This window comes from Tachysurus vachellii, chromosome 7 (assembly GCF_030014155.1).
Source record: "Tachysurus vachellii isolate PV-2020 chromosome 7, HZAU_Pvac_v1, whole genome shotgun sequence".
In the NCBI taxonomy this organism is placed as follows: Eukaryota; Metazoa; Chordata; class Actinopteri; order Siluriformes; family Bagridae; genus Tachysurus; species Tachysurus vachellii.
This window is the reverse complement of record NC_083466.1, coordinates 10,867,397-10,982,737: the sequence shown is the minus strand read 5'-3', so window position 1 is coordinate 10,982,737 and position 115,341 is coordinate 10,867,397. Positions and strand designations below refer to the sequence as shown.

Sequence of the window (115,341 nt, the reverse complement as noted above, 5' to 3'; positions counted from 1 at the left end):
GCTTAATTTAACCACATGTTGTTATGCAGAACTGAACATACTGGGTTGCTTTAAATAGCTAAAGATTGATTTATTATGACTCTATCACAGACCATTTTACCCTCAGGGGAAATCCATCATTATTTAGGACCAAGATTAAGCATTTCAATACATTTTAATTTTTCAATATATATTTCTTGAACATGTTTAGAACACTCATTCATCTTAAGTAAATGCTTTATTGTGACCAGAGTCACCATAGTCCACAATCCAGAGGTACAGTAATCCCAATAATCACTTGCTCTTATTCCCTTCTCAAAATGTCCAGTTTGGGTGAGCCTGTGCCCATAATAGCCTCAGATTACCAGTCCTGGCTAACAGGAGTGAAACCCAGTGAGGTCTTCTGCTGTTGTAGCTTATCTACCTTAAGCTTCAAGGGGTTGTGTTCAATGTATGTTGAGCAGGAGCCGAAACAAACTTGTGTTTTTATAAGCCCATTAACCATTAAAACTAAACGAGTTTATTCAGTTTGCTTAAATAGTCAGTTATGGTTTAATAGCTGAGGAATGTGTGATAGAATTCTGCTGCTATGAAATCTTTGATACATGGTTTATATCTGAAAGATGTGGAGAGATAATACAGATGCATTTCACCTTGGCTACAGAGAGCTCTGACTGGCAGGTTGCCTTTGAATTCTTTATCCACCAACATCTCTCTGAAGTGCCAACTCTTTGCTGATAAAAGAAGAGTCTGAGGAAATATGTGGATAATCATTTTCTATTCTGAGACATAACTTGAACAAGATACCAATATGTGTATAAGACACCAATCAAGATTGAAGTTTGTGTATAAGATATTGATCAAGATACCAGTGTGTGTGCATTTAACTTCTTCTTCTTCTTTTTCTTCTTCTTCTTCTTCTTCTTCTTCTTCTTCTTCTTCTTTCATATCTATATAGCCTTTTTGATCAATTTCCTTTATACATTACAAACATTTATCTTACATGGCATCCCATTTTCCCCATTGCTGTAATGTAAAAGCATTGACATGGAGTGCTTTTAACCACCTGGAGGTATGTTGGAGATAAAGTTTTTCATATGTTGGAAGTGTTTTTCATATGTTAGAGTCAGGTACATGGTAATATTCAGTGTAGATAATAAAAAACAAGGTCAGGTTCTGTTCAATCCTTGAAACCGCTTGGACAACTGTGTAACATCTGAAAACCGATCAGATACCATCAGATAAGAACCAGCTGTGAAGAAGTGACTTATTTATTTCCAGGCATACAACATATTGGGTTTGTGTGTGTGCAAATCTCTATATGTAGCCTGTCTTGCGTGCCGGACTTGCACTTTGGATCTGATAGCAAAGAAGCTCTAGTTATGAGAATACAGGATATGGAATCATGATGCCAGAACGAGCAAATAACTTTTTGAATGGTGCTTGCTTGAAACCATGTAATAATCTGGTTGTACCATACCTGCATGGTCTCTGAATGGTCAGGAAGGAAAAAGCAAACCTTTATAAGTTTAATTGTTTGTTTTTTGAAAAGAAAAAAATAGTCTAAATAAGTCTAATTCATTAATAAGTCTGTCATTAATGTGGGTTTCTTCTACAGTTTTGTACATTGCCCAGATAAGCTGTGCAGAGGATTTGGGAAAGTTCTGCACTTTCATGGATGCAGTGTTGGTCTTCCTCAAAAACCAGTTCTCCATTTGCCTGTCTTGCCTTTCTTGTAGCCACACCTCTGCTCTCATTTACCCTAAACAGCACAGTACTAACGAATATAGAAATTAATGAAGTTTTTCTTGAATACCTGCCCATATCAAATTATGTCTTTAATGTCAACATTCTTTTTGCTGCATATTTTAGAGGATGCTGACAACAGAGAAGCTCATAAAAGATGTGGTGTGAGTGAGAATGTCAAGAAATATAAGAAGCAGATGTGAACAGGTGGCTCACGAGTCTCCAAGTACACTATATATCACTTTTATTCTCTATCTCAGGAAAAAAGTCAGGAAGAAGAGGATTAAGCACTTATGCCTGATTGTCTTTTTCTGTATACGAGCTGTCTTTGTGTTTTAAGCGATTATGATGCGATTAGTCCGATTAAGTGTTATTAATCTTCCTCTCCCTCTCTTACATATAAGTCTGTTGCTTGCTTTAATATCTAATGTAATCTTTCTAACTTTACACCTGAGACACTGGGCCTCACCAATAATTCTGTCTAATGTAAGTATCACTGAGCTAGAAGTAATATGGATTTATTATTTTCCGAACAAAGTACTATTACATTACAGACATAATTGAAAAATAAATGTTTGTTCTAAAAATGTATTGAATAAGAGGAGAGAGTCATTCTTTCACTATTGCTAAGTGTTTTTCTAAGTGTTGCTAAGTGTTTTTCTGTTTTGCTATTTTCTAATCCACTTCTAAGTGTTACATGGTTCGGCTTGTGGTGTGAGCAGAAGCACAGTTTGAGTCCCATTTGTCCACAAAAAGACAGCATACTCCATCATTAAGTGAACGTGCTCTGCACGTGTGCACTCTTTTTTGTGTGTTTGTTTGGTGGCCGTTGTGCACTTCCTCATCTGTCCTATACCTGCACTACACCTAGTGCAGGTATAGGACAGATGAGGAAGTGCACAACGGCCACCAAACAAACACACAAAAAAGAAAAAACACTGTCACCAAGTCACCAAGCTGATTACAGGAAGAGTGCACTTGAGGATGCTCTTGCTTGTGTGATACAATGAGTGGTCAGAAATTTCAGAGCTTGAGAACATAAGGATCAACAAAAAACATTATGTAATGAGGCAGGAAATGAGAACCCAAATTGTCTTCTTCCTAGTTGAACTGAAAACCACCAAATGATATTGAAGCAAATCATTCTCATCTTCAAAAATGTCTTCAAAAATTCAAAAAGTTTTATGTTTCTCAATTTTTTTTTTGTAGTTGTTAGTCTGTTTACTCTTTAACTCTTTTCTTAGCCACCACTGCCTTGTCTATGATAAAAGCCCAGTAGGTGGCCAGAGATTTCCCTGCTGTTGAAGTAAGATAAACAGCAGTAAGTAAACAGCAGAAATACAATAGTATATATACTCACTATAGTTAGTTTAAAGTCATTTATTCATCTAAATTTGCTATATTGTTGTACATTATCCATCAGATATTTTGGGGAAAGTTCTGTATTTTGATATTTGACATTTCCATGTACTCAGTGTTTGACTTCAGGGTGCTCCACAAAAATCATTGCCTCAAGCAAACAAAAATTTCCTGTAGAAATGTATCTACCCTCATCTTCCCCAAGAAGAGGAATCTAAACAGTATAGTACTAAAGAATCCTAGAGCGCTTTGTAGCAAGGTGTTATTTGAGGTAGAATCTCCCAAGTGGCACAACAGAAAAGCATTCATCCTATGGTCTGAAGAACTCAAGCTGTAACCTTGACGATGCCACAACCATCCATGTCCAAGTGCCCAAAAGAGCAACATTTACTCACTCTCTTCATTAATAATAGTGACCCTAACCAATCATGGAAATCTGTGGTATTGTGAATAGTGTGACGCAGCATGAGCAACAATTTAATAAGGCATGCTTGGCTGGCTTCATGTGTCTAAGTCCAGACAGTTTTCCTGCATTGCACCAAATGTTCCCAAGGATTCCCTGATCTAATTACACATTCAAATGAATAAGTGACAACCGAAAGTAAGTGGATTATAAATCATGATTAATGCACATTTTGTTTATCTTCAAGAGAAAACAAGCACATTTGGCATATTGTATATTTAGTGAAAAAAAATTAAATCATTATTTAATCATTTTCTGGTGTGATGAAATAATTTTGATTGTTCAAATTTATTTCTCAAAACACATTCAGCTGTGGGTGTCTACATCAATAGTCCATTAGGTATGTGTAAATTTGTCATTCTTTGGTTAGTTTTAGATGTTCCTAAATGTATTCAGAAGATTATCATTCTGGAATTATTTATAATTTAAGCGGGTTCTGCTAGTTTTAAGTTAAGAAATGGTCAATGACATAATGTTCACATCAGCTCTAGATTTGTTTGTTTTTTTTAACCTGGCAGGTTTATTGGGCCACTGCTTCATCAAAAAAACTTTTTGCAAAGCTAACAATTTAGAGTTTTTATTCAAATTACATATATTTATTATAATCTGAAGCTATATGAATAATATGATATAATAATCATTATATATATATAAAATCTTATATAATATGAAGCTATAATCTTCAGTCTGAAATTTATTAAAAGTTCATAAGTCTACTAGCATTAAATGGCAGTTTATTGGATTGGAGCTACTTGAAAACCCTCATTTTCTAAAAACAAATATGCTGCAGTAACAAATGAGACAAGTGCTAAGATGCTGCACAAATACATGTTAAATAGAAACAAAACACATAATGTCACCACAAAAATTCCCATACCTACTAACAAACATCCTGGTAAATAATATGTTGCACATGTTTAGCAGCTACATGACCTGGCCACCTTGCACTCATCAAGTCCAGAAAACTCTGATTGATATAGTACCTAAGCAATCTGGAGAAAAAACAAGGCCATTTGTCTGACAGATGACGCCTGGCCAAAACCTGGTCACACAATAGGATACTGAACTTTTTTAAAGCTAAGAAAGGCTCAGCAAGTTAATACTTTATTCTGATGGCTGTTGAGGATCACTTGAACACACCACAGAGCACAATAAAGTAATATTCAGCCTGTATAATATGTCAAAGATAGACAGTGAACATTATCATCTGTTTCACAAATTTCTGTTAAGAGACATTTCTCTCAGAGTGGCCCAGGAGGTATCCCTAGGAAAAATGGAATTTAATGACATTTGATAGAAAATTACACTCTTCCATCAGATGCTTTCAAGTATGCTTACTGTACATTTCATTACACAATGTGTCAAATGTGGAAGTCCTAAGGTTGTGGGTTCGAGTCTCGGGCCTGCCATCACTGAGGTGCCCTTGAGCAAGGCCCCCAACTGCAACCCCCCAACTGCTCCCCGGGCACCGCAGCATAAAATGGCTGCCCACTGCTCAAGTGTTCGGGTGTGTGTTCACGGTGTGTGTGTTCACTGCTGTGTGTGTGCACTTTGGATGAGTTAAACGCAGAGAACAAATTCTGGGTATGGGTCACCATACTTAGCCATATGTCACGTCAATGGGCTGGCCTTGTTTTTAGACAGTAGTGGCTGTTTATGGTGTTCCTCACAACACACGTTGATAGGTTTAATGATGTGCTGCTGCATCAACAATTTTGGTAGGAATATAAAGATTTGCACACACTACTTAGTATCAGTTCCAGATACAACTGTGTGATCAATCTTTTTGTGAAGGACAGAGCCCCTTTATTTCCACACCATTAAGAAATGTTTTGACCAGTTATTACTCTCCCAAGGAAAAACAAATCCAGTCTGTCGCTTATGTGGCGTCACTGTTGCCACATTCACTTTTAGACCCAAAAAAGAGTTTCTAGTTGACTGCAAATTCTAAATTGTTGTGCATGATGCAAGATCAGAGGTCGATTGTTACTGTTTTACCCCACTGAAAATTTTCCACTATTCTGTTGACAAAAACAGGACTGTCAGATTCTGTCTGACCCTGTGCAAACATCTCAGAATGATGGTATCACTCCCAGGGGTTATACTCAGAATTTCAGGGAATGCAATGTGGCATGTGGAAGACTTCTCCACTATGAGCAAATAATCAGATCATCTATCTCTCAACTGGATGAAGCCTCTGATAAAACATCTGGGCCTCTCTGTATGTAAGACGGCTGTACCAGTCTCCCTTAAGCACTGGACTTCAATCTACTGTTGTATTTTTGCCAACAGATATTTTATTTGCCCTTTGCCAGCTTCCAGTTTCTCTAATCTGCTTTCCAACACACTCAAGGCACCCATCATCCTATTTTCTAAAACTGCTCAGCAGAGTCTTCTTTAAACTTTTTCTTTCTGCAATTGCACTGTGTGGTTCTGAATAAAATGGTTTCTACATTTCTAGCTGGATTTGTGCATTGATAGAAGAAGAATGTGAATAGACAGCAGCATTTGCATAACCTTTGAGGCGTATTAAATATATTGTTAATGGCAGTGTTCTGCGGTTAGGGCAAGGCTCTGTAAGTGCATACAGCAGATGTTCCGGTCCCAGTTTGGGGATTGATCCTATTCATTGTCCAACTTTGAGACTCGCAGATCAAATAAATTCACCATCTTGCTCAGACAAAAAGATTTGGAAAGATTTGACAAATCAGTTCACACATGCTCTATATTTGTGAATTATACAAGGTTCTATAAGATTCTTCTCTAAATTACACTGCATCAGCAGTATCCATACTGTTACACAATGTCTTAAATACTTGCCAGTGGGAACACGATCAATCATGTCAGATTGATTATTAAACCAGATGTGGAGATTTTAACAATATCAAGATTAGAAAAAAATCAAAGGATAAATTTTATTCACTGTCTCAAACTCACTTCCTTAAATCCTTTACAGGACATGGAAGCGATAAAGACATTGTGGGAAATTTGAGGCTGTGCACCTGAGTCACAGGGTGTTTGCTATTAGTATTTGATTAGAATAAAGAAAATGGAAAAAACTCCATTAGTTTTAGTAATATAAAACTAGGAAAGTGAGTAAAGGAACATGTCCTGGAGGTCCAGAAAGAAAGGAAAAGCATTGACTTGGACATACAACAGACCACAAACTCCACAAAGGCCTAAGGCATAAAAGTTTATGCATAATGAATTCATTATATCTCCCTCCTCCAAAAATGCTCACTGATTTTTCAATACAGTATTTATGCAGGAATAAATTTGAGGGGAAAAATATGTATAGATAATATTCAGACCCACTAATGAACTGCACAAATTAAATTACAGTAAACAGCCAGTATTGTGCTGATATGATGGAGCGGTGAGAATGTAACGCTGAGAATTGGAACTTTAATGCTCACGCCTGTAGTGAATTGTAGAAGTAAAAGAGGTAGCTATTGCAAAATTTTGTAGGTAGACTTTGCTATTTTTTTAACATTGTGTGTGTCTTTTAAACTATTCAAATTGCAAACATGTCATTGCTCTTCTTATAGCATAGTTTCAATTTCACTAAAAACATTAACTGTTACAAATGTACTGTATTGTAAAAAATATTTATATACATGCGCTCACAAATCACTCGCAGCAAAAAAAGGTTTATTATTTCAGTAATTCATGTAATCATTTTAACACATTTAACATGTAAAAGAGTTTCTCCTTCTTTGTCTTTATAGCCACATTAAGTGCAACATGTGTGCTTGATTTGTGTTTTTCTATGGGCTTCAATTTGTCTCTCTTCTTGTTATGTGGGTTTTTATTATAACCAGCGGGACATATGGTAACCCAGCTGCCTCTCCCCAATAAGCCATGCATACATCTTTCTACTTCTTAAGAACCATGAGTTCTACAGAATCTCAGATGTTCCCTTGATGAAACAATATTTCAGTTATGTTGTTCATTAAATAAGATTCACACATGGTCTCCTGATTTAATTTTTTATTTCTATAGACAAACTGTAAGAAGTTAGAATTACTTAATCTTTTATATACTGATATACAAAGATTACAGCCTGAAATATAGCCTGTGTGCTATTTAGATGATAGACCTAAACTGCAGAACTGGTTTTAAAACACAGAAATACAACTAAACAACTTGAAAAAAAAAAAAAAGAAAAAAAAAAAAAAACGTCAATATGCTTCAAAACATGAGTACAAGGATTGACTTTATAATTCATTCATTCATCTTCTACCGCTTATCCGAACTACCTCGGGTCACGGGGAGCCTGTGCCTATCTCAGGCATCATCGGGCATCAAGGCAGGATACACCCTGGACGGAGTGCCAACCCATCACAGGGCACACACTCTCTCATTCACTCACACAATCACACACTAGGGACAATTTTCCAGAGATGCCAATCAACCTACCATGCATGTCTTTGGACCGGGGGAGGAAACCCCCGAGGCACGGGGAGAACATGCAAACTCCACACACACAAGATGGAGGCGGGAATCGAACCCCGACCCTGGAGGTGTGAGGCGAACGTGCTAACCACTAAGCCACCGTGCCCCTGGCTTTATAATACTTAATTTAATCTGAAAAAAAAAAATCTGCACTTAATATGATATTCAGCTTGCAAAAAAGCAAGGTATCTAGTGACTTATTAATCATGGACTAGTTTCTGAGTGTAGGATAGATCTTGATGTGGATAGATGTTTTATATTTGTTTTGTACAGGTAACATACATTATTTGTGTGTATATTATAATACTATAATACAATACATTGATAATATATGGTATATTATTGATAACCTTTAAACATTTTTATAGCACCACTTAGTGAATGAAGAACACATGTCTGCGCCTCCTCAGCATGTGAGAATATGGACTTACTTGCTGTTTAGTCTGTTGTTTGCTCTGAGTAAGATGGAGAAAATGTTCCCTGGAAATTGGCTTCTGCAAATTTACTACTGGCTTGTTGATGGTATTAATTTGTCCATGCGAAGGTCAATCTTTGAGTCAGTATCACTCCCAATATATCACAATACAGGTGCTAAAATAATCTGTTTGCATTGACAGGAGGTGTGTGCATGCTTTTGTATGTATATTAAGTAAATCAAGGCCCGAAGGTGCAGAGGTTTAGCACACATGCTTGTCTTATTTTTACATAGACTCTCTAAGATCCACACAATGATCTTTATAGTCAACTCTGACAGTCAAATAGCAGCACATCTCTACTTCCCTGTCAGAAAGATGCAGAGACATACCGTATGTAAGCTCTTTAGAGTTATACAGTACTGCTGAGTGAGACATGATACAGTATATTAGACGCTCTGCCTCTTTTTAGCCAAAAGTGGCTGATTTGCCATTCTCAAAAGCAATGTCCTTAAATTCATATCTCCCAGGCACAGTTCTTTGGAAACTATATAAAGTGTGTTAAAAAGCTGTCCAGAAAATAAAACTGCCATGTTTTGTATTGGAAATTACCTAAAAGACCCAAGCTTGGTTTTACAATTTGGCATAAAACATTAGATAGCTGCTGAGTTGACTGTGTGATTCAGGAAAAGGAATTTTATAGAATAAAAAACATGAGGGGGGAAAGACATCAGATATGATTACTGTGAATCAAGCAAGAATCCAGCTAGATACTGTAGATTATTATATATGTAATTATGCTTTATACACATCCAATAATTATTGACCTTTAAAATACTATATAGCAGGAAGGAAATTCATATTTTACTTAAGAATATAAATACTCCAAAGATCGATTTGAAACGCAAACATACATTCCTCATTTTAATACATAATCATAAACGTTATGGCCCTACAACACATACCCTACAACACAACACTTATTCCATCTTGATTATGAGAAAGAATGATTTCAAATACTGTAGCAATGTGGATATTGTTAACCTCATCTTGTCCTAGTGATGCCATGCTAAATCAAATATTGCACACATGGTTAACTTTCATTTAACACATTTAATGTTAATTCATGACACATATATTGTACATTCTTCTGCTACTCGGCATCCTCTACTCTCGCACCAATTAACTTCATGTCCTCTTTTAACGCAATACTGTACATACTGAATATCTAAAACTAAGACTTTTAAATATCATAATTAAGCTTTATCAGGAAGCCTATACAAAAGAATGTAAACTACAATCAGTTAACATCACATATATAATACAATAAATCAAGTGGTTTTAAGTACTTATTGTACACAGACAGTAAAACTGGTTCCTATTTAAATATGAACACATGTTTTTTGGTCTGCTTATGAGAAAAGTCTGAGGAAAGTTTACAGGGTAGTGGTACGAGAGGTACATGTCCCATTGCGAAACACCATATCAGAGGCTAAGCAGCACTCTTTAGGGAAGTCCTGTGGACCACATGTTGTTTGGCGCCGTAGGGCCACGGCATAGTAATCCACCGGCTCTGCATCCGGCCCATTCTCCATCCAGCGGAAGCAGACAATTCTCTGGAAGGAGCGGCGGAAGTTGTCAGACACAAATCCATAGAGTATAGGATTAGCACCACTGTTAGCATAGCTTAGAATGAGAAACAGCTGAGTCACCATGGGGTCTGGCGGCTGGCAGAACACACTCACGAGCTGCACTATGTAAAAGGGCATCCAGCAAAGCACAAAGACAGCAACTACCAGTAGCACCATGCCAGTGATCTTCTTCTCAGAGCGCCGCCGCTGTAGCCATCCTGCCTTGAGCCCTACTGCTCGCATACGCACCACAATCAAGCAGTAGCACAGGCAGATGGCTCCCACAGGAAGCAAGAAGCCCAGCAAAAAGATATACACCACAAATGCTTCTGACCATGAAGACTCAGGCCACAGAAAGTTGCAGTCTTCTCTTCCATCCTGCGCTGGAACGGTGTCTGCAAAGATAATGATGGGCAAGATGACGAGAAGTGATAGTCCCCATACGCAGACATTAACCACTTTGGCAACAGTTGGTCTGCGGTAACGTGCTGCCTTGATGGGGTGCACCACTGCAATATAACGGTCCACGCTAAGAACAGTCAAGCAAAAAATGCTGGTGAACATGTTGATGCCGTCTACGCTAAGGACCAGCCGACACATCATCGATCCGAAGGGCCAATGACGCACCGCAGCCGAGGTGGCCAGAAACGGAACACTCAACATGAAGAGTTCATCAGCAATTGCAAGATTCAAAATGTAAATATTAGTTGCTGTTTTCATTTTGGCATACTTCAAGATGACGTATATAACCATAGCATTTCCAATTATGCCCACACAGCAGACTAGGGCATAGATAGAAGGGATGATGATCTTGCTAGCATTGGACTCTGACTGAAAATCCTCATATTCAATGGTGAAATTAAAGGGAAAGTCAGTGGAAGAAAGTGTGTTTTCACTGTTATTATATTCTGTAGGTTCAGCCATTTTTCTGATTTTGTCACACCACATTTGCTCAAGCTACCTAGCTAGCTATATTGCGTACATTTTTAATTAATTTTATTAAAACAGTATCTTTGTTTTGAATGTAACAGTAGTGAGATTTAAACATGGTGTTTATTTGATCCTTCATCCACAAAACTTGAATTTGATCAGAGCACATCAGGAAAATCAATTTTTGAAACTTTTTTGGCAATGGACCACGCAGCAAGTTGGATTCCTCCAACTAAATGATTCCATCTGTGGAATTTCGAGCTTGAACATTCTTCATTCATTGATAAATAAACCTATGTGCATATATGAGAAGGTTGCAGGTGTTGGTGGACTAGGCTTGGTGTGGAGTGGCTCTCAAACACTCAGACTTGGCAATGAGAGCACATTCCACTACTTAGATGAAATTAGGGCTGAAGAAGCACAGTATTATGTGGTTATTCTCTTGACAATATAATCCAGCCTTCTGAACAAGGCTTTTTGTTGAGAATTGAGGTTCTTACTGCAATCACATGATGATTTATGTCTTTGCTCACATGATGGAAAGAGTGGCACAGAATCCAAAGGATGGATAATCACATATCTGTAATTCTTATGTTTGTTCCTTGTATGCCTTGTATATTGTACTAGTCCATCTAAACCATCTGTAAAACACACGAAGAAACAAAAAGAGTCATTATTGTTTGCTGCATATCTACAATATATGAAATCAACACAAAACAACAAATCATATTTTAAGTTAATGGAACCCTCAAAACATCCCACATTTATTTTTAAAAGCACAGTGCAATATTCATGTATAGCAATTTATGTGCATCTGAGAGAGGACCAAAAAAAAAAAGAACAGAGGCATGATGCATCATTCAGACATGCATTTTTTGTATCTGCCACACACTCTGCACTTGTCTACTCAGCCATCCGCCTGTAAAATTACCCCATTCACAACACAGAAGCACCTTTGACACCAATTTCTGTCCTTACAAGGAGAAAACATGCTGCAGAGAGAAGACATGATAAAAGAAAAAAATAAAAGAAATGATAAAAGAAATTTGCAAAATGAAAATTTGATCCAAGAAAGCAGATGAGAAATGCTGACTATAATCTACCACTTCCACTTCTTCTCTCTGTCAATGAGGCCTACAAAAATAGCAAATACAAGGTTATTGGTAAAGAACCAAAATATCAATAGGTTGTATTTGCATTTACTTCACTCTGAGATAGTGGCTATTCACAGCTTGTTTCTAAAGTCTGGTGTTGTGAAAATGGCTTTGTGAGGTTAATCAGTAAAATCCATTTAAATGGCAAGTTTTTGTGATAAAAAAGTTGAATGCTGTAGATTTAAAAATTTTCCTATCATATCAAGCTTCTTATTATTTCTAGCAGCACCACAATGCACACAATCAAGCAGCTACTGATCAACAGCTTCAGTTAATGTTTACATTAAACATCAGAATGGGGCAATCTCAGGCAATCTCAAAAAAAGGCAATCTCAGTGACTTTGGCCGTGGCATCGTTGATGGTGCCACTGGTTTGTACAACAGTCTCTAGAATCTATAAAGTGTGGTGCAGAAACTAAAAAGATCCAGGTTTGTAATTGGAAATAGCTTATTGATGAGAGAGTTCCGAGAAGAAAGACAGGACAAATTATTCAAATAAGCACTCATTACAACCTCAGGTGGTGAGCAGAAGACCATCTCAGAACACACAATACATCAAAATCTGAAATCCAAAATGAGCTACAACACTCTGCTCCTGTCAGCCAAGGACAGAATTCTGAGGGTACAGTGGGCACAGACTCCTTGAAACTGGACAGTTGAAGACTGAAAAAACTACAACTGCACCATTTTAGCGTGTCTCACTGTAGCCTCAGATTCCTGTTTTTTTGGCTGAGAACCCAATGTGGTCTTCTCCTGTTTTCCTCTGACCTCTTGCATTAACATTTCCAGCAATAGCGTGTCATGAATTGCAGGGATACATATGTTTCTATTAAAGTGGCTAATGAGTGTGTGCTGCTGTATACAGTACCATAAAGACACAACTGGTCGGCTCTGAATTGGTCGATGCTCGTGCGGGTGAAGCTTAAGTGTGCAAAAATTACTGACTGGATCAGTAGAGGAGTGATGCCTTCTGTTACAGAAGAGCAGTAGAGACAACAGGTTTCCCTGGACGGAAGCAGGGAAATTGGAAGTAAAAACAAGGACAAGCTAGAAGAAATTGGAAGTTGAAAGTGAAAAAGTAAACCCCATCTGCACAGTCTCAAACATGAAATTATAGTGAATAATAGCTCAGTAATGGTTCAGTGATGAAAGCGAGAAAGGGGAGTGAACGACAGAAACAGAATTGAATAAAAACAAGAGTGGATCCACAAGAGAATGGGGAACTCTATCACTTTTCTCAGTTTTGAATTAAAGGCTCCTGGAGTACTTTTTTCTTGTAGCAAATGATAATGCATCATTGCTTAAAGAGCAGTGCAATAATGACTAAAAAAAAAAATATCCTGTTGAATGAGTATTAAATGTTTAAATTAATTAAGCGTTTACTTTTTTACCTTCTGTGAAAATAAGACAAGGAGTAAGAACTTCAGACTTTCAAATACGTATAAATCATTTGTCTGTTATTATATGCAGGAAGGGTTTCACTGAGCAAAATCTATTTTAGTTGTTAATATTCATATTAGACTTTAAGCTGGAAAGACTTAAACTCATAGCACGTTTATTTAAATACGTGACAGAATCAGGGATGTGGCTTGAGCATATTTACCTTGGGCTTGATTTCTTGGCTAGAGAATAATGTTTCGGTTGGATGACTCCTTTCAGACAGCAATAATGCACCAATAAATATTCATGATTTTTAATGAATGTTGAAAAAAGATCACAGAAGGCAATACAGTTCCCTTTTCCAATATTAATAATTTATGGAATTATAACACTGGGCTTCTTTCAGAAACTTTCATAAATGCACCAATTGGATTATAGTTCATTACGTTTAGTGGACTTAAACATAAATTCTTATTTATGTTTTTGGGAGGTTGATGGAAGCCAGATAACCCAGAGGAACCTTTTACGGATGTGGAGAACATGTCAAACTTTACACAGACAGAAACCTGAGCAATGCTCCCCACTGCCAATGTGACACTTACTGTATAATCTCAGGATAACAACTCAGGATTTTACTAATAGCAAATTAACAAATGCCATAAAACTTTCTCAACAAAAGTCCAAGACTTGATATTACAATGTCACACCAGAACACAAAAACGCTCATGCAGGGAGAGATGTCAATCTCATCCACAAATGTCCGTTCTGAGTACAGGTTTTCATTCCAACTAAGCAGGAACTAAACCTGATTCTTCCTGTAGTTTCTGCTTGGTTGGAATGATATCCTTCACTCAGACTGGCCCTTAATTCTGTGTAAGATTATACATTCCTGCTTTACTGAGTGTATCAGTGCTGCAATAGCAACAGTATTAAAAAAAAAAAGACATGGTAAATTACAAATATGAGAACAACATATGAGTAACAGCATGCTTTCCATAACTGCAGCACTAAGGGACTTTAGTATCATACAGTTATAGCTGTCAGAAATTTATTTGAAGAGCATGTTTAGTTATTTTTTGATGAATTAGCACAAACAGAGTGGCAAATCAACAGAAAACAATATAACAATTTAACTGAAGCAATAAAACTTAATCTAAGTCTTCCTGTACATTTCATAACATAAACTTTATTATGTGCATTGAATATAAAGGTTCTATGATTTTTCAAGACAATATTGATTGTTGATCTTGCTATGAAGGTGACTAATGAAAAAGCTATAAAAATCATCTAGACAAATGGTTGTTCTAATACTTACATTTAGCTAAAACTGATGTCTGTAGTGCTACTATAAAAAAAAATAATACTACTAACTATATACTACTACTACTACTACTAATAATAATAATAATAATACAAAGAAGAAACATTTTTTTTGTTAAATTCAGTGTCCCCATACAAACTACTGGACAGACAGTGTGAGTGTGTGTGAGTGAGTAAGGGAGTGAGAGAGAAAGATAGAGCAGGAGAGAGACAGAGAAAGAGTGAGGAGGATGGAGAGAGATAGAATAAGAGAGAAGGGGAAAAGAGAGGTAGTGAGAGAGGAGTGAGAGGTGGGGGGCAGTAGATATTGACAGCTGGTGAATCCACACTATATATTTACTTAACACCATTTGACATATGGCACTTTTTGTAAATGAAAGTTTCTGGACAGAACAGAATCTGTTCTGCTTTTGCAGGCCAATCACGTCCTTTTTTACGGTAGCTTTCACTGGAATACTATCATTCTGTTGTCATATTTTATGGATGCATTCCCATAGCTGTCAAAAGACAAATTAAAGCACAGAATGAAGTCAGTGTGTGGCTGCATCTAATTAGTTGTTGGAGACAAGCTTTGAACTGTGCTTATTAGAATATTATGAGGTTTAAATTACAGAACACATCCATATTTCTCAAGTGTCTCAGTGTGAATGAGTGGCACTGTGTATTCCCACAATGCATAATGGAACATATGTTAATTTAAACAATGAAAAATAACAGCAATGTGCAGGTTAATTGGCTTGTTAATCTTATATATGTATTTGTATCTGTTTAGAAAACACTATCTGTTTCTTCTGAATAACATTTGTATTCAATTTCCAATTTGTATTCATTGGGCATTATTTGTCAAAATGAACATATGTGGTAAACACACCAAGACTATTCTCTTCCTATCGTAATTGATTAGCCCTTTCCTGGCTCTCATGATTACAGTCTCTATTTACAGTATAGGGCTCATTAGAACTCTGATTGCTAGCTTTAATGGGAAAAATCCTCAGTAGTCACTTTTATCTAGTATCATATATTACAGGTTTAAGGATGATTTCTCCTGTTTGTAAACACTTTAGTAATGTCAAGGTTCAGATTTTTGTATTCTAATGGCAGGTATGTTTGCTTCTTTCTGGAAATAAATGGTTAAAATGTAATGAAAAATTATCTACCAATAAAACAAAACTATGATAAGTTAAAAGTTGAAAAAAAAATCAACTTTGGGGTTGGCTATGCCAAAACTGAAATTGTGTACAGTATGTGTGTAAGTGTGTGTCCACCACAGTGACCCTGTCCATGACTTTAGTTACTGAAGTATGAATCTATTAATAAATAAACAAATACAACTCTTGCTGTATGTTCTTGTTGACATAGTAGTGTTATTCTTGATTTCTTGAATTGTTATTTTTTAATGCAACATGCCTTCCACTCTTTGTTGCATCACAAACTTCAGAAATCTCTCACTTGGCTCCTGCTTTCTGTATATTTCCTCTTACAGATTTCAGTGATGTGTTGATATTTAAATGCTGATCAAAAAACCTTTTAAAATATTTTAGGCTTTCATTTTTTTTGTTACAAAGGCTAATATTTGTTGAAATAGTTGTGGCACAGTTACAATTGTGAATTGTAAGTTTGTCTTCAGAAAACTTTTTTTTAAGTATATAATGAGATTATACTCCACCTTGTGGCAATATCATGATGTCTTGATGCTATTAACAAATGCAAATCCACGACACTCCACCAGTGCTTGCTAACCAGTCTTTGATTAAATGAAAAATTAAATTGATTCATGTGAAAGAATATCATGTTTTATTTATACACACATCTTCAGTGTAACATATCTCAAATCCATTAAATTAAAGAACAAAAAGCTTAACGGCTAAATGGTAAAGCTTTCTTTCTTTCTTTCTTTCTTTCTTTTTTACACTTTTTTACACAGTACAGTCTGAGATAGGCTTTTTTTATGCTGTTGTTTCAATTCACTCATGATAAATTGATTCACAAAGAAGACATTAGATTGGTTTCACTGTAGAATAGGATGCTGTGGTCTTACACTTTCTTTTCCATTTTATTCTTACTCTTTCAGCTATTTATACTCTTAAAAGGTTATATTTGAGCCTCTATTATCCATTAATGGGGCCAAAAAATATTCTACAATTTTGCTTGGTCTTCCACTTCATCATAATATAGTTTAATACATTACTGATTTTGAAATTGATGTAGAATAAAATTACTTCATTCACCAGACTGAGTATTGGAGTATTTTTCCACCGGAGAGTGTCTTGAAATCATGTTAATTCCCACCTGATGCTTCATATAACTTATGGGGGTCAGACTGAAAAATGAATGGGTTCGGGGCATCTTTTATTAAAACATTAAAACAAACTGACCGAATATCTATCTTCACCTACTAGAATTTATAGGGACATTCATATACATATCGTATTTATCAGTGTGTAAGGTGTCTGAACACTTTAATGAGGTTTCTGTTTTGTTTTTTTTGTTGTTTTTTTTTTTAATTTTATCATAGTATTTGAAAAAGTTTATTACAAAAGTTTAAATGCACCTAAAAAAATAAAACAAGTGACACACAGGCTATTAAAATAACTTATATTAAGATAACTGTTTGGTCATCTTTGTTCTCTGAATAAAATCAGTAGTTAAAGCTCTCAAAGAACAGCAAAAAATAAAAAAGCTCACTACAGAAGCTGTCTCTGCTTTATATTCTATTTCTTTCAAGCAACCTTAACACAAATTACAAAGACCACCTGGCTCTCATTCTACAGTTTCTTAAGAACTCTCATTAACATTCAATACTGATGCAACTTGGACAAAAAACACGTAGGTGGCTGAAATCACTTGTTAATGGCTAGTGCTGAAATAAACGCACCTGCTGTTCTGTCCAAGTATCAGGCAATTCAATCAACTACCAAAAAGAAAAATACGGATTCTTGAGACATGGATCTATGGATATGGATATTTATCTGGAATTTTTAATGAGAAACATTAAACACATAAAACATTCAATATTTACAGGCCCTCTAAATACAGACATTTTCTCTCCTCATATCCATCTGAAGAACTACTGAGATTATTAACCTTTAACTAGGATAAGAGATTCTCTCTGGATTTGTAAACTCTGGAGATTAAAGTTGTTTTACTGAACAAAACAGTACCTAAAGATGCAAAAAGAGTATAATAAATCCATGCTCAATGTTCTGTCCATTTTGATTGCATAGTATTTATCTCTTCAGGTGTAAAACCTGCTCGGCTTCTAAGCACCAAACAATTGAGCACAAGAGGAAGAAAGACATCAGATGAGTCTTTTGTACATGCTGCTATTTATGTGCAAATGCTGCTGACACTTATGTTCCGTCCTGTACAAACAACAGCTTCAGATACACACCTTTAAAAACATTTCAGGTCCTGACAACTCTAGCATAGTCTTTGTTTTTATCTCATGCCTGCTGATAGAACGCAATGCTATAGAGATGATTAATGTGCAAGTAATGTTCTTTTAACAACTTTGCCCACTGTAATAAACCTGAAATAATTGTTGATTGGGAAAAAAATCAAATGAAGAATGGTGATACTAAAGAAACCTTTGTGTGTGTCCACATAAAATATGCCCATCAGTAATAATCCATCAATTAATCAATATCCCCTCTCTTTTTACTCTTCAGGTCTGTCTTTCAGCATATATTAGCATATCCATATATACATAAATCCATTATAAGACAAATGTCCATGTCAATAATTGCTGAAAACAGTAAACAATAATATTTTTATTGGCCAGAGAAATCAAAGAAATGACCCACCTTGTTTGGTTCAGATAAGAGTGCATGAGAATGAGTGAGTGTGGAAGGAAACAGCCTATGCTGCTGTGCTTTTCCTCTCAGGATGTTGGAGACTGGAGACAGCTGAGATATCCTCTCTTCTCCGCTGCTTCTGTGCATCCAAACAGCCGCCAGTCTACTGCTGCTGCATCCCCTCTCTCTAACATTCTTACACACACTCACTCACACACACACACACACACGCAGACACACACTCTCTCAAACACAGCATCATGCTGCCCCCATCCTGGAAATCTAATTGCCTTTCCTGTGCAAAGGATTCTATTTATTTCTCCTTGATTTCCATTTCTTTGTATTTGTATCATTCACACTTGTATTTACTTTGACTATCCTTATGAGGACCTTCCATTGAAATACATGTTAATGCAGTTATGTCTACAGCTAACCTTAGTACACACACACACATTATTATTATTATTATTATTATTATTATTATTATTATTATTATTATTTACAATCAGTATGTACATTTTGTGATTGCATGTATTCATCCTTGTCACCGTGAAAGCTCTGGTGTAAGCAGATGCCATTAGATGTCCTATAATTAATTAAACAGCGTATCACATGATCTCATATAAATACACATATTCCTGGTAGATCCCAAGAAGCAGCAAATCAAAATAAATCTAGGACAATTGTTCAGTATCAATAAGGGTTTTGCTATACAAAAAGAAAACCAAAACTTTAAACTTCCCATGATGCTTGCATGGTCTATCTCTTGTCAAATTGTGAGAACTTCAGAGGCACCCTCATAAATTTTGGGGAACTGAAGATGGTCTTTCAAGAGAAACTAGGCCATAACTTCTATGCTTATACACTATATGGCCAATATTTTGTGGACACTTGACCGTCACACCCATATGTGGTTTCTAAATACAGTAGCTGCCACAAATATATAGGCACTTAATGTTGTAGAATGTCTTTCTATGCTGTAGCACTATAGTTTCACTTCATTGGAACTACAAAGCCCAAACCCCTTTTCCAGCATGTCAATGCCCTTGTGCACAAAGTGAGCTTCATGAAGACATGGATGAAGTGGAGGAAACTGAATGTCCTGCAGAGAGCCCTGACCTTTGGTATGAAGTGAAACAGTGATTTCCCCCAGGATTCTTTTTCTGACATCAGTGCCTGCTCTGGCTTCTCATCTTGTGGCTGAATGCACACAAATCTTTAAAGCTACACTCCAAAATCAAGTGGAAAGGCTTTCCAGAAAAAGTATGTGGTGAACATCTGGTTGTAATGGTCAAACATCTACTGTACATACTTCACTCTATATTTAAAAAAGACATAAACTGTGCTTCTGTGTTATAAGATCAGGCTAAACACACACAGACACACACACAGACACACACAGACAAACACAGACAAACACAGACACACAAACACACACACAGACAAACACAGACATACAGACACACATACACACACAAACACACACAGACACACTCACACACACACAGACAAACACAGACATACAGACACACACATACACACACACACACACACACACAAAGAGCATTGTCACCAGTGCATGTCACTTGATGGTTAAGCCATTCAATTTCATCTTGAAGATAAGAACAGAACAGCTGTCCAGTACTAAGTCCACACCACTCAGAAGCACTATTATTCTTCTGTTCAATTCTTCTCTATACCTTCTGTCTGAACATACAACCCAATATATTTTCTCCTAAATAAAAGAGGGGTTTTTAAGACACAATATTTCATTCTCTAGATATCAATCCTTTTAATGTTTTAAAGTTTTGTTATCCTTACATATTTTTCAAGCCCCATGAACAGCTACAAAATATTCACCCATCCACAAATCATGTCTTTGGAGTGGGAGAGGAATCCAGAATACCTGGAGGAAACCCCTAAAGCATGGGAGAACATGACAACCCCAGAGGTGCAAAGCAAACATATTAACCACAAAGCCACCATGCTTATATAAAAAATACTAAAATACACTATAATGCAGTATACAATGCAATAGCTTACTTATTAATTCCTTTCTTAGAGGGCCCTCAATGATTATAGAGTGTCTGATTACCTCCATTTCATTATTTTGTACTTAATAAGGTTTGTAATAGCAGGTTATGTAAAATCTCCATAATAAAATAAAACCATAGATAATGTTTTTTTTTTTAACCACACTTTATATTGTATTCTAAACAAATTTATGCTTAAAAAAAAAACTCATGAAGACCCTGAGCATGTGTAGACAGAACATGCACCCTTCATGGAGGAAGGAAAGTGCAAGAAGGGTGTGTAGGTGCAAAGCAAACAGACTAACTACAAATCCATCATTGTTAAGTGTTCATGGGTGTATTATATCTTTGTCTATGTTGCTTATGTGGGTGTGGTAGAAAAATATTGTAATGCACCTGTAATGAGTCTGTCTGTGTTTCTGCCCTGTTTCTGTCTGCTGTCTTTCCCTGTTGTTAATTGTTTGCTCCGCCCACTCATTGGTTACCACGGACATTAATTGAACTCCATCTCTCCTTCAGGTGTGTTGTCTTTGTCTCTGATTGTCTCTGCTTTGTCATTGGTTCCTGTCAGTTATATATACTCTGTTTTCTCACTTCCCTGTTGCTAGTCGTTGTCTATATGTTTGTGTTCCTGTTTCCCGTTAGCTCTGTGTGTTGCCTAGTTTTTCCTGTCTGTTATCTGTTTCTTGTCTTGGTTTATTAAAAGGTTTCAACTGCATTTGGATCCTCACTCGCCTCTGTCCTGCATCGTGACAGCACCACAGTTCATAAAAAAACACAGCCTTAACTTTTTAACAAAGGAAAAAAAAATTAGTGTACATTCTGCCAGTAAAGGAATAACCATTACAAATACCTATGAAATTGCATCCAAAAAAAAAACCACTAAATCAGTTACATTGTTATTAAAATCATTAAATTATTCTCAGTTCTTTTACTTTCATATTCTTATTTATATTCCTGGAAATCCATGCACCAAGTCCATACTTCAATGTCCACTTTATTAGGTACACCTGCTCACTTGTGCAGTTATCTAATCAGCCAATCATGTGGCGGTAGCACAATTTATACAATCATACAGATACATTCTGAGTAAACTCTAGAGTCTGTTGTGTGTGAAAATCCCAGGTCAGTGGGTTATGAAATGCTCAATCAAGCCCATCTGGCACCAACATCCAGTCACAGAGACTGCACATTTTCTTGATTCTGATAATTGATGTGAAGATTAACTGAAGCCCCTGACCTGTTTCTGCATGATATGTTTTGTGCTGCTGACACATGATTGTCTGTTTGAACTGCTACTTTGTGATAATGTCCACTGTTAAGTGTTCTACAAATAAAACTGAATTGAATTGATTGTATAATTTCATAAATGAGCAGGTATAAAGGTGTTCTTTATATATTGTACATCCCACTTAATTTTCATTTCCTGTAACTGACTTAAATTGGAGTTTTTGTATGATAACTGGAAATTGTAGCTACACCGCAATGCATTATGAATTTCAATCAAAGTTTGTGTTATCTGCCTGGGACTTTTTTCTCTCCATGTGTGCCTATAATAACACCCAAACATGTCTGATCATGTTTCTACATTATATATGACCTTTTCGTTTTTGGAGTCTTCAACGTTGCCTTGGCCTGCATTACACAATGTCATTTAAAGAAGCAGTTGCCAGGGTAACGGTGTGTGAAGATGAGCAGTGGCTGTGAAAGTGATGAAACATCTGCTCATTTTAAGGTGGGAGCGTGGCACCTCCTGTGCTCATTCGATGAGTATGTTTAAACAAGCCCTTTCCACATCAGGAGAAAAACTAATAACAATAGCAAGCTCAGAAACTGCTATGATTAGCTAGTATATAATCCTGTGACTAGGCTCATACTTGACTGGACTGGATTTACATTTCCAATCCTGCTGGAGCTGTTGCAAACCCTGTCTTACGAGATTGATTCTTCTCCCAGTGGAAGCCCATCTGTTCTTGGCAAGAAAAACTGCAGGTGAAGAGATCTTTAATTAATGTCCCAGGCATCAAGTGACATGTTCTTATACCCTGCTGTGGCTGTGGCTAAGCCAGTATACACATTCTACTAGTGATATGACAGCTTATATGATAGAGAGTTTAGTTTGCTGTGAGTAGTGCATTAGACCTCTGTACTGTCAGAAAATGTCTGAGCCTGATACATGGTCAGTTGCAACAACATAGTCAATATGCAATCAGACACATCAGGGGAAAGGCACTTATTAAATCCTGAAGTTAATTTGAGGGCAGGCCTCTCTCAGTTGGCATGAATGAACTTAGTTCATTTAACGAGCATGATTATACAGCGAGTCTGAAAGCCTCCCTTTCATTAATTTGTACTCAATAAGAGTTGTAATAGTGATGAGGCTGAAATGAAACCTTTTATAACCTAAAACCCTATATTTTATTAATAAAACCATATTTTTTACAGTGTTCTAAATAACTCTCTGCCTAAAAAAAAATACTGAGCATTTCATAATGTGCGTAGATATAACATGCACCCTACATAGGGGATCAATACAAAAAAAATAATAGGGAAAAAAGATCAATACCAAAATTGACTAACAGGTACAAGGTGTGACATTTTGAACTTATGTATTGGAGATGCTGCTCAGTTAATAACATAAAAATGCTTATTTCACACATATTGGTAGCCTCACAACTAATATTTTCTGAAACCTGCTCTGGAGAAAATAACAGCAATAAGCCTCTTATTGTATTTTCTAACAAGGTTCGAATTCAAACAGGTTTTAATGTCTGCAATCTGGACAGTTGAAGAGAGTTTAAAACATCACCATTTTCCAATATTCAGCTGTCTAGTTTCAGTGAGTCTCAGCCTACTGTGGCCTCAAATTGCTGTACTTAGTTGTCAGGAGAGGAACCTTATTTGGACTTCTTTTGTAACAACTCTTTCTCGAAGTGTGCTATGCATGGTGAGATGTTTTTCTGCTCACTACAATTTGTAAAAAGTGGTCTCCCTCCTTTAAACATTTTTAATAGTACACTGGTGTCCACCGTCTGCCAGTGGAATAAAAATTGACTTATCAAACAATTTCAATCAGTATAAAACAATGAATTATTTTATGGCCGTGGTGTATGTGACAAAGTTGTTTGTGACTAGAAAATGTTGTTACCAGAGAGTATTTTTTGCAAAATCTTAGAGGGTCAGTATGTTCTGGAGACCAGATGGTGAGACTCAAGGCTCAGAATCAGCTTATTCAGACCTTGGTACGGTTATCCGGGCATCATAACTAAACCAACCATAGACAATGTTTTTCTTTCTTTGGTTTCTGTGTTTAATCATGATTATAAAAACTCAATGTAACGAATAATCAGGGGTCCTTTATCTCTCATGTTTCACGTGGAGCAGTGGGTCCTGTTGAGCAGTAGTACAATTAATTGTGAATGTTTTTACTCTTGCCCGAGCCTACCAGTGTGCTATTTTCTGAAAACCTCCTGAAAAGTGATGGCTTTTAGTGTGAGACATAGAATCACTTTGGACATCTCAGAGAGCAAAATGGGTTTGATATTATCATTTACTCTCAAGATATATTTAAAAAAAAAATTTATGTTTGGGTCAGGGTTGGAACTTTTCTATGAATACATTGCTCTTAGCAGGCTAGGTTAAAAACAGAAATACTCATGAACTACAAATTCCAAAATATGAGTGTTTATCTTCATATAAATCATTTAGCACCACTGTGGAGCATGACACGATGAAGAAATTTAATGTCGAACATGGATACAACAAAACAGGCACAAATACCATTTTTTGGGCCTTCTAATGTCATTACAAAAAGAAATGCAAAAGGCATGCTGCTCTCTCGCATCCACATACTTACACATTACAGACAATTAGAGATGCCAATTAGCATACAAAACATGTCTTTGGACTTGGGGAGAAAACCAGAGTATTCATAGGAAACCCAAAAATCACAGAGAGAACATGCAAACTCCACATACACAGAAAAGATAAAGGGATCAAAACCCCAACCCTGGAGATGAGAGACAAAAATGAGCTAAAAACTAAGCCACCATGCAACCGATTGCAAGATAGGTCTTTGGAGGTCATTTAAAGACAGCCAGTGTCTCAGTTGTTCAGACATCTAAGTGAAGTTCATTCCACAGCTTAGGTGCCGGAACAAAGAGTACTGATGTGTATAAATCTCTTTCTTGTTCAATGAGAGATGGTGGGAGCAGTCAAGCCGTGCTAGAAGATCAGGGGTAGCATGTTGCAGTGTGGGACAATTTAGGGAAGACATTAATAACAGCCTACAACATGTGTCTTTAGATTAGGGGAGGAAACCAGAGTACCTGGAGAAAACCAACAAAGCATAGAGAGATCAAGCATACAGGGCAGAGGCAGGAATCCAAACCTCAACCCTGGATGTGTGGGGCAAATATGCTAGCCTCTAAGCCTCCATTTACCCCAGTGCAAGACAAGTAAAATGCAAACAGTTGGGTTGCAGATTGACAGTAATTTCAGAGCAGCTGAGAGCTGAAACACTGAGTAATGGGTTGGAGTTTAATTAGTGACATTACACTTGCTATGACGGACAGGCACCAAGGCTATTTCAGTATAGTCTGGGATTTGTTTTCTTTGCATACATACACACAAAATACACAATATATACAAAATGTATATAGTTTTTTTTCCCCCCCAAAACCACCCAGCTTAAAATGAAGCAAAGGGGTTTGTGTTTTGTTAGAAATTGACCTGTGCCTGGTGTTCTACATTCTCTCTGAAACCCTGGCTCTTAATACTCTCTTTCTCTTCTTTTTTAATGCATCCTGAGACAGTCCAGATTGAGCTGCTGTGCTTTTCATTACTCACAGTGGTTTCTACAGCAGAGGACAGAACCGTATTCACAGTCAAATATTTTCATATCACCACCCTCAGCATGAGTGTGTCAGGGTGATATCATTAATCAGGACTTGTGGCCTTCAAAACAAGTTGAAGCCAGATCAGAAACACCAAACTAAATTCAAGATCTGAATTCCAGGCCTGTTTGCCATGTTTGTTACAGAGCGGCTCTTTATGTGAGGGTAATAATTATGAGGCAAGAGATATGAAGGATAATGAAGCCTTCACTCAGTGAACCAGAGGCACTGAAACGTATTATGACTAAACTCCTTTTAGACGTCTGCTAAATAAGGCATCGTTCATTGATTCTGATTTTCCGAGTGAAGCACACCATTTAACTGTCTTACTATGCACAATATGTTGCATCTTGTTTAAGTATTCACATCCCTTGGACCTTTCCCCTATTTTGTAGCATTAGAACCTGAAACTGCAATTAAGATTATATAGTTTTATTAATAAAGCATGTTTTAAAAACAATAAGAGTTGATTAAAGTGCTAGACATACATTAGAATAATAGTGAGACTAAAATCACACAGGGCACAATAAATAAAGAATAATGGTAAGAGACGAAATGGTATTACTATCAAAACCATTTCGTCTGGTATAGGAAGAGAAATAGGAAGAGACAAATAGGAACAATAGGAAAACAAATAGGAAGAGATTCAAACTGCAAGCGTGAAAATATATGTATCTAGTTTTGATTTGAAAATGTTAACCGGAGACACTCCTTATATCTTGGGGTCGGCTGTTCCTCAGTGTCTTCAAAAGGTACAGTCACCCTTTAACATCACCCAAGACTGTGGAAGTCACAGAAGTGAACAGACAGGAGCCTTCAGAGACACAGGAGCTGTTGTTAATTTATAAAATAAATACTGAAATGCGGGATAAAAAAAAAACAATAAAGTTTGCAAAAGTATTTAACAAAAAAAAAATCATGGTCGCATAAGAATCCACCCCTGTAAAAATGCTGTAAAACCCATAATATAGTTCTGATTCAAGCAGAAGTCAAATATTTTGTTAAATGGGATAAACGTGGTACATGATGTGTTCCTGGAAGGCTAATAAGTTCATTTGCTGGTTACGATAATAATTCCATAAAAAATCCTTCAAACATTCATATATATATGATATAGAGAGGTCACACTAACAAGAATCGTGGACAAACAGACTGACGCACAGACAACCTGAAAACATAATGCCTTCACTATTTTGTGTAAGAACTGAAAGAATATTTTGCATAATAAAACTGAAAGATCATAGATTAACTACCACACTGCTTACAGCAGACTGTCCATCAAATGTCAGTAAGCAGGTTCCAAGAGCATTTTTCAGAGGTGGCGCTTAACAAGATGCTACCACCACAATGCGTCAGTGTGAGGCCGGTAACCTTTTTTCCCCCCATGTTTGCTGAATCATCATGATTTTTGACAAACTCTTAAAGGGATTTCATATGGGCTTGCCACTGTTCAAATAAAGGCCAGTTTCATAGAGTGACCTGTGAACAGCTTCTCCTTTCAGAGCTGTGGATCTTTCCCACTTTATCAGAGTTACAGATTCCACAGTAACAGAAGATTCAAGTTTCAGATCAAATAAATGTTTATTAATTATGATTACAATTATGTTGGCAGTAACCGGTAAAGACCAGTCCAATGTTACTTGATCACTGACAGTTGGTTTCACCTTATCTAACAGTCAGACATTTTATTTGTACTATTATTATTTTTTTTTTTTTTACTGGGTAAAATTTCAATAAGTCCTATGATGCAACTGATATCACAACAAATTAATTGCTGAATTTCATATTACCATGTAAAATACCTACACAACAGTCTTCATATTTGTGAAAAAGCAAGTTTTTCTTTTGCTTTCCAGTTTTTGCACAGTACAGTAGTAGTACTTTGCTTAGCTATTAAAACGGTGGACGTTTGAATAAATCCAAAGAAAGTGTTAATAGTGTCAATATCATGATAAAGTAGTAAACTAGAACACAAATAGGCAGTTTTAAAATATTCCATGAACAACTACTAAAGCAGTCGATACAGTAACACGTCATCCAGAGGGCCACAGCAGCATTGCAGCTCTTCCCACAAGGATATCTAAAACACAAAAGGCTCAGATGCATTTCAAATCAGGTTGATTGCAAAACAGACTTAACTAAAATAACCGTTCTTCCAAAAAAACAAAGCAAAACGATACAAAATGAAAAACAAAACACGTTTTAAAAATATTTTCATCAGCCATGTAGTACTAGTACTCTTACAAATCATGAGAAAGCATGCTCGTTGTTTTGGAAACACAGTCTATATTAAATGTGAGAATATTTGTATGCAGTATGTCTTTTTTCCTAAAGTAACCTGGGTAAAAGCAGCATGTGCTAATTTCTATTCACTTCAAGTTGTCTCCTCTTTCACATCAAACCCATCCTCGAAATCAATCTGATTTCGGATCTGATCTATACAGATTCTTTATCCTATTCAAGGTTCAGGACCCAGAAATAAGAATGCAGAAATGGGCCATGATGTTCTTTCCTCTTTTTTATTTTTTAATTTTAAATATCCTAGATCTGTCCATAATGTTAATCATTAAGCATCCTCGCCTCCGTGTTTAGACATTCCTCAACCATCTGCTGAAGAGAAAACAGAGCACATTGCCTTACTTAACAATCTGGTAGAACACTGTTTATCCAGTTTGGATTTTGTCCTCTTGAGGCCACGCTGGACCATGTGCACTGGGTACCTGTGTGATGGGGGTGCAGCGATGACTTTTGTAAGTTCCTAAATGTCGGAAACTTCGGCCACACTGGTAGCAGGTATAAGGTGTGGCGCCACTGTGTATGCGCATGTGTGTGTAGAGGTTGCCGAGCTCTTTGAAACGGCGGCCGCACTGAGGGCACGCGTAGGGGCTTTCGCCTGTGTGAACACGCTGATGTCGTTTAAGACCAGAGAGCACAGGGAAGCCCTTACCACATTGCGGGCACGGGAAGGGGCTCTGAGCACCGCTGTGGCTGAGCCGGTGGCTCTTGAGGCGAGCGGCGTGCCGGAATCTCTCCCCACATTCAGAGCACACAAATGGCTTTTCGCCCGTGTGGATGCGCCGGTGCTGCCGCAGGTTGCCAAGATAGTTAAAGCGGCGTCCACAGTCTCCACACTCATAGCCACCTTCCACCTTCTTCTCCCGAGCTTGGGATTCGCTAGAGCTTGCCTTCCGCCACACCTCTCCCTCGCTGCCCTGCCCTCCACTGGAAGAGGAGCCGGACTGAGCAGCCTGAGCGCTCTCTTCTCTGTGCATCAGCTTCATGTGCTCCTCCAGGAATGATGAGTCAGGGCAGAGGGTTCCACAGAAGGGGCAGATGAATGTAGGGGCAGAGAAATGCTGGTCTAAGGAACAAAATAAATTGGGATTGGAAAGATCAAATATGATGCAGCTTGTGCTGCTGACCAAAGTTTCACACAGAAGTATTAAATAAGTTTGTGGACACCTGACCATAACACACATGTGCTTGCTGAACATCGCACTCCAGATTTAGTCCCCCTTAACTGTTTATAATAACCTCCACACTTGGAAAGGTGTTCAATGCTGGGAGTGTGACTGTGGGGATTTGTTCTAGTTTATTTAACAGTTTATTATTGTTCTATTACTGAGGTCAGATTGGTGTATGGTTAGGAGGTCTGGGGTTCCATCAGTGTTCCAGTTCATCAACAAGGTGTTCAGTGAGGTTGAAGTCAGTGCTCAGTGCAGGAGACAAGTTGTTCCAGACTATGTCTCTATGGACTTTGCTTTGTCATGCTGGAACAAGTTTGGGCTTCATTTTCCAGCAAGGAGAATTGTAAAGCTACAGCAAACACGTGGCAACAGTTTGAGTGTGATGCTCAGATATCCACAAACTTTTGGCCATACGGCACAAAGGTACATATGTGCAAATGAAGAAAAAAAAAAAAGAATATTTGAAAGACAAATGTAACAAGATTCTAGTGACTGTTTATATGCAAAGATTTTCAGCATTTATTGTGGATGCAGAATGCAAACAAATGCAATTGACATGCAATAATTCTTACATAATTTAATTCTACCTGATTCAAATGAATAAAAATGTTAATCGAGCTTGGTTTATTCTATCCTGATTATGTTACAAATATGAATATCTGAATAAATGACCTTTTAGGAAGATCCAGAGGACTTTTTACACTATAGAATTGTGCTCATCTTTATTTCACATCATTTCTTACTTCTTTGAGTTTGCCCTCTTCTCACACCTTAACTGTTCTCAACTTAACTGGAATGCTAGCTCTCTTTAGAACACTAACCTGCATCTAATTGGTCAATGCTGTCCTCCACTGGGCTGCTGTTGTCCTCCTCTGGCGAGCCATGAGCATCCAGAGCAAATGGAGCAGAGGAATCGTCAGAAACCGGCCCCATCCCTCTCCCTTCTTCCGAATCTTCTTCAGCTGTCGCTCTTGCAGCAATGGGATTCTCACACTTGGACTCAGATTCACCTGCTCAAACAGCACAAGGACTGATTAGTTTCTGGGAAAATTAACACACACACAGTCAATATTGTCGTATAAAGGCTGTACAGGCTTGTGTCTCATATTGTGGTTTTAGTGCGTCATTATTATCAGCTTCATCTCTTGAACTCAGGCAAGAACTGTTCCCCTGACTCGTCCATCAGATTGCTAGACACACAAGCGTGATTCATCACTCCAGAGAACACAACTCCACTGCTCTAGAGTCCAGTCCACTTAGCACCATTGTTTCTGATTCTCTGCATTGCACTTGGTGATGTAAGGCTTGAATGCAGCTGCTCTTACATTACAATCACGCACTGTGATTTTACATGGCCTACCACTTCGTGGCTGAATTGCTGTTGTTCCAAATTGCCCAACAGGTGACTGAAAAATTTAGTAGTGAGGAAATTTCATGAATGGACTTGCACAAGTGGCAAACTATCACTGTATCGAGCTTGAGCTGAGCGATTGAGAGCGATGCATTCATTCACAAATGTTATTATTTAATCGATTCATTTACACAAATACTCAAATGCTAACATATTTGGCTTATTTCTCTGCTGCAACTTTTCTGGTAGAAACATAACAGCGGTTTAGCAGTTGTGTTACTAATCAATACTTGACTCATCAGTAGTTAATGTCCATCTTTAGTGTGTTGTAATTAGGGTAGCTATGGTGTCATAGTTAGTCACAGTGTATGACTGGGCAGTTACATCACCGGTACTAATTAAAATGCAGGTGCTTCTTTTATGTCTAACTCAAGTTACACCATCTGGCTTTGCATTTATTTTCACGTTAAATTGTTTAATGACGAAGTGATAAATACTGATGATGTATGAGATTATACAGAAAAGTAATTCTCTAAAAAGGGCTCTTATTAAAGCCCTGATCAGATTAGACTAGTTTTATAGGTGGGATTTTTGTTCCATCTAATTCTGGATCTGGATAGATTCCACCATATTTGACTAGAAAAATGAAGTTTCTTTTTACTGTTACTGACAACTGAAATAAAAAAATCTTTGATATATCTACAGAAGTTTCTTACCATTTTTACCCTTTTTACTGTTAAAGGGGTGTGAAGCTCCACACATGCAAAAACATATGATACATTTTAGATCAAGTCTGTTAGGGTTGTCTATAAAGTTCCTTTCAAACATTTACCACTTTTCCATCAGTGGCTAATGGTTTTGAGATCCATTTTTTTCACTCTGAGGACAACTGAGGGAGACAACTATGACAAAAGGTGGGGAAAAAACCCCAACTCCCTGATGCTCAAGAAAGCAATACAACATACAGTGATCCAGGTGTGTGTAAACTTTTCAACACGTTTTAATCTGTGCAAATTGATATTATTTTATCTTCTGGGAATCATGTAAATAACTTAAATAACTTCTGAACAAAAGTATCTAATGAATAAATAACATTGAACAGCATAAAACACATTACTCAGTTAGCTAACATGCTAATGTTTATGGTATTTTGGTCAAGTACAAGCCATTTTCATGCTGTTAAAAACGTATAACATGCACAGTTTGGGTGCTGATTTATAGAAATGAATATGAACAAGACCTAACAAGAAAGATAGAAAGTTTTCTTCAATCTCAGAAACTATTATTAAACTATTATTATTATTAAAATAATCTCAGAGTTTCCCCAATAATAAATAATCTCAGAGTTTCCCCAGTCATAATTACAAATTTCTAGCAGAGAAACTCGTGTTTACAATAATTATGATAGCAAGTGAAGGCAGCATCGTATGTAAACATTTGTTTACGGGTTTTACAAATAGACTTTTCATCATTTACGTTTTCAACAGCGCGATACTTTAACACCAAGCTTAACATACTGTAATAATGTCCAACCCAAAACAACCTCTAAATGGAACTCGGTGTAGTTTTAGCACCTGAATGATGTCCAAAGCTGCTCTCTAGTTACCTTTATACTCCGAGGTGGAGTTCAGCTCCACTCCAGACATCCACTCATAGTCGTAGAGTCTTTTACTGGCAGAAGGCAACATACTGAAGATGTCCTCGCTCTCTGTCCAGGGGCTGAGTGAGGCCTGGTGCTGCCGCTCGCTCTCCACATCAGCAGCTCCGCGTGAGTTCTTGTCCTTCATCAGGTAATCACAGATGGCGTCGATGTTCTCCTTTTTGACAGCCGGAGCGGCCGCTTTGGCTTTCTTCGGCTCCGTGCTGTTGCTCTTCTGTAGAAAGTCGGCTTTCCTGGCCGGCTCACTGGCGACACACTCCAACCGCGCTTTGAGCAGCTCGATCTCGTCGGTTTTCTCCCTCAGCTCCATTTTGAGGAGCCTGGTTCGTGCGCTTACTACTTTGCGGATTTCGGACAGGGCCTCCTCCAGCGCCACGGTGATGTTCCTGCCGAGATGCTCGGTGATCTCACTCACGGAACACACCAACTCTTCATCAAACTCCACATCGCAGAAACTCTCCTCCGCTCGAACAGGAGGTCCTGTGTTGTCCATCAGTGCGGCCTGAGAGTCAGCCAACTGCCCCGTTTCAACAAAACCGTGGTTTCTTTTACGGCTCATAGCTTCAAAATAATGCAGTGTTTTGAACAGTCGATGCTCCAGCACCGTAGAGTTTTGACAACTTCCGCCAGCGTTATGACTCGAGTTAACACACAGAGCCCTCTAGAGGAATGGCGGCTCATTTCCTGTACACCGTCTGTGCTGGAGTGTGGAGCTTCAATCCAGTATCTACTCGATTATTTGTTTAAAATCATAAAGCAAAGCAAAATGAACGTGTTCTTGTGTTCTGATAAAATAGGTTATGAATAATAAAAATAAAAGGATTATACATAAAAATAAATAAATTGATTGCACTTCGACTCAGAAGTTTGAATATCTCTTTGTGTATATTTTATAATGGCTACATTATTCATCCTGCCATTTTCTGTACAGTTTATCCTACAGAGTCACAGGGAACCTGAAGCCTATCAGTGAACTCATGGGGACACCCTGGATGCCACCCCATTGCAGAGCACATCTAATGAATGCCGTTCATTCAGCCACCAGTAGAGGGCAGCAGTACACAGCATTGTCTTGGTGCCCAGCAGTATACTGTACCAAGACACTGTCAACACTGATTTTGGTACAGTTTTACAAGATTGTTTTACAAGATGGTTGTCCTTCAGTACTGCACCTTTTTTTTATAAGGCACAATCCCCAGACATTGGATGCTATATTATTATTATTATTATTATTATTATTATTATTATTATTATTATTATTATTATTATTATTAAGATAAGATAAAGATAAGATATACCGCAAAGAGAAAGAAATGCAAATATATGAAAGAATAGAGACATAATATAATATACAGTATATACACAACACAATGTATAAATACAGAGAAGAAAATTATTATTATTATTATTATTATTATTATTATTATATAATTCTTCTCTGTATTTATACATTGTGTTGTATAAATCCAGAGAAGAAAACAATATTATTATTATTATTATTATTATTATTATTATTATTATTATTATTATTATTATTATTATTATTATTTTAAGTATTAAAACACATAAAAATATATTCTCCCAGCTCTCAGAACTAGACTATATCACGTTCTCATAATTTTTGGAGTTATATATTTATATATTTATATGGTGTGCAAGGAGTTGGCATGTGTGCTTGATATTAATTGGATGATGCTTGAATAATTAAATGCTTATATATGCATTGAATGAATGATGAGTGTAATATCAATTAAATTAAAATGACTGTGAAATACCCTGTGATATTTATTTATTTAATTTATTTTAATTAAAATTTTTATTTTAATGGCACACATCCTAAGTAGCAACTCTACAAGCTATCCTCCTTCCTGACCACCAGAGGGAACCCCTGCCAGGACACTGATTACTTCCAGGTTATTTCCCACATACCCACATCTTTCTTGTAATCTCCACCATTACGGACTTAAAGGCTGCCGTTTCTAACAGCCACATGAGCAGTATTGTTAGTTTAGCTACATACCAAGTCATACATTCTATTGTCAATTCAATTCAATTTAATTTATTTGTATAGCATTTTTAACAATTCCTATTGTCTCAAAGTATTAGTAGTAGTAGGAGTAGTAGTAGTATGGAAACAGAAGAGAAAGGAAAAAAAAAATAATGATACAAATAAATAAATGAATATGTAATTAGGTGGCACGGTGGCTTAGTGGCTTAGTGGTTAGCACGTTCGCCTCACACCTCCAGGGTCGGGGTTCGATTCCCGCCTCCACCTTGTGTGTGTGGAGTTTGCATGTTCTCCCCGTGCCTCGGGGGTTTCCTCCGGGTACTCCGGTTTCCTCCCCCGGTCCAAAGACATGCATGGTAGGTTGATTGGCATCTCTGGAAAATTGTCCCTAGTGTGTGATTGCGTGCGTGAATGAGTGTGTGTGTGTGTGCCCTGCGATGGGTTGGCACTCCGTCCAGGGTGTATCCTGCCTTGATGCCCGATGACGCCTGTGACCCGAGGTAGTTCGGATAAGCGGTAGAAGATGAATGAATGAATGAATATGTAATTAAAGCTTAAAATTAATTTAAAAAAGATTAATTTAAAATTTAAAATACTATATATCTGTCCCTATCCCTAATGAGCAAGCCGGCGGCAAGGAAAAACTCCCTGAGATGATATGAGGAAGAAACCTTTAGAGGAACCAAGCTCAGAAGGGAACCCATCCTCATTTGGGTGACACTCTACAGTAAATATTGTAAATGTAAATAATGTCATTTCTACAACAGTTTATAGTAGTGCAACCGAGAGCTCCTGAGGAACTAATGGGTCATTGTAAACTCTGAGTTCAGCACAGACCTGATTGCTGATAAAGACCAGACCATACAGCTGACTGACACAACATTGGTTCAAAAAAGGCATGACAATCTCCGGGCAGCTTCATTCACAACAATCCCATGAGACACTGGCTGACCATGCAGATCAATCCCTGGCAGGGTGACCACCGAGTGACGAGACTCCAACCAGGGGTAGAACATCAGGATTGATGTTTTGTGTTTCATCTGCCTTCCTGTGAGGTCCTTTTGTGAACAGTTGGGAGTTAACGTCAGGTTGACAGGCTGGGTATCTGGGTAACAGTCAAGCAGAACATCTGTACAAAGAACCGGGCTGTTACCTGCATATTGTAGTCAGGGACAGCATTCATGGAACAACCTCCCGTAGTATTAGTATGCCTAAAACAACCTGATTTACTCTTCCACTGGCCTCACGTCTTTCCTATATGTGCTGGGTTATCAACCCCCGTTGTACCCCTGGTCTGGAGAACCATCTGATGTGTTGGTTTCGTGAGAAAATGTCATGGGTGGACACCCACAAAATCCTATACCCATCACTCATTATTGACTTTCCTCGAGCCCACCCAGACTACCCAGCACCTAGACCCTGGTGTGGCCTCCTAATAGAACACCTGGAGGTGTTCTTATAAGGGGGTTTTATAATAAATCTACCGGCTGCCCTCCCTCCTGGCTCACAGAGATAATTCTCACTGGATTACTGATTACTTCTGGGTTATGTCCCGCCATTACGGACTTAAAAGCCAGTGTTTTTAACAGCTCAGCATGAAGTATTGTTACTTTAGCTACTGTACTCACCAAGTTATTCTATTGTGTACTATTTGCCTTCCTGTGTATTGACCCATATCTTATCCTGTTTTTCGCTGTTTGGTTTTGTGATTTTGTACTGTTGCATCGTCTTTCCAGGATTTTGGATTTTTGCTTGTTTTTTTTCCAATTGTGCTATTTTCTTATCAATTTGGATTGTCTGCTCTGCTTCTTTAATAAACACTGCTCACATCCATTTTTTAAAATCACAATGTCTTTTTTTGCTGAAAGCAAGAAGTTATTGTTGCATTTGCGGTTCTTCTGTTAGTGCAACAGTGTTGGTTTCAAAATCTTAGCTTGAGGAGAGCTAAAATGCTTCACACCTTGCTGACTCACTGTGGGGTTTTTTTGACCTGCTTTTTTTATGCTGATCTTGCTGATGTAACCTTTTTACAGGAATCCTCTTACTTTGGGCAAGAAAACCTGGAGGACACCTGCCCTCTACAGATGGTGGCTCATAATCTGTTACCTAAATACGAACATTTTTATCTAGACATATGAAGTTGCATAAAATCAATACAATGAATGAATTATATACTATGCATTTGGGATGCTATAACATTCTATATTAGCTGAACATATTGATAAAAAAAAAACAATGGTTTGAGAGTTAAATAGGAGCTTGAAATTTTTAAATCCTCCCATGATGGAGATCATAAGTCATAATGAATGTGAAATTATCCAAGACATCTTTGATAAAGACATTCATTCATTCATCTTCTACCGCTTATCCGAACTACCTCGGGTCACAGGGAGCCTGTGCCTATCTCAGGCGTCATCGGGCATCAAGGCAGGATACACCCTGGACGGAGTGCCAACCCATCGCAGGGCACACACACACTCATTCACTCACGCAATCACACACTAGGGACAATTTTCCAGAGATGCCAATCAACCTACCATGCATGTCTTTGGACCGGGGGAGGAAACCGGAGTACCCGGAGGAAACCCCCGAGGCACGGGGAGAACATGCAAACTCCACACACACAAGGTGGAGGCGGGAATCGAACCCCGACCCTGGAGGTGTGAGGCGAACGTGCTAACCACTAAGCCACCGTGCCCCCTGATAAAGACATCTATTAGAAATTACAGGGTCCTTAGAGAGCACGATGCACGGTCCACGATGCAGTACTCATAGTGGGCACCATTTCTCAGGGTACAAGGTAGGAATGCATCAATACTCCTCTCTGTTCTGTCACAGAGGTTGTGGAATGAACTTCCCTTGATGCCAGAACAGCCAAGTCACTCATCTTTAAAAAATGGGTGAAGATCTACCTATTCCTGAAATTCGTTAATTATTAAATTACCACTTGTTTATACTGTATGTATATACAAAGTTGTTTGGCTGTGTGGTGTTTGTGTGTGTGTGTGTGTGTGTGTGTGTGTGTGTGTGTGTGTGTGTGAGAGAGAGAGTAAGAGTAACTCTTCTGAATTACCTTACACAAGAGTTTTTAGACTGATGTAATGTATTTTTTGATTACTCTGGAGACTGAACATGGTGGTGTTGCGTGGAGCTGGGGATTGCACTCTGTGGTGGCCATGTTTGTTGGCTACAGTGTGTTCTGGGTATGTTCAAAGACAAAGAGTTGATCTGACTATATATATATATATATATATATATATATATATATATATATATATATATAGACAAAACCAAATATATATACATGTATACATACACACACACACACACACACACACACACACACACACACACACACACATATATATATATATATATATATATATATATATATATATATATATATATATATATATATATATATATATATACATATATATAAAATGAATAAGATTTGTTTTATTTTTAAAAATTGAGAAATTTGTAATTACACAGAATATTTTGAGGGTTACTTCCCTGTTTCGAGCATCAAAACAGATATGCAAAGGCAAAAGATTAATTGAAAAAGGTAACTGAAAATAGTAAGTGAAAAACAGAATGGAAAGAGATACAATTGTAAAACACAATTGGAAATAATAGGAGAGGGCTTTAGGTTACAGTGTGATAAGCTGTACTCTGTTATAACACGATATAGATTTATTTGCCTTTTACTTAAGAATAATAACAAAATAAATAATCAATGAATGTAATTGTGGGGGCACGGTGGCTTAGTGGTTAGCACGTTCGCCTCACACCTCCAGGGTTGGGGGTTCGATTCCTGACTCCGCCTTGTGTGTGTGGAGTTTGCATGTTCTCCCCGTGCCTCGGGGGTTTCCTCCGGGTACTCTGGTTTCCTCCCCCGGTCCAAAGACATGCATGGTAGGTTGATTGGCATCTCTGGAAAATTGTCCGTAGTCCGTAGTGTGTGATTGCGTGAGTGAATGAGAGTGTGTGTGTGTGCCATGTGATGGGTTGGCACTCGTCCAGGGTGTATCCTGCCTTGATGCCCGATGACGCCTGAGATAGGCACAGGCTCCCTGTGACCCAAGGTAGTTTGGATAAGCGGTAGAAAATGAATGAATGAATGTAATTGTATATGCTGAATATATATTCCAGTCTTGTTTCCACCATTGTAGCACTCTAAGATAAGGTACGATTATTTCATACTTACTTGAGCATGTACATGTTGGTAGTGATTTCTCATATTGCAAGTGATTTTCCACCACAACTACAGGTCGTGTTGCTAGATTAAGATATTTTGGATCCAAAAAAGTAGGCAGAATGCATGTAAGAAATCTACATTGCTTCTTAGAACTGATACTGTTTCATAGGTTATGCATATAATATATAATGGCCAACAAACACTGATTTGTGAACAGAGACCGTAAAAAATGCATTTTCCTGAACACAGGTGAGTCCTTTGCTTTCACATTAAAGCAGAATGAGTGACTTTCTGGATCTGTCTGCAAAACTCACATCGCACAGTCCAGAAGTGAAAACTGGGAGATGTTGTACCTCTGAATGTTTCAAGGTGGACTGAATGCTCAACTCCTTTTAACAAAATTACAAAGGCATGTCGATTTGTGAATATACAGTGAACAAATAGTGACATGCGCATGTGCTTTCAATGTCTATATAAGCATCTCCCTGCAAAGAAGTAAACTGTAGTACTTTTTTGCTTATTTACTATACTTATTATAATAAATTCTTTCAAAAACCATTTAGATTTAATGTATTCACAGTAAAATTTATTTTTGATGGACATCAATATACAAAAGATTTGGCTTAATCGTAAATAATAATTCATTCTTGGTGTTTTTGGATGTGTATATTACAAGAAATCATTTACATGTTTGTAAACCATGTTATATTTACATTTGCCTGATACTTTAGTCCAACCGGCTTATAAGAGAAGCAAATACAATCCTGTTCTCAGCACTGAATAGTAACAGTATAATTATAACTAGTAATACTATGTTTCAAGATAGAGAGGGTGAATCTTAAAATATATTAATGTATTTCTTTAGCCATATATATGTAACTCGCTAAGTATATACTGACAAAGAAAATGGCTAATTGCAGTCATCTATGCTGGCCAAATTAACTTGTTCATGCTGACCTAGGTGGGGTGGAAAAACAGGATGTGACATTCAAGATTTGCTGGTACAGTGGTAATGAGAAAAACACACATAGAAAAATGCTTACACTGCAACCACAAGGGATAACAAAGCCAAAATGTAAGCTTAAGGACTTCAAATTAAGACTGAAAATATTAAAAGAAATTCAGTGTCTTTTTAAAATGTCCAAGGAGATGTAAAAAACACTTCACCAAACATATACCAATGTGTTAAAATGTGAGGAATTACCCAGGTGAAGTCTCAGTTATTTTGTTTAAGAAAGCTTGAATTATATGTGAGTACATTTTTTTCAATCTATTGTATGTCAGAATAAGAAAGTTAATGTACTTTGACTATATTATCAAACATTTAATAAAGCCCTGTTTAGTACTAGATTTGACATTTGGATTTATTTGATAATTGGAGCAATTTGATATTCTACTACTTCTTTGGATTTGTTTTTCTCTTAAACATTTAGTACAAGCCCCAAATTTTAAAGCCATTACAATTTTGCATACAATTTTTGTTTGGTGCTTTGTTAGGCCTTTTCTATTACTTTTAAATTCTATTGTGTCGAAATTGTGTAGCTGTTTATCCAAATATTAGCACGGCTGTGATTCGGCCAGTTACTCTTAGATTGTGGTTACTGTAGATCGTCAGTACATAACAATGTTTGTGATTGTGATTGTCATGAATGTGATATTGATTTCTTTTTTACAGTTCTATAAACAAAAAATATATAAATTAATAGACATTTCAGACATTATACAACCAATTATAGTATTTATTTTTGCTCGTTCTGCCAACCATAAGAGTTCCCAATTAAGCCTAAGACGGATAGAGACAGAATTATTCACAGAAGTAAGCGTAACAACATCATTCAGCATTAAAAATTCGCTACAATGTGGAGTGGTACAAACAGTGAAATGTACCAGTGTACATGTCAGTACTTTGGGAACGCCGCTCATCCAATCAAATTTGTATACAAGAACTAACTATTGTAGGGCATGAAATTAATGAAGTTAGAACTTATTTTTTTAACTTTGTAACAAATAACAATAAAGTCAACGTAACATCACAATTAATTGTAAATAATCATAAGCTTAGTCGTTAACCTTTACAAATACAGGCTTTTAGCAAAAGACCTTTACAAAGAAAATGTTAACAACTTTTGTTAATGACGTATACAGGTATAGAGTAGACAAACAGTTAAAGTGAAAACAACCACAGCTGATCTTATGATGGAGAGAAGGACAAGAACATTAATGTGAAATTGAGCATCTGCAAAATAAGAGAAAAAATGAAAAAATATTTAGAGAATGTCTTGTTATTTTGCATTGTTCATTTTACATTCACCAAAGCAATTAGCTCAAACAAAGATAATAGTCAGTGTTTGACACTTTAGAAGAGGTTTACCTGTGGTAAGCTGTTTAATTCTGTTCCCAAACAGTATCTCTCCACATGCAGCCACAGCACAAAAGTATGTTTCTGTATCAGACAGGCTGAGGTTCTTGGGGAGACTGTAAACACATGTCTGTGTCAGAGAACCACCAGTGAAGTTCTTCTCACAGTGATCACTGCTTTGTCCTTGAGTGTAAATGATGCCTGGCTGAGGTTCTCCTAAGCGGTGTCTGAACCAGTAGACGCTGTGATTTCCTTCACAGCGGTCGTTGACGAGTGTACACTGAGACCCATAGTCTCCAACCAGCTGACCTTTTTTCTGCTGGATAAGTGTGCTGCTTTTTAATGAATGATCTTTAGAAATAATAAAGAAATGAACAATATTCAGTTAATAGGGCAGCATGTGGTTTCTTCAGTAGACAGAATTCATCAACATAAATGGCTAAATGATTCTGAAATGATGAATCGCTCTTAATATTTTACTATGACAGCAATTATACAATTTTAAATATGTTTCTGACTGAGCAGTCACATTAATAAATGACACATAGACACAAAGCAGTCTTGCAAATTTCATTACTAAATTTCTTACCTTTCACGATCAGAACTGTTCCTTGTTCAAAGGTTATGTCATAAAGAAATGTGATAGCACAGTAGTAAGTGGCAGAGTCTGATAGTTTTAGATTTAAGATGCTCAGGTTAAAAGTGAAAGGTCCGATCGTGGCACTGAAGCGGCCGTTCTTGTCAAAATTATTATAAAACATTGGAGATTGAAACTGATATGATGTAGCAATGACATAAGGCTTCTCTCCAAGGTTTTGTCTGAGCCATACAATAGTTGTCATTCTCTTTTTACATAAACATGACAGGTTTACACTGTGTCCAACTTCAGCAGTTATTAGTGGCTCCTGCCAGGACTCATCTTCACCAGATGAAAGATCTAATGTAAACCCCCCATACACAAAAAAAATGAAATAAAAGCATTAATCACTACCAAACAATCAATCTCTTTTCCTACATGCTATAAACATGCTATGAAATCTAAAATAAAAGTTTACTTACTGACAGATGTGCACAGCAGGAAGAAAAAATATGAAATCATTTTCTACCTGTACATTTGCTATCTGCAATGTAAAAGGGAAAAGTGTGAAGTGGGGGGAAATTCCAAACGCATTGTATAGTAATAAAGTAATACCAGCATTATACACAAGAAATCAAAGCAAGCTTTTTACTTACATAAGCAACTGAAAGCAACACCCAGCACCCTCTTTCACGGCTGTGAGAAAAACCTGCTAAAAAAACGCTTTCATAATATATTAGGCAGCAAGAGATTGGCTGGGAGAAAAATGGATTAAAGTAGGTCAGCTGCTCACCAGCAAATGCCTTGGAAGTGGTTTCATATATATATATATATATATATATATATATATATATATATATATATATATATGATATATATATTTTTTTTATGGATGGGTATACATAATGAATTTGAAAAAATATGGAAGAATTAAAGTACAGTTAATGACAGTTAACAAAAAAAGTTACAAAAATTGCCTCAATCAGACAAATCACTATAATAGATTAAATTTCACAACACAGTGGCAAGGCACCTCATCCCTTTAGCAACAGTCTTAGCTTATCTCAGTTGTTCAAAGCAAGCATTTTTAAATAAACTTAAACTGATTTTTTTCTAAAAAGAAAGTTTATGCTCAGGTTCGATCTGATCAAGTGTCTACAAAGATTCTACTGACTGTTTTATACATAGTGATCTCAAAAAGCAAAACTGAACATATACAAGAACAGTCCTGTCGTGAGACATGTGAACACATTCCTTTCTGGTTTACATAAACAATAGTTTCTCTCTAGTGTTCTACAGCATAAGTCACAGCAAAGGAGATCTAGAAGATGTATAGACTAGAACAAAAATTGGGAACTAATCATAGCTGTGTTGATGTGAACTGAGTAGAGAGCTCTCACTGCCCCACATCCATTCGATGTCGGTGAGGTTCCTCAGAAGAGTGAACACATGGAGTTTGACTGTGACATACTCCTTTTAAACAACTCTTCCTGTCCTTTTGGTGCCCTTCCTGGCTAGCCTTTACTACCTTTACTGGCTGGCCTTGGTTCGTTTATTTCTGGGTTGATTCCAGTGAATCACCTGAAAAACAGAATAGTCTGAGATTAGCTTAAATAGAAAAAACGTAGGGCTGGGTGATATGAACAAAATCATATGTTAAACAACAAAATGCCAGAATATCAATGTAGTGAAAATATTTTAGGGATGACTACTGGTGCTTTCAAAAAAATCGCAGACATTAATACAAGGAAAAGGTAGACATAATGGTGACGTTATGCACACCAGTGTTTTTAGTGAGGTGCTGATCATTGGAAATAGACTTCAGCATAGGTAAAAAAGTGTTGCACACTCTGGCTCCATATTCATTTCTGTTTTATTTAGATGTTGTTTTGTCCCTCTGGCACTGGTGGCTTGTATACAATAGGTCAGATTCTACCAGTAACATATCAAATGGTTACTAAGCAATTATATTCGACAATTAGTGTGAGAAAGAAAATCAAGACGCCTTCAGCAAATCAAAACATTTAACAAACAGTGACAGGAACTACAGCCAATCAGATCACTTATCATCATTCAATCAGATCATTCTTATCACAAGATCGATTATGTCTCTTATCACATAGAGATTTAAATATTAGTAAGGGATATGCAAAAAATATACATTTTACAGTAGATTTCTAACAGATATATTATACATTATAAACAGCAGCTCTAGATAAACATCCTAAACCACATCCAACTTTGAGACAGAAGACAGAATATAATCTTCATGAATTCAATTCAATTCAATTCAATTTATTTGTATAGCGCTTTTAACAATTTCTCATTGACTTAAAGCAGCTTTACAGAAGTATGGAAAAGTTTAAAATTAATTTAAAAAAAAAAGCTTAAAATTTAAAATACTATATATCTATCCCTATGCCTAATGAGCTCAACTAATCAACTCCCTGAGATGATAAGAGAAACAAACATTGAGAGGAACCAAACTCAGAAGGGAACCCATCCTCATTTGGGTGACACTCTACAGTAAATATTGTAAAAGTAAATAATGTCATTTCTACAACAGTTTATAATAGTGCAACCGAGAGCTCCTGAGGAACTAATGGGTCATCATAAACTCTGAGTTCAGTGCAGACCTTATTGCTGATAAAGACCAGACCATACAGCTGACTGACACAACATTGGTTCAAAAGAAGACATGACAATCTCCGGGCAGCTTCATTAACAACAATGAGCGACGAGACTCTAGCCAGCGGTAGAACATCAGGTTTAACAAAGTCGCTCCATAAGAAGAGAGAATCGGGCAAGGAACTTGGAACACTGGGAGCTTCGGAGTGGCATATACTGTATAGCTCGACAGAGAAAGAGAAAAATTGTTAGGTATGACTGTGTTCAGGTTATGGACAATGTAAATTATGTGCAAAGTGCAGACAGGGACTCCAGCAAGACTAGCTATGACAGCATAACTAAAAGGCTAGAGTCAGAAGGCGTGACAGACATGAGGGCTTCCAGGGATGTAAAGTGTCCCACCACTCCACAGTCTGCACTGAGCAACTTGCGAGGGTGGTAAGCCGATAGCATCCAGACATCCCTGTTCACCAAACACTTTATGCCCATGAACCTTCCAGATCTACTCCTTTACCTAAGAAAACCTATTATCATAAAAAGCTAGACAAAACAAATGTGTTTTTAGCCTGAACTTAAATACTGAGACTGTGTCTGAGTCCCGAAGATTAATTAGAAGTCTGTTCCATAACTGTGGGGCTCTGTGAGAAAAAGCTCTGCCCCCTGCTGTAGTCTTTTTTACTTTAGGTACTACAAATAGCCTGCACCTTTTCATAAAAAAACAAAAGATCTCTCAGGTACTGTGGCGTGAGACCATTAAGTGCTTTATAGGTTAATAATAGTATTTTATAATTAATGCGAAACTTGACTGGAAGCCAATGCATTGAGGATAAGATGGGGTAATATGTTCATATCTTCTGGTTCTAGTTAGGACTCTAGCTGCTGCGTTCTGGACTAACTGGAGCTTGTTTATACTCCTACTGGAACATCCAGACAGTAAAGCATTACAATAATCCAACCTAGAGGTAACAAATGCATGAACTAGTGTTTCTGCATCATATACAAAAACATATCATGAGACAACAGACTTTTGCCCTATTAACCCCACCTGCACCTTCCTGTCTATAGATCTCATCCCATCTTTGGTGCTTCTGCTCTAGTATCATCAATATCACCTGATGTGAGTTCTGGTTGAAATCGGGTGCATCTGTAAGTATCTGTAGGCAACCTCTTGTACTCAGAGCTGGATCTAGTGCTTTGCATTACTCAGTTACATGTAAAGCTGCTGTTTTGGTTTAAATTCTCAGTGCGAGTTTTCACTTGCATAAGGAGCCAAGTGTAACCACTAGCCATACTGTAAGTGAGCCATCTGCAAGAAAATTAGCAAGACCTATGGGGTATTGCATAACACAATTCTGACAAACAGTGAGGAACAGTGAATGTGTTTTTTTAGCCTTGTATTTCCTCATTATGTTTACCAACTCTCCTGTGGATCTGCAGGGGATGGTCTGCAATGGCTGACTGGATTCCCAGTGGCATTTAATCCCATGGCACTTGGAACCTTTCTGGCCATGTTTTGGATATCCGGGATGGAAACCCTTTACTGCTTAGGTTGCTCAACTCTGATAGGCTAGACGATGAAGTGGCTGGGGATGATGGGCTTGATAATGGTAAACTGCTTTACAGTGATGATGGGGTGGAGAGTGATTACAGTGACTATATCTGTCTCAAAAAAAACAAAAACAAAAAAAAAACGTTATTAAAGGTCTGTTAAAAGATGCCAACCTGACTTGTGACTTGTAGAATTATAAAAAACTGTGAACAGCCAAAATGTATCAGTGTTATTTGAAGGCATTCATATTAATTATCAAACATGTCATGTTGACTCACATTGTATTACCTAATTTAAATGGATCTATTTGTTATTATCACCCACAGTATATTCAGGCAAGGGATAGTAATCAAGTAGGTTCTCTTGGCTAACGCAGCAGTCGCATTTCTGGCTTTGTTTAAGTCAATAAACACACATATCAGTGAGATGTACACTCAGATATTTCTCAGAAATAAGAATGCTGTGCATGTAGTCACTTGCTATGGCACACAATGTTCCTTTTGCAGACTGATTTGTCAGGCAAGTCAATGCTACTGACCTCAAAATTTTTGGATCTTTGACAAAAGGGACCATGACTAAATCTTGACCAAAATATTTGAAATCCTGTTCTTTACAAAAACAAATCTGTTGCATGCTGCAGTACTCGGCCTGTTTTGTGGCAGAATGTCTGCAAGTGTAAGATACAATGCAAACATCTTGTGTTTTTTCTTGCCAGATCTAAGCGGGTTTACAAGTAACTTGTGGGGAAAAAAATACCAATAAATACTATGTATTTGGCTTGAAAGTGACTTATAAATATTTTATTATTATAAAATAATAAAAAACAAAACAGATTGCTCTGTTATCACTGGGAATTTTATCATAAGGCAGTAAAACAACACAATTTGTGCAAACTGGATCAACGAGGATCCAGTTATTTTTTTCTTATTTTACACACACCTACGTATAAAAAATAAATTGATAAATACATATACAGTGCTTGAGATGTAAAAGCACTATGCCCACTTTCTAAAGCTTTATTTTTCCCCCGGATTTGATTTAATGATAACATCTGGATCCCTAAATATTAATAGATTCCTGCACTTTGTGTAATCCACATTGAGATAAAATCATACAACACATTGTTGTTGTTGCTGTTTTTTTAATCGGCAGCTTTATTTCAATTTTGTCTCAGAAGCTTCCTCTTATATTTACAAGCTCTGAACAGCCACTCATTTATTGGGTACCATAAGACTGTGAAATGTTACATTAAATTAGTCTAAAGACAGATCACACAGAAACAATGTAATTTCTACAGTAATAAAAAGGTATTTTTATTGTAATCAATTTTGTTGACATTGAGCAAATACACATGAACACTGAACATTTAAACATCCACTGAGAAATTGATCACTATTACTATTAAACAGACATTCTCTTTTTCTGTATGGGCAAGTAAGTGTTTTTCCTCCAGGCCTTTTTATATGAAGATGCTGCTTTTCTGGCCATCCAGGTGTATATCATAATCAGAATAACACAACACAAAAGAACAGAAGATCTTAGTATAGAAAAGAGAACCAACATGTGAATGTGTTCAGAGCAACTCTGACCTGAAAGAGAGTCGAAGAAACAATTTAATTTAAAATTTAATTTAAAATGACAAATTATACGTCAATTGTTTTGAAGAAAAAGCACAAAAATCCCACCTGTTATGTTCACATCCAGCTTAGTTCCATTTCCAAACAGGATCTCTCCACACGCAGCTACAGCGCAGTAATATGTTCCAGCATCTGCGAGACTGAGGTTTGTCTTGGGCAGACTGTAAACACACGTCTGTGTAGGAGAATTATCTGTAGGTTTCTTCTTACATAAACCATTGCTGTCTTCATTAGTGTAGATGATCCCTGGCTGAGATTTTCCAGAGTTATATCTGAGCCAGTAGACACTATGTTTTCCAGCACAGCGATCCGCAGTGATAATACAGTGCAGAGTCACAGAGGCTCCGGGATTAGTCAGTCCTAGCACAGGTTGCTGTAGCACAGAAAGACTATGCATCTGTGAAGCTAAATGTATTTTTTTTTTTTTTGTCAGTGAAACAATAATCATTTTTAGTGGATAAATTACAACCATTATTATATTATTAAATTATTCTAAAATTATTTGAAAACCAACAGAAAACACCTGTAATATGTTTATCTTCATTTTATCAGATATATTATTTTAGGCATGATTTTAAAAATGGACTTATTTACCACATTTGTCACAAGCTCAAATTTAAATTAAAATTTTATTAATCACATACACAAACATACACAGTGTGACATGCAGTGAAATGCATTTTATGACTGTCAGTGTTATAAAAATTGAGTCAAAATAGTGTCAAAATGTCAAAAGTAAAATAAAATAAAAATAACTGAAATTAATTGTACAGAACAGAGGAAAAGAACTTCAATCAAATAGCTTCATAATGAGTTTTTTCCCCCATATTAGTATATTTGTAAATGCATTTAACATGAATCAATCAATTATTAACCATCATTACCTTGTACTACCAGCTCAGTTCCTTCCCCAAACTCGACTATGTTGGAATAAGCACTTCCACAGTAATATACAGCCGAGTCAGAGAACTGTATCGCTTTTATTTCCAAATGAGTTAAGCCTTTCTCGTTCACCATGTTAAAACGAGCATTGTCCTGGAATTCATGATGAAATGTAGCCTTTTTATCATATTTGTAGAAATTGGAAATGAGTATAGGCTTTTGACCAAGTTTGTGCTTGTACCATGAGAAATGCATGGCCATTTCACTTTGGTAAAGACAAGTAATGTTTACACTGTCTCCTTCATTAACAAAAACCAGATTGTCATGTGACTGAAAATCTGTTTGTGTTTTTACAAGATCTGAAAAACACACATATACAAAACAAATGACTTTTTAATTACATTTTATGATATAATAAGATAATTTATAAATAATAAGAACTTACGAACTGGACAAAGGAATAAAATTAATCCAACTGTCAGCATTTTTCAGTTTCTTCATATAGTTTTTTGTGTCTTCTGAAGAAATGAAGAAAATGTGTTAAATAAACAAAAAGCTGTGGGAGGATGTGCTAAAAGTAAGTGAGTCTTATATAGAGGTACTGTTTGTGCTAGTTGTGGTTTTGGCCCTTCATGTATGTGGTAACATGACCTTCTTGTGTTCCAAGTAACTTTCACACGTGCATCATAGCAGATGCAGGAAAATGTTGATGTGCTGGTGCGTATGTGTGAAACGAGTTAACGTCAGCTGTTGTATGCGTCTGTGTATCTTCTAAGTTTTTCTTTCCTTTTTATATTTCTATTTAAAATAACTGCAAATAAAAAATGTAAATTAAAAACAAAAAAAAAATAGATATTTTAAGTATATAGATTATTACATATGTACCGTTTTTCAGTTAGATTTCATTTGATTTTATACATATGGAGATAGAATAAAAGGTAACAAATTCCTGAATACCTAACCTAATGTTCATGAGAATAGTTGCAAAAAATAAATGCATTTGTATGCACACCATTATTTTTCATGGTTCCACTTAACTTTCATTATCACATACCATACTAGCTTCTGTAAATTGTGGGGCTTTTAAGACCTCTCTGGTTGGAAAATGTTACTGCAGTTAACCTGCTTTAAAATTTAAGAGCAATATTTGGGCAGTGAGCCTATCCCCAGATGGTCTAAAGGATGATCTTGGGGTTCTATTTTCACGACAATGTAAATGTTTGTGACAATTTTGCCTAATTTAAGCATGTTGTAATTAAGGTTGGGTCAACAGCTACTATGCACTTTCGTAGGATTATACCTTCTCTTCCAAATTTAGGCACACTTTTACTTTTGCATATATATTTTTTGATGCTATTTAGATGATCCATCACCAAGATGAATGTGGCAAAATGTGTAGTGCTAAAGCTTCACAGCTCCAGGCTCCCAAACACAGGAAATCGTGATCATGTAACATGTTACCCCAGGTACTTGCTGGTACTGGCTGGTATTATAAACCGTTCAATATATTGACAGGAATCAAACTGTGATGACTCTGCTCTCACTCTGTTTCTTTATTTTTTATCTATGCAATACATCACTTCACAGGTCAGACCCTGCCACAGAAGAATATATTCAGACAATACTGTCTAAAATTAATGACAGACTTTGAAATATCAATCATTTCAGAGACAAGAGCAAAATGAGCACCAGTGTCATTAAGGAGCTTCAGTGAGTGGACAACAAATACACACCATTTAATGCATTTGACAGACAGCCTTATCCAGAACAATACAAAATACAACTGAGAGTTAAGGGCCTTGCAGAAAGACACAGTAGTGGCTGTCCTTGGATTCAAACTCCAGTCAACCATCCAATGAGTAGTCCAGGACCTTAGACACTAAGCTCCCACACCAAGCTGTGATGCACTGTGTGTTTCTTCACTCCCCACAGCTTTAGAGAGCCTTTGGTGTCCATAAACCTGTCACCAGTTCACCATTTGTCATTCCTTGGCCTATTTTTGGTAGATGCTCTAACCAGTTATCTAGCCATTACAATTTGGCAATTCAGATAACCCAGGCTCTTACACTTTTTTCTTATACAGATAATAAGATCAATTTTGTGAACTGACCGTTCAAGTTCAGCCTAATGTATCCCACCTCTTTACAGGTGCCATTGTAACAAGATGATCAAAGTTATTTACTTCACCAGTCAGTGGTTTTACTTTTATGGCTGATCAGCATATATGGTAACTTGACCTTCTTGAATTCGAAGTGTGATCTCCATGTCTGCTAAATGGAACTAAATCATAGACATTTTACAGAAGGCACCTGAAAGTACCTGAACAATTACATTAAACATTGCTGTGTAAAATTTAGAGGATCAGCTGGGAGGACAACATACCAACACCAACAACTTGGAAGAGGTCTATAAGTGCAATGTCCATGGAGCGGACCTGACTCATATTTCACTGCTGGTTATATATGCCCTATATAATTGTGTATGTGACAAATAAAAATCTTGAATCTTGGAATCTTGAATCCTCTAAGACTGAACTGTTTAACCATAACAATAATAAGACAGCACCAGCAGCACTGGCTAAATTATTTAGATGGCCAGTATTCTTATCTGGAAGCAGATTGTGTATGCTCAGTTGAAGTAAGAACAATGTAAGAACTCCAGAGACAACCTCAAGAATACCCACTGAGGATTTCAACAGTATTCAAGATTCATCAGTATTAACAACCGGTTAGAAAATAGAGCCGCATTTTATGAGCAGAAAGTCTACCATGCCACAGTGAAGGCAGCTGGTTCATGGGAGCTGATATTGAACAGACATCAGCTACAGTACATCCACCACTCATACCTGTACACAGTGATCCAGAAAATGCAAATCATCAGACTCTAGCACCACCTGCAGACCCACCAATAGTTGACAATTCGGTGGCTGTCAATGATGATGACATCTACCTCTACATATGCAGATGCTACAGTATAAATGGGGCAATTTTCCAATATGAAAAAGTCTTCCCAGTCATGAACTGATTTTGCACTAAATTTAGTACTAAAATCTCTGCTGGTTGTCTTTTGATGCAAATTTTAACTAGCACTGGAGACAAAGTAGCTTATTCTAAGCTAATGGAGCACAGACTAGCTAGAAGGCAAAATGAACACCTTTCGATGATTGCAAATCTTATAATATTTTCATTATATTGCTGTTGATGTTACAACCAATTTGCCAATGCAAACCATGACTTTGCATTATGCACTATATGTATATGCACATATACTGTTACATTTAGCTAATATAACAGCATTTAAAATTGATGTAACTCTGATTAAGATGATACCAGTTATTGTATCACTAAACATATCAGTCCTGTTGAATCGGTACTCCACAAGCTCCCTATGGTCTGTACTTAAATCTACATCAATGTTAAAAGCACATTTAAATGCTATGCACTAGGTTCCAGCAATACATTTAAATTTTATACATTTATAAATATACAAATTTAATATTTTGTTTCATACCCAAAACACACCCACAAACAATAAAAGATAACTCAAGATATCAGATAAAAAAATAAAATACACTCTCATGACACATTGATCATGACACATTGGCCCAATCACATAACTGTTACAAAAATCCCCGCCCCTGTATTTTAAATCAGGTTTAACTTTGCAATTTTTTCCCACCAGACAACAAGCCAGTTCTCTTAAACTCACAATGCATACAGTATGACTCAATTATTATATTCAACCTTTCTGCTCTTGACTCTGTGTGAGTATGAAACTGTTGTTCAATTAGAAATGCCATTAAAAATATTTAGAGGATATGTATAAAATTTTGACTTTATACTGTATGTGAATATACATATATATTTTGATATTCCTTGGTAGATAATAAAAGGAATCAAATTTTAATATTTTAGGTGGATTTGTCAGTGGACATGTGATCTTACAGCCACGTTCTTCAGTGAGGATACAGTTAGGATCCGCCACAACTATGCACTGCCATTTCCACTCAGAAGGCTTCTGTGCAGTATTTTGGTTAAAAGTTCCTCTTCAAGGAGCTCCTGTCCATATAGCTTATGTACATTTACAGAGAGGTGATATGAAAATGTTTGGGGAATTTAGAAATAATTCCAGAATCACAGTTATTTTGAACGGAAGGAACTTCAGCTTGTCATTTTCGCACACGGAAATAACGGATGTTGCAAAATACATTTGTGGAATTCAATGTTATGATCACATACAGTTTGGAAATGGGAGTAAGCTGATTGTTGAAGAAACAGCTGGTGAGTTTGAATCAATGCAGGAATCTGTGAAAGCTTATCATTCTCTTTAAACTGATTAAATTTATTATTATATTTAAGTATGTGAATAAAGAGGTTATTAAAATTTAGCATGTAATGGCACATTAAAGGCATGAAAATAAATAAATAAATAAATAAATAAATAAATGTTCAAATAATCTTTAGATGAAAACATGATGTCAGCCTATTAGACTGATGATTTGAGCTTGCACAGAGGCTATAAACATAAATATAAAATGTGTCTCAGCTGGTTTTATATATAATAAAAGCACATAAATAAAATTATATAAAAATTAAATGAGTATTAATCATTTTCCCTATTAAACAAAGCCTGAATTTAACATTTAAAATATTGTGTGCCTGTGTGTGTGTATCTGTGTGTGTGTGTGTGTGTGTGTGTGTGTGTGTGTGTGTGTGTGTGTGTGTGTGTGTGTGTGTGTGTTTGTGTCTGAGAACATGTAAAAAATATAGTGTACATTGTATTTCTTTTTTCAGAAATTGAGCCAACACTTCCAGCTGAAAATGAAGAAAATGGTGAGTATGATCTGATGTTTTTTATAAACAAAATTGAAACAAATTGCTAATTATAAAGTATGTAAATCAATACCAGGACAAGAGTACACATAAAGGAGTAAAAAAAATAAATGTTCCATACTTCTTGTGCATAAATGCATTATTATTCATTTCATTGGCATATGGCTGCTATGGTTGTCTATTTTTGATTTTGAAGTGAAATAGTTATAATTAATTTTATTATGTGTTGTTGTTTTTGTACTTAATGAACAGTTATGTAGAAATTCACAACTATTAGCAATTTGCATGAACTTCTGAACAGAATTCCAAAGAAATTCTATTATCAAGCCATGCTGTTGAGTTTCACCTTTTAATGTAGCATATTAACATTTTTAAAAAGCTTGTTATTCTTCTTCTTCTTTTTCTTCTTTTTCTTTTGTTTTTAGTAAAACAGTGCATTTTTTACTATGCTGTGCCAGTACTATCAGCGACAAATGTGGCACTAATTTTAATCACAATTGCTCTGATTTATCGCCTTATAAAAAAGAAAAAATCAGGTAAGAATGAGAATGTACAAATATTGAAATAGAAAAGAATGAACAACAACTTTTTTTTTAATTATTTCTATCAATATTAATAATAAGCCCAGCTTCCTGGATGAAGAGATTTTGGTTGAATTGTTATTTTTCAGATAAAAAAACAATCCATGGTGAAGATAAAAGGGTAAGTAGTATTTAATTATATATTGACATGAACAATATTAAGCATTCAAAGACAATTTCCAAGCTACACCAACTGGCTTGATTTGATTAAGTTAATGGGCTTTATTTTAGTTCTGTTGCAAACATAAAAAGTTTTAATTCATTCATTAATTAATAGATAATGTTGCACACCTAAGTGAATGGTCAAGTTAAGCCACAGGGTTCATTACATTTTCAAAAGTTAAGATGAAGGTTGCGTTTCTCTGTTATATTTGGGAGATGTAAGTTGACACTAGAATATGTTTTTTTCTGGTGAGAAGTTTAAATGAAACAGGTTTAATCTTGAGCATGAGACATCTTTGTCTACATTATAGTTAACACAGTTTATTGATTATTTGGTTGTTAATATGTTATTATTCAGTTGTATACAGTACCATGTTGTCACCTAATTGCTATTTTTGTGCCCAGAAATAAAGCTTTCAGTGAAGGGTTGGTGTGGTAAGAGTGGGGGGACAGGGGTTTGACATTTGAAATTTACAAAAGTGCTTACCTTCACAAACACTGACCCACTTTATTCCACAAGTTAGAAGTGGAAATTTCCTAAACTAAGACAAAGGCTTGAAAGTCCAGTTTCATTTCTTGGTTTTGTGGCCACTTAACCCAGTTACTGAATAAGCATATAAACATTACAATGTCATTTACTCAAGCCGTTAGGATGTCATTCATTCATCTTCAAAGTGCAATCCTCAGAGCAGTTGTTGCAAGAAATAAATACATTCTCAAGGTTTAAAGCCAATATGTGTATTATATGTATGTATATAAATGTATACAAAACATGACACAGCATTTTTGACAACAGAATCGTGTCTTATAAAACACAGCAACTTTCCGCTGAATACAATTTACATACATGCTTCAATAAACTTTTTATAGTTACATTTTATGTTGTGAAACATTTGTGGCAGAAGGTAGTTCCTGTTCTCACACCCGCTCAAGTGTAGCTTGATGTTTAAGAACCTAGACAGTGTAAAAGTCAAGCATTCAAAAGAGTTTTTAGAGGTGGAAAAACTAACGCTTTCATAAATGTCACCCAACAGGAAACTAATTATAACACATTCAAACAATAATACAGTATTAGAACGAGTACATTAGTCAAAGTTGACTAACAGTGTTTGAGGTCATTAATACAAACGTGTGATATTAATTACAACTGCTGTTATAGAAGATTAATCACCAACCTTGACTGATCAGACTGAAGAATTTAACAGCACTATAACTTGCTATCTATATATATTAACTAATACTAAATTTTTGTTAGCTGAGACAAAATTGTTATTGTTTTAATGTTGTTCTGTTGGTGGATAACATGGTGGTGGTGGTGTATTGGTGTTTTTGCATTATGATAATGAAAATGAGGCCCATAATCACATTGAATGACTAAAAATAATTATGAGAATCATCAAAAAATGTCTCTTTCATTTACACAGAATACAGATGATGTGATCTACAGTAATCTCACATTCTCAAGCAACTTAGATTATATCCCAGCAAGAACACAGAGACTAAGAAGAACCAGCGAGGAAGTCATATATCAAGCTTTGAATATCTGAACGAGAAATCACTTCCGCCCTTAAATAATCACTAATCAATCATTCCCTTATTTATATTCTGTATGTTAATTTTTAATTGATAAATAGATTACACTATATAAGTAATAAACATTCAGCTTCAAAAAGACAAGCTGACTTTTCACATTTATCAGCATGAATTGAATTACAACATAGAAACAAAATGTTTAGGTATGGGTTAATAATTGGTTAGTTTTGTTTTACTTTGTTTATTTGTATATTAGCTCAAGATTTTAAACTAATATTTTATTGTTATTTGAAGAAAAGTGGTGATTCTGTGCTTTTTAATGACTATGTTATCACTGTATATCTTATTTTATACTGCATGTATTTTCTTCTCTCTTGTTTCTGCAATAAAACTATTGCATTTTGTTAAGGTTGTACATGAGAAAATAATATCACCAAAACATATGGAGGCCAAAGACTCCTCTTTTTTATTTTATTTATTTTTTGTGAAAGTAGAATAGTTTTACCAGGAATCATTTTCATGAATGTATAATGAAATAATTTATCACTGCATCATATCTAGTTTTTGCTCTGATCACCTGAAAGTCTGTCTGGGGAATTAACTATATCCACATAATTAAATTTGTAATGTAATCTCACAGACTGTTACAGTCATAAATGTCATGAAATGTTTTACAAAAACCAACTCTTTAGAAACATCTTTTTTGCTCTTTCACTTTAAGTCTACAACAATGTGAAATCTCCCATGGCTCATTTTACAAACAACACTCAGTATTTCATGCTCACTGCTACAAGACTACAATTCCAGTAATGACCAGTAAAGATCTGTAATGTCTGTTTTTCAGAAATATGTATCACTGAGTTACACTTGTTGTTCCATTTTATGACCAAATTCCTTTGGTCTTGTCAAATTGCCACGAAATTATTCCAACCACATATACTGTAAATGGAACCAGACTGTTGGAAACAAACACACACATGAACACACGCACACACACACACACACACACACACACACACACACACACACACACACACACACACACACACACACACACCTAAAAGCAGTGATGCTTTTGCAAATTGCATGGCTTTATTAAGACAATTGTATTAAGACAATTTACAAACACATCATTTATGGCTATGAAATCATGAAAAACCTGTGAAGATAAAAAGTCTGAGGTAAAACACTGAATTCAGTCACACTAGATGAATGAGTTTGGGCAATTTATAGAAAAAAAAATTGTTAATGTAATGTACACAAATTACTATCTCAACATGAATTTTACATTGAATTCAAAAGAGGTTTTAAGCAAAAAAAAAAACAACAACCATCATATCCATAAATATTGTTACTCGTTTATAAATCACTTCATTGCTTAGGACCGAAATACATTACAGATATGCTAATTGAATATAAACCAAGCAGACTACTCAGATCATTAGGATCAGGTCAGTTACCTGAGATACCAAGGGTTGTTGGTATTCTTTAATTGTTCTTTGTTTTTATTATGATTTTATCGTATGTCTCTTATTTTTACATATATTTTTTTTCTCTCTTATAAACTGCTTTGTAATTTCTATGTAAAGCACTTTGAATGACCTCTGTGTATGAAATGTGCTATACAAATAAACTTGCCTTGCCTTGCCTTGCCAAATAGAGTTTTTGAAAGTGAAAGAATAAATACATTGTCCAAATCCAATCCAAATACATAAATGCACATACACAGTGAACAAATTGCTGGGAGAATTGTTCAAGGTATTTAATTCAGAATGTAAAAGAATACTACCAGTCTTATGTCAAGAAGGTTTTATTGTCATATCAACCATATATAGCTGACGCAGTACATAGTGAAATGAGACAATATTTCTCCAGGACCATCGTGCTACATAGAACAAAGACAGAGCCACATAGAACAACAGAATAAGAGGTAGGTCTTTGGAGGTCATTTAAAGACAGCCAGTGTCTCAGTTGTTCAGACATCTAAGTGAAGTTCATTCCACAGCTTAGGTGCCGGAACAAAGAGTACTGATGTGTATAAATCTCTTTCTTGTTCAATGAGAGATGGTGGGAGCAGTCAAGCCGTGCTAGAAGATCAGGGGGAGCATGTTGCAGTGTGGGACAATTTAGGGAAGACATTAATAACAGCCTACAACATGTGTCTTTGGATTAGGGGAGGAAACCAGAGTACCTGGAGAAAACCAACAAATGATAGAGAGATCAAGCATACAGGGCAGAGGCAGGAATCCAAACCTCAACCCTGGATGTGTGGGGCAAATATGCTAGCCTCTAAGCCTCCATTTACCCCAGTGCAAGACAAGTAAAATGCAAACAGTTGGGTTGCAGATTGACAGTAATTTCAGAGCAGCTGAGAGCTGAAACACCGAGTGGTGGGCTGGAGTTTAATTACTGACATTACACTTGCTATGACTGACAGGCACTGACGGTTTCAGAATATGTATCTATGTCAGTATAGTCTGGGATTAGATTTCTTTGTGTTTTTGTAAAATAAATCTTAGTGGAATAGGCAGCAAATGTCTTCACTTCATTTAAATGTTGTATAAGGCATTGTTCTGTAATATGTACTACTGATCAAGTTTTAGCACAGAAAAGCCTGCTATGGGAATTTATGCTGCTGTACTAGTACACCAACAGCAGGAGGTGTGTAACACTAATAAATATTACATTTATATTCACTATATGCATTATTGTGCACTGTAATTTTATCACACCTAGTAAAGCAAGAACACACAGGTCTTACTGTCTATATACTTTATATACTGGCTATAACTACATAAAATTAAATTTTGTAAGATTTATGTTGACAAATTGAAAAATCCATTACTTTATCAAAAGCTGAAGCTGAATATTTGAAGCCCATGTGTGTAAAACCCTCAAATTGCAGTTTTCACCTCTAATTCTGATCACAATGATGTTTTTACCTTGTTACTGAGCTGATGAAGTGGATCAGATGAATTTTCAGCATACATAAAATACATAAAATGCAAAGTTCTGCTACCTTTTTAATGCTAGGATTATGTACTTTGTCAAGATTTGTGATGGATTTGAGAACAATATACAAATTTATACAGTACAACTGAGTTTTTACTAAATGTTCCCACAATGTTGCTGCAACATTTTCAGTAGAAACATTATCAATGATTTGAATAATGGTCGTCTGTGTCTAACTGGGAACATTGTCTGACAGTATTTTAATAACATTGTAAAGATGTATAAGAAACATTATTTTTGTAATAATACTGTTTGTTGTGAAACATTCTCTTTGGATAAGACACGGAAAAGACATTGCTCTCAGTTTATTTCAGTGATTTTTAACTTTTTTTGGTTTTACTTTTAGAATCTTTACAAGTTTAGCCTAATTAAATCCCATGTGGGCTAAACCATATGGAATAGCACGTTTTGCCTCAAAGCTCTAGAGTCAGGAGCTTGATTAGAGTTTCCATGTTTGTCCAAAACTACGTTTAAAATGTATAGATGACTGTTTACAGGTAGAGAATCATAGAGAAAATGCATTTATTCAAAGATTTTCTGGACAAAACTGAGACCAACTTCAATATGCATGCAGCAACATGTTATAATGAAGCACTGAAGGTGATCTGTAGTGTACTGGAAAATTTCAGCATGTTCCAATTCAAACCATCATTACTCAAATTAGACTATTTTTTCCCCTGCAAAATTCCTGACAGCAAATAAAATCTATCTTGGACAGACAGGAGATTTAGAGATTTACCTGAAGGATGTTGATTGTTCTCCAAATCCTGCTCTTCTGTTGAATATGGACTTTGACACATGTGGATCCCCAAATCCCATTTTAAGTCAAGAAATATATAAAGATAAAGGGTTTGAATATTTATAAAGAAGTACCTTTAATACTCATTGATTCAAAGATATTAAAATCTTTTCCATCATATGCATTTCTTTTAGTATTTGAATACCCATCAAACCACTCTGTCTTATTTACCCATTTTCTGCACAGTAATAATAATAATTTTTGCATGATTTCTCTGCATTCTATGGTCTGACCCAAAAACATATTACCCCTAGATTAAAAGTGTGTGCTTTTGTGTGTGTGCATGGTCCCATTTGATTAATTACTGTCCCATCTAGTTTATGTTCCTGTTCCACATCCAGCCTTCCTGGCTTTGGATCCACTGTTACGCTGACCAGAGTAAAGTGCTTACTGAAAAAATAATTACATTTTCCCACTTAAATCAAATTATTTTTCTTTAAATTGTGTGTTTATGTATTTATCCACAGTATACATTACTTATCTGTCTCAAAATGTTTTATTTTGCATTTAAATGTTCATTTTCATTTTAAATTTTAATTTTAAATCTCATAGCATCTCCAAACGTGTCAATGTCATGGTTCATTACAGATTTTTCTGACTCAGTATTTAAAGATCAAAATCCTTCACACATGGCAGGTCATTTTACTAATATTTGTATAGAGCAGCAGACTTATTTTGTGGTGTATTTTACATTTCTGATTTTTACACACAATATTTTTTAACAACACATCCAGTTCCTGATGGATTTCAGTAAAAGTACCTCTGCTTGGTAGTGTTCCTTACGCACATCAACCATGATGAGAGTCTGTATAATCACATTATTATTCTAGAAATTTGTGTTATCACCTGATCTCATGCAAAATTTTGAGAGCAAATTCACATACTCATATCATTTTTACTTACAGCTACATAACCTCCCACTTGTGCTCTTTATCAACTTACTGGATATTATCAATCTCTAAAAAAATTAATAACTAAGGAACTGATGTACCTTAGAATATACATTAATATAAACAGTTGCATGAAAAAAAATATTTTCACAAAGTCTGCTGCTTCAGTGTTTTTAGATCTTTCTGAAGTTTAATTACAAGCATTTTATAAGTGTCAAATTCTTTTATTAACAAATACAAAAAGTCAATATTTGCAGTGTTGACCATTCTTTTTCAATACCAATTTAATTTGCCCTGGCATGCTGTTAAACCATGACTGATAGCAGCACATTCTTGCGTAATCAATGCTTGGAGTTTGTCCTATTTGGTGGGTTTTTGTTTGTCCACCCACGTCTTGAGGATTGTTCAGACGTTCTCAATAGGATTAAGGTCTGGGGAATTTTTCACCAAACATTTCTTGGATGGTCTGGAGTAGTTGCTCTCTGAGGATGTTTCTGTACTATTCTTTAGTCATACAGTAGCTGTGTTCTAAGGCAAAATTGTGAGTGAGCCCATGTAATAATATGTGAAATTACTGAAAACCACATTTTAATTTTCACAAGTAAATCATCTAAGGTTCATGTGACATTTCAGAAAAGATGACACCATGTTACACGACTACTACACTAGAATGATTCACTTGTTGAGACTTGCACTTGCCCATTAGTAGTCTCTTCCACTCTACCGAGCCATGTTTTATTATGCATAGGCTTATCATAAGGATTAAACTCTCTTGAGTTCATGGCATAGCTGTTTTCTCCCAACATGTTTACATGTCTTGAACCCAAGAGTCTAGTTACCTTGAGGTGCTGTGCGCAGAGGGAACCAAGAGTTTTTCCATCCTGGATACCAGTGGCCAACCTGCTTTAAAGTCCACTTACTGAGAGATGTGTCATGTTTTCTTGACTTACAAGAAACCAAAATAAAATTATTAGAATTTGGGAGGATCTTCCTAAAGTCTTTCTTTTTCTAAATATTAAATAAGAAGAAGAAGTGTTGTTATTTTGTTTGAAATTTACTGCAGCATCTGTGAGAATTAGTGCAGATTAAGAATTTAACTGTACAAAGAAGCTTATGACAATAAATTTCTTCACACACACACACAGGCACGCACACACGCACTCACACACACACACACACACACACACACACACCCACACACACACAATGCCTTAGGACAGAAAGAGTTCAAAGGCCCTACACTAGGGGAGTTTACTTCTCTCTAATATCCCGTGAGTAATTCTGCAACTCTCCATCTCCTCCAGTCCCAAAAAAGGACATAAATAAAAGCCAGGCCGGCAGGAGCCTCTGTCAGAGAAGGGAAGTTTAAAGAAGAGAGAGAGCAAGAGAACGAGAGAGAGAGAGAGAGAGAGAGAGAGAGAGAGAGAGAGAGAGAGAGAGAGAGAGAGAGATTGAGAGAAATATTATAGAGAGGCAGAGATAACGTGTTTTATTGCAAACACTGTGCTTTCTGTGCAGCACTGATGTGAAAATTCATCATGGGGTAAGTCCAAAAAATGCGACTGCTTCAGATTTGTTTTGGGTACCTGATAATGACATGTGTGTGTGTGTTTGTGGGTGTGAGTGTGCTTATGCCAATGTGGCTTACAGGAAGGAACAAAGGATATTTGTATCTGCAAATGTAATCCACAGAATATGAAAAGCGGTCTTTCAGAAGATTGCTGCAGTGGGTTTTTTTTTTTTTTTTTTTTTTTTGCAAAAGCAATAAAAGAAAAAACTTAAGTTGGCCTGCTGCAATAACAGCCTGCTAGTTCAACTCAAGTTGTTAGAGCATTATTTTAACACATATACCTCTTGTGTGTGAATGCTTACATTCAAGAGTATTTGTGAAACTTTGCACACATCAACATTATCATAAAAAAGAACTCCAAACTCCCACGATAGCCAGCTTCACTCTAGGGAGGTCTAGGTCATGAGAGTGTTTACGTCTGACTTAGAAGAACATTCGTTCTAGTCTATTGCACTAGTTTGGCACATGTTAGCTTTGAGTACACACTACACTACTGCCAGAGTTTGTTATGTATCAGATGCTTTCCTGCACTGGAGCCTATATACTTATTACACAGTGTGCATCATCTTGCATTTAGATTGGACATGGAAGGAAAGTGTGTTTATTAATGACTGGATAAATATTGATGTGTGATGTGTGTATTGATGTGTGTATTGTGATATTTACACATAAAATCCAGATATCATAAGCATAAATTTAATAATCAAAATGTTTCTTCTTCTTCTTCTTCTTCTTCTTCTTCTTCTTCTTCTTCTTCTTCTGTGTAAAGTTTCAGCTGGTATTTGAAATGTATTGTTGTGTCCTTGATTTTGTCCTCAGCTTTTTTAGTTTTATACAAATTAGTTAACTATCTTGCAGCAAGACTGTAGAATGTCAATAGCAGAATTATTGAAGGATTACTTGCATTTCCCTTCTTTGGTAACCTTGTTAGATTGGCTAGGACGTAAGTGATGAAAGCAATGAATCATTGTCAGCTAACGTGCTCTTGGTGTTTATATGTTGAATAGTTTGAGGGCTAAAACAGGTGGTATTGTTTAGTTTGTGCCCAGGGAAAAGACATATTATGAAGTATGAGGAATGGAGATCGCTCTTGATTGTGCTTAACTTAAGCAAGAACTTGAATATTGTTCAACTTTAACATGACCTAGTTTTTTAAACAGAAAAAGGTTAAAAAAACTATTAGATTTAAGATATGCAAGTGCATAATTCATTAGTATGATATCTATAGGGATTTTCCAAATGTACTTTAAATCCAAACATACGATCATGTAGATGGATATAAGAGGACTTTATTGAACAAAACATTTATCATTAAAATAAAAAACTCATGCTATTTCTGTCACCATAGAGGATTAAATTATTAAATAATTATTTGATGTTAAGTCATATGCTTTTCATCATCTGGACTAGTGAACTGTCCAGGAAGACAGCAAAAGTGAGGATGATGCATATCTTAGTCCCCTTAAGAAGATCTCATGCTTCCTTGTATTAGTATCTGGAGTACTTTTATGATAATAGTGGACATCTTAAGCTTTCATTTCTTTTTTCTGAGTCATTAATTCCCTTAAGGGGAAATATTCAAGTTCTCATGTTGATCTTTAATTTCCATTTCAGGATGTAAGCTATTCCAAGATCTTGTTTCTAAAAATAACAGCGAGAATGTGATGTGTCAAAGAAAAGACAGACCTGAAAAAATTCACAATTCCAAGATTTAGCATCATCATTCTCTGTGTGCAGGGTAGATATTTATTGTGTTTTGTTTCTATTGTTTAATTGTGTTTAAGACAACATGATAGTAATACCATACATTGTCTGAAGCTGATGTCATTTCTAGGGTGGTAGCGAAGGCAATTAGTATACAGTATAGTAGTATACAAAGTAACCTACCACATGCACTTTAAATCTGAATCTGTCAAGAGAAATTTGGGTTGTAAGTCTATCAAAGTCGGCATGAAGGAGGTCCATGATGAATATAAATATGGGGGAAATATTGTTGTAGGTTTTTTTAGGGTTGCTTAGAGAGAAATGTGTATAATTGCCTAAAAATAGTCCAAAAAATAAACTAATCAGATGAACATTTATCAGTTCAACCCCTTAATACTGCATGACAAGGAACAGACTGATGTTGAGATTTCTGGGGATTTGGGATTTCACTTAATGTAGGAATTTCAGGAATCTGATGTAAGTGACATCAAGAGACACAGATCTGCTATGGCCTCTTTCTCTCATTCATCACCTAATTAGTGCACACAACAAAACAATTGAGCCGCTATACTCAATCTGGGCAACCAAATACATTACTAGTGCAAAGAACTGACCGGAGATGTGCTTTTGACATTCCGTCAAAACAGAAATGATTTACGAGAATTTCTATAACAGCTTAAATATTAGTAGTGATTTGTAATTATGTGCTGCTTGTGTAACTAAGCAATAAAGGTGACTGGAAGCAGAGGATTCCTTTTTACTTTAAACCACACTCAATAGAAGAAATCTTCTTGTACCCATTATTTATTGGGAATGGTACATCATTAATGGGTGTATTTACATACCATATGTGTATGTGTGTAAACTTGTTAAGTATATTTTATGTACAGAATTTATATCTATATGTTTCACCATGCCACTTCTGACTGTTGTGTTGGCTTTTAATTTATTTCTAGCTAAAAGCTATGATTTGAAGTGTATAACATATGTATTCACCCAGTTTTTTTCTTCATATTTTGTAGTGTTGCAAGCTGTAATTGAATTTGACTTACATGGATTTTTTCATGTTTGTTTTACACAGTATATATTGAAGGCACAACTTTTTTCTCACAGTACACTGACATTGATTAACTAGAAACATCTAGAACTTACCACATAGAAATACATTTTATTATATATGCGCGTCTGTTATAGGAACAGTCAGGTTGGGTTTCTGTGTGCAGAGCATCATAATGCTACGTTTAGCTTGCTGTGAGGAGGGTTATAGGAAAAGGAAGAGGTTTGAGCCCCCTGCTGGGCAAACAATTCATACCTCTCTACAATAACATTGCTTTTTGATAAGTCAGCAGTGAATGCAACTGCCAAATTAAAATAATATCATTTAAACCTAGTGGGGCATTAACAGCCATTACCAACTGTTAAAGTCTTTGCTATAGACATTGAAAGGTAAAGTCTTGCCACAAGTATCTCAAATGGATTATGTTATTGTCTTTGATTTGTCCATTTCAATACATTTGGGTCCCAGGTTTTGAGCCACTCCAATATTTAATATGCTTAGGGGTTGTTGTTCTGTTGAACGGTGAACATCCACAGCAGGCTCAAGTGTCTTGTTGTCCTGCTGATGAAAAGCTTCCCCACATGATTCTACCACCACCATGCTTCACTGTGGGGATTGTTTTCTCAGGATGTTGAGCAGAGTTTCAAAAAAAAAAATTGTATTGTGCAAAGGCTTAATTGTTCAGCGCTGGTCTCATTGGTCAAGAGAACCTTTTACTTATGGTTGCATAAAGTCTCAGAAATGGCTTTTTGGATTTTGAAAGTCAGCTTAGTACTGTAGCTCTGCATTGTAGAGTGTTATGTGCATTTGAGCTTTCTCCGGCTCCATCAGCATTATCTTTGTCTTCTTGGATGCTTCTCTTACTAATGCCCTTCTTACTGACTATTTGCAGACAATCTCTAGGCAGAGCTGCTGCTCTATCATATTCTTTCCATCCATCCATCCATCCATCCATCCATCCATTTTCTACCGCATATCCGGGGCCGGGTCGCGGGGGCAGCAGTCTAAGCAGGGATGCCCAGACTTCCCTCTCCCCAGACACTTCCTCCAGCTCTTCCGGGGGAATACCAAGGCGTTCCCAGGCCAGCCGAGAGACATAGTCCCTCCAGCGTGTCCTAGGTCTTCCCCGGGGCCTCCTCCCGGTTGGACATGCCCGGAACACCTCCCCAGGGAGGCGTCCAGGAGGCATCCGGAACAGATGCCAGAGCCACCTTAGCTGACTCCTCTCGATGTGGAGGAGCAGCGGCTCTACTCTGAGCTCCTCCCGAGTGACCCAGTTCCTCACCCTATCTCTAAGGGAGCGCCCAGCCACCCTGCGGAGGAAACTCATTTTGGTCGCCTGTACCCGGGATCTTGTCCTTTCGGTCATGACCCAAAGCTCATGACCATAGGTGAGAAGAGCTCAGCTCGTTCTTCACCACAACAGACCGGTATGTTGACCGCATCACTGCAGAAGATACACCGATCCGCCTGTAATGTCGGCAATGCGAACCAAACTCCTGCTCCGGTCATATAGGGACCGTACAGCCCTTAGCAGAGGGCCCCGGACCCCATACTCCCAGAGCACCCCCCACAGGTCACCACGAGGGACACAGTCAAATGCCTTCACCAGATCCACAAAGCACATGTGGACTGGTTGGGCAAACTCCCATTAACCCTCCAGCAACCTGGCGAGGGTATAGAGATGGTCCAGTGTTCCACGACCGGGACGAAACCCGTATTGTTCCTCCTGAATCTGAGGTTCGACTAATGGCCGAATTCTCCTCTCCAGTACCCTGGCATAGACTTTTCCGGGGAGGCTGAGGAGTGTGATCCCCCTGTAGTTGGAACACACCCTCCAGTCCCCCTTCTTAAACAGAGGGACCACCACCCCAGTCTGCCAGTCCAGAGGCACTGTCCCCAGGCACCACGTGACGTTGCAGAGGCGTGTCAACCAAGACAGCAGCACAACATCCAGAGACTTGAGGTACTCAGGGCGGATCTCATCCACCCCCGGTGCCTTGCCACTGAGGAGCTTCTCAACTACCTCAGTGACCTCAGCTTGGGGGATCGAAGAGTCCACAACTGAGCCCTCGGCCTCTGCTTCCTCAATGGAAGACATGTCGGTGGGGTTGAGGAGAACCTCGAAGTACTCCTTCCACCGTCCGAGGATATCCCCACTCGAAGTCAGCAGATTCCCACTCCCACTGTAAACAGTGTGCGCAGGGCACTGCTTCCCCCTCCTGAGGCGCCGGATGGTTTGCCAGAATTTCTTCGAGGCCAACCGATAGTCCTTCTCCATGGCCTCACCGAACTCCTCCCAGACCCGAGTTTTTGCCTCCGCAAATAATTTGAGGTGTCACAGCATGGCAAGTATAAATGCAAGACAATGAATATAGCTTATTAATATTTGTGATGGGGTCTGAGTGTATTCTACTGACACCCCTGTAGTATTACTGTTATTTCACGTGGGATCAATGAGTAAGTGCTTGAATTTCTATGGATAGAAATTAGGCCACAATAGGTTACTTATGGTAGCTTGTGTATCTAGTTAAATCTATAATGGCTAATTATAATCTTAACATGCAGAAACGTGGGAGATTATGCTGCAGTACAATATATACCATATTGTGATAAAACATACTATAAATACAATAAAATACAATACAACTATACACTGAGTGGCTACTTGATTAGATACACCTACTATATAGTGTCACAAATTAGCCATTTTTAAGGTATACATACATCCATAGGTAGCATTGCCTGTTGTAAACAAAATAGCAGGTTCCCTATCCATCACTAATACAATCAAATAAAGATCACATTTCTGATGAATTGTTGCTTTGAGGTCATGCTCATACATGCATAAATAGCTTGTTCATGATTGTTCTTATTTTCTGTTACTTTAACAAATTACATAATTTCACACATCTAATATTAGAAATGAGTTAGCAGCTAGCATATAAATGAACATTTTTAGATTGATTATTAATAAAGCAAAACAATGTTCAGTGCACTTTTGAGCTGAATTACATTGATTTCAACAGTTCAATTATTAACAACTGGGAAACCCTCCTTATTTTGAAATGTTTTATACTTTTTTTTTTTTTACATTACTCTGATATGTTCTGCACTCTTGTGTTGTCATGGCACAACAACTTGTAAAAAGTGTGGTTTCCTCTTTGTGTGTGTGCGTTTGTGTGCGTTTGTGTGTGTGTATGTGTAAAGAACATGATGTGACAAAGCGATCAGGTTGCCTGAGGGAAATCAAGGCTGCACACACACACACAAACACATTCACACACACACACACACACACACACACACACAAAATGAGTGTCTATGTTTGTTCCACTGACTACACAGTTGGGCTATTTTAACTGTGTGAACAGGTTGCACTGAGGAATACACACTAAGCCCCTAGAGTTGATGAGGGACAGGACTGTATTGTTGCCAGACTGCTGTCTTTGCTGTCAGTGCTAATTTTGTCTAAAAGCAAATTTTATGCTTGACTTCAAAAAGCAACCAATAATCTGCAGGATAAGTGGTGGTTAAAGGCTCCAGAACTAAATTGCATTTAAAATACCTTATGAATTCACATTAATTCGAAGTCAGTAATGGAAACTGTAATACATACTGTAACACATAATTGATGAACCATTTTGTGTTGGAAGAAAAAAATCAAAGTATTAAAGGGTTCATTCAGAGTTTAAGCTCTGGTAACTACAATATACTCAGTCAGCTATGTGACTGAAAATAGCTACAGTTATTACCTTTGGTTGAGAGATGAGTTCCAGATGGACTCCCAATATGAGCATGAATCTGTTTATCCTGAATTACTATTACTTGTTATATCTGCAAATGTGTAAATCCAGAGGGTCACTGAGAGGCTGACAATCATCTTTAATAAAAGACGGATTACATGGATTGTGTATTGCACTCAATTTGATACAAGTCCATTGCCATAGATAACAAGAACAATGTACACAAGCAAGACATGATTGTGAGTTATGGCTAAGTTGCTTTTGTTATGTAACAGCAGAAATGCATTTCTGGACTTTGCAACAGTTTATGTGTTTTAGTTCTTTATAATACTTCTTTAATAATGTTTTACAGCCTGCAAGATACTTTAACTTGTGGTATAAACCTGCACAGAATGTATCTACAAGAGGTCATGGAGAGGTAAATAATCAGTAGAGGAAGTGGATCTCTGGATTTTATGACTTCTAAAGTTAACAAAAAGCTATCAATGCATTGCCAAATGTAATCATAGTGGTCTGCTAACAAGAACACAAAAACTATTTTGCGGACTGTATAAACATCAGTATTTATTCAGCTGCGGGCCAATTTATTTATATCGGCAAGTGCTCATAATTAGCAGTTTGCAAACTTTTACCAGAGTTATGGCAACCCACAGCAGTGACCAGACATGTCCTGGTTTCCAGGATTAGCCCAAAGGTAAACAGTGGTGTGTATAATTTCAACCATTTCACAGTAACAAAATCTTTTACATAGCATTGTACCACACAATACACACAAAGTGTCACTAGTTTAAAAAATGTGGACACTTTATTTCTTTAATTAAATGAAAATTATATTAAACTAGTTAAATAGTTCAGAAGTCTTTTATTTAGTTCACAAAAACTCATGTACATCATGTTTATCAGTTAGGCCTAAAAATACAGTGGCTATAACCTCAAGCTCATTAGTGAACTCTTTAATAAAAATTATGGTCATTTTGCCCAGTATTTTGTATTAGGTATGTGCTGAGGTTAGATTATCAGGATTACTCATCAATCCACTGTTTGTATTGCTTATCTGACATGGGGTCACAGGGAACCTGGAGTCTATCCAAGGGGTCTCAGGGCACTAATGGATGGGGTGCCAACTCATCACAGTTCACAATCATACCCACACCACACACAGCTGGGGTACCTGCCAGAAGCCCAAAAGCTACTGGGGGAACAGGTTAACTCCACACAGGTCAGGGGCTGGAATCAAACCCCCAACACTATACCCCACACTCCAAACCGCCAATGACCAAACACCATCCAATACCCACACACCACCACCACCACCACATACAAACACAATCTATATCTCTAATGAATTTCAAATTTTATTAGTCACATACCAATTCATGCACAGTATGACATGCAGTAAAATGTTTTTACAACTGTGTTATAAATCAAGTCAAAATAAAAATAGCATCAAAATGGAATGTAAAAGTAAAATAAAAGAAATTAAATAAAATAAAATAACATAGAATGCTGTACAGAACAGAGCTAAAATAAATATGATACAAAAAATGGCATGTTAATACAATACAATGACTGATGATATGAATGTGGTAATATGAATGCAGTATGACTTACAGTATGAGTTTTGAGGTGCAAACTGAATATATCTAAATAGCAAAATGTCTCAGGTGTCGTCTATTAAGTACACAAAAGTAGTGTACATCATTAGTCAGTAGTGACAGATGCAAGCATGACATTCAAAGTTTCCAGAAGCTCTGTGACTGATGCTTAGAAAAACCTACCAGCTAATGTCCTTATAAACATGTGCTAAATATAACTGAGACTAATGACGCATTTTAAAGTTTCTCATGGGTTCTCATGGCAAATATTAACTTTTGATTAGTTTATTACAGTTTACTGATCTTTATAGAAGTTTTTTGCAATTATTGTCATTATTTCAGACATTTTGCTTTAAAGCTTTTCTTTATATTTGTATAACACTTTTGCAAGTACTGTGCATTCCTCTTTTATCTCAAATATATTTGTCGTATGTGTCGTATTTGTCTCAAATATATATGTCGTATGTGTCGTATTTGTCTCAAATATATTTGTCGTATGTGAAGGTTTTTACACATGTTGTGCTTCAGAGATTCAACAGATGTTGTGCATGTGTACTTTTTTTACATTTATTTACACATGACTTCTCACACAATTTGTTTATTTAGTTAGCTTATACTGTATGTATGTCATATGGCTTCAGTTTTTCCATGTGCTTTTCTCACACAGATAATCCTATTTTACATGATCAAATATTGTTACCAAAACCCTTATAATAAACATGATCTTTTGTGTAATACATGTAATTTTTCCCTAAGGCCTGATTTTCTGGAATTAGTACACATTAGATTGCTCATAAAATATTTCATCCCACATAAAGTATTCATATAATCTAAACATGTCCTAGCAAAACAGGCCTGCTTGAAATTTATGCAGGATATGACCCAGAGGAAAGCGATGAGGAGATTAAAGGAAATGTAGTGTTTTCTTTTGCTGCAGGTGTGCAGAGAAATGCAGATATCTACCACCCCATGATCACATCAAACGAGCCCATTTGCCCAGTGACCATTTGCATTGTGCTTTTTAAGTACTAATCACCAATGCAAATGTATTAAAATCAATTTTGCATCAGAGCTATTTCCTGACAAGAAAAAGCTGTCTTGTGTTTGTAATCCATCACCCTTGAAGATGACAAAGTAAAAGTGCCTAAAAGTATACAAGGCTCACCTACATGGACACTTAAATACACATGTATGGTCATAACCTTAGGGTCCATAAGATAATAACAGGTTATTCCTCATCTTTAGTTTGGTTACACTGTTATAGGATTCTACATAGAATTTAAGTGTTCTCCAGTGGGACAACTAAAGAACCTTCATTATCCAATGAATGATCAAAGAACCTTTGAATTCTATCTAGAATCGTACAACAAAACCAAGAGTGTTAAAAAGGATTCCTTAGAAATCTAAAAAACGAGAATTTGATGAATTTTAAAGAACCCTGTTTTCTAAAAGTTATCTGTGCATGCATGATACAATACTTACAAATAAAAATAAACATTTCTTGTAAATTAGAACCTTTATGGGTTCCTCGGTTGTACAAGTGAAGAACTGTTAAGGGTTCTAGTGGTACACAATTTTCTCTTTTTCTTTTCTTTTTTTTCAGGATTCACCAACAATTTGTACAGTATACATTTTTAAAAAAGTGTCTAAAGTAACAATCTACTTTTTTTTTTATTAGCTAAAATGTTTTCTTTTACCCTTGAATATTTGAATATGATTAAATGTATATATTTGTTTGACTTATATTAAAGTAATTTGTTGTCTCCATAGTTCCACTTTAAATTGAATATAAATTTGACACAGTACCAAAACTTTATCAACTATAAAGGGTAGATGGGCTGTTTGGTGTCAGCAGCCAGGTAAAAAAAACACTTCCTACACATCCTACCCTTAAGCCTTAAGATATAAACATCCTTGCACTTGAGCCAGTTTTAAGATGGTACTGCAGAAACCCTTCAAAACAGGGCAAGAAATTTTAGACTTGAAGGTAGAATGGTTGGAGTTTCTTTCATGTACAGAAATATGAACACAGAAGCTCTATATATACACAAGCCATGAAGCCCCCACCCTGCCCCTGGTCTAAATTTGTATTTATTTCAAGTCATGCTGTCTGAAGTTTAGCAGGGTTAGCTCTGTGTTTTCTCAAGTTCAGAGAGAAAAAAGGAGACAGATAGAGCGAAAGAAAGGAAGAGTGAGAGCACAGAGGTGTTTGTTACCCCCTCCCACACCAATCCTAACCTCCTCTACTTCTCTACTTCCAAACACCACAGCATATCAAACATACTGGCAAGCTGCTCGCTCAGGATATTGTCTTCTGTAGTATATTTTCTCCAGAACAGGCAGCTTGTGACCCCTGTAATTATTTCCAAGGAGACATGATGCTACGGACAATGAGGTGCCAGCTGGAGGTAACTGCATCTGAAAAAGCATGCTTGAGTTTGGTGTATGCATGTCATGATTCAGAACAATAAACGGCCCATGCATGTAAAGTAGAGCATGTTAAATTAGCACAATTATCCATATTACTAACTTGGAGGAATGAGTTTATATATTCCAATTGTAATTCATTCACTAACAAATTATGTTTAAGTAGTATCCTTATCTTGTATTTTCACTTCACTGGTTTCAGGAAAACCGTTTAATATTACAATTATTTTGGAGATTCTCTTCCACTTTAATGCCTGAGAAGTGTAAAGATCAGATATCAGTTTATTATGTCTTTGTTGCATAAAGGTTGTGGCATTGAGTAGTTTTCAAAATATTAAAGTTCCTTTTTAGGTCCACATGTTTAGTGAAGGGATCATTTTGGAAAACAGCTAGAGGGCAGAGGGCCTGACCGAGGGTGTAAGAGCAGGCAGAAGCTAGTCTGCGCTTGAGAATTTTCTTCAGTGGAGCAGTGTTTGTATGAGTGGATTTGTCCAAGTTCTAGTCTTTCAGATAATAAGTAAACCAACACAGCTGGTTACGAGAAGACACACATACTTCAGCAAATTTTACTATCATATAGAATATCTTGCACAATAGTCACTTTTACAGAGCATTTTTACTTCATGTAAACCCATTACACTCATGCCTTTAATCTTCCCTTCAGTCTAATCTTTATGTAAATTGTATCTTCCAGTAAAATGACCTTGTTGAATAATGCTCATTGCTGCACAAAGTGTGCACCAGATTTTTCCATTCAAGCATTGTGTATAGGGACTTCTCCTTTGCTGTTATCTTCCCTGGCTATGCCTCAGGACTGGGTTTACAATAGCACGTTGAAATGTTTAATCTAGTCCAGAGGGATTTATACAACAGAATAGAGCGTTGTTTGATTTGTGACTGAAAGGACACCGGAGACGTTTAGCTTAGGTTAAAATGAGTGACTGTATCTGGACTGTGTTTCACTGCAGTGCCATGACTTTCCTGTGCTCATGAATACATGCAAATGTATCAGGTGAATTTGTGACGGATGTTGCTTGGATGTTGTGCCCATCAACTCTGGTGGCAAGAAAGGAGATGAGTGGATGGATGGATGGATGGATGGATGGATGGATGGATGGATGGATGGATGGATGGAACAGATTGGAAAGAAAGAGAGAGTAAGGGGGGGACACCAAATTTATCCCCAACATGTTCTGACCTGTTTCTCAATGTAGTCATTAATCAGCAAAGCCTTGTAATGCATCCTGAAATATAAAAGTTTACACACTTCACTGAACATTATTCCACCAATCTAATCACATTACCTAGATGTTCTCTATACTCCCAAAGAACCACAGTTATCTTACTCCAATCAAGTAAATTTGGAATCACATTTGTGCCCAGGAGAGCACATATGTCTCCAAAGTTTCCCCTGTTCCCTCTAGGGAAAAGGAGGCACCATCTGCTTGTAAGGCTACACCGCTGACTATAGATACTGGAGGCGGGGTAGCAGAATTGAGTTATTGAACACACTCACAGATAACATATGTCACTGATCTGGTTCCCTTTTTTGGTTTTCTTTTTAGTGCATGCTTTTCTTCACAGTAAGTCTGAAAGTAATTTAATAATATAACATTCCTGGAGAAAATGGTTCTTGGAATTGTTGACTAAAACCCTCAGTGCAGTATGTGTTTGAAATATAACTATAAAATAAATGGTGACTGTAATTAAACCACTAATCAACTTTATTTTGGAGGATTCAAATACATGCCCAGCCTGAGTAAAGATTGTATTTTTGCAACCTTTATTGTAACTATATATTGTGATCAATTCTGTGTACCAATAAATGGTAAAATTTTAAATACTTACTCACACAACTCGCTTTACACAAAATTCATTCATGCATCCTCAGTATCAGTATCCTGATCATGGTCAGGACATTATCCTGGGAACACATGGTGTGATGTGTGAATACACCCTGGATGGGATATCAATTCATTGCTTTGGTGATTTTTTTGTTTTGTTTTGTTTTTAAATAATATGATATAGTACTCGTGATTGATTTCAAAGGTTCTAAAGGAATACAAGTGTGTGTGGGTGGGGGGGGGAGTGTGTGTGTGTGTGTGTGTGTGTGTGAGAGAGAGAGAGAGAGAGAGAGAAAGAGAGAGAGAGAGAGAGATATGCGTGCGTATAGAGGTTAGTCACCTTGTGTTTGGGAGGCAGCCGCGTGCGCTTGCGATGTTGTCAAGTGCCAACGGTTGTTCAGCGGGTTTGTAACGCGTTAGCTTCGCCATTCCCATTCAGCCGGAGTCTCTGAAGCGAAGAGATCGCGTCCATGCTATTTAGCGTCTGATTTTTTAGCGCGACATGGAGGAGTTTCCTCCTGAAAGCGAAAGGATGGAGGCTTGGCTCGACGACAATCTGGACTTTGCTCACTCGTACTTCGTGCGGAAAGCGAACCGGTGAGTGAAGCAGCGACGTGGTGGTGTGTATCCACTTTGCGGTATTCGGTGTTCTTTTGTAAACTTATGGGTGCGGTAACTAATTTGCAGATTTTAGATACGCGAGACTTAGATAAACTTAGGATCTTTAGACACCTGTGAGAACATTTATTTGTGTTTGTGCTTTTTCTATTCCTTTACCGTGTGGAACACATTAGGTTTGTATTAGAAAACACCTGCAAAACACATGCAAAAATCCTTAATTAACCATCTGCCAATTTCCCCGGTGAGGATTAATAAAGTATCTATCTAATAAAGTATCTATCTATCTATCTATCTATCTATCTATCTATCTGTCTGTCTGTCTGTCTGTCTGGTTTATACAAATCCTCTTTAGAAAACAAGTAGAATAAACTGTACCTTTCCTTGTGGCTCGGATGGTTCCTTTATTATTTCTTTTACCTTTAGTATGTATCTTTGTAAATAAATGTTTTGCACCCTAATTATTTTTTAAAGCCTTAAAAGTACACTATATGTAGAAAAGATGTGCACTTGGTGGTTCCACCCCAGCAACCAGCAATTGTTCAGTTTAGTAACCATTTTTTGTTTTCAGATCAGTGTGTGAAATAAACACTTGCACGTCATGTATTGGTTTAACACTTGTGTTTATTTCTGTGCTTTATTTCATGTGTTGTGAAAAAAAAAAAAACACAAAAAAGCTGGAAAAAGCTGCTGTCTACAACGCCCAGTTACAATAAAAGTGACAGCATCTAATGTTCACTCATGTTTTATATTTGACTTTTTTATTCGTTGTATAGTCCATATAATTAGTAGATTTTTAGTACAATAGCACATCTGCGTTATCTTGATATGGAGATACAACTGCAGAAAGAGTGAAGACTATTTACTGAAAGCAAACTCGGAGTTACTGGATTTGTTCAAATCCTTTTTTTATTCATATCATGTCAACTCGCAACTCTTGTACTTGTGCAAGGTATACACTAACTACCCACACCACCCTCCATTGCCTGTTTGGTTCTGCAGTTCTCTCAGTTATTAAACTGTCGGGTGTGGGTTGTGCTCTCCTGCTCCCCTGCTCTAATAGTTGTTGTGCATCACCCATATGCAATACTCTAAAGCTTTACTTTTTTTTCTTCACATTTGGGCTACTGTTGTGCTTGTAGCTTTACTGGATATCAAATGGTAAGATGCGCAATGCAGGATCAAGTCCATGAACAAATCCATGGCTAGTCAGTCTCCATGTATTAACATGTTTTATGCATGGAGGGTGCAAGTGATGTTCTTCTAAGTGAGTCTATCGATTTAGCTTTACAGACCAAGGACACTTCCAGAGTCCATAGAGATTTCATTGACGTTCTCTCTCTCTCTCTCTCTCTCTCTCTCTCTCTCTCTCTCTCTCTCTCTCTCTCTCTCTCTCTCTTTCACTGGATAACCTACATATACTGTCATTTGTAACTGGCATTAAGTCCATTTTATTTAGGTAGCATTAGATGATTAACTGCCAGCAGATTTACAGCACTGAGTTTTATAGCCTCTGGTGTTTTCCAGTTGACTTGCAGAAGTCAAGACATTCGGTTTTATATGAAAGCACAGGGACTTTGGACTTTAAGCACTTGAACATACGAGTGTTACTCTGTAAGAAACAGAACAAACCAATCACTTCAGGTTCTCCTCATTTTCATCAGTGCACAGCAAATGCTATTATGCAGTTGTGAATACAGTAGTATTTTAGGCTAAATCTGTACTGCTGAATACTGCAGTCACTTTTACATGATGTCAGGAAGCTTTTTTTTTCAGTGTATCATTAGTTGTAAAGAAGCGTTTTACAGAAACTAAAAATAATGGGTTTGAGTACACACAGAAAGTAAATTTTAGGATCTCTCATTCTTATGACTTGTTTTTCATTGTTTGTAGGGAAATGGTCAACGCTTGGTTTGCTGAGCGTGTGCATTCCATCCAGCCATCCCGTGAAGTGTCCAAGTCACTTACAGACAGCTCCAAAATTCATCCAGAAACAAGTAGCTTGACTGCTTCAGGTTCCACAGATACCTCTTCACCCAGTCCAGTTCCTTCTACACCCACACGCAAGATATCTGCATCTGAGTTTGATCGGCCACTACGGCCTATCGTGGTAAAGGACGCAGAGGGCTCGCTAACCTTCCTCGGAGACACGGAGCGGGTGCCCATGCCACCTCCAGCTCCGTCACACAAGCTGGAACAGACAGGCGGGGACCGTTGCGCCCGTCTTCTTGAGCTTGTGCGTGATGTGTCCAGCCACTTAGACCTGACAGCGCTCTGTCATCGCATCTTTTTACACACACATGAGCTAATTGCTGCTGACCGCTACTCGCTGTTTTTGGTGTGTGAGGACAGCTCCAACCGAAAGTTCCTGGTTAGCCGGCTGTTTGATGTTGCCGAAGGCTCCACACTTGAGGAAGCATCCAACAGTGGCATTCGCCTAGAGTGGAATAAAGGCATTGTGGGACATGTGGCAGCCACAGGCCAGCCATTAAACATTAAGAATGCGTACGAGGTAAGGCCACTTCAAACTTCTATATAAATTTCTCCCACTTAATAATTGAAGTGCAAAAAATTGTCATTTAATCACTATCACAATATTTGCATTATTCACTTAAATAATTATAACTGACTGCAATATTGACTCAGTGAGAATTAGCTTCTTTGTCAATGTTATGCTTCAGATTTTATTGACTTTGGTACTTTAAAGTGTCAGGGAACCATGAGTGCTTTCTAAATTGGGACCCTTTTACCTCTAAAATATACTTCCAACTATGGAAATAGTAGGGTAATTTGTACAATAGTGTTCTTCTGGCTATTTATTGGTGCAATAAAGCATTTTATTCCATATGATTTGGAAATCCATTCGGTTCATATAGCCAGTTAAATATACTATTAAAAAATGACAACAATGGACTGTGATTTTCACAGCAGTAATAAATTCCACTTTGAGAAACCCTGATGTACAAAGAATAATTAACTGATGAAATTCCAAGTCGTACAAAGCTATTCTGTTCCAGTCAGTCCAGGCTTTAAGAGCAGCGTAGAAGCCTTGCAGCCTCAGACAAGATAAAAATGTGCTCAGTAGAATATTAAACCATGCCTTATAATTCTCAGATCAGTCAGATATTTATCATGGTGTCCAAACATTTTACAATTCTGCACACAGCTATTCATTCATATCTTTAAAATGCTTGATTGTAAATGGCAGTGGTGTAAGTTCTACTAAGAAATGACTAAGAAATGTTTTTTTTTTTGATATGGTTATGCTATAGAATATAGTGCTTATAATACATAATGTGAGAACTGATTTTCATTTCTTTTAAGTAATAAAAAACAACACTTTATAAATGAATAGCTGAGATATGTTATTAATGTTAGTCATTCTGGCAACACACTACCTTGAATATGTTTGAGTGAATGTATTTGGAATTTAAGGCATTTTTAAATCACATATCTCGCATATCAAGTGTCTTCTGATGATAACTGATCTGCTTGTGGTATTGAGTGGCCTTGTTATGTGTCGTTTATGCTATATGTCTGTCTTGTCATATATGCCATATTGCCACCTGCTCTCTATTAACCTTTGACCCCTCCAAAGTCTCACTGTATCTTTCTACACAAAACCGCTCTATTTAATTCCATGAGTTCCTCAAATGGTCTGTACTTTTTGTAAATGATCTTCATAACTCCTAAATATATTCTGTGGTTATTATTACTGAAAACATATTGGTCTGAAAGTGAATGTGCACTGTGTATAATAGTGTTATAGATATCATGCTCTTGGAATAATATAAACATATCTGTTATGTTTACTTTCTACATTGGTAGTTACGCAAGCCAGTTGCTAGCCAACAGTTTAAATGAGCTCATAGCTGGTATTTTTAGGCATTTATAATTTAGATAAATTGCAGCTCTGCCAACACCAAGTCTATGGAGAAATCATATGAGAGAGAGAGAGACAGAGACAGAGAGAGCGAGAGAAAGCAAGAGAGAGAGAGAGAGTACCTACTTTATTAATGTTAATGAGGTGTCTGTCTGAGGCAGCCTAGCTTGCTAGGACTAATCTTTTGCTTTATACTGTAATTAAGATTGTGTTTTTGTATTGGCAGTAAAGCAATATATATTCAAGAGCAAAACTATAATGCGGAAATTACAGACTTTACTGGATGGTGTTTATACAAGACACAAAGGCAATTAGTATATATATAAAAAAAAAAACAATTTTTGATTTTTTGATTTTTTTTTGTCTAGGATCCTCGATTTAATGCAGAGGTGGACCAGATCACCGGCTACAAGACACATAGCATCTTGTGTATGCCCATAAAAAATCACAGAGATGAGGTTAGATCTAAAAATGGAAAGTAATATAGTACTTTTTTGAGGTTTTTAGTATTTCTTCCTGCTTAAAATGCTCATACAGTGAATAACTTTTTCAAAGGTTGTTGGAGTGGCACAAGCAATCAATAAGAGGTGTGGAGTGAACAGCACCTTCACAGAACAAGATGAGAAGGTGAAAATTTGTGTTTTATGTTTGCTTCCTTAATTAGTTGTAATAATGTTTATATGAAATGTCCCAAAAGATTAGGACTGTAGTCATTGCTGTAGTTGTGAATGCCATTTAACCCTAAACCAATACTTGTTATATTTTTATTCATACACAGGACTTTTCCTCCTACTTGGCATTTTCTGGGATTGTTCTACACAATGCACAGCTCTATGAGACATCGCAACTTGAGAACAGAAGGAATCGGGTAAACTATTTAAATGAAATTAGCTGAAATATTTTTTTACAAGGTAGCTTTTAAAGCATACTCTTTGATGCTTATGATGTCACTAGTCCAATCCACCTTGTGGTTTAGGTCTTGTTAGATTTGGCCAGTCTTATTTTCGAAGAGCAACAGTCTTTGGAGGTCCTGCTGAGGAAGATCGCAGCCACCATCTTGTCTTTCATGCAGGCCCAGGAATGCACTATATTCATTTCTGATGCTGAAACATCGGTAAGTGCAAAAATTCTAAAAAACTACATTTGTGGAGAATTGCTAATAGAAGTTGTATGGAATTGGAGACAATGAAGCTTTTGAAAATGAAAATTCTTGTGCTACAGTTTTACACTCCTACCCCTCATATACAGTAATACACAGTATTATACAGTAGTACTTAACAGATACAGTAAGTAGCTCTTTAATAGTACAAAAAGCAATCAAAATAAGCAAGGGAGAAATAGTAAACTGTAAAAAAGTGTCCAAAGTTATAAAGTGGCATATTGGGAGATATGTATTTTAGAAAGTAAAAATGATGATATTCTTTAAACAATGTAAACACTATATGCAGTCCAAAATTAAATTAAAATAAAATTTGATTTGAAAATTGATGTAGTGGGAAATATTGCACATACAGTACATAAACAGAGTTTGATATCAGTACCATCTGTCAAATTAGAGTGCAGTGTATTTGTGAGTAATAGATGATAAATTAAGTGTATGTTACATACAATCTTAACATGTACATGTCTAGACTTAACACAGTTTTAGACACTGGTCAGGTCTCTGTGGGCCTTTCTTGCTTCTTACGCTTCAAGCCTAAAGCAAAAAATACCTTCCTCTTAGCTCCACTGAAAAGACTTGCCATGAAATGTCACAACTATTGAAATAGCATTATGGAAGCTAATATATACCAATATAGCATCTGCTGAAAACGTTTCTACTGAATAAGTACCACATTCTATTAAATACATTATGCCACATTCAGCTGATGTTAGACCCTATGTACAAAATAGCGTCCAGTTCTGTTTCAATACGAGAGGCAGTGCTGGGTATTTGGATTGAGTTGAGTCAAGTGAGAAAGTTACAGTCTGTAAGCAACACTGGTTTCATTTATAGTAGAACCACAAGCAGAAACCAGCCTGAATTACTTCCTTATTCCACTCTGCCAAAGAAGCAATTACAACATGCATGCAAAAACACACACAAACAGAAGCAAAACAGTTGTTTATATACAAAAACATGTAATGTTAATGTTAGAACATACTAAAAACCTTAAAATATTGCTACAGCATAGCAATAGCTACTAAGGTTATGTATTACATTAAAGGTTTTTAGTAAGGAAACCTTTCTGAAAATACTGGTTGAATAGGTAAGTCTCTGTACAGAATACAGTAGGTTACTCATGTAATTAACCTGCTACATATATAAGGAAAACACTTTCAGCTTTGTATGTGTGTTTTGTTAATATAGAAAAGAAACTGTCATAATACCAATCTTTACAAAAGCTTAAGCACTGCTAAGCATGACACAAACTAAAACAAGTAGAAGTCAAAGTTATTTAAAGTTTTTTTAATCATTGTTATTCTCTGCGTTGGAGAGTTATTGGGGTACTGTTATGGTAATGACTTAAAGCAGTCATGAAGACCTCAGCAGACCTGGAGCAGGTAATGTCTGTTGATGGTTTTGCTTAGAGATATTGAAGCCAAACTTTTTTGGAGGTTTGAATAGAAGACAAAGTTTTCTAGATTTGGACAATAGAACGTCTGTGTGTATATGCTGTAAATATCCAATTATATGTTTTTGATTCATGCAAAGTAAATAGTGTTTAATGTTCCACAGTGGGTTCAGATTTTAAAATGATTGGTTCTGTATGGTGAACTGGACATTTATTAGTTTAAAAGGAAAGTTATAGTGTACTCATTCTCTTTTTACAAGAAAAGGTCTTGATGTTTATTAAATAATGCTTGTCGAAGTAGAGGGCAACATTTAGCATGATACCTGATTAAGGTTGACATTTTCTTTCCTCTGTGGAGGTCTGTTTTCCTCTACAGTGGTCTCCTGTAGTGTTGACCAACTTGCTGAGATGTTATTTGTTCATTGGTAAGAAACCTACTTAAACAGACTGATACACCCAAGCCCGAAAAAAATGAGCAGTTTGACAGTTTTTGTAGGCCACTGGTATAGTATTGTTGTACACTTTAAAAGAAGAAGGTCTATCTTTTTTGTCTTCTCGCCAGACAGTGATTTATTGTGAGTGTTACAGGCAGAGGTCAAAATGTGCTAAGATGGAAACATAAAATGAATTAGCATAGGTTACTTCCTCTTACATTGAATCAGGATGGCACCCTGGTTTGTTTTATCTACTTTTCATGGTCTCTTTGAATTTGGAAAAGGCAGCTTTTTAGAAGTGAGTTCAGGTTTGCAGACAAGTCCCTATAAGGTAGTAACCTTGTGTCAAGGAATGCTGAAATAAACTGAACTTCTGGCAGAGCTGTTAGATAGTATATTACATTTGTTCCCTGTTTATTGTGGGGAGTCATTACAGGTTCTTCCGACATGTCTGTTTGACTAAAACCATTTGTCCATAGCCATGTTACAAAACCTTTTAAATGTTGAAAGTGAGAAACCTGAACCACTCATTTTTGTAGCTGCATAGATTCTATGGTAGAATCACTATGGTATTTTCACAGGTGAATAAATAAGAGCATAATAGAGATCTTTTATTAGGGCCTAATAGCATTAAAAGAAAAAAGCAACAGAGTCCACTGTCTTCCTCTCTTCAAAAGTTTGCCCCAGTTTACCTTAGCAAATAGTGCTGTTAATGAATTCTATTTGTTCTTGATGTGTCACAGAATGGATTTTCCAGTGTGTTCCACATGGAGTACGAAGAGTTAGCTGGATCTGTGGACTTTCCTAACAGGTAAAGAGAACACCTATGATGGTTGTTTTCTTGTGTACAATTTTTAGTCAAAAAATGCTTAAATATCCAATATTCAAATTCCTGTTAATTACAATAGAGTATGGTGTATGACAATAGAGTATCATTTTGTTTGACATGGAACTTTTCATTTGATACATCTGCACACTGAACAATACATTTCATAAGCTGCATAATAAAGTAGGCTATTTAATATAATGTGTAAATATTGCCATAAATACTGCATAAATATTACCTGAGGTGAAATTACTATTTGAGCTTGATGAAGCCCTCAACCCCCTCCACTGAAAAAGTAATTTATAATATAGCATACTGAAGCCACCAAGTATGTGTACACTACAGGCGCGGTTCTAGGATTTCATCTTTAGGGGGGTTTAGCCCTCAGTGAGAATTTAAAACAAGAAGAGTTTTATATTATATGACTACATAGTAAGCCAAAAGTTATGGTATTATTTAAAATGGCAAAAGTGGACACCAAAATGTTATGCATGATGTAATGATGCCAGTCTTGAATCATACAGTATCAGTTCATGTATGTGTGCATTCTCTACAAACAGTGTGTCCAATGAATGCAGTCATTAATAAAATAAATATTCACAAGACAAAGACCAAATCAATAAATGTTATTTTTATTTAATATTGGATTGTTTGCATTAATATTTTGTTTGTGCTATCAACTCTGGTAATAAGAAAATTGAACCATTGCTTTTGGTCGCGGTTTTCCGCCGATTAATGTTATAGATAAATGCCTCCAGCTCTGACTGCGCGTGCACACTGCACGTGCCTGTGCTTCTCCGTTTAAATAAAGCAGATAGCTGATGACGCACTTTTGAAAGACTGCGCGTAAACGCAAAGCAAAAAAAATCGCTCTTGGATCAAACTGATAAATAATTTTCTTTCCCACCGATGACATGTCCTGCATTTTAATGTAATATTTATTGTATATTTATGAAAGTAAAAATTATGCTTTTAGTTTTAGGGTGGCTGAGATCACAGACAGGGGGGCTGAAGCCACCCTAAAAAAGTCCTAGAACCGCCCCTGGTACACTACCACCACACTGATACTGCAAACATACAGGACACACATGCCAAAATCTCTGCCACCTTCAGGCTTTCCTCACTTCAATCAAGTTAAAGTCTAAATAAAATCAAAATAATTTTGATTCCATAATGGTTTAACGATTTGAAAATATAAACTTTAGGCACATATACATACAAATGTGTTCCATCATATCACAATGAATTAGAGTTTTGTGTACACTTCCAGTCATTTGACATAAATAGTAACAGTAATAAGTAACAGATTAAATTTCTTTTTATGAATGTGACAAGAATAGATTATAATAACCAATATTTCACCCCATCGTTTATTCATGTAATTTTTTCACTTAGAAACCATGGTCACCATTAGTTTTAACCAAGAACCATAGTCTTGACATTTTTGTTTTAATGAAAATGTTCGGTGCAGAAACATTTCATGACGGAACAGTATTAGACTGGTTAAAGTGCATGAGTTATTAAGTGCCTTTGACCAGTGCTTAATCAAATCTGTTTAGGCAAACCTTTTTTTAGGAAACCTGCGGAGGATTTTAGTGAAGAATGGAAAATGTTTGTGCTCCCAAACTGCACGTTGATGGCTGTTTTTTAATGAGGGAACTCCATTAAATACGCAAGTTTATTTTGACAGATATTACTTACACAAGTGGCTAATAATCCACCATGGGAAACAAACAATGTAGTGATCATTTAGTAAGTGACGTAGTATGAAAATTCAAGTTGTTCCACATTGAAAACGCAATAATTTTTAGCAAAAACTTAATGACAGCAGAAATTTTTGTTTGTTTGATTCAGTTGTTTTTTATTCAGACATGTTGTATATATCTCAAACATAATATTTCAGATTTCAGAGATTTAAATCTATTAGCCAATTTGTAAAGGACATGACCAGAATTTTTGATTTGTTATTTCATTTACACTGACATAAAGAACAGATATAATATAAATGTTTTCTTTTGTAAAATTATAGAGAAAAAGAAACAAACATTTAACAACTGATAAAAAACCTGGCTGCACAAATGTATGCTCCTTGATACAGCACTGGTAATGCCTATAATTTTCATTTTGTGTGAGCACATAGTACATCTTGATCTGGCAATTTTATTTCATTCATCATTGCAATGCATCCTTGCACCAATTTTATTAACTTCTAAGGGGACCTCCTGTAAACAGTGCTCTTTAAGTCATACTATAGTTTTTTGACTATGACTGTGGCATTCAACAATCATCTTTTATTGACACTTTGGGTCAGTGCTTTCATAAAACATAAGGATTTTCTTCATCTTTAGATGTGTAACTGAGCTGTCTGCAGGTTTTGTGCCAAAATATAGCTATTTTATCTTTTTTGTAAATTCCAGAAGGATGTCTTGTACTTGGTGATATCGGATATTGGAAATTATTTTGTACCCCTCTCCTGAATAGTACCTTTCAACATTTCAACATTTTTTCCCCTAAAATCTTTCTATTTGTTTGTCCATTTGAATTTTGTTGGTTGATATTTATCAATAAATCTTAGCTTTATGTTGTTGTTTACATAACAGAAAGCTGCAGTTTTAACAGGGGTTTGTGGCTTTCTTCTTGTGGCCACTTACATTGAAAATGACTTGTATTCTTATTGCATATAGGATCGCAAATATTAAGCGCTAGGAAATCAGTATATGTCACATTAATGAAAAATGTTGAATGGTGCCCGTGTTGTCTTCTCTTTTACGATTTTGATTTCTTCTCAAACTGATTGGAATGCTTCAGAGAAAAGTTCTCATTATGAATTCCAGTAGCATAACAAGAACAATTTTCATCCAGCTGCTTTGCTTTTCCTGACTACATCATCAGTCAGACTATTTTTTTTCACTGATCTAGCCTCTTCATGCCTTATGAACTTGCATGGTATAAATGCATGTTAGTATATTGTCAGTAATTGCAGATTATAATTCTTGGCAGATCAGCTGATTCAGATATAGCTGTTTCAGTAAAGTATGTTGTAACAGGAGATCTTCATTCTAAATGATATTGTACTCCACAATGCTGTGTCAAAGTTGGTAAGTTGAAATCATTATGAAAATGTTCTTTTTCTACTACAGGGACAGCGATGTAAGTAAGATCAACTACATGTATGCTCAGTATGTGAATAACACCATGGAGCCACTGAACATTCCTGATGTCACAAACCTGATGTCTGTTCAGCAATTTCCTTGGACTGTGAGTAATCACAAGAAAAGATTCTTTGGAAAATGTTAGAAATGGATGTTTCCATTCTGGGGTCAGAAGAGTCTAATTCACAGCTCACTTAAAAATGAATGAATCACTCTTAAAAATATCTCTCGTTGCAGAGTGAAAACCCAGACTCTCCAACCTTCCATGTGAAGAGTTTGTTGTGCACACCAATTAGGAATGGAAAGAAGGATAAAGTTATAGGTATGTCTAATTTTGTGGCTTATTTAATTTAATCTGTATAATGGACTCTGGCTACTGGACAATTAATAATAAAAATATATTTTATACATGGTGCCTTGTGTGGTGTATGGTACAATAAAACATAATATGTTCTATAAGAAACTTATGACCTAATTGAATATGACATTCCAATTCTAAAATACTAAAACTATTAAAACAGTCATATTCTCAAATTATTATTACATTCAGACCTTTGTTTTTCATGCTTTTTCAAGTGACACATGATTAACTAGTTTAAAAGACACCAACCTATTGTTGGCCATCACGTGAAACACAGTTGAGCAATACAGCTCCTTTTAGAAGGCTCTGAATAGATTTTAATAGCCATCATTTGCAATCATTTTCATTTCCTTGGAAATTTCTGTGGCTGCCCTGCTGTGAAAGATCTGTCTTCTGCATTCACTATACTGATTGTCTAATTACTCTTGTACCATTGAAATGGTGGGATATTTTAGGCAGCATGTTGAAAGACATTTATCAGAGTTGATATGTTGGAAGCAGAAATGTGAGCATTAGAATTGGACCCTGGACAGCCGGATGCATGTGTGTCGTTTGCCTGGGGTAGAGAAAGCACCAGGATGTACTATGGGAAGAAGGGCATCAAACTCTGGGGCTTCTCCACTCTGTAACTCTCCTGGAGGTGGGAAAGACAGTGAAAAGTGGACTCATCAGAGAGCAATATTTGTTTCACATTGTCCACAACACAAGATCTTTTCTACTGCTACCATTTAAACCGACGATTGGCATTATCACAATTGATCAAATGTTTGGCTTTAGCAGCCCAACAATGAATATTGACCTTGTGGAGCTTCTTACGAACAGTTTTGGTGTAAACAGGTAAGACAAGATGCACAATTAATTCTGCATTGAGCTAAATTTCATGTTCTTTTTGTATACAATACGGATTAGCACAATCCAGACATCTCTTTCAGACAGCTTCCTTATGCTTCAACGGTTACTATTGTTGGATGTGGTTTGGTTTTCATGTTGGTTTCCATTTTAAGTCACTCTGGTGTTTTCACACAGGTGTTTGCCAGCTGGTCAACAAGATGGATGAATCTACAGGTGAGGTGAAGGCCTTTAATCGAAACGATGAGCAGTTTCTAGAGGCATTTGCTATCTTCTGTGGGCTCGGCATCCAGAACACTCAGATGTACGAGACTGTGGAGAGGGCCATGGCCAAGCAGGAAGTTACACTTGAGGTTTGTGCAAATGTCATTATTAGTTAGCATTAAAAGTAAAACAAACAAAAGATAAAAACGTAAAAGCAGTAAAATCCAAAGGCTGTCTCAGCAAGGGTGAAAGAGGGAATGTTATAAACAGCTCCTTACTTTTATTTAATTATTTGTTTATTTACAACAAAGCATTTTATTTTACAGGGAAGATTACATCCTCCTACTGTGCACTAATATAATCTGATCATATGCTCTCATTCACATTCAGCTCACTTAAGGCTCTATCCCTTTTTCTCTTATTGCGCTTTTGCTTCTCCTCTGTTCCCTTCATTCTGGAGCTGTCAGAGTCAGAGGTACCCTGATGACAAGCACTCGCCTGCAGCTGACAAAATGACGAGGCTGAATTTTAGACCTTCCCCTTTCGGTCCCAACACCATTCCTTTTATATTGTTTCTCTATTACTAATAATTCTTGCAGCAGCAGCAAAATATATCATCGTTGGCATCAACAGATGAAGAGCAGAGGAAGCTGTGTTATTTACACTTTGACAGTTTAGTCAGACTGAACTCATTATTCAGGATAGTCCAAGGAAAACGTGTCATGCTTCAAAAGGCAGCAGGTCCAGTGTCATACAGTGTATACTCTGAAGCGAATTATGCTGAGATAAGAAACAGTTCTATAAATAAAATTGAATTAAACTAGCTAAATTAACTTAAATCTGACAAAAAAAAAAAATATGTGTGTGCTTCTATATGCATTGCTGTGTGTATGTTTCTCAGGTCCTATCTTATCATGCCTCTGCTGGGGAGGAGGAGACTCGGGCGCTCGAGGTAACAGCGGTAAATTACAATTTATTCATTTCCTTATAAATTTTTTCAGTCAGATTTATTTTCAAAACCTCTGCATTTATCCTTGTATCATTATTTTTAAATTTTTCAATGTATCAATATTGACACGAGGTTGGACAAAGGCGAGTGAGGATCCAAGTGCAGATTTTAGACTTTTACTAAACCAAGACACACAAACAGGCAGGCAAAACAGAGCAGAATACAGAGCACACAGGAGACAGGACCATTAACACCAACATACAATATCTAACAAGCACAATGAAATAACGACCAACCAAAGGGAAGTTAACACACAGAGTATAAATAACAGACAAGAACCAATCACAGAGCAGAACTAATTAGAGACAAAGACAAGACACCTGAAGGAGAGAAGGAGTACAATTAATGTCCATGGAAACCAAAGAGTGGGCGGAGCAAACAATTAACCACAGGAAAAGACAGCAGACAGAAACAGGACAGAAACACAGACAGACTCATTACAAATATTTTATGCAAACTTTCTAATGATTATTTTCAGAATTTTTCTAACATTAATAATCAGCACAGTATTACAAGATCATATCTTATTTATTGAAAATGAATTTTTATTTATTTTTTTAGTATTTTCTGCAAGAGCAGATGTCTGAATTTGCTAGCTTGACTGATAATGTCAGCTTAGTCAACAAAAGCCATCCTATATCAAGATGTTATTTAGATCTGTTCACTTGACAAGTTATTCTCTAAAACTAACCTGTAAAATGTCAGATTTAAAAAGGTTAAGCATGACCCTGCCAGCCATAGTTAACATGCTGAGAATTACATAAAAAAAACTCACACCTTCAGCAGCATCTTTACATACAATTTGTTCCTACACACATTGTAGCTTTTTTATGTGGTGAAAATCTTAAACAAGATTTGGTACACTAAAATCGACAGTGCTGTATAGCCTGTATACTATAAACTAGAATAACATTTATTGTACACATCATTAATAAAAAGGAACACTGCTGGCTTTAGACACATTTGAATAAACATATTTGTATTTACAAAATTAGGCATCTACTGCTAACTTTGATGCTTTCGACTAAGTTTTGACAGGAATGTTGAACACAAGATAAACAGGCATTTTTTTTAAACTTAAATGAGTAAATGTTAGAGTAAATGTTAGTAGTTTTGATAAGAATTCATAAAACCTATTGTTCTTTAACTGAGGACTGACAACCTTTGTACAATTATGACTTGTTTAATTGACATATCCACTGGCCTCAAATTTGGCTTGTGATAGAGTTTAGGCTTTTTCCAAGTCTCTTTCTGGAATAGACATCAGAATGCTGGAGTAAAATGTCCATTAAAAGCACCATTTGTACTTACATTAAATGCTGAACTCATTGTTTATTAATGCTTTTGTTTGTCTATTTAAAAAAAGTGGATTTTGTAACATAAACTTATCTCAAATGAGTTTGTTTACTGGCAGCAGCATAATCTTGTCATCATAATTCAATGTGCTTTATTCAGAAAACCTTACAGGTATACATTTGTGTTAAGATGTCTGTTATGTACGTTTTTGTCCAAAGGCAGCCACTGTTCCTTCAGCTCAGTCTCTGAGGCTACTAGACTTCAGCTTCAGTGACTTTGACCTGTCTGATGCTGAGACTACCCAGGCCACTATTCGTATGTTTGTGGACCTCAAGCTTGTGCAAAACTTTCAGATGAAGTACAAGGTACATGACCATTAATGCAAACCACAGAATAAGTTGCAAATAATTATAAATATACTAATACTAATATACCAATCAGTGGCATACAAAAATTCAACACTTTGCTAGTCATTCACATCTGAATGACTATCAAAGTGTTGAATTTTTTTTTTTGGTCAAGTATTAAACGAATCCTGTCCATTCACTAAATGTCGGCACTGCAGAATAACTGCTGTGGCTCAGAACAGAAAGTTAAAAACATAACCGCCTCCTTTAATTTAGTTTATCATTGCCAGATGAAGTCCATACCTCTGGCTATCTGAACACAGGTACTGTAAAAATGACTGTGTACATGGCTCTCTAGAACAAACTCCTTTTATGGTGTTTGATGCCAGCAGAGACGGCATACAGATGGGGCCAAAGACAGGCTTTTTATTGATTTCCTAGGCAGCGCTTACTCTGAGCTGCGTGAGTGAAAGCAGGCACACTTTAACCAGTCTGGCATACAGTAGAGTTCAGATTAATCACAAAAAACTCTGCTAGCTGTAACTGATCACCTTCAAAGAGACAACAAACCCATATAGTTTACACACAGCAAATAAGAACTATACACAATTTTGATGTACTAACATTTATTGAGGTACTGAAATTAGCAGCAAGCAACTAACCCACTTTCTGTCTGTTTCGTATGAAATGATATTTTGTTTTGGATCTCTAACCCTCATTTTCTCTGTAATTTGGTCACCTTCTGATTCTTACCCACTAACCAGACATGTAATAGCCAGCTAACTGCATCTTATCTGCCCACTTCTGCCTACATGAGCTCACAGACAAATATGATTTATGAGTATCACTGTGATTGATGTGATTTCACCCAAAGAGCATGGCTCCAAAGATGGCTATGTCATTGTCTACCTCATTAACTCATGATGCTTTTAGGACAAATGTTTTTACTATTAAAAGGGTAGTGCAACTCTTTTAGTATGCATTGCTCTTTTAGTATCCGTGACACTGCATATGTGTTTTTATTCCTCACACTATGTGTAATATGGTGCATGTCTCTTGTTTATAAGATTGTATTTAGAATTAAATTAGTAAGTGGGAGTGTTGACCTCTACTGAGGGGATATTGTTGAGTGATGGAAGGAACTTATTTCCAACCAAGTGGATGTTCCCTCCCTTTAGGAGGCTGTGCCAGAGTAATGTTTCCCTGTGGCTAAGATTAAATAGAACTTCGATGCAGCAGGTCTGCATGGGTGGATGATATTGTGTCATAGATGTTGAACGGCACTGGGTGAGCTTACATTTGTGTGGTTAAAACATATCTTCAGTGTTTCACAGAGGGCTTGGGCAATCTAGGATAATGGTCCTTATTTTGAAGAAAGCAGAACCACAAAAAAATGAGAATCACACTCCAGGAAGCTGGATATATATGATAGTTGAACTTAGGATTCAGGAGGAACAGTGTGGGTCCTGCCAGGCATTTGGAGCCATGCACTAGTCTATATACTGTATTTTCCTGATTTTGAGATGGCCTATAACCTTTTAGGCCTATGATTTGATATTTGCTGTTGGAGGTACTGTGGGAGTATGGGGTATCTTGATTGTTACTTTGTGAGGTCTGGTCTCTCTTTGTAAACCAAGATTCTCTGTAGAAGTAACACACATTAAATTCTTATTATATATAACTGGATGCCATGCTTTGCTTACAAAATTCTCTTTAATTCATACTAAAGGGAGTTGACACATTTTTTTTCTGAAATGCATCCATGCTTGCTGTGCTGTGTTATTATTTTGCCTACTTTCTTATTGTCAGTGTTAAGACAAGCACATGATGTAATTTAATAATTTAATTTTCAATTTTCTTGACAATTGAATTATAATAACTAGAAAATTCAATTTGTCTTATTCCGTTAAGGATGTACAGATGATCCAAGATCTACTGCCATAATATTTTATTACTGACTATTTATTTTCTTTTTGTCTCTTGTTTCTGGGTCCTTCTTTTTCAGAGCCTCTGTCAGTGGATCCTGAGTGTGAAGAAGAACTACAGAAAGAATGTGGCCTACCATAACTGGCGACATGCTTTCAACACGTCTCAGTGCATGTTTGCCATTCTCAAATCTGGGAGGTTACAGGTCAGTGCAGTTAACTGATGACCCAAACAAAAGGCCACAGGTAATTTCCTACTGAAGTTTAGTGTAGCATGAAACAAAGTACATACTGTGGATGAAACCTATTAACAGTGTTTATAAATAGGAACTAGGATGCAAATACTTGTTAGAGGTATAGAAAATACATACAATTCTATGATTTTTTTTTTCTTATTTTCTAATACTTTTTTGTTACTTTTTATTTTATGTATTATTTTATGTAACTGATTCATTAAATCATGAAATGTATAACTTTATTATTCTTTTTTTAATAATAGAAAATATTACAATTGATGTCCATTCAGCCATGCATTTTAATTTAGATATTACTAGATTTACAAACCTCTCATGACCTTAAAGAAGTAAATTTAGTCATCAGGAAAAGGTTTCTGCTTTTGAATAGTAAAAAAAAAAGCCCCACTGATCTCACAAAAGTAAAGTAAAGTAATCTTTCTATTTTAAAACTGACAGAACAATCTAAATGATTTGGAGATATTAGCCATGATGATTGCAACTCTGTGTCATGATTTGGACCATAGAGGTGTCAACAACTCCTACATCAAGAGGTATGTTTGTATTATTTTTATTAGTGTCCAATTTATAATAAGCAGGACAGACTGTATGTTTCACAAGGGTCGACAGAAACAGCACACAAAAGAGAGAAAAAGAAAGCACAATTACTGTCCTAATTATGTTGATAGGAGTGACCATCCTCTAGCCCAGCTCTACTGCCACTCCATTATGGAGCATCACCACTTTGACCAGTGCCTGATGATCCTCAACAGTCCAGTAAGTAGAACTTCTATATTGTTGTTAGAAAAGATTGTATCATATTTAGTGCTAAAATTGTATCATATACAATTTTATACAATATACAATCATATACAATTTTTTGTATCTTGTCAGATACATTTATTCGAGACGAATGCTGTAGTGCTGTAGAAATTAGAAACCAGTCCATCATTGCAAAACATTTGGTTTAGGTGTATCATAAAGAACAAGACTGAGAAGTGATATTCTGACATTTTGGACATGTATTTTAAAGAGTTGTTGTGTTGGGACTTTATTTGATTGAGAGCTCTATATCTATCAAATTAATTCATTCATTCATTCATTCATTTTAGTAATACATATTATACAGTAAGTTTCTATTTAGGTTAAGAATGAATGAGAGCCTTATAGTACTAAACGTGATTCAGTGTCTTGTTCCTATATTTTAGCACTAAAAGTTATCCATTCTGCTTTCTCAGGGCAGTCAAATACTAAGCGGTCTTTCACTGGATGAGTATAAAACTACACTGAAGATGATTGAAAAAGCAATCCTGGCCACCGATCTGGCCCTTTACATGAAGTATGTACCAGGCATCAGTCATAGCTGAGATAATACAGAATTAAATCCTTATTAGTAGCCCATTTTAACACATCTAACCTGGTTTAGCACATATTCACATTTAGTCTATTACCTTGTTACATAATTCTGCAATAGAGGCTTATGTTTTGCTGATACCATACCAAAGCAGTGTTTTTGTTTTCTGTTGCTTTCTTATCCAGCAATAAAAGGTGTCATTTAGCTGTGGGGTGGGGACAAGATGTAAATCACAGTTATTGTGCAATAACCATGGGTTTTTCCTTCTTACCCTAGGAAACGAACTGAGTTTTTTGAACTAGCTAAGAACAACCAGTTTAATTGGGGGGATGATCATCACAGAGACTTGCTAAGGTGATTTGTATATATCTATATAATATATATAATACATATATATATATATATATATATATATATATATATATATATATATATATATATATATATATATATATATATATAGACACACACATAAACAGAGGGTTTTTTCCATTGCAGGTCCATGCTAATGACTGCATGTGATATTTCTGCCATTACCAAACCATGGGCTGTACAAAAGAGGGTAAGAGCTTAAACTTATGGCCATTGATTGCATATCCCTTCATGTCTTACACTACCTAACTCTTCCTCTCCTATCACTACTCATTCATTTGTGTATCACTGTTTACAGTATAGGTAGACTTTATAGTATAGGATTGTCCAGGTAGAATTTAGTGGCCAACCATTAGACACTGCCAATAATACATATAAAATAGAATGGTGAATAGAGTCCAAATATCTTTTTCTTTCTTTTCTGTAAACAAATAGCAACAAAACATGTACAACATACTGTATATTGTGTGCCTTTATTTTGTGTATAAATAAGAGCTGAATTATTTTGGGACACGCTGCTTCCCAAAGATGAGTATTTCCCAATAACAGCATGCCCTGAAGCCTTAGTTTTCCCATATAGAGTAGAAATTTGTGTAGGATTTTTTATAGTTGCATTTATTGTTGTTCAAAACAAGTTCCTGCCTTCACCTTATAATGTCAATAAACTGTCATCCCCTAACCAGCTGCTTTCTCTGTTTGAGAAAAAGATCTATCACTGACTTGTGTCTCACTGACATCGGACATTGTTATTATAGAAGGCACAGCATATAAGAATAAGTGCATTAACCTGAACCATGCAGTCGCCATTATTGTTAAAGCTAAGCTGTTACCAACAATTAACCAACACTTCCCTGGAATAGGCAGCTCTGTATTAGAGGCTGATGGAAAGCTGATGGGAAGTCAAAAGGTTATTTCATACAGAGAAAGAAAGATAAAAGACCAATAAAACCAATAAAAACCAGGGAATGTGTGTGCACATAAAATTAAAATGATTTTATAAAATGGCTTATATGCTGTACTAAAATTTAAGCTTTGTAAAACACATCTGTGTACACTGTGTAATGTGGGAATGTGTGTTAAGTCCTTGTATGGACAGTGTGTACTCAGTAGAATTGGAAATCACTAAAGATGGAGAGAAACAAGGTGTGGAATCCCAGTGATATAAGAGAAAGACAAAGAAGTGAGGTGATATTGGTTCAAAGGTGAAGGTTTCTCCCAAATGCTGATGTCCAGTATGTTTTCCATTTAACACTTTTTTCTGCTTGTCTTTGCAGATAGCTGAACTTGTTGCCACAGAATTCTTTGAGCAAGGGGACAAGGAAAGAGAAGAACTAAACATTGAACCTATTGTAAGTTCACTTCCTGCGCATTACATCACACTGTCCGAACAGCAGGGCCATGTCAAGAGCAGCATCAGCTTTCACAACTTGTAAAGAGTGCCGTTGTCTCTAATAGGATCTGATGAACAGAGAGAAGCGTGATAAGATTCCCAGCATGCAAGTGTCTTTCATCGATGCCATTTGCACACAACTGTATGAGGTAAAAGTCTCAGCAATTTATCAGTCTTTATCTTAACTTATAGTTCTATCAAAAATAAGATGTTAGAATAATAGTTTGTAAAATAATATATGGTTATGATGTACGTGTTTTTAGACACTGGCCGGTATGTCAGATTTCTGCTCCCCCCTACTGGAAGGCTGCAGGAAAAACAGGCAGAATTGGAAGCTGCTTGCTGAACAGGCTGAGGAGGCAAGCTTACTGAATGGAGGACTTTAAATGGCTAATCCCAGTCAGCACAAGATTAAGTTTACCCCTTTCCCTTACCCCAGGTTCTTCTTCATACAACTCACCACACCCTGAAGCATTAAGCGATGAATTCATTCTAGTCATGATTCCTGCTATGAAGAGTTCACAAACCACTATGGGGCAAAATTTAATTTTACCTTTGGGATGTAGCTGAATCATATTGGTTCCATTACACTTTGGGGGGTGAGGAAACAAAATACTAAAGCAATATGGTCTAAAGTACAGACATGTTCTGAGTCATTTATGTCTAAAAAATCACAAGCTCTTGTTTCCGGTAAAGAAAGGGAGTGATGACTGTTATGTTTAATTTTTACATCTTGCTTTGGAAGTTAATATTTTTTGCCTGTCTAAGTCACTGAAAGTCATGTTATCAGGAATGAGTCTAATTGGGCATTTACCAGCAAATGCTTCCATTTAAAGTCACTGAATGGGTAGTTGTAAGTAAAACAGTTATTACTTGCTTACGTTTTCAGGTAAACTTAGATTAAAAGAGCCGATTGGAAAAACAAAAGGTGTGATCTTTTTATAGTCAATCCAAACCCTGTGTATGCGAAGACATTTACAGTATACAAAGTTTTATTTATTGTTTTAGTCCCATATCAGGGTTTTCTGTAGCTCACTCAATGAAATGAAGCAGAGGCACAAAGATAATAATTTATTCATCACTACAGTGCACCGAACAACTGAGGTAGTATACTTTAAAGGAACACACCCACTTCTGATATGTAGAAGAATGGCATTTTTTTCCCCACATTGTTTTACTGTTTTCACTTGTCTTTCGTATATATTTATTAACTTTATATTGTGAGAATTTGGTTACTTAAAATGTAACTCTAAAATGTAATGAAGGAAAATACATATATTTAATTGTTCAAAAATGTGTCCTTTATTTGAGTTTTCAGATGTCTTGGGTATATGAATGGCAAACGTTTACTGAAACAATTGAAAACAATAGATTCAAAGGCATCAATGTTCTGTTAATTAAAGCATATGGCTTATTCAATTGAAAGCACCTTCATGTCTATTCCTAAACTTCATCTGTCATGAATGTGCATATATCAGCAGGTAATTTACTACCTGCCATTGTTACATTTTGTTAAAAAGCATTTAATCTTCACAGTCTAATCTTCCTATCAGCCTAGTGAGTTGGAACGCTGTCAACTGTGTTAAGCATTGTAGTTTTTTCTCTTGCCCCAAATCTGATGTTTTTAACTTGTTCAAACTAGGTCAGTCAATTCAATTATGGTAATACAGTATTGTGCATTCTGAGATCAGCAATGACCAATCAGCCTGCAAGCATGAAAGATGAATAAAAGTGCTTTAACTCCTTCTTTTGTCGACATGGCAATCACATACTGCCTTCAGTACACAATTAATTGAAAACATTGGAATAGTACCATTTTATTATGGTATTCAGTTCCAATGGCAGTGTTTTCAATTAATACCATATTAGTATGTATGATGCTCAGGTGTCCACATTCTTTCAACCCTATACTTTGTTTTATATTTGTCATGGTACAGAAAGGTCAGTGATTGTATCACTACCACTATTGTTACAAAACGTATAGACTCAGTGCATGTGAGCGCTTGTTGTTTTCATGTTTGTAGTGTTTCACCTCACTCTAAATCAGATGTTCTTCTCTGGTCATTCAGTCGCACCGGTATTATAATTTCAAACCAGAGCTTACTAAACAAGAAGGAAATGAATAAGTGCTCTTACCAATTTTGTACACTTGAAGTAAATTAGTGTCTCTGAGTATGTTATTTTAGCGTACAATTTGAATGTATTGCTGTGTTTTGTAACCCTGCCAGATTGATGTCTATTCAGAAGCTTCACAGTAAAAGCAACACTTTGGTTCATTCTTATGCTTATCGGGTCAACAGGTGCCAGGGAACCCAGGCTTTGATGTGAATAGAATGAACATTTCAAAGGGGACACATTTCAGCAGAACATTATTTCTTGATCACCTAATACAGGCATAATTAGTATAAATGAATACGAACCTTAGACAGTTACAAGATATATGCTATTAGGTCTGCTTTCATGAAAATGAAAAATAGACTAACTTAAAATGTGCAGAATTTCAAATTCCGTGCATTAAAAAATGTCTCAATTACTTCTCACTACTTATGCAAACTTAACACTACCTTTTTTTAACAAATGTCCAGGTTGCACTTGGAATAAAATGATCTAGAATTTTCATACATATGAAGTACCTCATTCTTGTAAATCTGTGTGGATTTTTGCGTCATTGTCAGTCATAAATGGAAATGGCTGTTGTAGTGAAAATGTTCCCATTAAAGCTTTGAGGGCAACAACAACCCTCTTTTTTTTGGAGAAGAACTACATAAAGATGCTAGCATTTTTATTTTTATTAAACAAAAGCAGCTGTCAGTTGGATGTGTGCTAGACAGAATGTATTTACTGGTATCTCTAATCTCATGCATGCTTGTAGGCTGTACTACAGCTTTGGTGCCACCTATTGGCTAGTGCACACATTGATTGTATCCACAATAGTAAAAAGACTGAACACTGTTAAACCAGGATTGTTTTTTAATTTTCAGAGATACAGCCATAAAACCCTCAGCAAATGAGAGATCTGTTTTGGGGGACATGAAAACTATGTACAGAAAATAAACAGAGAAAGCAAAAGAGAGAGGACAAAAGAAAATATGGTTACATGGAGTTCGTCCTTTTGTAGGCCACCATACTGTTGACCTTATGGATGGATGTGGTGAATGAGCGAAGCCGAACCTCCTCCGATTGGTCGATAAGCTGAGGACCAGACTCCTCCCACTGCTCAGGGACCTCCAGATCCTTATCTGTATAGATCAGGAGGTCGAATGCACCTGTTGTCAGAGGGTGAAAAACATGAACAGTAGCATGGCTTTTATTTTAAAATTAGATTAATTTTATTTATTTGGGAAGAAAAAAAAAATCACCCATAGCATGATTCATGAGATATTTGTTGTTTAGTCACATTTAAGAATTAGCCAAATCTACAGTGAACACACTGCTGAAAGGATTGATTTAGTCTATATGGCTTAGAATCTAATGTAATATCAAGCTATTGTTATTCCTTTGAATGCAACAAACTGCTGCCACATACGTAAGCACACAATTGTATAGGATGTCTTCGCATAAATTTCCCTTCACTGTAACATAGTATGAGGTGGAAGCTCTGGACAGTCCTGAATAGAGCTCTGACATTAACCCCACTAAACACCTTTTGGATGAACCAAGGCACTGTCTCTACCACTAACCACTTGTCATTAATGCCTGGTCTCAAAAATGCTGTTGTAGCTGAATGAACACAAATTCAAAATCTAGTGGAAAGTCTTTCCAGAATTGTTGAGTTTATGATAACAGAAAACAAGAGACTAAATATGGAATAGGATATTCAGCAATCACATAAGAGTGAGGTCAGGTGTCCACAAACATTGCTTGTTTATCATCGTTTTGTAAACATAGGCTAAATTTCAGCACTTAGTCTTAAAAAGACATTTAAGACTAATTTTGAGTGGGATCTGGATAGTTTCCATACTCCTAAATGCTTTTAGCAGTGGTATACATACAGGCTGTTTCCAGTAAAGGTAGGAAGGTGACTGTGGCTGTGATCTGCCTGATAACTGAGCGGATTTCCTCCTGGATGGCTTTCATTGACTTCTCTCTGGGAGCGCTGTAACACAGAACATAACTTACTACATACAAGAACATGAAGGAGCTAGAATTCAATTTTTTTTATACAAATTTGAAACTTAATTAAACTTCAAACTATTTTACAACAGACCCCATATGCACACGTAGCCTTACTCTGCTCATGCAATCAACACAGTAATGCAGACACATTATGATTTACATCATTCATGATATATTGTGTATTCCAGGCTAGACTTTGTGAAAGCCCTGCATCTGCATACCTGTAACAATTTTAGATTTACCACACACATAAGGGGGAGTGGATGGATAAACGTTTTTTTTAAAGACACCGTGCTTTCAGATAAACCATTTCATGAGAATACCTGCTCTCCTTAGCGGTCTTGTCACACTCTATATCAAACTGCCATCTCTCCAGGACTTCATTTGTCTCAAGGCATGTGATCACCACCACCAGCTTTTGCACTGTGCAGTCAAACAACCACTCTGCAGGGGTAAACCATGTGCAACAGTGAAGGATGTGTGAGAACACAAAAATAAAGAATAGAAGAAAAGGAAATTAAATGACACAACTGCTAATATTATATTATAACAGAAGTTTGATGAAAGAAAGCTACAGAAACCTTGATTTCTATTTTAAAAATACTAGAACAGCTGTGTAATATCTTTGGTTTGTTCAAAAAAAAAAAAAAAACCTTTGAGTTGTGTCACCACGTTGGTGAGGTAGTTCTTCAGCTTGGGGTCTGTGGTGAGCTGGAGACTCATGTCATACTTGGTGACTCTGGTGAAGGTTTCTGCAGGATAAATACCTCGCTGGTATAAAATGCTGTTGATCCCAAATGCTGCAAAAATAATACTCACAATTCAACTGCAGCAGAATACCTGAACCACATCTATTTCACAAGCAAAGTACTAGATGTGCTTTAATTAATAAAAAAAAAAAAAAAAAAAAAGACAGAAAATTAACGTGAATAATCTAATATGTCTAAATGTCCAAGACACGTTTCTCAAGTTCCATCAGCACAACTGCATCAACTGAAAATATTCCGTTTTTAAAGAGATGTAGCGTCGGATAATAAACAATGGTTGATCTGGATGATCATCAGTACTCTGTATACACGATGCTTTACGTGGACGAGTAAGCTAATGCTAATAACCACGGACCAGCAGGCTAACAGGGCGAATAAAAGCGCTATAGAAGCTAAGCGTTAGTCATACCAGGTTTAAACGTTATTACACACACACACACACACACACACACACACACACACACACACACACACACACACACACAAAAAAACTCTTTCTGAATTGGGATAACGAAATAAATCTAGTTTAATATAAGCTGGCCACGTGACTGTGAAATGCATAATCTACTACATGCTAGGCAGCTAATATTCATCTAACTCAAAAATGAGCAATAACACATCATTTCCACTTACAGAAGAACTCAGCAACGAGCTCGGCACTTCCTTTCAAAGTAATTCCTTGCAAGGTTTTGGACATTTTGTCGTTTTTATAACTCTGTTCAGAAATACGGATGTCGCCTTGAAGCTTCTCACTTGTTTTCTTTTTACCCGCCGCTCAGTTTGAATTCTGAGCGCGTTTGAACGTTTGCGCATGCGCACAATCAAAACAAAGGCGCCGTGCTGATGACGTCAAACTTTTGAACGCGTCAAACGATAGATATATAAACTAGATGTCGCATTGGGGTCCTAAAAATGCGTCAAAACCGCCGCCATCTTTGTACGGTGCTCCTTTACCTCAAATGCATGGACGATGCCGGACTTCTGTGCTGCGTTTGGTTGTTCAAATGAAAGAAATCTAAAAACCAGACAGCAAGGGATTACATTTCACAAGTGAGAATGTGTTTTATGATATTGAATGCTAGGAAATTATATTTCTGGTTCCGTTGGTTTGTTTTAGTCCTTGGTTAACGAACACAGCTAATCCATGCTAGTTACTCATTAGTTTTTGACAGTTAGGAAAACCGACAATGTTTGTAGATTCCGAAGCTCTTAATAAGGACATTAAAAATTGACCCATGCTTTTTTTTTTTGCTTAAAGGTGAAAACCCAACTTTATGTATGTTTTGTAAGATTCCCTTATCTGTCAAACATATTTTATTAGATCCTCGATTTAATAATGCATTAAGACGCTAATGCATTAAGAGGAAGGGGTCCCCCGTACCAAGATGGCGGCTCAGTTGACGCATTCGTTCCAATGTACTGCCGTATACAAGGCTACATCTAGTGTGTATATATATATCTTTGCCTCTAACCCCATAGATATATATACACTAGATGCCTTGTATAGGGCAGTACATTGGAACAAATGCGTCAGTTGAGCCGCCATCTTGGTACAGGGGACCCCCTCCTCTTAATGCATTAGCGTCAATGTAGGCAAAGAAATAAAATCACCATAAATCGTCATGAATGCGATTTTCTAGTTTTTTTTTTGGTTCATTCCAAAGGTCAGACATGTATTTATCATTAAGTCCAGAGAACATTTAAGGTTTTGATATTAAGATAATCTACTTCACTAAGTCATATTATACATTTAAAAAAAATCCAAAACCCTTTCAGGCATAATGTCATTAAATATGTCCTTAAGTGAAGTCACTTGATAAAAGAGCATTCTGCTTGTGTTAAGTCCAGGACAATCTAATAAAATATATGTTTGGCAGATAAGGGAATCTTACAGAATATACATAAAGTTGGGTCTTCACCTTTAAGCAAAAAAACATGGGTCAATTTTTAATGTTCTTATTAAGTTCTACAAACATTGTCGGTTTTCCTAACTGTCAAAAACTAATGGATTAGCTGTGTTCGTTAACCAAGCACTGAAACAAACCAACGTAACCAGAAATATAATGTCGTAACATTCAATATCATAAAACACATTCTCACTTGTGAAATGTAATCCTTGCTGTCTGGTTTTTATATTTATTTCGTTTGAACATCCAAACGCAGCACAGAAGTCCGGCATCGTCCATGCATTTGAAGTACAAGAGCACTGTACAAAGATGGCGGAGGTTTTGACGCATTTTTAAGACCCCAAGGCAACATCTATGTATAGATATCTGTGGTCAAACCCCTTGAGTTAAACCCTTTTTAAATTCATCACGTTAAAAGACTGAAGAGTCGGCTGGTTTTTTTTTTTTTTTTTTGTCATTTAATCAATCTTTTAATCACACGTGTAAATTTAGTAAGAGTAACCCTTTCCTTGTGGTCCTAAAACTTTACATACATTTAATATCTGATGCTTCTAACCAGAAATCTGTGAGAAAGCTGTAAATCTTTTCACAAGGCGCAAGATTTTATTTCTTTTGTGTTCTTTAATAGAAAAATGCAGGGCTCTCAAGTTTTGAAGACAGGCAAGAGTGACATGTTTTAACTACAATGTGCTGGTGGTTAGTAGCTTTATTTTTCTGAGATTTAATTTATGATAAATTCATTATTTTATAAAATGTCATAAAGCCGGGGGCACCTAGCACCATCTCACGGCCCCCAGTTTGAGAACCACTGGGCTAGACTACTTGTTCTGAGCAGGTGTTGTCAGTGAACAGGCTGTGAAACTGTTGGCTAAGTTACAGACACTCATGAAAAACTGATGCAGATTATCTGGGAAACGTCTCTAACAGCAGTCAAAATGTCATTGTTTGTGTCAAACAAGTTGTGAATTTGTTGTAACATTAAAACAGGAGATCATGACTTACTCTGTGCTCAAAGTAATGCTCAAAGGATATGTTTTTTTTCATTGGTTGTTGCGTTACCCAGATAATGCTATTTTCTGATTGGCTATTGTGTAGCCTCTTTTTAGATTGGCTGATAAGTGTCAGGCTCGACTAAGAACTCCAGGGGAGACGCGCTTGATTTCTGCCCGGTTCCATAGAGAGATAAATTTTGGTTGCTGCGGCATATTAAATATATATGATAAATAGTACGTTTTTCTGCGTGAGAAATACAATGTGTGGTGGGAGAGCATGACAAAAGACTGTCATGAGTGACTGTCATTCTCAATGCGTGATACTTTTTTTGAAAATATTTGAACATCTCATCTCTGCCTTCATTTCAAATAGCGGAATTGAGAATAAAATGAAAGAGAGAATTATTACAACATTTACAGACATTTAGCATTAGTCTAACATTATTAGATATTCCATTCATTCATGGTCCGTACTTGCTTTATATCGATCATGGCTGTGGTAAATCTAGAATGTGGCCTTTCCTAGTAATACTGGGTGTGAGGTGGGAATGCATCCTGGATGGGATGCCAGTGCATTTTAGCATACCGTGCATACTCACACACGTACTATTACTGCATTGTATGTTTTGGGGAATGAAGAAATTGGAGAACCCAGAGGAAACCCACACGGACAGTAAGCTTGGGGACATACTAGTGACCATGAAGCTGTGACGTAGTGACACTATCTTCCCTGAGTAGGGTCTGTGCACCGAACTCATTTTTGAGACCTACTGAACCTCTCAGGTCCTGCAGAAAAGATGTTCTTCTTACTTTTCTTGCTATTTACTGTGCTGGGGTAGAATTGCAACTAGAGCAGCATCAGTTCTGCAGGAAGTTTTAACATTTTTCCTGTTGAATTTTTTAACCAGTCTAATATAAATAGTCTAAGTATGCTGGAATTCTGTAAATAAATATATAAATGTGTGTTGTTGTACTTCTAAATGCAAAACCAAACTACAACTGTACACATACAACACTCATATAAATATTATTATAATTTTTAAAATTTCAAATCAATTTCTTGTATCAAAGCTATAAAAGATGGCCAGTAAAACCTCCAGTGTACACTGTCATCCATAAAAAAGACTTAATTTCGTGGATATTGTGATGGAGGTAGCGTATTCCCTTTGCACTTTCTCATGCCCAGTGTTCTGAGGATAGCATCTGGATCAAGGCATTTACTGAAGATGAAGGAATTAAAAAATCTGCAAATAAAAAACATTTTTGTGCGTTTGACAACGAAGTGTTTGGTCATATGAGTTTCAAAAATAATACATTTTGGCCATATCCTTTGAATTTCCGACCATATGAGTTTTCATGATTGAATTTTATGGTTAGAGAAGATGAATGAATTTAAAAGAGGTTTTAAGTCTATTTAGTTAATTATAGTTGCTGAAAAATGTCAATTTTGCGAAACTTTCTGGTGCTTCATACCTTATGCACCTTATGCATCATGTTTATTGTAAGCATAAACATGAGTGATGCAGTAGAGTTATCAGATACCCCAGCTCACAGCATGGAAATTGTGAATACATACTGCAGTTAATTTCTATTGTTACCACTATTTTCCTGTCATCAGCTGGTTATATTATATTGTATTTGCATGCTTGCCTTGTCCCACTGGGGTTCGGGTTAGATTCCTGTCACCGTCCTGTGTTTACAGTATAGGTTCTGGATTAAGGTGTTTACTGAAGATGTTTTCCCCCCTACTTTGTGGTTTCCTTCAGGTACTCTGGTGTCCTCCCCAGTTCAAAGTGACCCTGTGTAGGATAAATGGTTAAAATAAAAATGGCTGGATTGATTATACATATATAACAGTATTTTGTTATCATGGACTTTATTTATACTTTTTTACTTCATTGTGATTTTTTTTAGATCCACATATTTACACAAAACAGATGGCTATAAAGTTTATAGATTTTATGTTTTACAACAGGTTTGTAGAAAGTTGTTTGTTTTTCAATAATTTTGTCCTTACAGCCAGGTTTTGCTTACTCATTACCAAAAAATAGCATTATATTATAAAACCTTCTATTCCAGACACTTTAATGATTTATGGACACACTGTGTCTCATATCTAAATGTCAAAATGATTACGTTTATCAAAGTAAAACTGACACACTACCTTGGCCCTAGTATGCTGTTTCCATATGTTTCCATTCCATGTAGGTTTATATTATTCCTGGAAAGGGAATGTGTGACGGTGACAGTGTCATAAAATGCTAATGGATTTTAGAAACACATCTGTTATGCTCTAGGGGTACAAACTGAGAGGTGTTAAGACTTTTCCTCCTCTCCACCATATGTGCCTTTCTTTTATTTATTAATCATATAAACTATATTTTAAAGTTGGATCACATTTGTTTTTCACAAACAAGCACCAAGTACAACTTAAATAGATTTTTATGTAAGAGCTGTAAGAAAGTATACTTTTTTCTGAATGATTCTTTTGTTTTGGAGGCATAAATAAATAACTGGAAAATGAGTCCTATATGGGTCCTACAGGTATATTTAGTAAGATAAATAAATATAGAAAGGAAAAAAGAAAGAAAGAAAATGAAGAACCATGCACATTTCCACACTTCTGATCAATAGTAAATTATATAATTTACCTGAACTAAAAGCTAATAGAAAGTTTTCAGTCTATTTTAGTTGATAACAGTATTTTGTTATGATGGAACTTTTTTTTAAATATTTTTTTTAGGTCCACATATTTAAACAAAACAGAGTCTATAATCCAGTCTGTAGCAGGCAGAAAGGTAGAAATGATCTTTTCATTGACTCTATGTACAGTGAAAGAAAACTAGTGTGTACAGTAGCTAAAATGGTACTCATTCATCAGATGTCAGAGGTGTATAGCCAAACTCTGCTGATTATTGTGCTTACTCAGTGTACCTCCACTCGCCAAACATCAGAAGGCACTAGTCAATGATATAAATAGCATTTATATGGCTAATAGTTGTGTTTGTGTTTGCAGACTTAGCCAGTAAAATCAACTGAGAGTTAATTTGGGAAAAGAGGCTCTCAGGGTGCTGGTTACTGCACCGTCCTTTCACAATAATTACAAATACTAGATACACAGCACATTCTGCACACAGAAATCTATATGCATGTATTAAGTCATTTTTTTGCCTTTCCTTTCTGTCTTTGCATTTGCAAAAACAGAAACAACAGTGTTTCTTTCCAGCTGAAAGCCGAAATGAGTTAGGAGGGGATAATAAATTCCTCCCTCGTGGCTTTACTGTGCCTCCAAGTACTACGGACCACTGAAGAACCATATGCTGACTAAAATCCCAGATGGACACCTAGCAAAATTCAGTAGCAATCCAGACATTTTAGGTATAGGCCTATAGAGCAAATGGAAAGAATACGGCTTCAGTTTTTACACATTTTATCAAGCCATTAGCCAAAAATCAAGCCATTACATCTTTTCTGCCAAGGTATATCTAAAGCATTCAATGTTGCCAGCAGCACAGTCAGTTTACATCCATCTATTTCTATACTGCTTTTTTGTACTCATTTTGGGGAACCTGGAGCCTATCCCAGGGGTCTCGGGGCACAAGGCAAGGTGCATTTTAGGGACATTTTAGAGGTTCCAAGCTAACTAAAAGGCATTTTGTGCTCCAAAGCATGGGGAGAACATGCAAACTCTAGACACACAGGGCAGAGGTGAGAATCAACCCCCCAACCTTGGAGGTGCAAATCAAATGAGATACCAACTAAGCTAATAAGAAATGGAAGAACTTTGGAAGCACCAGTACTTCTACAGCTAGTCATCCAGGCAAACAGAGTAATTTGGCTTGAAGGGGAGGGCCTGGGAGATGACTCTCGTAGAACCCAATGGCCTCTCTAGCAGAGCTTTAGAAAACCTGATTTTACAGGTTTTACTATGTTTACTAAAATGGCTTCTTATTTAGGACTTTTAAGAATTTTATCCGTATAAGCAGAGAGCATAGGCAAGGGTACCGAGATGTCAGTGTATCCTTTATAAGAAAATTATTTTGATTAAAAATATTGTTTGCCGAATGAGAGTGTGTGTGCCCTGTGATGGGTTGGTCCAGGGTGTATCCTGCCTTGATGCCGATGACGCCTGAGATAGGCACAGGCTCCCCATGACCCAAGAGTTCGGATAAGCGGTAGAAAATGAATGAATGAATGAATGAATGAATATTGTTTGCCATATTTGGTTGGTTGCCAAAATTCAGTCAATGGTTTTCCCAAATTGCCACACATATTATTATACACAGCTTTAGCATCCAAATACCTGTAGAGGAGTGTAAATAGTACTGGGGTTAAACACTTGAAGCTTATCGTGTATACGGTCATCTGTCTTACATCTTGTTATGAGTGGACTCAAAATAACAATAAATATTCTGCTAATGGTGGTGATGAATCAATCTTAATACCATGTTTTCCTTCAATGACACTAAATCCATTGTCATTTGGATTTAGGTCATTTGCCAATTCTCACCTTGTTCTGTCCTTTTGCACACTAGAATGGCTAAATTTTGTCAACTCTCAACTGCCAATCATCAGAGTTAATCTAAACATTCATCAGATAGTAGCCTATAGTCGGAGAAGTGTGGGTCCTCTAAGTTTTATTTTTTGCCCCAACAAGGTCACAAGCCACTGCTGTCTATTACAGAAGAAGGAATCAGCATACAATCAGACTAAAATGTTGGTTAATGTATTACAACAAACAGGGAATAGAACTCAGAGGAGATGGAAGAAATACTTTGAGGAGCTGAAGAATGAGGAAAATGAGTGGGAAGAAAGGGTAGAAGGGGTGAACTCTGTGAAACAGAAAGTAGATAAGATTAGAAAGGATGAAGTCAGGAAGGCTTTGATGAGGATGAAAATTGAGAAGGCGGTTTGTCCTGACGACATCCCGGTAGAGGTCTGGAAGTGTCTAGGAGGGGCAGCAGTGGAATTTTTAATTAGTTTGTTCAACAGGGTTTTAGAGAGTGAGAGGATGCCTGAGGAATGGAGAAGAAGTGTGTTAGTGTCAATCTTTAAGAATAAGGGTGACGTGCAGAGTTGCAGAAACTGTAGGGGGATAAAGTTGATGAGCCATACAATGAAGCTGTGGGAAAGAGTAGTGGAAGCTAGGTTAAGGAAGGTAGTGGAAATTTGTGAGCAGCAGTATGGCTTCATGCCCAGAAAGAGCACAACAGATGCAATTTTTGCTCTGAGAATTTTGATGGAGAAGTATAGGGATGGTCAGAAGGAGTTGCACTGTGTGTTTGTAGACTTGGAGAAAGCGTATGACAGGGTGCCAAGAGAAGAGCTGTGGTACTGTATGAGGAAGTCAGCAGTAGCAGAGAAGTATGTCAGAGTGGTGCAGGACATGTATGAGATGAGCAGGACAGTGGTGAGGTGTGCTGTAGGTCAGACAGAGGAGTTCAAGGTGGAGGTGGGACTGCATCAGGGATCGGCTTTGAGCCCCTTCCTGTTTGCTATAGTGATGGACCAGTTGTCAGAGGAGGTCAGACAGGAGTCTCCTTGGACGATGATGTTTGCAGATGACATTGTGATCTGTAGTGAGAGCAGTGAGCAGGTGGAGGAAAACCTGGAGAGGTGGAGGTTTGCACTGGAGAGAAGAGGAATGAAAGTCAGTCGTAGTAAGACTGAGTACATGTGTGAATGAAAGGGAGGGAAGTGGAACAGTAAGGTTTCAGGGTGAAGTGGTGAAGAAGGTACAGGAGTTTAAGTACTTGGGGTCAACAGTCCAGAGAGAGTAGTAGAGTAATGGAGAGAGTGGGAAAGAGGTAAAGAAGCAAGTGCAGGCAGGTTGGAATGGGTGGAGAAAGGTGTCAGGAGTTCTGTGTGATAGGGAAATATCAGCGAGAATCAAGGGGAAGGTGTACAGGACAGTGGTGAGAACAGCCATGCTGTATGGTTTAGAGACAATGTCACTGAAGAAGAGACAGGAGTCAGAGCTAGAGGTAGCCGAGCTGAAGATGTTGAGGTTCTCTTTGGGAGTGACAAAATTGGACAGGATTAGGAACGAGTATATCAGAGGGACAGCTCATGTTAGACGTTTGGGGGACAAAGTTAGGGAGGCCAGATTAAGATGGTTTGGACATGTTCAGAGGAGGGAGAGTGTCATGAGACGCGGGATAAAAACGGACCCAAACGCAGGACAGCTAAACAAAACAGGATTTTTTTGTTTAAAACAGAACTTAAAAACCACTAAACAGGACAACGACAAACCAGACGAAGACAACAGCAAAAGACAACAGAGGATTCCGCGCTGCACAAGGCAACGCGGATCAAATAAATAGACAAGACAATCAGAAACATGAGGAACAGGTGTGCAGAAATGGGCAGGAAGAGACAAGGGCGGGGCAGACACATGAACAAGAAACATAAACAAACAAAAGGCACATGGCCAAAGTCCGGGCAGAGTCCTGACAGAGAGTGAGTATATTGGTAGGAGAATGTTGGACTGCCAGTCAGGAGGCAAACAGGAAGGCCAAAGAGGAGGTATATGGATGTAATTATGAAGCTAGTGGGTGCAAGTGTTGAGGATGCAGAAGATAGGGATAGGTGGAGAGAGATGATTCGCTGTGGCGACCCCTGAAGGGAAAAGCCGAAAGAAGAAGAAGAAGATACCGTAGCTCTCAGAGAGTCTTGAACTTGGGTTTTTGTTGTCAGAGTACAATTCCCTAACCATTACACCGGTAGGTTCCTTCTTTTGTATATATGGCTATTAAGTTTACTTTGATCTATTTATATTTCTCTCTTACTAGCCTACAAGAATTTTGCCATTTTATACTGTAGAATTCTGAGGGTACTGAAGTTGGGCTTTCGCAGTTATAGTCCAATGTCCTAACCATTACACCTATATATAGCTATTGAGTTTATTTTGATCTATTTATATTCCTCTCTTTCTAGCCAAAATGAATGTTTCCATTTCCATCTATGGGAATCAAACTTGGGTTTTTGTGATCAGAGTCCAATATTGAGTTTCCTTACACATGTTGTGAATTTGGTGAAAATCTGATTTGGGGAAAATTTTCGGCCTAAAATTTGTTGACCCGCGTAGCATTTTGAATATTTTTTGACCAAAAAATTTACGTTGTCTGATCGTTTTTAAACTTGCACTATTTGAAAAGGGGGGTTAAAACTAGCATTTTAGTATAATCGCAGTATAATATATATCGCAGAATCTATGCATAATAGGATGAAACTAATCTCCATCCCAAGTTAATATTGAGTTTCCTTACATGTATAGTGAATTTGGTGAGAACCGGATTTGAGAAAATTTTTGGCCTAAAATACGTTGACCCACCGGCTGAGTATTATTTTTACCAAAATATTTATGTTGTCTGATCTTCTTTAAACTTCCACTAGACAGCGTAAATATTTGAAGTTTAGTTTCATCCTATTATGAATAGATTCTGCGATATAGCATTTCAAACTCATTGCCGATACTGTATTAGATATGAAAAAGCATTTCAGCTAAAACCTCAGCTCTAGAACATGAGAGAACATGATAGAACATAATAATTATACCAAAATGCTAGTTTTAACCCCCTTTTCATTCATTTATTCATTCATCTTCTACCGCTTATCCGAACTAGCTCGGGTCACGGGGATCCTGTGCCTATCTCAGGCGTCATCGGGCATCAAGGCAGGATACACCCTGGACGGAGTGCCAACCCATTGCAGGGCACACACACACACACACACACTCTCAGTCACTCACGCACTCACACACTAGGGACAATTTTCCAGAGATGCCAATCAACCTATGCATGTCTTTGGACCGGGGGAGGAAACCGGAGTACCCGGAGGAAACCCCTGAGGCACGGGGAGAACATGCAAACTCCACACACACAAGGTGGAGGTGGGAATCGAACCCTGACCCTGGAGGTGTGAGGCGAACGTGCTAACCACTAAGCCACCGTGCCCCCCCTTTTCATTCATTCATTCATTCATTCATTCATCTTCTACCGCTTATCCGAACTACCTCGGGTCACGGGGAGCCTGTGCCTATCTCAGGCGTCATTGGGCATCAAGGCAGGATACACCCTGGACGGAGTGCCAACCCATCACAGGGCACACACACACTCTCATTCACTCACACACTCACACACTCACACACTACAGACAATTTTCCAGAGATGCCTACCATGCATGTCTTTGGACCGGGGGAGGAAACCGTAGTACCCGGAGGAAACCACGGGGAGAACATGCAAACTCCACACACACAAGGCGGAGGTGGGAATCAAACCCCGACCCTGGAGGTGTGAGGCGAACGTGCTAACCACTAAGCCACCGTTTAGGCCTCAAACAGACCAAAATTCCAGGTGGGTCTAAGCCTCAAACAGACCAAAATTCCAAGTAGGTCTAGGCCTCAAACAGACCAAACTTCCAGGTAGGTCTAGGCCTCCAACAGACCAAACTTCCTGAGTTCTATAGCAATCCAAGAAGATCCGCAAAATGTTATTTCCTTCTTAGGAGCTGGTAAGCAGCAGATGGATTCCAGGTAGGTCTAGACCTCAAACAGACCAACTTCCAGACAGGTCTAGGCCTTAAACAGACCAAACGTCCAGAGCTCTGTGGTAATCCAAATGCATCTAATAAAAATGGGCCATCAAAAGATCAAAGCTGAAGGAGATAATGTTTTTTCTACTCATTCAGACAAAAATGACAAAATATCTTACATAAAAACATAAAAAACTCAGATTTCACATACTAACACACAAACAATGGACTGTCTTGGCTGCCATCTTATCTATAAGTCACAGAGCAATAATCATAGATCAAAATAAACTTAATAGCCAACTACAACACAGGTGCTCTCCTGGTGCAATGGTCAGGGTGTTTGACTTTCACCACAAATACCAAAGTTCAAATCCCACAGAAGGCTACAGAATGAAATTGCAAAACATTTTTTGGCTAGAAGTGATAGAAAAAGACCAAACTACACTAAAAAATCTTTGTAATCTAGAAGTCAGAGAGCAATGAACATAGATCAAAATAAACTTAATAGCCAAATGCAAAAGTGGTGTCCTCCTGGTGTAATGGTTAGGACAATGGACTTTGACCACAAGGACTAATGTTCAAAGGCAACAGAGTGAAATTGCAAAACACTTTTTGGCTAGAAGTGATAGAAAAAGACCAAACTACAGTACAAAATCATTGTAATCTATAAGTCAGAGAGCAATAAACATAGATAAAAAAAACTTAATAGCCATAAACTAAAGAGGTGAGCTCCTGGTGTAATGGTTAGGACAATGGACTCAAGTTAATTTGCAAAATTTTGAAAACGTTGTGGAGACCTGACAATTACACTCATATGTTGGCCTTCCCTATATGTTGGCCTCCCCTAAACTCTTTAAAGTTGGAAGCACACAGTTGTGTAGGATGTCTCTGTATGTTGTAGTTTGCTTTGCACTTTCCTTTTACTGAAATTAAAAAGATCAAACCTGTTTCAGCATGACAAGGCTCCTGTGCACAAGGTTTAGAGTGGAATAACTGGAGTGTCCTTTGGGGTGAATTAATACATTGACTGCACCCTAGATATCCTCGCCAGTGTCTGATCTCCCTAATGCCCTTGGGGCTGAATGAACACAAATCCATACAGTCACTCTCCAAAATATACTTAAAAGCCTTCCCAAAAGAGACTATTATAACAGCAACGCAGGGAATAATTCTGAAATAAGAATTATTATGCTTAAAAGCAATAATTATTAAAAGCAAGAATTATTAGATGCTTAAAAGCACGAGTGTTTACAAAAAGTGTACTTAAAATATGATTTCAGTTCTTGGGTGCTCCCCAAAATGAGTTTACACTGACCACTAGAATATAAGATGCCGACTAGAGAGGGGAGAGAAAGAGAGAGAGGGATTAAAGCATGATAAAAGAGTGGTGATTGACTATAACTTTGATATTTCTTACTTGACTCCCCTTTTCCCTCTATCTTGACCTCTAAGCAGCTTGTCAGAATTGTCAGTTTTCAGTTCCTTTATTTTCAGTTATTTCTCTTTCACTGTGTCAGCACAGCCATGTAGAATATAGCACAGGTCCATTTTTCAAAGAGATTGACAGGGTTAAGTGGCAAACATTCCCAAAGTCTGACCTACTCAGCATGTTAGGTTCAAGTCCAGCACAGTCACTTGAGATTATATTAGTTTAGGGTTAATTGAGTATAGTGGGTCTTCTCTACTGCTTCTTGTACATATAAAATGACAGGACATGCCTGAAAATTGTGTTCTATGTCACTATGTTTACTTGGTGTACATAAACACACGTGCAGCACTTTCTTTTTTGTGTGTGTGTGTAAATGGTAAACCAGGCTCTCCTGTTAATTCAGAAGGCATGCTAGCAAAAGATGCTGTTGTTGATTCAAGCCACCTGGATAACACATCATATGGTTGTAGTCCACAGGCACAAGAACGGCGCTTATGCAGTCAAAAAAAAAAATGAGGAAAAAAGAAACAATCACTATTTGATCGCATATAGCACCAGAGTATATAGAAGTCCTCAAGGGAACATAAATAGTTTATCAGTTTGGAGTAGAAGCAGATGGGCCCAGATTTCAGCTTTCTGGTTCACAGACGTCTTCACTTATACTGTAATAGCTGTACAATTATGACAGATCAGTCCACTTGATATGATTTCTTGGAACGTTGCTGATGAGTCAAATGGGTTTTTCAGTGAGCACATGACCACAGTGACAGAAAAAAGTTTTATACTGATTAATAAGCAGCTGAACAAACTGTCATTATGAGTACCACTTCTAACAGGATGCAGGAATGTGCTTCAAAACAATAAAATGCAGCTAAAAGATTCCTTGTATGTTTTCCCATTTGCTAAAAATGATGAGTATTCAAAGAATTTATAAAATAATCTCATTCTGTTTTGTTCTGTATGCTTCCTTGTTACAGCCTGCCTTTAATAGACTTGGAAGGTAAACAAAACCTGGCTATATGTCATGCCATTTAAAGTCCCAATGCAGCTGTTCCTCAAGACATTACAGCTGAGCTCAGGCCTGACTATGAATTCAATTACCTCTGCATGAATACTTTTTCTGTAAGAATATACACACTCGCATTCCAGAGTCACATTCCTTGTGATTGGCAGGTGTAACAGACTTCTGAATGTGCTGCTCTTTCTCGCATTCAGAAGGCCAGGCATGAAAAGTCACATACTTTGCATCATTAGTATTTAAGAAGAAAGTCCATCCTGCCCAGACATGTTGGATATCTACACTGTTATTGTGGGTGTTGCAATAGTTAGCTGGATGTGGTTATCAGGACTAATTGGATGGTCTTTTAGAAGTTAATAATCATTGATGTGATATGAATGGACACTTGGTGTACTTAGTATAAAGGTATTATTAATGATAGTTACACCTTATTCTATTTCAACATGGTAATTAGTACCACTATTAAAGGTAAATATAGTATAATATTCTGATCAGCTTTTAAAGATTGGGAATTTAGAGTAGCTTATGTCTATGTATAAAGGTAGTCTAACAGTTTTGATAAACAAATAATATACATCCACTCGAGGTCTTATCAAGAGACATTTTTGCCAATAACAAGTTTAAAAGTGGTTTTCCCTGCAGAGACATATTTATTGGCCCATATGTGGCCACATCATCTATTACATGATCTTTCACCTCTACTGCTTATTGCTCCAGTGTTGCACAGATTTCAGCAGAACTCATGGAATGAACAGCAACACCTTGGTTTCTATTACAGCTTTCATTAATCTTTTTTCTAGATGCACCCTTAGTATGTTTGCTCTTTACTGTCTTTATAAAGGATAAGAAATGTTTAAAAAGTATTACTATTCCTTACAGCTGCACTAACATCTGGTACTGCATGCAAAGTGACTCACCAGATAATGGGATGGAGGTAAAATTTGCTCATTGTTCTATTTCGTCTTTTAAGGTAAAAAAATCTGCAGGGGATGATGACGTAAGATCAACGGAAAAGGGAAATTCTGGTCTTGAGCCTTGCAAAACAGCAGGATAGCAGCCTGCATGAATGTGCTGAGAAGCCATCTGGCAACCAGTATGATACTGATCGAGTCAGGCAATAGAGGAAGGATGCCTAAAAAAGTCTTTTATTACTGCTTATAGAAATAAAACTGTGCCTATGAGATTGGTCGTGGTTCACGATTTCACTTTACAAAGGTAACAGACAGGAAAAGCCTATGGCCAGCAATCCTCAAATGAAGAGGATGTGTTTGAATGGAAGACACATTAAGCATGTAGTGTTGTAGGTGGTACAGTGGAGGCATACAGAAAAGGCTTTGAAAGATTTTATTGTTTTAGGATGGATATGTAAAAAACACATAATAATAATAATAATAATAATAATAATAATAATAATAATACAACAATATACATGTAACATCACAAAACATACTGGTGTGCTGTAAGCATTTTGTGAATTATTGCTTTATATATATTTTTAATTGTCCACCTCGTATAATAAATGATTCCAAAAACTTAAAATGGATTCACTGTTCTTTTAAAGTTATCAGATCTGCTTGTTTAGAGCTTGTTTAAAATCACAAGTTTAATGCAAGAGCTTTAGTTACTAATCACCTGTAGCCTGATCTATCAGTGGAGTAGTGCATTATACCTAAAACCTCTATTTGAACTGGTTTTTTCAACTTATACATAAATGCCAAGTCTCTGTTTCCTCTCAAGTTTTCATGAGAAAAGTGTAAGTATGCAAACGTATCTGGTGTTCCCACATTCCTTTGGCAACCCCAGCTCAATCCTAAATGTGAGTCACACATAAAGTGCAGCAAAAAACAGACACAAAGTGGCAGGACTATGTATGAATTTTATTGGTTTATGTCAAATGATACACCTATTGTTCACATTATTGCCACATCCCTGCAACATATATTGTGGTATTTTGTAGTATTCCTTCCATTCTGTGTTTCCTCTGAATAACAAACCAAAACAACACAAACCAAGAAAACACAAAACATTACACAGATGTCATGTGGCAGTTCAATCACTGCTGTTGATGTGCTATGGGTATGTCAGTAAAGAAGGCTGAAAAATATCAGCTCAAATGGAGATAAAATCTAGACCCGAGATTCATTCATGT

At 36.7% G+C, this 115,341-nt stretch overlaps 6 protein-coding genes and 1 long non-coding RNA gene across 11 annotated transcripts; 3 read left to right on the top strand and 4 right to left on the bottom strand.

The window, feature by feature from the left end:
- Positions 1 to 9,837: 9,837 nt before the first annotated feature.
- On the bottom strand, positions 9,838 to 10,986 carry sstr1b (somatostatin receptor 1b). Its single transcript, XM_060873435.1, has 2 exons — positions 10,128 to 10,986; positions 9,838 to 10,031 (listed from the first exon to the last, which is right to left on the bottom strand). Exons 1-2 carry the CDS (start codon positions 10,968 to 10,970, stop codon positions 9,852 to 9,854), a joined length of 1,023 nt encoding a protein of 340 aa, XP_060729418.1. The 5' UTR covers positions 10,971 to 10,986; the 3' UTR covers positions 9,838 to 9,851.
- Positions 10,987 to 27,114: 16,128 nt separating this feature from the next.
- znf16l (zinc finger protein 16 like) lies at positions 27,115 to 32,667 on the bottom strand. Its single transcript, XM_060874250.1, has 3 exons — positions 31,977 to 32,667; positions 29,841 to 30,029; positions 27,115 to 28,913 (listed from the first exon to the last, which is right to left on the bottom strand). The coding sequence occupies exons 1-3, from the start codon at positions 32,587 to 32,589 to the stop codon at positions 28,216 to 28,218; spliced, it is 1,500 nt and encodes a 499-aa protein (XP_060730233.1). The 5' UTR covers positions 32,590 to 32,667; the 3' UTR covers positions 27,115 to 28,215.
- A 7,290-nt stretch (positions 32,668 to 39,957) lies between these two features.
- Positions 39,958 to 48,464, bottom strand: LOC132848128 (uncharacterized). Its single transcript, XM_060873619.1, has 8 exons — positions 48,317 to 48,464; positions 47,874 to 48,230; positions 47,038 to 47,394; positions 46,760 to 46,941; positions 41,658 to 41,700; positions 41,188 to 41,535; positions 40,611 to 40,949; positions 39,958 to 40,475 (listed from the first exon to the last, which is right to left on the bottom strand). The coding sequence occupies exons 1-8, from the start codon at positions 48,354 to 48,356 to the stop codon at positions 40,369 to 40,371; spliced, it is 1,773 nt and encodes a 590-aa protein (XP_060729602.1). The 5' UTR covers positions 48,357 to 48,464; the 3' UTR covers positions 39,958 to 40,368.
- Positions 43,997 to 44,920, top strand: LOC132848487 (uncharacterized). Its single transcript, XR_009648738.1, has 3 exons — positions 43,997 to 44,055; positions 44,668 to 44,765; positions 44,869 to 44,920. It is a non-coding gene; the product is annotated as an uncharacterized LOC132848487 (long non-coding RNA).
- Positions 48,465 to 51,559: 3,095 nt separating the features above from the next.
- Positions 51,560 to 55,034, top strand: LOC132847935 (uncharacterized). The gene is made up of 6 exons (XM_060873434.1): positions 51,560 to 51,634; positions 51,786 to 52,151; positions 52,665 to 52,703; positions 53,129 to 53,239; positions 53,374 to 53,405; positions 54,871 to 55,034. Exons 1-6 carry the CDS (start codon positions 51,592 to 51,594, stop codon positions 54,991 to 54,993), a joined length of 714 nt encoding a protein of 237 aa, XP_060729417.1. The 5' UTR covers positions 51,560 to 51,591; the 3' UTR covers positions 54,994 to 55,034.
- A 5,990-nt stretch (positions 55,035 to 61,024) lies between these two features.
- pde5ab (phosphodiesterase 5A, cGMP-specific, b) lies at positions 61,025 to 95,856 on the top strand. Of its 5 annotated transcripts, none has more exons than XM_060874245.1 (21): positions 61,025 to 61,223; positions 76,135 to 76,753; positions 78,493 to 78,582; positions 78,680 to 78,751; positions 78,903 to 78,992; positions 79,101 to 79,238; positions 81,857 to 81,924; positions 85,080 to 85,197; positions 85,329 to 85,413; positions 86,479 to 86,654; positions 87,407 to 87,466; positions 89,029 to 89,175; positions 91,163 to 91,288; positions 91,775 to 91,869; positions 92,005 to 92,092; positions 92,554 to 92,654; positions 92,946 to 93,023; positions 93,168 to 93,231; positions 94,316 to 94,390; positions 94,497 to 94,580; positions 94,695 to 95,856. In XM_060874245.1, exons 1-21 carry the CDS (start codon positions 61,219 to 61,221, stop codon positions 94,815 to 94,817), a joined length of 2,502 nt encoding a protein of 833 aa, XP_060730228.1. In that variant the 5' UTR covers positions 61,025 to 61,218; the 3' UTR covers positions 94,818 to 95,856. The 5 variants fall into 5 exon arrangements, with proteins under 5 accessions (XP_060730228.1, XP_060730229.1, XP_060730227.1 ...); XM_060874246.1 differs by lacking the exon at positions 61,025 to 61,223 and adding an exon at positions 71,607 to 71,760; XM_060874244.1 differs by lacking the exon at positions 61,025 to 61,223 and adding an exon at positions 73,958 to 74,220 and having other exon boundaries at positions 87,407 to 87,457.
- A 1,527-nt stretch (positions 95,857 to 97,383) lies between these two features.
- Positions 97,384 to 100,118, bottom strand: mad2l1 (MAD2 mitotic arrest deficient-like 1 (yeast)). The gene is made up of 5 exons (XM_060874249.1): positions 99,948 to 100,118; positions 99,201 to 99,347; positions 98,871 to 98,991; positions 98,424 to 98,527; positions 97,384 to 97,697 (listed from the first exon to the last, which is right to left on the bottom strand). The coding sequence occupies exons 1-5, from the start codon at positions 100,009 to 100,011 to the stop codon at positions 97,525 to 97,527; spliced, it is 609 nt and encodes a 202-aa protein (XP_060730232.1). The 5' UTR covers positions 100,012 to 100,118; the 3' UTR covers positions 97,384 to 97,524.
- Between the last annotated feature and the right edge of the window lie 15,223 nt (positions 100,119 to 115,341).

Coding starts and splice junctions, on each gene's coding strand:
- pde5ab (XM_060874243.1), top strand. CDS start 74,126: ATGGAGGAGTTTCCTCCTGAAAGCGAAAGGATGGAGGCTTGGCTCGAC. Junction 74,221..76,134: donor TTCGTGCGGAAAGCGAACCG/GTGAGTGAAGCA, acceptor CATTGTTTGTAG/GGAAATGGTCAACGCTTGGT. Junction 91,289..91,774: donor TCAAATCTGGGAGGTTACAG/GTCAGTGCAGTT, acceptor TAAAACTGACAG/AACAATCTAAATGATTTGGA.
- LOC132847935 (XM_060873434.1), top strand. CDS start 51,592: ATGACTCAATTATTATATTCAACCTTTCTGCTCTTGACTCTGT. Junction 52,152..52,664: donor GATTGTTGAAGAAACAGCTG/GTGAGTTTGAAT, acceptor TTCTTTTTTCAG/AAATTGAGCCAACACTTCCA. Junction 53,240..53,373: donor TATAAAAAAGAAAAAATCAG/GTAAGAATGAGA, acceptor GTTATTTTTCAG/ATAAAAAAACAATCCATGGT.
- LOC132848128 (XM_060873619.1), bottom strand. CDS start 48,356: ATGCTGACAGTTGGATTAATTTTATTCCTTTGTCCAGTTC. Junction 41,536..41,657: donor CCTGCTGTGCACATCTGTCA/GTAAGTAAACTT, acceptor GGTTTACATTAG/ATCTTTCATCTGGTGAAGAT. Junction 40,950..41,187: donor AACAGTTCTGATCGTGAAAG/GTAAGAAATTTA, acceptor TTATTTCTAAAG/ATCATTCATTAAAAAGCAGC.
- sstr1b (XM_060873435.1), bottom strand. CDS start 10,970: ATGGCTGAACCTACAGAATATAATAACAGTGAAAACACACTTTCTTCC. Junction 10,032..10,127: donor GCCAGCCGCCAGACCCCATG/GTGACTCAGCTG, acceptor CGCTCCTTCCAG/AGAATTGTCTGCTTCCGCTG.
- znf16l (XM_060874250.1), bottom strand. CDS start 32,589: ATGAGCCGTAAAAGAAACCACGGTTTTGTTGAAACGGGGCAGTTGGCT. Junction 30,030..31,976: donor CTCCACCTCGGAGTATAAAG/GTAACTAGAGAG, acceptor CTGTTTGAGCAG/GTGAATCTGAGTCCAAGTGT. Junction 28,914..29,840: donor CATTGACCAATTAGATGCAG/GTTAGTGTTCTA, acceptor TTTGTTCCTTAG/ACCAGCATTTCTCTGCCCCT.
- mad2l1 (XM_060874249.1), bottom strand. CDS start 100,011: ATGTCCAAAACCTTGCAAGGAATTACTTTGAAAGGAAGTGCCGAGCTC. Junction 99,348..99,947: donor GCTCGTTGCTGAGTTCTTCT/GTAAGTGGAAAT, acceptor TTATTTTTGCAG/CATTTGGGATCAACAGCATT. Junction 98,528..98,870: donor AAGACCGCTAAGGAGAGCAG/GTATTCTCATGA, acceptor TCTGTGTTACAG/CGCTCCCAGAGAGAAGTCAA.